At 36.2% G+C, this 138996-nt stretch overlaps 18 protein-coding genes, 2 long non-coding RNA genes and 1 pseudogene across 45 annotated transcripts in view; 14 read left to right on the forward strand and 7 right to left on the reverse strand.

Annotated features, from left to right (window-relative positions):
* Positions 1–6734, reverse strand: part of LOC140963217 (uncharacterized) — a 13517-nt pseudogene extending 6783 nt beyond the window's left edge.
* An 8153-nt stretch (positions 6735–14887) lies between these two features.
* On the forward strand, positions 14888–39508 carry LOC140962699 (uncharacterized). 8 transcript variants are annotated; one of them, XR_012172595.1, is made up of 9 exons: positions 14888–15368; positions 15478–15666; positions 16010–16555; positions 16665–16853; positions 17197–17747; positions 17857–18045; positions 38804–38922; positions 39174–39255; positions 39378–39508. It is a non-coding gene; the product is annotated as an uncharacterized lncRNA (long non-coding RNA). The 8 variants fall into 8 exon arrangements; XR_012172600.1 differs by lacking the exons at positions 38804–38922; positions 39174–39255; positions 39378–39508 and adding an exon at positions 18566–18867 and having other exon boundaries at positions 17629–17747; XR_012172599.1 differs by lacking the exons at positions 38804–38922; positions 39174–39255; positions 39378–39508 and adding an exon at positions 18566–18867 and having other exon boundaries at positions 14889–15368; positions 17862–18045.
* A 1839-nt stretch (positions 39509–41347) lies between these two features.
* LOC140962698 (protein NODULATION SIGNALING PATHWAY 2-like) lies at positions 41348–43410 on the forward strand. The gene is made up of 2 exons (XM_073421651.1): positions 41348–42786; positions 43363–43410. The coding sequence occupies exons 1-2, from the start codon at positions 41506–41508 to the stop codon at positions 43366–43368; spliced, it is 1287 nt and encodes a 428-aa protein (XP_073277752.1). The 5' UTR covers positions 41348–41505; the 3' UTR covers positions 43369–43410.
* Positions 43411–43518: 108 nt separating this feature from the next.
* LOC140963388 (uridylate kinase PUMPKIN, chloroplastic-like) lies at positions 43519–46771 on the forward strand. Its single transcript, XM_073422690.1, has 7 exons — positions 43519–43909; positions 44738–44891; positions 44971–45024; positions 45334–45425; positions 45798–46024; positions 46244–46420; positions 46573–46771. Exons 1-7 carry the CDS (start codon positions 43752–43754, stop codon positions 46674–46676), a joined length of 966 nt encoding a protein of 321 aa, XP_073278791.1. The 5' UTR covers positions 43519–43751; the 3' UTR covers positions 46677–46771.
* LOC140963387 (uncharacterized) lies at positions 46572–50364 on the reverse strand. The gene is given in 2 exon segments (XM_073422689.1): positions 46572–47552; positions 47585–50364. A coding segment is annotated over 1 exon segment (2472 nt). The 5' UTR covers positions 50085–50364; the 3' UTR covers positions 46572–47552; positions 47585–47612.
* Positions 50365–50794: 430 nt separating this feature from the next.
* LOC140963390 (protein trichome berefringence-like 7) lies at positions 50795–54006 on the forward strand. Its single transcript, XM_073422691.1, has 5 exons — positions 50795–52027; positions 52308–52389; positions 52780–52868; positions 52952–53258; positions 53667–54006. Exons 1-5 carry the CDS (start codon positions 51219–51221, stop codon positions 53682–53684), a joined length of 1305 nt encoding a protein of 434 aa, XP_073278792.1. The 5' UTR covers positions 50795–51218; the 3' UTR covers positions 53685–54006.
* A 279-nt stretch (positions 54007–54285) lies between these two features.
* On the reverse strand, positions 54286–57913 carry LOC140963487 (O-fucosyltransferase 38-like). Of its 4 annotated transcripts, XM_073422829.1 has the most exons (7): positions 57495–57913; positions 56951–57040; positions 56568–56745; positions 56193–56321; positions 55810–55946; positions 54781–54872; positions 54286–54632 (listed from the first exon to the last, which is right to left on the reverse strand). In XM_073422829.1, the coding sequence occupies exons 2-7, from the start codon at positions 57007–57009 to the stop codon at positions 54325–54327; spliced, it is 903 nt and encodes a 300-aa protein (XP_073278930.1). In that variant the 5' UTR covers positions 57010–57040; positions 57495–57913; the 3' UTR covers positions 54286–54324. The 4 variants fall into 4 exon arrangements, with proteins under 4 accessions (XP_073278930.1, XP_073278932.1, XP_073278933.1 ...); XM_073422831.1 differs by lacking the exon at positions 57495–57913 and having other exon boundaries at positions 55789–55977; positions 56193–56745; XM_073422832.1 differs by lacking the exon at positions 57495–57913 and having other exon boundaries at positions 55810–55977; positions 56061–56745.
* Positions 57914–62871: 4958 nt separating this feature from the next.
* LOC140962958 (BTB/POZ domain-containing protein At2g13690-like) lies at positions 62872–65269 on the forward strand. 2 transcript variants are annotated; one of them, XM_073422094.1, is made up of 3 exons: positions 62872–63466; positions 63928–64849; positions 64965–65269. In XM_073422094.1, exons 1-3 carry the CDS (start codon positions 62894–62896, stop codon positions 65252–65254), a joined length of 1785 nt encoding a protein of 594 aa, XP_073278195.1. In that variant the 5' UTR covers positions 62872–62893; the 3' UTR covers positions 65255–65269. The 2 variants fall into 2 exon arrangements, with proteins under 2 accessions (XP_073278195.1, XP_073278196.1); XM_073422095.1 differs by having other exon boundaries at positions 63928–65143.
* A 2114-nt stretch (positions 65270–67383) lies between these two features.
* Positions 67384–68273, forward strand: LOC140962959 (photosystem I reaction center subunit N, chloroplastic-like). The gene is made up of 3 exons (XM_073422096.1): positions 67384–67762; positions 67887–68012; positions 68089–68273. The coding sequence occupies exons 1-3, from the start codon at positions 67493–67495 to the stop codon at positions 68176–68178; spliced, it is 486 nt and encodes a 161-aa protein (XP_073278197.1). The 5' UTR covers positions 67384–67492; the 3' UTR covers positions 68179–68273.
* A 927-nt stretch (positions 68274–69200) lies between these two features.
* Positions 69201–70818, forward strand: LOC140963478 (uncharacterized). 2 transcript variants are annotated; one of them, XM_073422819.1, is made up of 2 exons: positions 69201–69972; positions 70611–70818. In XM_073422819.1, exons 1-2 carry the CDS (start codon positions 69254–69256, stop codon positions 70693–70695), a joined length of 804 nt encoding a protein of 267 aa, XP_073278920.1. In that variant the 5' UTR covers positions 69201–69253; the 3' UTR covers positions 70696–70818. The 2 variants fall into 2 exon arrangements, with proteins under 2 accessions (XP_073278920.1, XP_073278921.1); XM_073422820.1 differs by lacking the exon at positions 70611–70818 and adding an exon at positions 70124–70481.
* A 1514-nt stretch (positions 70819–72332) lies between these two features.
* Positions 72333–78427, forward strand: LOC140962886 (E3 ubiquitin-protein ligase RGLG3-like). 7 transcript variants are annotated; one of them, XM_073421953.1, is made up of 12 exons: positions 72333–72483; positions 74434–74715; positions 75070–75154; positions 75255–75395; positions 75473–75586; positions 75938–76035; positions 76323–76402; positions 76505–76610; positions 76819–76946; positions 77285–77417; positions 77548–77604; positions 78130–78427. In XM_073421953.1, the coding sequence occupies exons 2-12, from the start codon at positions 74473–74475 to the stop codon at positions 78211–78213; spliced, it is 1269 nt and encodes a 422-aa protein (XP_073278054.1). In that variant the 5' UTR covers positions 72333–72483; positions 74434–74472; the 3' UTR covers positions 78214–78427. The 7 variants fall into 7 exon arrangements, 6 of the variants coding, with proteins under 6 accessions (XP_073278054.1, XP_073278057.1, XP_073278053.1 ...); XM_073421956.1 differs by lacking the exon at positions 72333–72483 and adding an exon at positions 72744–72768; XM_073421952.1 differs by lacking the exons at positions 72333–72483; positions 78130–78427 and adding exons at positions 72812–73197; positions 77858–78106.
* A 523-nt stretch (positions 78428–78950) lies between these two features.
* On the forward strand, positions 78951–81379 carry LOC140962258 (uncharacterized). Its single transcript, XM_073421106.1, has 4 exons — positions 78951–79178; positions 79574–79762; positions 80108–80327; positions 80956–81379. Exons 1-4 carry the CDS (start codon positions 79054–79056, stop codon positions 81208–81210), a joined length of 789 nt encoding a protein of 262 aa, XP_073277207.1. The 5' UTR covers positions 78951–79053; the 3' UTR covers positions 81211–81379.
* Positions 81380–82131: 752 nt separating this feature from the next.
* LOC140962708 (aspartic proteinase nepenthesin-1-like) lies at positions 82132–83631 on the forward strand. The gene has a single exon (XM_073421668.1). The coding sequence runs from the start codon at positions 82170–82172 to the stop codon at positions 83553–83555; it is 1386 nt and encodes a 461-aa protein (XP_073277769.1). The 5' UTR covers positions 82132–82169; the 3' UTR covers positions 83556–83631.
* A 1655-nt stretch (positions 83632–85286) lies between these two features.
* On the reverse strand, positions 85287–87847 carry LOC140962375 (uncharacterized). The gene is made up of 5 exons (XM_073421243.1): positions 87632–87847; positions 87370–87553; positions 86948–87154; positions 85626–85817; positions 85287–85531 (listed from the first exon to the last, which is right to left on the reverse strand). The coding sequence occupies exons 1-5, from the start codon at positions 87712–87714 to the stop codon at positions 85403–85405; spliced, it is 795 nt and encodes a 264-aa protein (XP_073277344.1). The 5' UTR covers positions 87715–87847; the 3' UTR covers positions 85287–85402.
* Positions 87848–93186: 5339 nt separating this feature from the next.
* On the reverse strand, positions 93187–100596 carry LOC140962745 (CBS domain-containing protein CBSCBSPB3-like). Of its 3 annotated transcripts, none has more exons than XM_073421711.1 (14): positions 100281–100593; positions 98831–98999; positions 98450–98582; positions 97636–97806; positions 97407–97485; positions 97200–97313; positions 96989–97055; positions 96668–96773; positions 96515–96573; positions 95580–95686; positions 95363–95499; positions 94812–94894; positions 94634–94723; positions 93187–93803 (listed from the first exon to the last, which is right to left on the reverse strand). In XM_073421711.1, exons 1-14 carry the CDS (start codon positions 100433–100435, stop codon positions 93627–93629), a joined length of 1647 nt encoding a protein of 548 aa, XP_073277812.1. In that variant the 5' UTR covers positions 100436–100593; the 3' UTR covers positions 93187–93626. The 3 variants fall into 3 exon arrangements, with proteins under 3 accessions (XP_073277812.1, XP_073277813.1, XP_073277814.1); XM_073421712.1 differs by having other exon boundaries at positions 98831–98996; positions 100281–100592; XM_073421713.1 differs by lacking the exons at positions 93187–93803; positions 94634–94723; positions 94812–94894 and adding an exon at positions 94937–95213 and having other exon boundaries at positions 100281–100596.
* Positions 100597–103479: 2883 nt separating this feature from the next.
* On the forward strand, positions 103480–105298 carry LOC140963218 (uncharacterized). The gene is made up of 4 exons (XM_073422510.1): positions 103480–103706; positions 103827–104164; positions 104229–104346; positions 104602–105298. Exons 1-4 carry the CDS (start codon positions 103480–103482, stop codon positions 105296–105298), a joined length of 1380 nt encoding a protein of 459 aa, XP_073278611.1.
* Positions 105299–106658: 1360 nt separating this feature from the next.
* Positions 106659–110258, reverse strand: LOC140963682 (uncharacterized). Its single transcript, XR_012172729.1, has 5 exons — positions 110164–110258; positions 110020–110102; positions 107226–107283; positions 107046–107087; positions 106659–106918 (listed from the first exon to the last, which is right to left on the reverse strand). It is a non-coding gene; the product is annotated as an uncharacterized lncRNA (long non-coding RNA).
* Positions 110259–110995: 737 nt separating this feature from the next.
* LOC140963681 (NAC transcription factor 32-like) lies at positions 110996–113126 on the reverse strand. Its single transcript, XM_073423087.1, has 3 exons — positions 112836–113126; positions 111983–112257; positions 110996–111852 (listed from the first exon to the last, which is right to left on the reverse strand). Exons 1-3 carry the CDS (start codon positions 113092–113094, stop codon positions 111451–111453), a joined length of 936 nt encoding a protein of 311 aa, XP_073279188.1. The 5' UTR covers positions 113095–113126; the 3' UTR covers positions 110996–111450.
* Positions 113127–126054: 12928 nt separating this feature from the next.
* Positions 126055–130713, forward strand: LOC140963055 (nuclear intron maturase 2, mitochondrial-like). Of its 5 annotated transcripts, none has more exons than XR_012172656.1 (4): positions 126055–128529; positions 129191–129296; positions 130280–130357; positions 130437–130713. XR_012172656.1 is itself a non-coding variant. In XM_073422272.1 (2 exons), exon 1 carries the CDS (start codon positions 126312–126314, stop codon positions 128526–128528), a length of 2217 nt encoding a protein of 738 aa, XP_073278373.1. In that variant the 5' UTR covers positions 126055–126311; the 3' UTR covers position 128529; positions 129176–129556. The 5 variants fall into 5 exon arrangements, 1 of the variants encoding a protein (XP_073278373.1); XR_012172654.1 differs by having other exon boundaries at positions 129176–129296; positions 130437–130712; XR_012172653.1 differs by lacking the exons at positions 130280–130357; positions 130437–130713 and adding an exon at positions 129667–129851 and having other exon boundaries at positions 129176–129296.
* Positions 130714–132135: 1422 nt separating this feature from the next.
* Positions 132136–134949, forward strand: LOC140963359 (probable NAD(P)H dehydrogenase (quinone) FQR1-like 2). Its single transcript, XM_073422649.1, has 3 exons — positions 132136–132821; positions 134338–134668; positions 134812–134949. The coding sequence occupies exons 1-2, from the start codon at positions 132274–132276 to the stop codon at positions 134564–134566; spliced, it is 777 nt and encodes a 258-aa protein (XP_073278750.1). The 5' UTR covers positions 132136–132273; the 3' UTR covers positions 134567–134668; positions 134812–134949.
* Positions 134950–137084: 2135 nt separating this feature from the next.
* Positions 137085–138996, forward strand: part of LOC140963087 (uncharacterized) — a 2090-nt gene continuing 178 nt past the window's right edge. The window contains exons 1-5 of one of the 2 annotated variants that reach the window (XM_073422315.1): positions 137085–137377; positions 137488–137532; positions 137630–137914; positions 138030–138283; positions 138786–138966. In XM_073422315.1, coding sequence (XP_073278416.1) covers positions 137167–137377; positions 137488–137532; positions 137630–137914; positions 138030–138277 — 789 coding nt within the window. In that variant the 5' untranslated portion in view covers positions 137085–137166 and the 3' untranslated portion in view covers positions 138278–138283; positions 138786–138966. Of the gene's footprint in view, positions 137378–137487; positions 137533–137629; positions 137915–138029; positions 138284–138785 lie in introns of both variants that reach the window. The other variant, XM_073422314.1, reaches the window with a different exon arrangement.

Below are 138996 nucleotides of genomic sequence, written 5' to 3' on the forward strand. Positions count from 1 at the left end.
GGGAGAAGTTTGCTCAATTTCAACAGAAAGGACTGCTTCAGAACCATATACCAGGTTGAAAAGAGTTTCTTGAGTAGGTGCTCGGGGAGTAGTTCTGTACGCCCAGAGAACACTGGGTAATTCTTCCACCCAATCTTTTCCCTTGCCTTGTAGCCTGGTCTTCAATGCTTGTACAATAATTCTGTTAATAACTTCTGTTTGACCATTAGCTTGAGGGTAGGCAACAGAAGTAAAAGACTGAGTGATTTTCATTTCATGACACCAAGATGTAATTCTTTTGCCCTGAAATTGTCTCCCGTTATCTGAGATTAGTCTTCTGGGCACTCCGAACCGGCACACAATGTTCTTCCACAAAAATTTCAATACTTCCTGCTCAGTAATTCTAGCCAATGGCTCGGCTTCTACCCATTTGGAAAAGTAGTCCACAGCCACCAGTAAGAACTTCTTTTGAGCCCTGGCAGTTGGGAAAGGACCAACAATATCCAGGCCCCATTGATCAAAGGGGCAAGATGCCCAGATAGGCTTCATGGGAGTGGCCGGACTGTGCTGGAAGTTTGAGTGATGTTGACATCTCTTACAAGCCTGGACCACTTGAGCAGAATTCTGGCTAAGAGTTGGCCACCAGAATCCGGCAAGCATTGTCTTCCGGGCCAAAGCCATTCCTCCGAGATGCTCAGCACAACATCCCTCATGTATTTCTCGGAGGACATAATCCACTTCTCCTTCAGATAAGCATTTTAGCAGAGGTCCCTGGAATGATTTTCTGTATAAGATTTTATTTAAGAGAACGAACCTGGGAGCTTGTCTCTTGATTCTTTGAGCCCGAGTCCTGTCTTCAGGTAATTCATTTGTTGTAATGAATTTAATCAATGGCGTCATCCAGGAGTCCTCGGGTACTGGTAATATTTCTTCCTCGGTGGACAGGACCAAACGGGAAACATGCAAAATTTCCCGGGTATTGACTTCTGATAATGAGGCAGCCATTTTTGCCAGAGCGTCTGCCTCTCTATTTTCCTCCCGGGGTATTTGTTCGATACTCCAATCCACAAAGATTGCTGCCTGGGTTTTTATGAGCTGTAAATATTTGAGCATCCTGTCATCTTTAGCTTCATAAGCACCCTTTATCTGCTGAGTGATTAATTGTGAATCAGAATATATAATAATACGGGAAGCTCCAATCTCTTTAGCAGCTCGGATTCCAGCAAGGACAGCTTCATACTCAGCTTCATTGTTAGTAACCCGGGAATCAATTCTTAAAGCCAACTTAATCTTCTCTCCTGGAGGAGATATTACTACAACACCTACTCCGCACCCTGTCAGGCTAGACGCCCCATCCACAAACACCCTCCATACTTCATCTTCATCGGGTTGTACCATCTCGGACAAAAAGTCCGACAAGGCTTGCGCTTTAATGGCCACCCGGGGTTTGTATTCGATATCATACTCTCCTAACTCCACTGCCCATTTGATCATTCGCCCGGATACTTCAGAATGAGTCATGATCCTGCCTATAGGACTATTAGTCAAGACAATTATTCGATGTGACAGGAAGTAAGGCCTTAGCTTCCGGGCAGTCATGATCAAGGCCAGAGCGATCTTCTCCACTTCACTGTACCGGAGTTCGGGTCCTCTCAGAGCATGGCTGACATAATAAACAGGCCTTTGATCGGAGCCTTCTTCTTTTATTAGAACTGAGCTGACAGCATACTCTGTTGTAGATAGATAAACAAATAATTTTTCCCCGGGCTCTGGTTTCACCAACACAGGGAGCTCTGCAAGATGGATCTTCAAGTCCTGAAAGGCCTGTTCACATTTATCATCCCATCCGAATTGTCGTGCCTTCCTCAATACCTGAAAGAAAGGATAACTCCCGTGTGCTGATCGGGAAATAAATCGAGAGAGGGAAGCAATCCTCCCGGTCAACTTTTGTACGTCTTTTACAGATCGAGGAGATGACATGCACAGCACGGATTTGACTTTCTCCTGATTTACCTCAATTCCCCGATCTGTCACTATGAATCCCAAGAATTTTCCACTCTTTACGCCAAAAATGCACTTGGCCGGGTTAAGCTTGATTCCTTAATGTACGAGAGTGGCAAAGGTTTCTTCCAGATCCTCAATAAAGCCGGCCACCTCCCGGGTCTTCCCCAGGATATCATCCACATAGACTTCCACGTTTCGTCCCAGTTGCTTCTCGAAGACTTTGTTCATCAAACGCTGGTAAGTAGCTCCTGCATTATTTAACCCGAAAGGCATTACAATATAACAAAATGTACCTCCCGAGGTGATGAAGCTAGCTTTATCTTGATCACTCTTGGCCAGGGGGATTTGATGGTACCCCTGGTATGCGTCCATGAAACTCAGTAATTCGAAGCCCGATGTGGAATCCACCAATTGATCAATACGGGGCAGAGGATAATGATCCTTGGGACACGCCTTATTGAGATCGCGAAAGTCCACACACATGCGCCACTTCCCTGTTGATTTAGGCAATAATACCACATTCGAGAGCCAAGTGGGGAATTGAATTTCCCGAATGTGACCGGCTTTCAAAAGCTCTTTTACTTGTTCATCAATAACTTTGTCCTTTTCGGGGCCAAAGTGTCTCTTTTTCTGCTTTATCGTGTGAGATCCCGAGAGGATATTTAGTTGGTGCTCAGATATCAAGGGAGAGATTCCCGTCAATTCCTGCTGGGACCATGCAAAAACGTGAATATTATTCTTTAAACAGTTAAGTAGACTGACCCGGGTGGATATATTAAGATCTCGGGCCACCCGGATCTGCTGTCCTGGTCCAATCTCCACAAATTCCTGCTCCTCTTCTGCCACAAAATGCACTTCTCCCTTCTCAACTGCTCCTCCACCTACTTCATTAGTTCGGGCCTTCTACCCAGCCCTCTTTGCTTTGCTCTGATCTACCCGGATAGCTTCTACATAACATTTCCGGGAGGAAGGTTGGTCTCCCCGGACTTCACCCACTCTACTACCAACCGAGAACTTAATCTTTTGGTGATAGGTAGATGCTACGGCTTTTAATTCATTCATAGCGGGCCTCCCTAAAATTATATTATATGATGAAGGGGAGTCTACCACAGTAAAAGTAGTCATCACCGTCTTCTTGAGATCCTGGGAACCCAGGGTTAATGGTAGGACGATTTCTCCTTCCGGGTAGACCACATGGCCAGCAAAACCAAAGAGGGCAGTTTCCACGGTTTCCAAATGGTAACCCTACAAATCCATCTGCACAAAAGCATCTTTAAAAATTACATTTACAGAGCTTCCCGAGTCAACAAAGACTCTCAGAATGTCATAATTGGCCACTCGAGCTTGGATAACCAGGGCATCATTGTGGGGTAGGTTCACCCCCTTCAAATCCTTTGGGCCAAAACTGATGACCGCTTCACTCCTTCTCATTCCATCTACCTCCATACATTCCCTCCTACTCCTCGACTTCCTCGCCCGGTTGGAGTCTCCATCAGTAGAGCCTCCTGATATCATTTTTATCAATCCTGTAGCAGGGGGTGAATTCTTTTTCGTCTCAAGATCGGGCTCTCTTGTAAATCTTTTAATATAAGCCCTCAAACTTATCCAGGTTCTGTTTGACTTCAAAAAGACTAAAAGCGGTCTTCTTGTATTTCTTGCTGCTACTGAAGTGGTGTAGGAACACCTTCTGGAAGTCTTTAAATGAATTAATACTCTGAGGGGACAGTCCCTCAAACCACCTTTGAGCTGAGTCCACCAAAGTGGTGAGGAACACTTTACACTTGATTCGATCTGTGTAACAGTGTAACATGGCCATGTTTTCAAACCTGGCTAGGTGCTCCTCAGGATCCGCATTGCCATTGTAATCTTTTACTTTGGCGGATTTGAAGTTCCCGGGAAGAGGTTCCCGGACAATGATATCAGTAAATGGGCAACCCTTAGCAGTAGCTCGAGAAATGCTACTACTCTCCAACTGCCCTTCCAGAACTTTCATTTTCTGTCTTAGCTCTAACAACTCCTCAGCCACGGTAGGTGATTTGGATCCAGCACTAGACTCCTCATCCTCTCCTCTCACTTCCTCCTCCCTCAACCCTTGCTCTTGCTCCTGCTCATTGATTTGCACATCTCCGGGTGGTGTAACTTGATGAGAAGTTTCTCTCCTGGCCACAGCCTTCTCCACTGCTTCGGAGATTATTCTTGCCAACTCCTCCGGGGTCATGGTAATAAGATTGGGTCCCGTGGGAGGAACACCATCACCTTGCCCCGAAGTACGCGCATTATCCCTATGAGCCCGGGAATTTTTTTGGTTAGTTCTTCGAGTATGAGCCATATCAACGCCTTAATCTCAAGTTTCTCACAGACGGCGCCAATGATGTGACTTCGTTGAAATGGATGAGTCGGGTAAGGAGCTCCAACGGGCCAAATCAATAATTTATAGTTTTTAGGGAATTTGAGTGAAGATAATGGCTTCAATAGCACCTGTAAACAATGAAAGGAACTCGTGAATGGGCGCCGGAGGGGTGTCCGGCGTGGCCACTCCGATGCTTAAGTCAGCAGGTTGAAGATGAACACAAGCAATATTTGGGAGAAAATATGTATAATGATTAAGAGTTCAAAGATTTCAGAATCTGTAAATGACATTAATACCTGCTATTTATAGTAGAAGATGAGGTAGGTACCTCGATTCCAGTGTTACCTACTAAGTATGGCAAGTCGGCTGCTCCTACCCTATCTTCTGATGACTTATAGGACACTCCAAGCCCAAGTTGTTCTGACAGATTAGACGTCCTGTATCAATCATACTCGAGTATGGTTCAATTCTCGAGGTGGCTCGGGCAATTGATTACCCGGGTACTTATATGAGAGCACGGGCGATGATTGCGCGGGAGACCGGGCTGTTCGAAGAATACTTGGGAGATATGTAATGCTCGGGCTCTTGATAGTGTCCGGGTCATCAACGACCCGGATCCTTATGGGGTATCATCAAGTAATTTCAGTAAAGGGCTCATCATTCTCGTTTGGGTTTCCCTGAAGGTTCGAGAAAAATTCCCAACTCCCTTAATACATGGAACAAGAAGTTCCGAATCGCCTTTTTCAAGCACACTAAATAGTTGGTCAATGACTGCTTTGCAAGCCGGTGAATTGGGCTTGAATGCCGATCTTCTAATGTCAGCATCTTCCTCTAATACTGTTGCAATCTCCATTAGCACCATAGCTGAACAGTAACGAACTTCTTCGGAGCCTTTCTCCAAAAGAACCGCGAAGCACAACAACGTTCTTGACTCTGTGATGCTTCGACAGATTGAGGAGTTCCCTTTAGCTAGTTTCCAAAGAGCTCTTGCTGCCATTTCTTTAACATAAGCTTTAGTGGCAGGGTCCTCCATTTCCCTAGCTTTATTGCTCGAAACAGAAAAGGAAAAACTCCGCTGATTATGCACCGAATTAGCCTTCTCGCCATTAGCAAGATTGTTTCTTTGCTTTGCAAGATTTATCACCGTAGTGCACCTGATTAGTAGGATGCTTCTTGCCTAAAGGATGGGAAATCAAACTCTTTTCACCGTCCAAATTATTCCCATTATTAGCAGGATTATTATTACTCGCAAGAACAACAGTTGGGTGCATGGATGTTGCCTTGCTAACAATGGCGTACTTGTTGTGTTCTTGCACCGTTTCAAAGGCGAGATGGCTTACGAGCAATCAAATAATGTTGTGTTGTGCGAAGAGATCTCGACATTGGGTAATGGGAGGCGAGTTCCGACGCGGCCCAGGCAACAACTGCCTGAACTTTCATTGGACCTTCTTTCAGCACTTTCACAAACACCAGCGTGGATCATATGTTCGACACTTTCTGGGTCTCTACCAAGGAGCCCGATTGCAGTTGCAGCATACTCCTGTCCTTCTAATTTCACTTCTTTGAGTAACTTTAACAAGGGACCAATTCCTCCTTCTTCGATGATCAACTTCCCGTAGCGATCGTTGTCTCGGGCTAAAGAAACAAGCGAAGCGGCGGCGTCGGAGCGGTCGTCGGCGGAACCCGTGTACAGATGGGCTGTTTGCTCCCATATAAGGCAGAGGATCGGCTCGTTCGCCGGGATGGGTGGTAGACCGAGGTACTTCTCGCCTCGATCACTAGCAGGGGCCGAGACACGGAGGAGCCCAGACATGTCTCCGATGGAATTTTCGAGTAGGGACGACGTCTTGCGGAAGGCGGCGGCCATAATGATGGTGATCATGCGCGTTACCCCGGCATTTGAGGACTAGGGAAAGTGCCCTGTCGAGTACCTGCTCCATGTCATCGATGATGCGGCGCGTGGGACTCTCGTGCCAAATATGCTAAGATTTCTTAGCTACTGCGAGGAAGTACCATGCATTCTTCGAACGCTAATGTTGTGAATATGGCAAGACATCTCTCTGATTGTAATGTTGTAGATTGGATTATTGACACCGGGGCTAACGAGCACATGAATTGTAATTTTTAATTGTTGCTTGGTGCTAAGTCCATGTGTATTTACCCAAGTTCCGTAAGGTTGTCAAATGGTAATCACCTTCAAGTTAGTAATATAGGATTTGTAGCCATCTCAGATAATATTCTTCTCCACAATGTATTATATGTTCACAAATTTCAGTTCAACCTCCTCTCCATGTCCAAATTCACAAAGTCCTACAATTGCTATGTCATATTTTATCCACATTGTTGTACATTTTATGACCTTAAGAGTGAAAGGATAATTTGGATTTGTAGAGAGCGACATGACCTTTATCATTTATTTGCAGCAATGTCCCGTACGGCTCCTAATATACCAAAGTGTAATACTCTCATTTCCTGTAATTCTATTAATGATGATTTGTGACATTAAAGACTCGGACAGATGCCCATATATAGGATGCATATGTCTCTTTTTATATCCAAAGAATTGAATTTGACTCACTGTAGCATTTGTAGTAAATCGAAACAAGCAAGATTGAGCTTTCCTAAAGTCAGTTTGTCCAAGACTTCTTTATTTGAATCAGTCTATATGGATATTTGAGGTCTTTTTAGAACACCCGCCTATAATGGAGGAAATATTTTTTAATAATTGTGGATGATTTTTCTAGAGGGGTATGGGCATATTTTATGTCACATATCTTTATTCGTGTGATGGATCACTCATGTCCATATTTACAATAAAAATTAATATATTTGACATAAAAAGTAATACTTTTTCGTGGATGACTCATATAGAATATCTGTTTTACAAAATTGACCCGTGAGACCGTCTCACAGGAGTTTTTGTGATTAAAGTTAGACATACTTAGACTTCTTAGTCAATTCTTTACTATTGTCGTCAATCAATTTTCCTTGAAAATCAAAACCATTAGGATTGATATTTCTTTAAATCAGAGTGTGGTACTCTTTTTGCGTCCCTTGGGATTTTGCATCAAAACTCTTGTCCATATACTCCTAAACAAAATGGGGTAGTCGAACGATAACATCGCCATTTCCATGAATTGGCACNTTTTTTTTTTTTTTTGGGCAATTCACCTTCTTATACTAATTTTAATGTTTTTGGGTGTCTTTTTTATGCAACATCATTGCATGTTGATCACAAGTTTTCTCCTAGAGCTAATGCTTGTTTGTTCTTCTGCGTTTGGTTGGGCGGATTAGGTGTGATAGATTATTTTATCACACCTAATCCTGCGTTTGGTACGATTTTTATTTAACCAGCCCAATCCTTCCTATGAGTGATTAGGTGGTACTACGTGTGATAAAATAATACCTCATTCCTCCGTATGATTATTAATCCCTCCTCTATCCATACTCGCTTTCCAATTTTACCCTTCTTCCTTCACCGCTATTGAACCACCTCGACTGCCGAACCGTCGTCGCCGCACCGCCGCCGGACATACGCCGGACCGCACCGCCGGACATACGCCGGACCGCACCGCCGGACCGCCGACTTACCGCCGTGGTCAGATCGACGCCGTCGCCGCCACGTCGGCTGCCGGATCCGTCGTCGGACCACCGTCGGACTGCCGGACCACCGCCGCCGGAGTGGAAGAAGAAAAAAAAGACGAAGGGCAATTTTGTCCTTTCATCAAAANTTTTTTTTTTTTTTTTGGGCAATTCACCTTCTTATACTCATTTTAAAGTTTTTGGGTGTCTTTTTTATGCAACATCATTGCATGTTGATCACAAGTTTTCTCCTAGAGCTAATGCTTGTGTGTTCTTAGGATACTAGAATCTTCAAAATGGGAACAAGGTTATGGATCTTCAATTTTTTTTTTCCATTTCGCAGGACATTGTTTTTCACGAGAGTTTGTTCCCATTTGCCTAGAAGACTCAGACTCATTCTTTTTTTTCCAAGTCTATCTCCATTCCAGATTATTTTCTACCTGAAGATCCTTGTCTTCTTGGTGTTTCAGATCCTTCCAGATTCTATCCATCCAACCTTGACACTTTTCATCCTCTTCCTACTCCCACATTTTCTCCTACCTTGCGTAGATCCTCTCGGGCTACTAGGCTACCTGTTTGGACCAAAGACTTTTCTTTCCCCTCTTTACCGTAAGCCAATAATACTTATTGTCTTTATCCCATCTCTACACATCTTAGTGACTTTAAATTCTCTCCAGTATGTCAAAGTTTTCTAGCAGAGATTCCCTCCCTCACTGAACCATGATTTTACGATGAAGCAATTACTGATTCTAGATGGAGGCGTGTAATGGACTTAGAACTTGTAGCTCTAGAATCTAATCATACATTGGATGTCATTGATTTACATCCTCATGTCAAGACAACTAGATGTAAATGGGTATACAAACTCAAATTTTTACGAATGGTAAAATGGATGAGTTTAAGGCGTGCATATTAAGTCCTTGTATGGCCTTAAAACATGCCTCGATACAGTAGAACCAAAAATTTGATGGTATGACGATTGAAGCAGGTTATAGACAGTTTCAGCATGACAATTCAATGTTTATTCATCGTCATACTCCCAACGTTACCTTTTGGTGGTCTATGTTGATGATATTTTGCAATTACTGGTGACAACATGCATGTTATTGCCGAGTTAAAGAAGTTATTGCATTCAAAACTTGAGCTTCGAGACCTTATACCATTGAAATATTTTTGGGAGTTGAGATCGCACTTTCAAAAGAGGGCATTTTCCTTAATCAAAAGGAAGTATGCTTTGGAACTCATTGTTGATGTGGGTGTTTTAGGTGCTAAATTTTTTTAGAGTGGGTCTCACGTGAGACAGTCTCACGGATCTTAATATGTGAGACGGGTCAACCCTACCCATATTCACAATAAAAATTAATACTCTTAGCATAAAAAATAATACTTTTTCATGAATGACCCAAATAAGAGATCCGTCTCACAAATACGACCCGTGAGACCGTCTCACACAAGTTTTTGCCATTTTTTTATACCCCAACAGAGCAACATCATAAACTTTCCACTCATGAGTTTGACATCTTGCTAGGTCTAAAAATTCCGAGAAACCAATTGGTTAAGGAGATGTTATTCTTTATAATCCAGACTCTTAAAATGACTAGTTGGCCGGCTAATTTGTCTCAATATTACTCGGTCTGACATTTGCTATGTAGTTCAACACTTGAGTCAATTTATGCATTCTCGTAAATGCTCACATATGGATGCTGCTATACGGGTGGTCAAATGCCTCAAAGGGTCCCCTGGAATGAGGATATTAATGTCTGCCCAAAGTCCTTTAACTTTGTCCGCCTACTGTGACTCAGATTGGGCTTCTTGCCCCATGACTCTAAGATTGGTTTTTGTGTAAAACTTGGAAATGCTTTGGTATCTTGGCGAACAAAAAAAACAGAGCACGGTTTCCAGATCATCTGTTGAGGCAGAACATAGAGTCATGAACACTACTACTTGTTAGATTGTTTGGATAACCGATCTTTTTTCATATATAGGAGTTTAATTTACAGAACCAACAACATTATATTGTGACAACACCACCACTTTGCCCATTGTAGTTAATCCTATGTTTCATGAGCGTATGAAACACATTGACATCGATTGTCACCTAATGCGAGATTTGATTAAAGCCGGTTTACTTCCGACTACACATATTCTCACTTCTCTACAATTACCAGACATGTTCACCAATGGCTAAGTAAGGACCAACATACTTTCCTCTTGTCCAACCTTGGTGCGCAAAGCATGTTCTCAAGCTTGAAGGGGCGTGTTGGATATTATTGTTTTGGTCTTAAAGTCGTATGTGGTTTTCACGTTTTTTCTTTTAGTTGGTCTCATATATAAAAGCCATGTACACCAAGGTGTACACACAATTCAATATACAAGAAAATATTTTCTGCCACTGGTGTAATTAGCTGTAATTAGCAAGCAATCTTAAGAATCTAGAGTTGTAGGAAGGCTATATCTAGTGCTGGATGATGATTCAGACCATTGAACTATGTTTTTTTTCAAGAGAACCCCAGAACTAGAAGTAGGACTGATCTCCCAAAGGCAATCTTTGTTCACTAGAATGTGTACACAATTTACTCAAGCATCACCCAAGTTATATTCCTAGAAAATATATCAAATCAGTTAACCATATCAAGAGAATCCACACAATTCATTAGGATGCACTGCAAATGTTAGATGTAAACTCGACAATCATGCAAAGTAAAATAACCCAGAATTTCTTTAACCAAAATAGTAGCTAATTTTTAATTGAAGTCGCAACCCCACATCTTTAATTTTCATTGGTAGACTATATGATCAACCTTGTGGAGTTTCTTTTACCTACCATTGCTTGCGACAATCACATTTAGCACAAAGACATTCAGTCAAAATCGAGAAGTATTTTCACATGCATGAATCCCGAGCAAAACAATTGCTAAAAAATCTTGGAAATATGCAAGCTCTTGATTTCTTGAAAGTTTCAGCGATTTCAAATAGTTTACAGTAGTCTTCTCTTTGAAATGCACTGCTAAATATTAGAATGCTCAACTGTCGAATTTTTTTTTAAGGATCATCTACATTGTTTTCCGATAATGTATGCATATACACCGTTTTTATCATTAAATGCTCATAAATGCCCTCTCGAATTTAAGTTCATGCTTTGATAAAGCCGACGCACCATATCCGAATAGAGTGATTGTCATTTCGGGAGTTGATAGGATATCGTGTAATCTTTTCATTTGCAGCATTCGTCTGAACGACTTAACTTGAAATATCCTCCTTGAAATGGCTAAAATTTTCCGTTTGTAGTATAGTTGGAATACAGCTGTTTGATCCTTCGTACTTCATTTAATTTTGTGACCGATCAGTTTTGTCAGATAATTTCTAGCAGTCGGAGTTTAATAAAATATAGCGGTTGGATTTCTTCAATAGAGCAGCTTGAACTCATGGAAGATTTGAAATAATCCAGCGGTTTAAAAGACCTGCTTTAAAATAAAGTAAGCGGCTAGATCTTGAAACAACTTAATGTTGTTTATTTTGTCAATCACAAAAAACTAAGAGTAATGAAAATATTATAACAAACGATAAATATTTATTTTATTGCATTTTATCAATATATTAAAGTTATTTTAGTTATATACATGATTTTATATATAACCACAATACTACAATATTGATAAAGAAAAGTAGAATTATTTTATTATGTAGATCGAAAACTTGTCGCTTTAACAAAAGTTATAGATGATGATAATGGTGTAACTCAAATCTGTACAGCAGAACACGCGTCACTTTCAATTGGTCTACTGAAAAGGGAAAATCATGGTACCTCAACAATCTTCTTAATAATTACACTACTTGCAGTCAATGAGAATTGTACCCACGACCTTTGCTCTAATATCAATTGTAGGACCGAGCGCTCATCGCTTTAACAAAATATATATATGATGATAATTGTACAATTTAAATCTTTCAAACTATACAACAACACAAGTGTCACGTTTCAATTACTCTACCGAGCTGAGATAATTATTGCACCACAATATATTATATATTCTAAAAATTTAATACCAAGAGTATCTTGTTTATCATATTATAATTTTAAAATAATCCCTCCTACTTAATGTGTTTGTGTGTGATCGTAAAGTGATCCAAATAATATATTTGGAAGTTAACATAATTAAGTGTTAGTTTTTAAAATTAATACAAGATATGGTCAAATTTCGTTATAGATAATTTCTGGAGATTTTTAGGGAATTCCTTTAATCTAAGTTAGTTTTAAGTCTAGTTATTATTATTATTATTATTATTAAATTCAACTAGAAACACATTTATTTTTTTATANTTTTAAATTATAATAAATTTATAATAAATGATATTTTCTCTCTATTAGTATATAATATTATAGTTAAATATTAATAAAATTACAACTCAATAAATAAATCACACACATTTAAAATAGATTGATAAAAATTTAATAAATTAGACATATTTTTGTATCACATACACATCTAAAATAGATTGATAAAAATTTAATAAAATAGACATATTTTTGTGTTAAACGAAAGTGCAAGTCAAAAAAACGTGAAATTTATCAGAAATGTCTAAACCAAGCGTAAATTTTTTGACTATCGAAATTACATTGTTGGGTTAAACGTATATGACTGATAGTAGTACTGATATGAGTGACCTCTTAAAAAATTCTCTTGGTTCAAGCTGATGACGTTGCGCCGCTTGATTTGCTTGGCTGTGGGATCTTAATAGATATGCATAGGACATGTCCGGTGGTAGGAAAATGATAAGACTGATATATAAAGATATTAGACATCACCAACAGATAGACACACACATCTCTATACTCATGTGTCTAACAGTCTGACCCATTAGCAACCAAGTAGGTGTATTATGCTCTACCACAATTATAAGAAAATATAATCATGCTTTGACTAATAACTATATTTTTGGCTAAATGTTAATCATTTGATCCTAACACACACAAATAAGGAAAAATAAGTCAAATTCACGTGTCATCATGTCAATGCTTCGACCCACCATGTACGAATGGTTTTTTTAGGAGATTTTTTTCAAAAAAATGATTTACAAATTTCATGTTTAACAATTTCCCGATTCTTAACAAATCAACACCATTGTTAGAAAAATAATTGGTGATTAGTGTTGCTTAGATCTCCTACGACAATACATCCGAACTCCAAGAGTTATATCAACATATTAAAACTTATTTTAGTTATGTATATGATTTATTTATTGAGTAGTAGTTCATTAATGAATAGCGACAATACTATAAAATTGATAAAGAAAAACATAATTATTTTATTATGTATTCTAATATTTTAAAAGGAAGAGTATGTTCTTTATTGTATTATACTTTTTAAATAAATATAATATTTAAGAAATAGTTAATCAATAAAAACCATTTTAAAAAATAAAAAATAATTGAAATTAAAAACAATTTAGTATAAATAAAGTAAAATGACTTTTTAGTTCGACGATTTACCAAATATATTCCAAATCCATGTAAAACTTTATTTTAGTCTTGTTTAAAAAAGATTCAGATCATAAAATTTAATGAGTAATTAAAATAAAATATTAAAACTTGCCAAAATTGAAATATTTTGTTTCCAAAAATAATCTATCATCGGCCACAGGCGCCTATTTCCAAATCCCAATCCCAAACAAATAAATGGAAACCCACGTTTTCCTTCAAAACCCAAACTAACGGCTAATTTTCTTTATATCCCTCTCCCCCAAACCCAAATTGTTGGAGATTTCTTCTCTTCTATCGAACTTCAATGTTCGCAGATGCACAACTTAGGGACCAAGTCTTCAACTTTTAATTTTGTTGCAATACATAATCTGTTTTCTTTCCATTCTCCAAGATTTCATGGGTTTCCGGTTCCAATAATCAGTTGTTTTTTTCGCACAATCTCTCTTTTCTATCAATATTGTATTTCGAGCAATCTCGCTGGATCAAGGAGTTTTCATTGCATCATGGGTGTAAGTTTTTTGCTGACTACTTCAATTCAGTGCTCCCGTTGTATCATTGGGTCGATTTTTTTCAAGAAGTAGAAAATTAGGTCTTTATCGCCGTTTTTTTGTATTTATTTTGGATTCGTTTGTAGTTTCTATTAATCTGGTTATGGTGTAGTTTGTCACCCATTGCTGAAAATGTGTGTTTATTTATCGTCGAAGAAGTGGTTTGACTGGCTGTTTTTAATCCTTGATGATTTTTTTATTTATCGTCGAAGATGTGGTTTGACTGGCTGTTTTTAATCCTTGATGATTTTTAATTTATGCGTCACAGATTTGGTTTAGAAGTGTATATGCTATGTCTAATCTTTGCGTTTTGTGATAAAATAATGTCGTTATTGTTGCTGTCGTATGGAGATGGAAAATGTATTTTTATGTCATTTATTTTTTGGTAAGTTCTCGGGAAAAAAAAATGCTTCGAACCTTTATGTGATTTATTTTTTGGAAATCATAACTATGCTATTGAACCTTTTTTTAAAAAAACTTTTCATTTATTTCTCAACACTTCCAATTTTGATTTTCCTGATGAACTTCCCTATCTTGAAAGTTTTCAACATTGTTAGAAATTTCTTTTTGTGTTTTAAAATTCCCAATCTTTATTTCTTTCCGGATGAACTTCTGTATCTTAATAAAATTATTATGCTAGAAAAATCATAAAATTCTAATTAAACTTTATTGGAAAGTGTTAGAAATTTTTTGTGTGTTTTAGAACTTATCAACATGTAGCACCTTCTTTCATTGCTTACCGTATATGTGTATTACACAAAAAATTGGTGAACATGATTTCTCTTACTTGATGTGACATACATGATGTAAGTTTACTGTAATTCCCAATTGATAACATCAACCACTATGATTTTAATTCTTACATTTCAATTCATAGTTTATTGGCATTAACCTTTTTGAAAAACTTGGCACAGGCCTTGACGAGAAAGTTACCTGCTAATTGATGGTTTGATCACGAAGAGATTGAGCGAGACATAAGTTTCTTTAATTTTGGAGATATATGAAGATAAGTGATCTACCTCTTCCTTATTTTTATCGTCTCTAGAATTGGTGGAGAAGTAAAGTTAGATAGTAAACATCCTAAGACCAAATTACCTAAAATTTGACGTGAGATCTTGGTTTTTGCAAAATAGTTCTTCTAACAGTTTCCATCCCGAGGGATTTTTTTCTGTAAGAAAAACTATTTTGTTTTACAAGATTCTCTGCTAGTTGGTAATTTTAATAAGCAATTGTCATAAGATTAACTTTCACATATTTAAATTAAATATTTTAGAACTCTTCTTATGATTAATTTTTACCTGCAGTATTTGCTTTGATGTCTTCCACAAGGACCAAGAATGATTGGTTGGCGTTCCCGAATGATTTACGTTGGCAACCTTCCTGTTGATATTACAAGTCAGAGGTTGAAGTCGTATTTTAGAAGGTATGGTTAAACATTGTACATGTAGTAACTCTTTGCCTCTGTATCATTGGTTTTTCAGACTTGTTTATGGGTTCAATTATTCTGTGGCTTTATATTTTTTGTTTCTCAGTCCAGGTTTACTTAATCACTTTCATTAAGCAAAGTCGTGGAGGGCTTTGTGGATGATGTGAATTGTGCTCGAAAACGGATGTCAATACATGGGTTAAGGAACAAAATTTTTAATAAAGTGAGAGGTTCTGCCAAGAAAGATCTCAATAGTAAGAGGAACACAATTCAAGGCATTCTGGATTTTCTTGAGGTCAGTTTTCTAATTTGGTATACTTCATATTGGAGCTATTGTTGAACATTACGATTTGAAAGTTTATCAACTTCTATAAATAAAGAAAACTTAAGATTTTTGTGTTTTAAAACTTTTCTACATCTAGTAACTTCTTTCATTGATTATCATATCATTTATGTGGACTACACCAAAAATACGAGAACATGATTTCTCTTACTTGATGTGACATACATGATTTGTCATTTTAATGTAATTTCCAATTGTTAGCATCATCCTCTAAGATTCTAGTTTTACGTGGCAGTTCTTAGTTTATTGTTATTATCAACTTGCATCACTAACCTCGAGATTTTAAAATTTGAAGTTAAGCTGGAACTCAACCTTTTTGAGAAACTTGGCACAAGCCTTGACGAGAAAGTTACCTGCTAATTTTGATGGTTTGATCAGGAAGAGACTGAGCGAGACAAAAGTTTCTCTAATTTTGGAGATATATGAAGATAAGTGATCTATCTCTTCCTTATTTTTATCGTCTCTAGAATTGGTGGAGAAGTAAAGTTAGATAGTAAACATCCTAAGACCAAGTTACCTAAAATTTGACGGGAGATCTTGGTTTTTGTTATATTGTTAACAGTTTCCATCCCCGAGGGATTTTTTTCTGTAAGAGTAACTATTTTGTTTTACAAGATTCTCTGCTAGTTGGTAATTTTAATAAGCAATTGCCGTAAGATTAACTTTCACATATTTAAATTAAATATTTTAGAACTCTTCTTATGATTAATTTTTACCTGCAGTATTTGCTTTGATGTCTTCCACAAGGACCAAGAATGATTGGTTGGCGTTCCCGAATGATTTACGTTGGCAACCTTCCTGTTGATATTACAAGTCAGAGGTTGAAGTCGTATTTTAGAAGGTATGGTTAAACATTGTACATGTAGTAACTCTTTGCCTCTGTATCATTGGTTTTTCAGACTTGTTTATGGGTTCAATTATTCTGTGGCTTTATATTTTTTGTTTCTCAGTCCAGGTTTACTTAATCACTTTCATTAAGCAAAGTCGTGGAGGGCTTTGTGGATGATGTGAATTGTGCTCGAAAACGGATGTCAATACATGGGTTAAGGAACAAAATTTTTAATAAAGTGAGAGGTTCTGCCAAGAAAGATCTCAATAGTAAGAGGAACACAATTCAAGGCATTCTGGATTTTCTTGAGGTCAGTTTTCTAATTTGGTATACTTCATATTGGAGCTATTGTTGAACATTACGATTTGAAAACTTATCAACTTCTATAAATAAAGAAAACTTAAGATTTTTGTGTTTTAAAACTTTTCTACATCTAGTAACTTCTTTCATTGATTATCATATCATTTATGTGGACTACACCAAAAATACGAGAACATGATTTCTCTTACTTGATGTGACATACATGATTTGTCATTTTAATGTAATTTCCAATTGTTAGCATCATCCTCTATGATTCTAGTTTTACGTGGCAGTTCTTAGTTTATTGTTATTATCAACTTGCATCACTAACCTCGAGATTTTAAATTTTGAAGTTAAGCTGGAAATCAACCTTTTTGAGAAACTTGGCACAGGCCTTGACGAGAAAGTTACCTGCTAATTTTGATGGTTTGATCACGAAGAGATTGAGCGAGACAGAAGTTTCTCTAATTTTGGAGATATATGAAGATAAGTGATCTATCTCTTCCTTATTTTTATCGTCTCTAGAATTGGTGGATAAGTAAAGCTAGATAGTAAACATCCTAAGACCAAGTTACCTAAAATTTGACGTGAGATCTTGGTTTTTGCAAAATAGTTCTTCTAACAGTTTCCATCCCGAGGGATTTTTTTTCTGTAAGAGGAACTATTTTGTTTTACAAGATTCTCTGCTAGTTGGTAATTTTAATAAGCAATTGCCGTAAGATTAACTTTCACATATTTAAATTAAATTTTTTAGAACTCTTCTTATGATTAATTTTTACCTACAGTATTTGCTTTGATGTCTTCCATAAGGACCAAGAATGATTGGTTGGCGCTCCCGAATGATTTACGTTGGCAACCTTCCTGTTGATATTACAAGTCAGAGGGTGAAGTCGTATTTTAGAAAGTATGGTTAAACATTGTACATGTAGTAACTCTTTGCCTCTGTATCATTTTTTTTTCAGACTTGTTTATGGGTTCAATTATTTTGTGGCTTTATTTTTTTTGTTTCTCAGTCCAGGTTTACTTAATCACTTTCATTGAGCAAAGTCGTGGAGGGCTTTGTGGATGATGTGAATTGTGCTCGAAAACGGATGTCAATACATGGGTTAAGGAACAAAATTCTTAATCAAGTGAGAGGTTCTGCCAAGAAACATCTCAATAGTAAGAGGAACACAATTCAAGGCATTCTGGATTTTCTTGAGGTCAGTTTTCTAAGGTGGTATACTTCATATTGGAGCTATTGTTGAACATTACGATTTGAAAATTTATCAACTTCTATAAATAAAGAAAACTTAAGATTTTTGTGTTTTAAAACTTATCAACAACTAGCAACTTCTTTCATTGATTATCATATCATTTATGTGGACTACACCAAAAAAACGAGAACATGATTTCTCTTACTTGATGTGACATACATGATTTGTCATTTTTATGTAATTTCCAATTGTTAGCATCATCTNTAAAGAAAACTTAAGATTTTTGTGTTTTAAAACTTATCAACATCTAGTAACTTCTTTCATTGATTATCATATCATTTATGTGGACTACACCAAAAAAACGAGAACATGATTTCTATTACTTGATGTGACATACATGATTTGTCATTTTAATGTAATTTCCAATTGTTAGCATTATCCTCTATGATTCTAGTTTTAAGTGGCAGTTCTTAGTTTATTGTTATTATCAACTTGCATCACTAACCTCGAGATTTTAAATTTGTAGTTAAGCTGGAAATCAACCTTTTTGAGAAACTTGGCACAGGCCTTGACGAGAAAGTTACCTGCTAATTTTGATGGTTTGATCACGAAGAGATTGAGCGAGACAAAAGTTTCTCTAATTTTGGAGATATATGAAGATAAGTGATCTATCTCTTCCTTATTTTTATCGTCTCTAGAATTGGTGGAGAAGTAAAGTTAGATAGTAAACATCCTAAGACCAAGTTACCTAAAATTTGACGTGAGATCTTGGTTTTTGCAAAATAGTTCTTCTAACAGTTTCCATCCCGAGGGATTTTTTTTCTGTAAGAGGAGNGAAGATAAGTGATCTATCTCTTCCTTATTTTTATCGTCTCTAGAATTGGTGGAGAAGTAAAGTTAGATAGTAAACATCCTAAGACCATGTTACCTAAAATTTGACGGGAGATCTTGGTTTTTGCAAAATAGTTCTTCTAACAGTTTCCATCCCCGAGGGATTTTTTTTCTGTAGGAGGAACTATTTTGTTTTACAAGATTCTCTGCTAGTTGGTAATTTTAATAAGCAATTGTCGTAAGATTAACTTTCACATATTTAAATTAAATATTTTAGAACTCTTCTTATGATTAATTTTTACCTGCAGTATTTGCTTTGATGTCTTCCATAAGGACCAAGAATGATTGGTTGGCGCTCCCGAATGATTTACGTTGGCAACCTTCCTGTTGATATTACAAGTCAGAGGGTAAAGTCGTATTTTAGAAGGTATGATCAAACATTGTACATGTAGTAACTCTTTGCCTCTGTATCATTGGTTTTTCAGACTTGTTTATTNCATAAGGACCAAGAATGATTGGTTGGCGCTCCCGAATGATTTACGTTGGCAACCTTCCTGTTGATATTACAAGTCAGAGGGTAAAGTCGTATTTTAGAAGGTATGATCAAACATTGTACATGTAGTAACTCTTTGCCTCTGTATCATTGGTTTTTCAGACTTGTTTATGGGTTCAATTATTCTGGGGTTTTATTTTTTTTTTTCGCAGTCCAGGATTTTCTTGAGGTCAGTTATCTAATTTGGTATACTTCATATTGGAGCTATTGTTGAACATTACGATTTGAAAACTTATCAACTTCTATAAATAAAGAAAACTTAAGATTTTTGTGTTTTAAAACTTATCAACAACTAGCAACTTCTTTCATCGATTATTATATCATTTATGTGGACTACACCAAAAATACAAGAACATGATTTAATCTCTTTCATTAAGCAAAGTCGTGGAAGGCTTTGTGGATGATGTGAATTGTGCTCGAAAACGGATGTCAATACATGGGTTAAGAAACAAAATTCTTAATCAAGTGAGAGGTTCTGCCAAGAAAGATCTCAATAGTAAGAGGAACGCAATTCAAGACATTCTGGATTTCTCTTACTTGATGTGACATACATGATTTGTCATTTTAATGTAATTTCCAATTGTTAGCATCATCCTCTATGATTCTAATTTTACGTGCCAGTTCTTAGTTTATTGGTATGCATCACTAACCTCGAGATTTTAAATTTTGAAGTTAAGTTGGAAATAAACCTTTTTGAGAAACCTGGCACAGGGCTTGACGAGAAAGTTACCTGCTAATTTTGATGGTTTGATCACGAAGAGATTGAGCGAGACAGAAGTTTCTCTATTTTGGAGATATATGAAGATAAGTGATCTACTTCTTCCTTATTTTTATCGTCTCTAGAATTGGTGGAGAAGTAAAGTTAGATAGTAAACATCCTAAGACCAAGTTACCTAAAATTTTACGTGAGATCTTGGTTTTTGCAAAATAGTTCTTCTAACAGTTTCCAACCCCGAGGGATTTTTTTCTGTAAGACGAACTATTTTGTTTTACAAGATTCTTGTAATTTTAATAAGCAATTGTCGTAAGATTAACTTTCACATATTTAAATTAAATATTTTATAACTCTTATGATTAATTTTTACCTGCAGTATTTGCTTTGATGTTTTCCATCAGGACCAAGAATGATTGGTTGGCGCTCCCGAATGATTTACGTAGGCAACCTTCCTGTTGATATTACAAGTCAGAGTGTGAAGTCGTATTTTAGAAGGTATGATTAAACATTGTACATTTAGTAACTCTTTGCCTCTGTATCATTGGTTTTTCAGACTTGTTTATGGGTTCAATTATTCTGGGGTTTTTTTTTTTTTTCGCAGTCCAGGTTTACTTAATCACTTTCATTAAGCAAAGTCGTGGAAGGCTTTGTGGATAATGTGAATTGTGCTCGAAAACGGATGTCAATACATGGGTTAAGAAACAAAATTCTTAATCAAGTGAGAGGTTCTGCCAAGAAAGATCTCAATAGTAATTGGAACACAATTCAAGGCATTCTGGATTTTCTTGAGGTCAGTTATCTAATTTGGAATACTTCATATTGGAGCTATTGTTGAACATTACGATTTGAAAACTTATCAACTTCTATGAATAAAGAAAACTTAAGATTTTTTGTGTTGTATTAGAAATTTCTTCCCGTGTTTTAAAACTTATCAACATCTAGCAACTTTTTCATTGATTATCATATCATTTATGTGGACTACACCAAAAATACGAGAACCTGATTTCTCTTACATGATTTGTCATTTTGTTGAGCTTTTATGTAATCATTGTAGTAGTAAATAATTATCAAAATTATCATTGCTAAAGGTTTAATAACCGAGAATATCAATTGCGAAACACAGTCTCTAGAGGATCGATACTCGTACTCTTGTACACTATATTATTACTTGACATCGTGCACTTGCGATTATTTGGAGCTTGAATATTATTAATTTTTACTAAGGATTTTACAGTGCAAGTTTTGCTCGATCAAGTTTTTGGCGTAATTGCCGGGGACTGTTAATCCACAAATTTATTTTCAGTTATTCACTTTAGCATTCTTTATTTTGTTTTGCTTGACACCTTCGATTTATTTGCAGGTATCCATCTCAATGCATGCCAAGATCTCTAGAGTTTGAACTAGAGATATTCGATCCCGAGATTGAAAGAACCCTACGCAGACGAAGACAACAACAGAGGCTTAGAGACATGATAAACATGAACGGACGTCAGGAAGAGCAGCATGAAAATCTAAGAGTCAAAGAGCCAAGGCGCATACCCATGCTGGAGTACGTACAACCTTCGCTTGATGGAGCACGTCCAAGCATAGTGCGACCAACCATCAGGGCGAACTAGTTTGAGATCAAACCAGCCATTATTCAAATGATTCAGAACACGGTCCAGTTTGGGAGAAATGTGCTAGATGACCCATACACTCATATCGCTGACTTCCTAGAGATTTGTGATACTTTTAAATTTAATAGAGTTTCTGATGATGCTGTTAGATTGCGTTTATTTCTTTTTTCTTTGCGTGACAAAGCTAATGCCTGGTTGAATTGTTTGCTTGTAGGTTCAATCACAACTTGGGAAGATATGACCAAGGCGTTCCTCTTGAAATACTTTTCTCCATCAAAAACCATGAACCTGCGAGCGGACATAATCACCTTCTCTCAATTTGAGCAAGTGTCACTCTACGAGGCTTGGGAGTGCTACAAGGACTTACTGCGGAGATGCCCACATCATGAGTTGCCTCTTGGGTTAGTTGTCCAAACTTTTTACTATGGTTTAATATCTTCTAACTGTACCATGATAGATGATGGGCCTGTGGGAATCTGCTGAGGAAAACAGCCGAAGAAGGGTATGAGTTACTGGAGGGGTTGGCTGCTAGCAGTTATTACCCTCAATCTGAGAGGAACAATCAGATGAGGAGTTCACTAGGCAACTGACTTTTCTGCTGTCACTGCACAATTAGAAGCACTTAACAGGAAAATAGACAGCTTGAATGTAAGCAGGACAACGATGTGCCTGCAAGTGATATTCTGTGATAAATGCGGAGGAGAACATTATGTTAAGGATTGTCAAGACAATGGTCTTTTCTTGTGCAAGAGGATGCACCAGTAAATCAAGTGGAGATTCAAAACCATCCTAGGAATAATCCATATTCGAACACCTACAATCCTGGATGGAGACAACATACCAACTTCTCATGGGGTGGTCAAAACAGCCAGAATCGGCCACAAGGAGGACAGCAGTATGGTAAGCAACCGATGTATAGACCTGAGCCTAGAGATGAGAAGTCTAGTTTGGAGCAAATGATGTCTAAATTTATCTCATCCACCGAAACTAGACTACAGAACCAGGATGCATCGATAAAGGGGTTAGAAAATCAGATAGGACAGTTAGCTAAGATGATTGCTAGTAAAGATCCAGGCACCTTGCCAAGCAACACTAAGACTAATCCGAAAGAGCAAGTGAAGGCCATATCATGGAGGAATGGAAAGGTCTTTGAACAAGAGGGGAAGGAAAAAGGGGAGCCAAGAGAGGGAGCGACTGACACGTCCACATGTAAGTCTTCTAACTCTACACCCGCACCCACTACACAATCTAGAATTGTTATCCCTCCACCTTCCCTGCAGCATTAAAAAAGGCGAAAATGGATGCGCAATTCGGTAAGTTCCTAGAAGTATTCAAGAAATTGCACATTAATATTCTATTTGCTGATGCTTTGATGCAGCTATGCTAAATTTCTGAAAGACATCTTAGGGAATAAGAAGAAGTTAGATGATCACATGACTGTAAGCTTAACTGAAAATTGCTCTGCATTGGTACAAAACAAGATCCCACCGAAACTAAAAGATCCAGGGAATTTTTATATTCCTTGCATGATTGGTGATATTGTTTTTCATAAAGCTTTTTATGTGATCTTGGTTAAAGTATAAATCTTATGCCTTTATCTGTATTTAAGACACTCGGATTAGAAGAGCCTAAGCCAACAAGTATGTCCTTCAACTAGCAGACAGATCTTTCAAATATCCGCGAGGAGTCATAGAGGACGTGTTGGTAAAGGTGGACAAATTTATATTCCCAGCAGATTTTGTGGTGCTAGACATGGAAAGGATATGGAAATACCCTTAATTCTGGGGATACCGTTCCTCGCAACTGGCAAGGCTCTGATTGATGTACAAGAAGGGAAGTTGAGAGTAAGAGTGAGGAAGGAAGAAATTATTTTTGATGTCTTTAATTCTCTTAAGCACACATTGCGCACTGATGACTGTTTTAGAATCAATGCTTTGGATTCACTTGTGAACAATTTTGTGCAGGACGCTGTGAAGGACTCATTGGAAGCCACCCTCACAACTGAATTAAAGGAGGATGACTCGGGACGAAGAAAAAGCGGAAATAGTGGCATAATTTAATGCCAACCATCCATGGAGAAAGCCAATGAGGATGAAATTGGAGGATTTGGGAGAGCGAAGAGAGTTGACCCCTCCGAAGTCAAGCATTGAGGAACCACCAACACTTGAGCTCAGGCCGCCGCCTCCGCACCTAAAGTACGTATACCTAGGTGAGAATAATAATCTACCTGTCATTATTTCGGCTGTTTTGACAGATGCTATGGAGGGAAAACTGCTGTAAGTCCTTAAAGAGAACAGAAAGACGTTTGCTTGGAAAGTGGCAGACATCAAGGGAATAAGTCCATCAATCTGCATGCACAAAATCTTGATAGAAGAGAAGTATTCACCCCTCGTGCAACCTCAGAGACGACTCAATCCAAATATGCAAGAGGTAGTGAAGGCCGAAACTATCAAGCTTCTCGATGCAGGTATTATCTATCTATCTCCGATAGCGCATGGGTAAGTCCTGTTCAGTGTGTGCCTAAGAAAGATGGGAATACTTTGATCACTCATGAAAATAATGAACTTATTCCCACTAAGACTGTTGCGGGGTGGAGAGTGTGTATTGATTATAGGAAGTTGAATGATGCCACCCGTAAGGACCATTTTCCCCTCCCCTTTATTGATCAGATGTTAGAAAGGCTAGCGGGACATGAGTTTTATTGTTTTCTAGATGAGTATTCGGGATACAACCAAATCACTATTGCACCTGAGGACTAAGAGAAAACAACTTTCGCTTGTCCTTGTGGCAATTTTGCTTTCCGACGTATGCCCTTTGGTCTTTGTAATGCCCCTGCTACTCTGCTACTTTTCAGCGATGCATGACTGCTATATTCCATGATATGATTGAAACTTTTCTTGAAATATTTATGAACGACTTTTCTATCTTTGGTGCAACGTTTGATGAGAGTTTGCAGAATCTGAACGCAGTGTTGAAAAGGTGCGAGGAGACAAACCTAGTGCTAAATTGGGAGAATTTCCATTTCATGGTACAAGAGGCGATTGTGCTAGGGCACAAGATTTCTGAACAAGGAATTGAGGTCGACAAAGCTAAAGTGGAAGTCATCAAAAACCTACCACCACCAACATCAGTGAAGGGAGTTAGAAGTTTCCTAGGACATTCTGGTTTTTACCGGCGTTTCATTAGAGATTTTTCTAAAATTGCTAAGCCCCTATCTTCTCTACTCATGAAAGATGTGCCATATGATTTCAATTCTGACTGTTTGCAGCATACAAGAACCTAAAAGAGCGCTTGGTGATAGCTCCTGTGTTGGTGGCACTGGATTGGGATCTGTCCTTCGAGGTAATGTGCGGCGCCAGTGATACGGCGGTTGGCGCTGTTCTATGCCAAAGGCGGAACAAGGTATTTCACACTATATACTATACGAGTAAGATTTTAGATGAATCACAATTAAATTATGGGACAACTGAAAAGGAATTACTCGCAGTAGTCTTTGCACTTGATAAATTCCATTCATACCTTGTTTTGTCAAAAGTCATTGTGTTTATTGACCACTCCGCACTTAAATATTTGCTTGCTAAGAAAGATGCCAAACCACGATTGCTTAGGTGGATCTTACTTCTACAAGAGTTTGACCTCGAAATAAAAGATAAAAAAGGTGTAGAGAACGTAATAGCTGATCATCTTTCTAGGCTTGAGCATGTTAGCAAAAATTGTGAAAATGATGAGATAGATGATTGGTTTCCGGATGAACAACTGTTGGAGATGAAAAATTGTCTGTGGTTTGCGGAATTTGCTAATTTTCTTGTTACAGGCTCCCCCCTCCCCCAAATTTAACATTTCACCAAAGCAAGAAATTCTTTTCGGACGTGAAATATTATTTTTGGAAGAAACTCTTTCTTTTCAAAATCTGTGCAGATGCCATGATAAGGAGATGTGTAGCGGAGGAAGAGATGGGATCGATTCTTAGCCACTGTCATGACCGCGAGGTAGGTGGTCATTTTGAACCCACACGAACGGCATCCAAGGTACTCGAATGTGGTTTTTATTGGCCAACTCTATTTAAAGATGAACGTTCATTTGTCCTCTCTTGTGATAGATGCCAACACATAGGTTACATTTCTAATCGCCATAAGATGCCTTTAAATAATATTATCAAGTGCGAAGTTTTTGATGTTTGGGGGATAGATTTCATGAGACCGTTTCCAACTTCTTTCACGAAAAAATACATTTTGGTTGCGGTTGACTATGTTTCCAAATGTGTGGAGGTGGAATCATATGCCATGAATGATGCTCAAGTGGTGCTGAAATTTTTAAAGAAAAACATTTTCAAGAGATTTGGAACACCACGAGCAATCATTAGTGATGGTGGCACCCATTTTTGCAATAAACTTTCTGAAAAACTTTTGGGCAAATATGGGGTCACTCATAAAATCTCCACTCCCTATCACCCCCAAACAAGTGATCAAGTGGAGGTGTCGTATCGCGAGATCAAGAGGATTCTGGAGAAGGTTGTGCGGATAAATCGGAAGGACTGGTCGTTGAGGTTAGATGACCCGCTTTGGGCGTATAGGACTGCTTTTAAGACACCTATAGGCACGACACCGTATAGGCTACTTTTTGGAAAAGCGTGTCATTTACCTGTTGAGTTAGAACATAGAGCTTATTGGGCAACAAAAGCATTGAATCTTGATTTTGCTCTTGTAGGTGAACACATGTTGCTGCAGTTGGACCAATTGGAAGAATTCAGGGGTCAAGCCTATGACCTGGCATTGACCTACAAGGAGCGTACAAAGCAAGCACACGACAAGCGCATTACACCGAGGGAATTCAAAGAAGGTGAAGCGGTGCTACTGTACAACTCCAAGCTGCGCTTATTTCCTGGCAAGCTCAAGTCAAGATGGACGAGCCCTTACATGATCACCAAAGTGTTCCCCTCGGGAGCCGTAACTTTGAGATATGGAACAAATGAGCCGTTCACAGTCAATGCTCGAGCGCGAACACCTTTGGCCGAACATAAATTACAGAGCAGTTCGCGCTCGGGCGGTAAATTTCTACTGCTCGGTCGCGACTACTTTTAACTTCACGCCTCCCCTTCTCTTTTTCTCATTCTGCACAAATTTTTTTCCCCAAACCCTACTAAATACGCCTTTTTTTTTGTTCTTCAGCAGGAATTGCTCCCTTCCAGCTCCAATCGGCTTCGTTCTCACTCTTCGGTAAGAATTAAGCGGTCTCTACTCTCCGGTCACCTTCTACAACGCCCTTTATCATGGCCCCCAAGAAATTGAAAAGCAATCCCGACTCTTTCTCATCTTCTTTAATTTATAGAACTCGATTTGTGAATGAGGCGGCTAGGGCACGGTATGATCGTGCTAAAATTCATAGAAACCCGATAGCCGAGAGGGGATTTCGTATGCAATTTGAGGATAGTCATCTTGGGCCTATTACGAGTTTGAGTAGGCGGGGATGGGAAAAGTTGGCATCAACCCACTGCCGCTGTTACTTTTGTTGTGTGGGAATTTTATGCAAATGCGGCGGAGCGGACGGATGATAAGGCTTTTGTTAGAGGTAGACTTGTGCCGTTTGTTTCTGTCACAATTAATTCACTGTTAGAAATGGCCGAGGTTGATGACTCTCAATTCAAGCCATTGGTCGCTAACCCCGATTATACTATAATACTCGAGGCGTTGTGCCATCCGGGCGCGACTTGGAAACCGTTGGGAGGGTCGCCAAGTTGTTTTGATGAGAAATAATTGAAGGCCAAAATTGCCTTGTGGTATTTATTTGTGGCGAAAATGATGATGCCGGTCTCGCATAAGAGCGAGGTGCAAAAGGAGCAGGCAGTGCTGCTGTTTGCCTTGTCCGAGGATTACGACATCAATATGGGAAAGCTCATCAATTCTCAAATCATGATGAGTGTTCATAACAGCCACATCGGTCTGTTCTTTCCCTCCATTATATCAGAGTTGTGTGCGAGAGCGGTGGTTGTGTTCCGTGATGACGAGGAGTGACTGCAACCGATGAAGGCTATTTGTGTAGAGGACCTACAGAGGAAGAGTGCTAAGCGACAGATTGACTACCCCATTCATGAGGGAGGTGCAAGTGGATCGAGCACCGCCGCCTCGCTCCGTCGTCTTGCGCCGCCTACAGTGACAACCCCGGAGGCGGTCTCAGAACGATAAGATGGATGAGTCGATCGCCTTCATGGCACATCAGAACCAAGTCAACGCGAACTTTAATGATCACTTTGCCTACGTTGAGTCCATGATGCGCACCATGCTCATCCAAGGGAGGGCTGACCCGCAGACCATACCACCACCTCCGCCATTCATTCCCCATTCCACTTTCAGTATGACTATCAGCAGCAGGGGGATGCACATGGAGTACCGCCACCGAAGCACGACGAGGACGAGCATTGATCAGGGGAGTTCACTGTTTCCCCTTCTTTTCGTTTTTATTTTATGTTGCATTGTGTAGTTTGTTATCATCATTGTTGCATTCTGTCATTTACATTGCCTTTGTTTTGTGTTCTGCATCTATGTTTCGTTTATGTGTTTCAGTCTTTTGTACAATGGGGACATTGCACACACTTAGTATGAGGGGTCGGTCGTTTGTGTATTGCATGCGTTGTCAATTGATGGTGAAATAAGTAGGTTGGTAGCCGATGATGATTTTGGGTTTGATAAATTACATGTTTCTTAGTCTTGTCACTCGTTATTAATACCCTTTCAGCATGAACTGTGAATTTTTATATGCACATATAGTGGGATTTGGCAGTTGTGAGAATGATAGTCGAGTTTAAAAATTTGTGAGAGAAACTGGAAAGACATGAGATGCGAGTAGAACTTGAATGAATGTCTGTTGAAAGTAGCATGAACTCGAGTAGAAAAACTTAGTAAACCCAGAATAACCTTCTTCCTAATCGTGCATAGAATCTGAAAATTTGTCCCTAGGCCTTTATATTCAGAGCTTAGGGAGGAGTACACATGAGAAAATTATGCACTTATGCAAAAAAAAAAAAAAAAGGGATGTAAGGTGTGGGGGAGCCAAAAAAAGGTGAAATCCTATCCCTAGGCTGAAAGATGGAGATGTACGGCGTTGAGGAATGTCGGATGAAAATTCTGACAAGTGCATAATGAAAATGATCGGTGTACTCCCAATCTTTTTGGACCACTGGAGCACATGTTGACATTACCCCCCTAAATATCGTTGTGCAACAATGAAATTCTACTACATTGTGTTTACTGGTTGGTCACGAATAGAAACGGAACTCAGAAGAGTGAAAACTTTTGTTGGGTTGTTGATTTGGTGACTCACATGATTTGCGAACAAGGCTATCTGAATTACAAGCTAGTAGAACCCACAGCACAAACACGAACGCATATCTGTCCAAATAAAAAGGCTATCTGTCCGACCTATTGATCAGTGCGTTCATCCAGAGACTCACCACTGAGGATTTCCTCAAATCACTGATAAAAAAGCTGGCGAATACTTATGATGAACTTCTAGCCCGGGCAGAAAAATATGTCAATCTAGAAGAAGTCCAGCTTGCTCGGGCCCATCAACGGAGAGAGCCGCCCAGCAGCACCAAGAAGCCCAAGCTAGTGACCTCTTTTCCCTGTCCTGACCGACCAGCTCGTTTGGAGCCTATGGGTCAGTTCACCGCATACCGCTCAAGGTTAGTAAGCTCAGAGCCTTCCAAATATGTGAGAACAAACACCTTATACAGAGACCCCAGGGAAGTGATCAAGGGCCTCGGAGACCCTGGTCAGACAGATATTGCGACATCCACAAAGACTACAGGCACACCACCGACGAATGCAAGCACCGGGATCATGAGATAGAACGCATTGTTCAACAAGATGCGCAAATGAAAGACATTCTAACCCATCCGACCCCCAAAAAAGGCTAGGGAAGGTCCCGACCCCAGAGACCAAAGAAGAGAAAGTGAACCTTGAAAGGAGCAATACCCTCCCCAGGAACAAAATCAGCCCTGGCCTAACCAAAGACAGCATCCTCCCCCTCGGGGAGTCTTAAACATGATATCAAGGGGACCACTGCTGGGGACTCTAACCGAGCCAGAAAGACAAATAAGAGAAGATTGACAAATATGGAAATCACTGGGACAAAAGTCCGGACAGGGTCTCTTATATCGTTCGGACCAGAGGACTTGGCTGGATTGTCCGACCGTCACAATGATGCGTTCGTCATCCAAGCCATGATGGCTAATTATGAAGTGGCACGGATATTTGTCGATTTCGGAAGCTCGGTGAACGTGTTTTTCCAAGAAACTATGGATCGGATAAACTTAGGAAAATATAAAGTTGAGCCAGTGCTAACTTCGCTGTTCGGATTTATTGGACATGCCATTCGTCCGATAGGCATGATAAATTTGCCCCTCACACTCGGGGAAGCTGACACTAGGAAGACCAGGATTATCAGTTTCATAATTGTGGACGCCCCCATCTGCGTATCATGTCATCCTGGGCCGACCAGCTATGATTGCTTTCTCAGCAGTCAACTCAACTCTACATCAGAAAATCAAGTTCTCGGTTGGCAATGAGGTCAGAGAAGTGAGAGGGGATCAAAAATTAATGTGGAAATGTCACGTGGAAGAAATGCGAGTTGAACAGAAGGCCACTAAAACCGAGCACCCAAGCCAACCAGAATCCGGGGAGTTACAACCATTTGAACTTGATAGAAGACGCCACCCAGGTGACTTATAGGTCAGTACGCCGCATATACCCCGCTCAAGGTTAGTAAGCTCAGAGCTCTCCAAATATATGAGAACAAACACCTTATATAGATACCCCGGGGAAGTGATCAGGGAAAGACATATATTGTGACTTCCACAAAGACTACGGGCACACCACCGACGAATGCAAGCACCAGGATCATGAGATAGAACACGTCGTTCAACAAGACGCGCAAATGAAAGACATTCTGACCCATCAAGAGTCGAACTACTCCGAAAAAGGGCTAGGGAAGGTCCCGACCCCATAGACAAAAGAAGAGAAAGCGAACCTCAAAGGGAACAATACCTTCCCCAGGACCAAAATCAGCTTTGGCCTTACAAAAGACAGCGTCCTCCCCCTCGGGGAGTCATAAACATGATATCAGGGGGACCCACTGTTGGGGATTCTAATCGAGCCAGAAAGACATATAGTAGAAGGTTGACAAATATGGAAATCACTGGGACAAAAGTTCGGACAGGGCCTCTTATACCGTTCAGACCAGGGGACTTGGCTCGATTGTCCGACCGTCAGAAAGATGCGTTGGTCATCCAAGCGATGATGGCTAATTATGAAGTGGCTCAGAAATGTCACGTGGAAGAAATGCGGGTTGAACAGAAGGCCACTAAAACCGATCACCCAAGCCGACCAGAATCCCGGGAGTACAGCCATTTGAACTTGATTGAAGACGCCACCCAGGTGGCCTCGGAAGAGGAGTGTGAAGAGATTGTTATCCCTTGCCCAGGATAGATCAATTAATGGATTCCACAGCAGGCCATGAATTGCTAAGTTTTCTGGACGCCTATCAAGGATACCATCAAATTCCACTTGCAAGGGAAGACGAGAACAAAGTGAGTTTTGTCACGTTCACAGGAACCTATTGCTATGTGGTTATGCCATTCGACCTTAAAAATGACGGGGCTACTTATCAAAGACTGATGGATCGGGTGTTCAGAGAGCAGATTGAGAAAAATATTGAAGTATACATAGACATCCTCATCAAAACAAAGGTAGACGAGCACTTTATAGCCGATCTAGAACAGACTTTCCAGACACTTTGTTATAGGCTCAAGCTTAACCCAAACAAATGCACACTAGGAGTCCAGACTGGAAAATTCTTGGGCTACATGATTACGAGGAGAGGCATTGAAGCCAACCCCCATAAAGTTCAGGCCCTAACCACCATGGGCTCCCCCCGTAATCTCCAAGAGGTCCAAAGATTGACTTGGAGGATAGCCGCCCTAGCACGATTCATAGCTAGATCTGCTGATAGGAGCTTCCCTTTCTTTAAGATGCTCCAAAAGAAGAAAAATTTTAAATGGAATGAACAAAATGAAGAGGCTTTCCATGAATTGAGTGTATATTTGAAAGAGCTACCCGTTCTCAACAAACCAGCCCGAGGTGAAGAGCTGCTGATCTATTTGTCAGTTATTCCCAGGGCTGTCAGCTCGGTCCTGGTCAGAAGAGAAGGAACGACCCACCGTCCGGTCTATTTTGTCAGTCATGCCCAGAGATAGCCCGAGCTAAATTACACAACTCAAGAGAAGCTAGCTTTAGCTCTGTCGTTACGGCAAGAAAATTATGGCCTTATTTCTTATCGCATCCATAACAGCCCTCACCAACAGTACCTTGGGCAGAATTGCCACTCACCCAGGCGCCTCAGGAAGATTGATCAAGTGGGTAACAGAGCTCATTGAATATGACATCAAGTATGAACCCTGAACAACAATAAAAGGGCAAGCCCTGACCCATTTTTTGGCAGAAACGGTACAGCTAGAACAAGAGGAACAATGGAAGATTCTCGTAGATGGATCCTCTTACCAAACAGGAAGTGGAGTCGACATCGTAATTATCTCCCCATGGGGAGAAGAGACTGGAATTTCGATCAGGTTGGATTTCAGAGCGTCAAATAATGAAGCTGAGTATGAAGCACTTTTGCTAGGACTCAAAGCAGCCCGCAATCTGGGAATTTCCCGAGCCATTTTATATACGGATTCCCAACTGGCCATCCAACAAAGTAATGGAAAGTTCGACGCGAAGGATGATAAAATGGTCAGATATACTCAAGCGTTAGATAAAGCCAAAGAAGGATTCTCCGAACTCATTCTGGAGTTGATCACCAGGGCGGATAATGAGAAAGCAGATCGGCTGGCCAGCGCTCTGGATCAGGCGGCCGAACCCGACCCGGTGGGTACATAATCGCCGAGGTGGTGGAAGGAGACTGGAGATACGATATCCACCAATATCTAAAACATGGAAGGTTGTCGGGAGAAGAGAAAAAAACAAGGAAAATTAAAAGAAGTGCCCTCCGATTTGTAATGATCGGGGACATCTTGTTCAAGAGGTCTTTCTCCCAGCAGCTCTAGAAGTGCATGGGGGAAGTAAAAGCTAATTACGTCCTCAGAGAAATACACGAAGGGTGCTATGGAAACCATCTAGGAAGTATGGACCTTGCCCGTAAAACATCACTAGCCAGATTGTTCTAGCCGATTTTTAAAAAAGATTCTTCTATCCTGGTCAAAAGCTTGTCATAGCTTTCAGAAACACGTTAACCAGCAAAAAATGCCAGCAGAACCCATGAAGGTGGTCGTCGCATCATGTCCATTCGAATAGTAGAGCATGGACATTGTCGGGCCTTTCCCAACGGGCTCGGGACAAAGGAGGTTCCTGTTGGTCGCAATTGATTACTTTTCCAAATGGGTGGAGCCGCTAGCAAGGATTACAGAAAATGAAGTCTCGAAATTCTTATGGAAAAATATCGTATGCCAATTTGGAATACCTCGAAGACTCATTTCTGACAATGGAAGACAGTTCTGCGGATCGAAAGTTAGGGCCTAATCTGAAGAGATGAAGATCCAAGAGTTATTCACCTCTGTATCCTACCCCCAAGGCAATGAACAAGTTGAGGTCACCAACAGGTCAATAGTGTTAGGTGAGGGGTGAGGCCCACATATTAAATAAAAACCTCATCCCACATCGGAAAATCTTATAAAACTGAAAGTGGGAATTAGTTATAAATAGAGCTCAATTCCTTCAGTTATTGTATCCCAAAATCAAAAGCTTTTCAGCTTTGATAAAAGAGAGTGCATAGAAAAAAGAGTGTATTTTTTCCTTGAGTGCGGGAATTCTCTTGTGTGAGTTAGAGAAATTATTTTCTCGATATACTCGGGTTGAGAATGTGAGATATTGAGTGTATTGGTGTGAGGCCCGGGGCCGAAGAGGGCGGGGGGTGATCGCCGGTGCCATGAGATTGCACGGACAATGAGTGGCTCCTGGCAGGCTTCTAGGCGGAGGAAACATGAATGAACCGATCTTACACCGGAAGGAAAGGGATTCCGAGACTGTTCAATGTAATGAACTGTACAGTTGAAGAGGGCTTAAAAGATTTGATATGTACTACTCATACCACGAAGGTGCATCTTCTTTTCGGTAGCTCATCACATAAGAACTCCAAAGTTAAGCGTGCTTGACTTGGGGCAATTCTGGGATGGGTGACCTCCTGGAAAGTTTCCTAGGGTGCGTGTGAGTGAGGATATAAGCACGCTGGAAAGACTCGTCTTGGTACAGTGAGGACAGTCGTCGAATCTGGGGCGTTACAGTTGGCATCAGAGCCAACCTCTCCTAGTACGGTGTGGGTTCGGGGACGAACCAAGCGGAAGCTGGTGGGCATGTGAGGCCCGGGGCCGAAGAGGGCAGAGGGGTGATCGCCGGTGCCATGAGGTTGCACGGACAATGAGAGGCTCCTGGCAGGCTTCTAGGCGGAGGAAACATGAATGAACCGATCTTACATCGGAAGGAGAGGGATTCCGAGACTGTTCAATGTAATGAACTGTACAGTTGAAGAGGGCTTAAAAAATATTTGAAATGTACTACTCATACCACGAAGGTGCATCTTCTTTTCGGTAGCTCATCACATAAGAACTCCAAAGTGAAGCGTGCTTGACTTGGTGCAATTCTCGGATGGGTGACCTCCTGGGAAGTTTCCTAGGGTACGTGTGAGTGAGGACATAAGCACGATGGAAAGACTCGTCTTGGTACAGTGAGGACAGTCGTCGAATCTGGGGCGTTACAATTGGTGTATACACTTGTAATATTTCTCCTGATATAAAAGTTGCAGTGCTCCGTGGACGTAGCCTATATTGGGTGAACCACGTAAATCTTTGTGTTCTTATTGGTTATTTTATTCCGCAATTTTTGGGTACTATATTATCTTCGTGGTCGGCATCGCTTCAGTGTAATTCCCCAACAACTGGTATCAGAGCTTTGTTGTGAAAATTCTTAAGAATTCTGAGTATGCTCTGTGGTTACAGCTTTATCTGATCTTCCACATCAGAAAAGATTTTTTAGATTTTTTGCTAAGGCTAGAGAAGCGATGGCTGGAGATGATGGATTGGGACCTAGTATCAACAAGTTCGACGGTACAGATTTTACGTTGTGGCGGTTACAGATAATAGATTATTTGTATAGCAAGAAGTTGCATCTACCTCTATCTGGAAAGAAACCGAAAAAGATGGAGGATGATGACTGGAAGCTTCTTGACCGACAAGTGTTAGGTGTAATACGATTGACACTAACGAAGAACGTGGCACATAACGTGACGAAGACAAAAACAACGGAGGAGATGGTGTCCATTTTGTCGGAGATGTACGAAAAGCCATCGGCAAATAATAAATTACGTCTCATGAAGAAGTTATTTAACTTGAAGATGAGAGAAGATGCATCGGTGGCTAAACACATCAATGAATTCAACACGATTGTTTCACAGCTGACATCGGTTGAAATTAAATTTGATGATGAGATTCGGGCACTTATTCTTTTGGCGTCTTTACCAGACAATTGGAAACCGATGCGGGCAGTGGTTAGCAACTCTGTTGGAAAAAGAAAACTACAATTCAATGATGTCAGAGATCAAATTCGTGTTGAAGAAGTTCGCAGGATGGATTCGGGTGAAGGAACATCATTGAGATCTGCTCTAAATCTCGAGAATAGAGGAAGTGGCAGGAGTGACGAAAAGAGTTTTAACCAATGGCATGGTAGGTCCAAGTCAAGAAATGGAAAAGACAAAAGCAATTTTGAAAAGAATGTGAAGTGCTGGAGCTATGGTGAGACTGGTCACTTGAAAAAAATTGCAGATCAACAAAGAACGACGCTAATGTTGTTACTGAGGAGATACATGATGCTCTATTACTATTCATGGAAAGCCCGGTTAATTCTTGGGTTATGGACTCGGGAACTTCGTTTCATACCACTGGTAATCGTGATGTATTCGATAATTACATTGCGGGAGATTACGGAAAAGTTTTCCTGGCTGATGGAAAACCTTTGGAAATAATTGGTATGGGTGATATCCGGATGAAGATGACAAATGGATCTGTCTGGAAAATCAACAAAGTAAGGCATGTACCACAACTTGATTTCGGTGGGACAGCTTGACGACGAAGGTCATAAGGTGACCTTTGGTGATGGTTCTTGGAAAGTAAAAAAAGAGCCATGATTGTTGCTCGAGGAAAGAAAACTGGAACACTTTATATGACTTCCAGTTTGAGAAATAAATTAGTTGTTGTGGATGCTGGAGCTAATTCAAGTCTATGGCACAGTAGGCTTGGGGATACGAGTGAGAAGGGAATGAAAATGCTTGTTTCTAACGGAATGCTACCGGAATTAAAGATCGTTGAACACAAGCTGTATTTTTTGGAAAGCAAAAAAAGGTGAGCTTTTCAAAAGAGGTTAGCGAACCGAAATCGGCGGATTTGGAGCTGGTACATACTGATGTATGTGGACCATCTCTTTTGACATCCCTTGGAGATCACTCAAGATATTATGGCACTACTGTTGACGATCCGACCAGGAAATTTTGGGTTTATTTTGTGAAAATAAATCTGATGTTTATGAGACTTTTAAACAGTGGGAGTTAGCCATGGAAGATGTGATGGATTCACTGTCATTCAATCACATGTGGGAGTTGTCAGAACTTCCTGAAGGTAAAAAGGTTTTACATAGCAAGTGGGAGTACCGGTTAGAACAGGACGGTAGCAAGCGGTACAAAGAAATACTTGTTGTAAAATGTGAAAAGGAAGTAATAGGTTACACTGATATTTTCTCTCTGGTGGTAAAGTTAACTACTATCAATACTGTACTTGGATTGATGGTAAAAGAAGATTTACATCTGGAACAGTTAGATGTAAAGACGACATTTTTTCATGGTAAGCTAGATGAAATGAATCAATAAAATGGATTTGAAGAGCTTGTATGGTCTCAAACAAGCTCCAAGACAGTGGTACAAGAAGTTTGATGGTGTAATGAATAATGATGGTTTTCTGAGGTGTCAGGCTGATCACTGTTGTTATGTGAAGCTTGATGGTTATTATATCATACTACTGATATATGTAGATGATATGTTGATAGCAGGAGCTTGTCTGGAGGAGATTGATAAACTCAAGAAAGAGTTATCAAAGGAATTTTCTTTGAAGGATTTGGGTGCTGCACAACAAATCCTTGGAATGAGGATCCTTAGAGATCGGGTGAATGGAGTCTTGACGCTTGAGAAGATTCTTGGAAGCAAGAATCCAGCTGATATGCTCACGAAGGCTGTTATTATTGAAAAATTGAAGTTGTGTTTGACTTCAGTTGGTCCTCTTGACTAACAAAGGAGATATGAGCTGCTGCACTGATGATATAAAGACATGATTGAGATCAAGTCTTCAAGTGGGAGAATTGTTAGGTGAGGGATGAGGCCCATATATTAAATAAAATAATATAAAACCTCATCCCACATCGGAAAATCTTATAAAACTGAAAGAGGGAATTAGTCATAAATAGAACTCAATTCCTTCAGTTATTGTATCCCAAAATCAAAAGTTTTTCAGCTTTGATAAAAAGAGAGTGCATAGAAAAAAAAGAGTGTATTTTTTTCTTGAGTGCGGGAATTCTCTTGTGAGATATTGAGTGTATTGGTGTCTACACTTGTAATATTTCTCCTGATATAAAAGTTGCAGTGCTCCGTGGACGTAGCCTATATTGGGTGAACCACGTAAATCTTTGTGTTCTTGTTGGTTATTTTATTCCGCAATTTTTGGGTACTATATTATCTTCGTGGTCGGCATCGCTTCGGTGTAATTCCCCAACAAATAGTACAGGCGCTGAAGGCTCGGCTACGGTAGGCTCATGGCAGTTGGGCAGATGAGCTCTTGAGCATACTCTGGTCGTACCGAACCACAGCCCGGACTGTTGCAAAAGAAACACCCTACAACATGGTGCATGGAACGGAGGCAGTACTGGCCGCCAAGATTGGACAAGAACGTGCTCGGATTATGGGGTATGGCTCAGACAATGATAACCTCCAGGCCATGGATTTAGATCTCGTGGAAGAAAAAAAGGGTAAGGGCCAAAGTAATCAAAATCTTTTGAGTATAATTTTGAACTCTTTATGACATCTAGTTCGCAAAACCGTCACCCCATTAGCGAACTCCCCACATTCATCTATGAAGTATCTTTGTCAGAAAATTTTTTGAACTGTGATTTATTTAGATCCTTCAGGAATAATACCTCTCAGATATTCTTTTTACCGCAATATTCCTATGTATTTCGCTTGCTTGTTCATGTGGAATTGTTTATCATTTCTCATCTTCCTTTTGTGATGCGATATTTAGTGGTTGAGGGTTAGTGGTCATGAAGGTAAAAAACGATCTTCAACGTCATCTTCATTATGTGAATTTTCTTGTGGTTTGAGAAAATATTTTTTGACATGCCCATATGTAGTATGTGACTTCATAGTTCATAATTTATGTTTATTTTCTATTTGTTGGTCTTAACTTGGATATGTGTGATTAAATATGATTTGTTTTCTGAATTGCGCACTTAATATCATAATCTTCTCATGCAGCATGGTCGCATGTTGGACATTGGGTTTATGATCCTCGTCCTCCTTGTTATTGCTTTGTCGATTTACTTTTCACACTGATGCATTGTAGTTTTCCATGATACAATAAAAAAATTACATTGTAATGCATGATTCAAACGTAACATACGCCCTCATGTTGTCATGTTTTTATTTAGTTTTGTGTAACTTAAGTACTTAACAATATAATTTGTTGTCGGACAGATTTTGTCTTATCTATTTTTTTGGTTTGAGAACACTCGGGATGCAGAAGATGCAATCAGGAGATGAGATGGCTATTACTTTGATGGTTTTCGTTTAAGGGTGAATTTAGCCAACTAAAGCTCAATGTGCTTTCTCATTGGACTTTTTTTTCGGTTGTCCAAATGTTCGGATCATCCCTATCTTTTTAACCTAAAGGTGTTTTACCACTCAATTCAGGTTGAGCTTCAACATGATGGTAGAGGTCCACAATCTTCAAGTGATCGTCGTGGTGGTTATCGTGGGGGCAATAGTGGTGGAAGTTGATACGGAGTTTTCCTGTCTTTAATAGTACCGAGGTGCTGCCCAGATATATTGGAAAGTGCTTTTGGGCTTGGCCGCATTTTAATGTTTGTTTTCTGTTGTGTAATTTTAGCTGCTCCTTATGTATAGTTGTGATTTTACACTGAAGTTATTATCCTGAAACTTCTTTCTTTGGACTCCCGACAAGATTTGAAGGCCAACTGATTATCAATTTATCAACTAACTTTGTAAGCTATAAGCTTTGGTCTTTGTAGCTAACGTGTTATTTACTTGTCTAACATTTCAGGATCATATGAAAAAACAAGGGATGACTGTTTTGCTGAAGTTTATCGTGACGGTGAGGGTGTTACATTTTCATCTTTCTAATGGTATATTTAGCTCTATTCTTTTGTGTGTGTGTGTGTGTTTTTTTTTTTTTAATAGATCGTTACAAGTCATACACTTGTTTTTTATCATTAATTTTTTTGCTTCTCCAAACTGTGATTTGAAGGTTTGATGAACAAAAAATTGACCTTTCGGTCATGACTGAAGGTTAACTTTTTTACATTTGTTGTCTGAATCAGAAGCAACTCCTGAGCTTTTTCTCGGCATTGAAACCTTCTATTCAAACCGAAACTCATGATCTAGTTTATTATAGTAATTATGAGGACTTTAAATATGCTGTAAGTAAATGGCAGACATTTGTTGTAGAGTTGCGTAACTTTTTTGTGTTGCCTTACAACAATAAGCGTGGCCTCCTAATAAGTACACTACGAAAAATTTAGGATAATGTATATATTTGATTATTCTGTCTTTATTACCTTAATTTTTTTTATGCTTGGTGACCTTTATATGGTATAAAAAAAATTAATGTATCATGAAATTTATAATATAGTGCAAGAAATGTTTCAGTTTGCATATGGTTTATAAAAAAATATCAAAAATTGGATATTTACAAGATACCTTTACTTTCTTTATTTATTTTAAATTCTGACCTAATTAATTCATTATTAAGCAATATTGTTCTCATAATATATTTCCCATTTTAACTCATATAGATATTATAGTATCCCAAGTGCAGATGTGATCTTCCTTCTCATGTGCTATAACATTATTCAAATTATGTGCAAAAACACAAAGTTATTCAACTTTAGTCCGTCTAAGCATACTTATGTCGCACATTCGGTATATTCTTTTACGAGCTCGCATACTTAATTGTTGCTAATAAATAATAATCTTTTATCAGTCTACTAAATTAATATAATTCTCAAAAAATTAATTATATATATATAGCAAGACGAAATTTGGAGTTAGGCAGATTTGAATATTGAAACTGTATAAACTATTATTATTTTCCTTGGCATTGGAGTTGATTGTTTGTATGCCATATCATGAAAATGAAAAGAATCAAACTCAAGTTTTTTTTATAAAAACAAAAATCCATTTCAATAAAATGTAACAATAAATTACAAAAAAGCAAATCGTGTAAAAATTTTATAATTAATGAAAGATCCAAATTTTTTTTTACCATTCTTGTGGAGGAAAAATAGAAAATCATGTTTTTTTTTTTTAAGTTGCAAATATTGTCTGATATATCTTATTGTGTCGGTTATCCTATGGTGTATTTGTAGATCATGAGAGTTTCTTGACCATTGATTGGTGTCGAAATGGAGCATGTGGTTCGGAGTTTAAATATTAAAGTTATTGGTTTATGAGATATCATTTTTTATATTGGCTTGAACAATGGTTGCCATTGATCTGGTCTGGTGCATGTTGTTTGTAATTGGGATGTCATGCTATTTTATGGTTTGTGACAAATATGATCTATATTGTCCATGAAATTGATCATTTACATATAAACAGTTTGGGTTAAGCATTCCAGTTTCCTTGAAATTAAATATTCGACTCGAGTTATAAACTCCTGGTATATATACCTCCAAAATACATGCACAAAGGAAGGACAATGCTTCTTCTATGTCTAAATTCATAAGCATCTTTTGATGCTTAATGCACCAAAACTTATAAAAATGCATACACATATAAGTATATTATCTCCTTGATTCAGGTTTAAAAAATTAAGTTAATCTTGGCTCATCTCATTAAACGTAACTACTTCTTTATATAGAGTTAATTTGGAATCTTTAACTTCACCAAAAGCTATATTAACTTGTGTCAATTGATGATGCCTTACCTCTTTATATGGGGATGTACTACATGCTTCAATATAATTAAATGCACAGTCGATCGATATTAGCAGAATCGTTTATAAGGGTAACATGAAATTGAGTATGTTGGCCATTCTATTTAACTAAAGAATCAAATTTTATATGCAAAAAAAAAAAGAAAAAAAAATAAGAAGAAGAAGAAAGAAACATGATGAATCGTTTTAAAATGATGAAAATATAAAATGAAAAATCTATCCGACCAATTTGGTAAAGATTCTGCCCCTTAATTTTGGCATTGTGGAATCTGGCCGGGATGTAACTTTATATTTTAATGCTCGGGAAAAATAATTGATTTAAATTATCGAAATATCTTGCCACTATATACAAACATGATAATGGTGATGTGAGCTTGCATCTCTATAAATTGAGGTAGAATTAGCCAGTTTACTTCAACATTGCAGTAAAAGTATATCAATGGAGCATGAAATGGTCAATTTTGATTCTTACGACATTGATCTTTTCAGTCTTTCCTCCATTCAAGACACGTTAACTTCAAATAATTTCGGAAATGACATTGAAAATTTTCTGCAACTCGATTCAGATCATACATACTTCGATCATCAGGACTATCCAGACGGCGTTTTTGAACTTGAAAATGTTCAAGAAAATGTAACGTTTCAGCATCAAGAAATATTGGACAATATTGAGAACTCAAATTCAGAAGAAATCCAAGACGGATCCATGGAAAGCTGCCATTTGATTGATCTTCTACTCAAAGGAGCCGAAGCTGTTGAAGCAGAAAATTGGCTTCTTGCTTCGAAAATCGTCACCAAACTCAATAATCTTTTGTCTGATCAAGAAAATGGAGACAACCCTCTAGTGAGATTAGCCTTATATTTCACTGAAGGGTTGATCTACAAAAGTCATGGTTGTCCCGAGTTGCTAGAGGACCCCATTTTACCACAACCCGACACATTTCCAGCCTTCCAAATACTCCAAGAATTGTCCCCTTACATGAAATTCGCGCATTTTACAGCTAATCAGGCTATCTTGGAGGCTATTCGATATCATCAAGAATTGCATATTCTGGATTTTGATGTTATGGAGGGTGCTCAATGGCCTCCCCTGATGTCTGATCTTTCATCCAGACACGAGTATACAGACGTCTCGTTAAGAATCACAGGTGTTGTCACGGATGAGAAAATTTTCGATCATGTTAGACAAACGGGGGTCAGATTACAAGAATTTGCGAATTCGATTAATCTGAACTTCATATTCGATCAATTTTTCATGAGAAGAGATCAAGATTTTAAAGATCTTGAAGTTTCGTCAGACACTCTAGTAGCTAATATAATGTTACACCAACTACACATGCCACAAAAGGATATGTCACTAGTGAAGATTTTCTTGAATGGTATCAACCAACATTTATCCCCTAAAATTGTCATCTTGGTTGAAAATGAACTTTTCAACTTTCAAAGAGTTCCATCAATGTCATTTGCTAAGTTTTTCAATGAAGCCCTCCAACATTACGGCTCGATTTCAGATTCTCTGCTCACAGGATTCGGGAGAGGATACAAATCAACAGTAAAATTAGTGGAAAAAGAGTTCATGAGAATGAGGATCTTGGAGAGTTTAAAAGAGTTTCCCAGCCTGAGAAGGGAAATGAAGAATTGGGCAAATGAGTGGCCTTGTTCAAAAGGGTTTAGGCCAATTCCTGTGAGTTCTTACAATGTGACTCAAGCTAAGTTTTTGGTGAATTTGTTCAAAGGAGGATATTGGGTGCAAAATGAGAAGACAAGGTTGACTTTGTGCTGGAAATCTAGGCAGTTGATCACGGCTTCTGTTTGGGTTACAAAAACTCAAAGAAATTTAAATTTTGAATAAATTATATAAAGTAATGAACATTGCAAATTTGACAGTTGTTACTTTGCGATATACAACCAAATTTCGTACTCCAATAACTCAAGAAGCCAAAATCTCAAAAACCATGATGCAATTTCTAATGGATAAATCCAAGTTTCTGTATTACATATCCAAGTTATGTATTAATAATTTTGAAAGATATACACTGGGATAAGAATAATTAATTTTTTAATGTTTATATTTTATTAGTAATTCGTACTTTGAAAAGAATCTGAGGATGTTTGGTTAGATATTATGTTATTTAAATTTTCAATTAAAACTTTGTTGGTTTGTGAAGTTTTCTAAAAGCATTTCGTCAGTGTATCTCAAATTTTGTTGTAAAAAAATACTTTCTTTATATTACATTTACCTTTCATTAATTATTAAAAAAAAAGATCTTATATAATATGACGTGTATTGGTGCAGTCCTAGCAAAAAAAAAAAAGATCGTATATATAAAAATCTCAATATTTTCGTCCTTTCAGCATATTTATTCGACAATAAATTAATAATTTTGTTATCCAAAAAAAAAAAAAAGAATTAATAATTTTGTTGGAAAGAAAAAGAAAAAGAAGAAGAAGAAGTAATTACTGTTGCAGAATTTGGTTTAGAAAAAAAAGTTGAGATTTTTCATGAACTTCCCCCCCTTCATCCAAGATGTCCACACTTCATCTTCGACGACCCTTGTTATCCGAAAACTGAAGTAGAAAAACACGAAAGGCAGCAGAAAAGAAATCATAGAAAGCCAGCGATCTGCTGGGGAGGTGAAGATTTGAAATCAGGGTTGCTGTTGTATTGCGTTCTTCTGCAGAATAATGGCTCTTTCGACCTCCTTTTGCGGCCCCACGACCTCTTCCGCGCCACTCTGTTTCTTGAGACCTAAGGCCTCTGTGCTTGTGGGATATTGGAGCTCTTACTGTCATATGGTTATCAACTGTTGCTCTTCTGAAAAGGCAGACCCTGTGAATTTCAGGTATTCTCATCCTTCATTGCTGTATCTTTTCTAGCTAATATCTCTCTCGTTTTTGCTTTTGTTGGTGAATTTGTGTACTCGATTGCGAGTGGTTTGGGGGGGTTGCTTGCAAATTGTTCAGTGGTGCGTGGATGTTTCTCGGAATTGTGTTTTTATTGCAGATGCTGATTCTTGTGGGTATATCAAGGAGAATAACCTTGGTCAAGGGTATTTTGCTTACTACCTTGTGATATTCACAATGAGTTGTTATTTGTGTTGGAGTGAAATGTTCCCTTGTATGTTTTAACGGAAAAGCAAACCGAATTCTGATTGTGAAAAAGCATTCCTCACGATATTTTTCTCTTAAAAATATCGGACATTGGAACTCTCAGTTTGATTTACTGGTTTCACGACAATGTACCTTAATTTACTTTCATGTAGGATAATTCTTGAAAATGGGGATCTGTTTTATGGTTACGTTCTAAAGTAAATGGCAGATGGTTCCCTCCAGAATGCCTCATGTCTAATATATGATGTATGACTACATCCGGCCATTTACAAAATTACGCAGAAACTAATGCTTATTTCTGAAGTGAAAGTCACGCGTTTCATGATTTGTGAGACAGGATATTCCCTTGTGCAATGCCCTTTCCCTCAATAGTTCGTTGTCGGATATGGCATGTCATATTTATTCTGGAATTTTTTTAGTTATATCTCAAATTTTACGCGCGGATAATTTGTCTTATTATGATTTTTTTGGGTATTGGTTTCAGTTTGTTCACCACAAGCTAGGTGTACAAATGAAAATTATTTTCCTTCTGATTTGTTCACATCCTTCGTTTTTCGCAGGCAACAACAATTATCTTCAATGTCTGTGCCTCCTTTTGGTGTAACGCTGAATGATAGTAGCTCTTCCAAACCATTATACAAATGGCAAAGGGTGTTGCTTAAAGTAAGTGGGGAGGCACTTGCAGGCGATCAAACCCAAACTATTGATCCAAAGGTGGGAATACTGTTGCTGATATTATCTAGTGTTTATTAGTGTGCTTCCTCTATGCTTATAAAAAAATACACTTGAACAGATCACTATGGCCATTGCAAAGGAAGTTGCATCTGTTACTCGGCTTGGGATTGAGGTACGTTTTATCTTTACGCTCTTTTCAAAGGGAAAAATATGTTCTTTCATGAACATAGTTGCTAGATAATGTAGCTAGAAATGCGTTCTTTATCGTCATTTAATGCTATTTTTCCATTAGAAATTTGTTGTCAGCCCTCTTCGTGAGATGAACTATATAGGTAACTGCAAATGTCGTTTGATTATGTTGCAGTTACCAAAATATTAAAAGATGGATGTGGAATACTTTGATCTACTCATATTCTAGCTGATATGCGTAATGAAAATGCTCCTTTTCCACAGTATTGATTTGTGTGCATAAATTCTTCAGGTGGCAATTGTGGTTGGCGGAGGAAATATCTTCCGTGGGGCCTCTTGGGCAGGGAGCAGTGGCCTTGATCGCTCATCTGCAGATTATATTGGGTAATTTCTTCTAGTCGCTTTGCTACTACATTTCTCAACAAAATTTAATTTGTCTAGTTTTGATTGTGCAATACATTATTCTTTTAGGTTGGTATTAGTTATTGATATAAAATCTTTGAAATATCTTCGTTGCATTTAATATTATTAGAACTCATAAAAAAACTAATTTACTATCATGGACAATCCAACGCAAAGAAAAAGGTTGCAAATTTAGCAATACAAATTATCGTGTTGCTGAACTTTTTAGTTGTGTATCTTATTGAACTAGTCTTTATAGTTAGGATGGTTTATTGTAACAATGATGTTTTAGCTTTATAGATTAGATGATGTATTGTAATATGATGTTTTAGCATTTCCTCTCTTTATGTTTAGGATGTTAGCAACTGTCATGAATGCAATATTTTTGCAATCAACGATGGAGAGCATTGGCATCCCAACAAGAGTTCAGACTGCATTTCGCATGTCAGAAGTCGCTGAGCCATACATAAGAAGAAGAGCTGTTCGGCATTTAGAGAAAGGAAGGGTCGTAATCTTTGCAGCTGGAACTGGGAATCCCTTCTTCACAACAGATACTGCCGCAGCACTTCGGTGTGCAGAGAGTGAGTCCATTTCTTCGACTTAAGTGCTTATATACTATGCTGATTATATCGCATGTTCTAAAAACCATAAATCCCACTTAGTTTTCCCTCATGTTGTATAAATATTCAAGTGTCGTCCATATTCTTTGTAGAGTCCTGAATTCTTTCTCCTTATGTAATATCATGTTATTGGAATGGTACATGGGAAACTGATGTTGAATTTCTGAATAATATGTGCAGTAAATGCGGAAGTGGTGCTGAAAGCTACCAATGTGGATGGAGTTTTTGACGATGATCCTAGGCATAATCAAAATGCAAGGCTACTAGATAACTTAACCTACCAAGATGTAACTTCAAAGGAACTGTCTGTAATGGACATGACTGCTATTACTTTGTGCCAAGAAAACAACATTCCTGGTAAGCTTTCAACCTCTCATGAGTCATGAACATCATTTGATACTCCATATATTATACACATGTATATTACTAGGATTTTAGTTGACAAACCAAGTCATTTTCTTGATTCTCTTTACTTTCTTAAAAAATGGTTTTTGATCTCTCTGATGCAGTTGTGGTGTTTAACATCAACAAACCGGGCAACATATCGAAAGCCATTAGGGGAGAGGGGGTGGGAACATTCATTGGACAGACTCAAGAGAACAACAGCAGCTAGGACCTGAAGCATAAATTCTTGCTATCCCAGGGGTTTTTAATAGTTTAAATCGTAGAACAATCTTCTCATATAAATAGTAACAATAATTGGCTTGCCTATTGTTTTTTTGAAGTCGAGGAGGCGGGGATTGAAAGTTTTGTGTCTCATGGATTACATTTTGTACCAGCCTCTTCGTTGTAAATATTATCACAAATTCAAATGCTATGCACCTCCGGATCCTATCTCGACGGTATTGGATAAAATTACATTTATTCCAACCATATTGAGTTCAGCGTACAAAATTTGGTAATTGACAATGTTGCATTACACCTGCTTTTCTAACAAAACTCGCACTGAAACATATACTTGCTTGAAAATTCTTGACAACTGTGTGCTGAGGCCCTGAATGAATCTTTGTCAGCTCTCCCTCTGACATTTCTGATGGTAACCCATTTTCTGAGAAATTTTGATAGCTTATAAAGCTTCTGCACATAAATCATTTTGTTCGCAATCTCCTTTGATCAAACAAGTAAATAGAACTTCAATTTGCTGCCCACCGACTTGTTTCTTCTACCATCTTGCAAATAATCAAAGTCAATATCAAATTCACAATGCTGTCATTTGTGGCCAAAATTGGTTATGATAACTGTGGAGAATTGTGAAATTCCTCACTTGAAAGAAAACAGTGGATACTTATATGCATGCACGGTGGTGACCCAAATGAATCAACATAATCACCCGGGTGGTGGTGGTGGTGGTCTTTTTCATGCTGGCCACAGGCTTTGCATTCGATTGATCATCGATTCCATTCACCTTCGTAGTTCTTCCTACCCACAAACATTCTTCACAGATAAGGTAAGATGTGCCACAGAGTCAAATCTCGGAAAAATAGGCAACCTGGAAATTCTACCAGTCACAAAATAGGCAACCTGGAAATTCTACCAGAGTGACACAGATTCAATGCTGAAACTGTACTTTCTTCACTCTTACAATACCATTATGCAACGTTGACATGGTGCGATGATCTGGCTCTATTCCCTTAGATGACATCTCGTTTAACAGGGTTAAGGCCTTGCTCATATGCCCCTGCTTACAATACCCAGATAAGAGGGCTGTGTATGTGACGGTATCTGGTTGCAAACCATGTTCAATCATCTCATTGAACAGGGAAACAGCACCCTGAAGGTCGTCAGATTTGCATTGACTGTCGATTAAAGCTGTGTAGCAAATGACATCTGGCTTTAACACCATCTCCTTCATTTCAGACCAGAAAGTTGAAGCTGCCAGTTTCTTGTTATTGATTCCTTCGTTATCTGCTTGAGATCGAACTTCTTTCAAATTTATTTTCGAATGTCCGTCAAGCATGACAGTATAAGTGATTATGTCAGGGCTAATGTCCCTTCTCTTCATATCACTGAAGAGATCAAGGGCTTCTCTGAGGCAATTCACCTGACAATAACCATTCAACATTATGGTGTACATTATTACATCAGGAGACAATCCTTTTCTGGCCATACTATCAAATGCCCATCGAGCCCTTTGCATATTTCCAGCACGACATAGAGAAGATATGAGAGTTCTGTACATTTTCCTGCTAGGACCGTCAACAGATGAGAGCATTACTTCAAACAGCTTGATAGCTCGGTCATATTCTCCATCCAAACAGAGGCTGCTTAGAAGTTTTAAACAAGAATTCTTTTTTACTAGAAATCCTCGCATGACCAATCTGAGAAAAACTTCGTAAGCTGTTGTCACCATGCTCGATTCACAGTACCCATTGATCATGGAAGCATAATTTTCGAGACTTTTGTCTTCTAAACTATTGAAGTACTTTTCAGCTTCCTTGACTTTTCCTCCAATGCACAAGCCTTCAATTATCATGTTATGTGTCACAGTGCTTGGAGTCAAACCTTGTCCTTTCATGTTATCCAAAAGGAAATGCACCTCTTTCAACAGACCCTTTCGAGACAATCCACTAGCAAGAACATTATAAGTTATAAAATCGGGTTTCAATCCCATTTTGTTCATTTCCTCTAGTAAGCTTATAGCATCAAAAATCTTTCCATAAAGACAATAGCCATTTATCAAAGTGGTGTAATGCACTAGATCAGGAATCAACTTCTTTCCCTTCATCTCATCAAACAATTCCACCGCCTCCTCTAATTTACCCATCTTGCACAATGCGTCAATAACAATATTATATGCGACCTCATCGAGCGAAATACCCGATTTCATAAAGTCAAAGAACTGGTCTACCGCTTCATGCTGCATACCCTTGAGGCACAAACATTGAAGAATCAAAGCGACTATGAAACAATTAGTTTTGACACCCTTTGTCACCATCTCATTGTGTAAAGCTAAAGCTGTAACTATGTTACCTGAAGCACAATACCACCGGATCAAGGGACTATAGCTAAACTCTTTAGGAACTAACCCTTGTTCTTCCATATCAAGTAAGACAATCTCTGCGTCGCCGAGTTTATTTTCTTTAACAAAACCCCGAATCACAGAAATATAGGCGTATTCATCAATTTGGAAATTTTAAGCTCTCCAAGAACGTAAGATCGCATAGCCCATCTCAGACCTCCCATGCACACAAAGCCCTTCAATATAAGTTGAGTAGATAAAAGCATCCGGTGCTACTCCAGCTTCCTCCATCTCCACAAATATATCAACAGCTTCTTCAAAACTACCCTTTCGACAATATGCCTTGATAACAATCCCATATGTATACACGTTCGGCCTCAGCACAAGCGTCTTCAACTGCTTATACAGAGCAATGGTTACATCCACCTTCCCATGCTTTATCAACCCATTCATCAAAAAATTACACAAACACAAACGAGGGCCAACACCGTTTCTTTTCATTTCAAAAATAGTATCAATGGCCTCGTCGAACATGCCTAAATTAACGTAACCCTTAACTAAAGCATCGAAAGCGCGAACAAGTGAACGTGGACCCTCGGCCCGAATCTCCCCCACTATCGCCTCCATCAACTCCGAAACCTTGCAATCACCATGCCTCTTTTCCATTTTTATTACTTCTAACATCAAAGAATTCAACTTCCTATCCAAGCCCCAAAAACAGAGTATATCAATAACCGCCAGGTAAGTTTCAACACTGTGCTGAAACTCCTGTTCCTTGAGTTGCTTAAGAAAAGATAAGGCAGAAATGGGTTCCCTTCGCATACCTTTAAGAATCTCAACGACTCCAAACAAATTCAACTTCCCGGAATTGTCATCACTGCCGATGCTATCACTTATTACAACAGCACTGTTCGTTAAGCTAGAATTCCGGTCCTCCGAACCAGAGTCTGAAACGTAAGGAGTGAAATGTGCCAGCGATGGAACAGAATGGAGTCGCGTGAATCGGAGGCTGCTGAAGATTTTTTTGTGAACAAGAACTGACCTGATTGTAGAAACGAACATAGAAATAATCACTCAAACATCTACGAATTTCTTGAAAACTTTTAAGCATCGCTGCTGCCTTCTTTCCTTCCCGCCACCCAGCTCCGACAGAGTAAACTCGGGGGGTTTGAAGGTGTGAGGCGGCGCGGGAACTGAGATATACAGTATGCAGACTCGGTAAACTTGATTGATAAACCCTTGCACTTTGAGATCAAAAAGATAAATTCCTTGAAGAAATGGAAAACAAATTGGAGTTGGAAATTCAATGATTCCATGAAAATCATATTTTTCCCCAAAAATAATATCTGAAAAATTAATATTTTAGTTGGAAATTTTTTCTTAAAATAAAGAAGGAGAAACTATCAAAAAATCTCCAATAATAAATGGTGACAATTTAGGTGGATTGGATGTATTGAGTCGGGTTGAGCAATATTATTATTCAAAAATTGCCCAACTCGAACTCAACTCAAACCCGAACCAACTCGAACCCGAACCCGAATCAACCCGATTTTGAATTTTTTAAAAAAAAATTAAAAAAATTTAAATAAAATTCAAAAAAATAATAATAATATTTAATTTAAATACATAATAACAAAATCTCTCTTTAAATTTGAAAGTCTAACGATAGAAAAATAAAATATATTTATTAAATTAAATAAACAATTGTTTTAAAAATAAAAATTATTCAAAATAAATATTAAATTACGAAAATTTATTATATAAATATACAATAAATATTTTTTCACATGTTTTCGACATAAGATTCTATCCGGGCTTTTTTGGTTTCTGGATTGAGTCGAGATTCGTGGAAAAGTTTTTTTTTTTAAGAATTCTTGGATGCCCATTTCATTTTTTATGTGTTTCTGTACGGTGGTGTCATCCATTGAGGTTCAGGGTTTGATTTATAGGGAGCTTTATGAATAAATTTGATGAAATGTAATGTTTTTTTTATCATTTTAGTTTGGTGGCATTGTGTTCAGCTAAATTAGGTATGATTGTGACTGAATGGTAGGTATATTGATCGGTTGTCTGGTTTTTTCCTGGTTTGGGTTCTTTATTAGGGAACTTTAAAGGTTTCTTTTGTTTAAAGAGATTATTTTTCTTCTTTTGGTTTCCTGTTTTAGATGATCCTGTTTTTAAAGTGCGGAGGTGCAGATGTTGCCGATGGAAAGAATGAGTAGTTTTAATAGAAGTGTTTCCTTTAAACAAAGGTATGCTAATATTGGAAGTCCAAGATTTAGTAGAAAGAATCGGCCGTCACCTCTATTTCATGCTCTAATTATAATTGGATGGTTTGTTTCCTTTTTCTTGGCCGTTGGCTGTGGATACATGTATGTTCTGCCAAATCTTACGCATCCATTTCATATTAAAGAGTATAGATTTACGAATTTCAGTGGTTCCGATAATATGTGTGATGTATTTGATGGAAATTGGGTTATGGATCATGGTTACCCGTGGTACAATGCTTCAGAATGTCCTTTTGTAGAGCAAGGATTCAGTTGTCTAGCCAACGGTCGGATAGATGAAGATTATCTGAAATGGAGGTGGAAGCCAAAGAATTGTGATATTCCAAGAGTTAATGTGCGGGTTGTTCTGAAAAAGCTACGAAATAAAATAGTTGTTTTCGTTGGCGATTCAATGAGTAGAACACAGTGGGAATCTTTGATTTGTTTTTTAATGACCGGTTGGGAAGATAAGGGGAGTGTTTACGAAGTTAATGAGAGAAAAATAACGAAGCAAATTAGATTCTTGGGTGTAAGGTTTAGTTCCTTTAATCTCACCGTTGAGTTTTACAGATCGGTTTTTCTTGTGCAACATAACTGGGCGCCTAAACATGCACCAAAGAGAGTTAGATCAACCCTTAAGTTGGACAAGTTGGATGATATCAGTAAGGAGTGGATTGATTCGGATGTTCTGATTTTCAATTTGGGTCAGTGGTGGGTCCCTGGAAAGCTCTTTGGGACGTAAGTTACCTTCTCAATCAAGAATATATTTTAGATTCACCTGTCTATTCATTCCATTATGTCATTATGAGATATATGAGCTTTGTTGTGATTGAACTAATGTGGATGATCCGAGTGCAAGTATGCTATCATCTTCCAGCTATTTGATGATTTATATTTAATTTCTTCAACGTCGTGCATATGATTCTTGATCAATTAACTAATCATGTATCAAGAATCACCACTATCGGTTCCTCTATTCTCTTGATGTATATTAAGTTGTGAATTCTGTATTTGACAGGGGATGCTATTTCCAGGTTGGTAAGACTTTGAAGCTTGGAATGCCAATTGTTGGTGCTTATAAAACTGCGCTACAAACTTGGGCATTGATTCAGGACTAGGCAGCTCATAGCTCCCTTCAGGCTTCTAAGAATCTTCCTTCCTTGTTTTAGTAAGGCGCAGCTTGTTAATCTGGAGTTGTTCCATCTCCTTTCTCGCGGCGGACTGATGCTCGTTCTGAACTTTCTAGATATGAATGAGGTGACCATCCTTTAGAAAGACGTAGAGTGACTCTCATTGCTATCGGTGAAATGATTTTATTCCATAATGTGTCTATGAATTTCTCTATCAATTCCATTACCTTATCCTAAGCCATGAGGTTCCAACATTTTCTCCTTAATTGGCGTAGGAGTTGTTGCCGGGCATTCTCAAAAAAAAGGTTATTATACACCCCAACCCTTGGAAAAAAAATGGTAGCACCGAAGAAAGGAAAGAGCAAGATGGTTGTTTTTGTTGTTGATAAAATGATTAACCCAAAACTTACCCAAGTGTTCTTTCGAACATTTGAGCCATCTCACTGGAGGTATCTCTCGCTGAACAATTCTCATATTGGTTTCCATGTTGAGCCAATTTATCTGATCAAACGGCTGTCTGTTTCCCCATCAGGAATTTGACATTGCGGGAATGCAACGTGACTAAGCTACCGCTTTTAGAAGTTATGGAAGAGGGTGTGAATCCATTTTCAAACATGGTACTCGAAGTGGTGAAAGATATGACTGTTCCTGTTACTGTAATTCATGTAACTTCAATGTCAGCTTTTCGAAGCGATGCACATGTTGGCAATTGGGGAGACATGCCTTCTTTATCTGACTGTAGCCACTGGTGTCTACCTGGAGTACCTGATATGTGGAACGAGATGGTCCTTTCCTATTTGCTTGGTAGCTTCGAACAAGATTTTGAGTGCAAGAATTCGGTAAGTTCATGACCTTGTTGCTTAACGTTTGATAAGGTAGATCACTCGTTCGTGCATTGATTAAATTTCTGAAGTGTAACCTGTAGGTCACACATGGTCCTATATAAGTATGTAACGGTTGTTTTTGAATTTTAAAAAAAAGGAAAGAAATAAAGACTTGATCCTTGGTCTATTTGCCGCATCAATTACATTTAATTCCGTTAAGTCATAAATACATGGTCTTCTGTAGTGTATACTACTTGTTGGAGAATAAGAAAAACAAGATTAGTTTGATTCTATTCGTGAAACAAGTTTTCTCAACACAATATGTTTGAGCTCATGGAAATAGTCCTAGTTTCAACTCAGTTGGGGTACTGATGATATCTATAACTGAAGCTGTTACAGTAAGCTTGTATTCTTTGTTTGCAGCTTCAGAACTGTGGGTAACATACAATTCCTTGGCCATCAATTCCATGTTAACCAAGATTGGCGACCACAAGAACTTTATAGTTTGCTAAGTTAGTGAGCAAAAGTTGGAACAAATGTATACCAAACACAAGGTATATCATAGGATATCCTGTCAAAGAAGTAATTTTGGTTCTTTATTTTTTCATTCTTTTGTACCAGAAACACACCAAAAGAGAGAGTGGATTACAAATAAATTTTTTGTCGTTCCCACGTAATTTTTTCATTGCCGTTGTAATATTTAGTTGTCATTTGTTTGATAACACGTTGGTACAGTAAACCAATCTGATTCCAGTTCATATTAATTAATTATTAAATAATATCCCTCCAACCATTGGTATGATTGATCTGTGTTGTATCGAAGAAAGATTTCTTAGTTAACAAATACTATTGGATGGAGCAAAACATGTTCACAAATTTTACGACTCGTATGTTAAATTCTGCCTGTTCTATATAAAGTATCCATCTCGGTGTGATATAGACTACTAGTGTTACCGGTGACAGTGACTGCGTATAGCGTACATTACTTCGAAAAATGATTTCATACATATAAATCACAACGCAACAAAGCATTAAGGTTGCAAGAATTTTACTAGCTTTATTTGTCTTTATTTCACAACTATTAACTAGAAAGAATTATGCAGTGAACATTATAGCTCATAAATTGGAATGAACCCAAAAAAATCGGTGCTAAAAAGGACGATAAACAAATGTATACAATTAAATACAATGAGCTACAATCTTTCAATAGCTGAGACGCATTTTGATTTCCGACTCTTTTCTTGATGAAGACGTACAACTTTTGCATTTCACCTGGCAGCATCGTCCGACTTACATATGCATTCAGGGAATGGGTTCTGGTAAAAGGATTCCTCCAGCCTGAGTCGTGCTCGGCCCTTGATTCAAGGAGGAGCACCTCCAGCACCGTACCTGAAAGTTCATAAGTGTAAAAGTCCTCGATATTCAATCTGGTTTTATTCATAGCACATTTAATCTATGTGGTGGAAATTGAGGAATTATAAATCAGCTTGGCCACTGAGGTGAACAAGAAATATAAAGTCGTGTAGACATCACTTACCTGTTCTGATGAAGTTTTTGCACAAGCGGGACAAAGATGATATTCCGAGCTTTCCATCTTCTACTTTATCAAATAATTCAACTAGACCTTTCCTGCATATCATGTAAAGCGTATCATAGGACATAATGAAGAAACTCAGAAACTTTTCTCCACCATAAATTTCACCAGCTGCAATATAGAACAATGTAGACGGAGGGTAACCATCAGCTTGAAGAAATACGCCGACCTCCTTGGGAGTTAAAGGGCAGAAACCGCCAAGTCTCTGTTGAGTTAATATTCTTAATCTTCCAATGATTGATATTCTCAAAATGAAAGAATGTAAGATACGGAATGCATCCGAGGTTATTGGTGTTTAATGTAGGAAAATATATGTGCATAGTAGAGAATGCAAACTAAATGTTCTCATCGTAAATCACGAATCAGTCTACTCAGTTTTAGCAATAGAACCAAGTAATTAACTAAACAGGAGGATTCTTTTTTTTTCGAGCAAGAACTAAACAGGAGGATTCAGATACTTGTGGATGTGTGTGACCTTACTATTAAGCATGTTCTAAACAGTATAAGTCATGGAACAATTATCTCCCCATCCAAATAAATTAACCAATATCACACAAATATTTTACTCGAACATGTTAGAAATGAAACAAAACCAAGTTACAGACAATGAAATTCAAGAAAATCCCTCTTCATAGGATAGCTCGTACTTCCAGAATAATTTTCTCACTCTGTTGATCATTCACAATATATTTCTTAACCTAAACCATATGGGTATGGTTCTTATCGCTTATATTGTTTCATTCTATCAATATGATGTTAGAAAATACAGTGGTTGTAGCAGCAGCCAAACAGCCGGGTTATGATGATTTTCAAATTGGCCTACTCCATCAACGGTCAACCCAGCACAGAGACCAGTGGATAGTCACCAATCACAACACCAAAACAGAGAAGTCCAATCCACAGATAACAAGTACAGTGATAATGAAGTTGGCTACAAGATTTTAAAAATACCGAAGCCATTCAAAAATTTGCCTCATCACTCTGAGCTCCTTGGATTCTGCATCAGTAAGACCATAAGTACAGCCAGTAAAAGACAGCATGTCTTTCTCATATCTCAGATGCAGGGCAATGTATCTTTTTGCACGGAATCGCAGCCGCTCCACTAGCTTCTGTGGTGTCACCGTCATTTAAGCTCAGAACCTAATATAACATGAATCCCCATAGGATACTTCTTATGTTTATCAGCAGAAAAACATGGATATCGTACTCGTAATTCTACTTACAAGTTCGTTTTTCAGGTATTCGAATTTCTCAAGAACCTCGAGAAATTTTGGCAACCTCCAAGTGATTCTAGTGTGAAAATATCAAAACAGTAATTCAGTCAAGGGCATAGGTACTAGAATCATGGTTCTGACCTCTCCAAGACTCTCAATAGAAGGAGCAAAATCAAGAGCATGATACAGAGCACGACATCTCAATCTCTGAATGTCTAGAGGCAGTTCATTGTTTGCAAGCCTATAGTCTGATTTAGCAACATGAATTATCTACAGATAAGATTCAAAAAGTCAATCGAAAATGAAATTCGAATATCACATGAAAATTATTATAACATATCCATCTAAATCTATAACAGGCATATTTTAATTTCTTGAGCATTTGATTCATTAAAAATATCAACTATTCATACCAAAAAAGGAATGCCTAACAGCTGTCATATGAGATAACTATCTGTGTTTCTAGTTTGCACATATTTTGGAGGTCAAGTAACAAATGGATAATGAAAAACTTTCCTGATAGTCCTTCCAGAGTTGTTTCATTTCCTCATAGTAACTCACACCCGACCATGAAGTGAAGTGCTTCCTAGCTCGAGGAACTGCTTCTAATTCCTTAGGAAGTTTTTTTTCAATCATCACTTCTTGTTGTAACGTATTGATAAAATGGAGTTCATCAAATACATCAGAGAATGTACTGCACATAAATGCATCAAATTTAGAGTCAGAGACATACAAACGCACAGGTTATTGCTGTATAAACAGAATTTCACTCAAAATACCCAAAGTTAAAACTTGTGCTCATAATGAATAGATCCTTACAAATTTATTACAATATTAATGCAAAGGGGACTTGAGATAGATACGGCAGAAGGCAGAAGCATTGCAGTAAAGTAATGTACCTTGTATCCTGCCAGAATGAATGCTTATCTAACCAAGGAATCACAAGTGTAGCATTCATAATGCGTGCCACAGCCACCGTATCCAGCTATCTATATGTAAGAGTTAAACATCCATGAAAAAAATTTATAAGAAAATGGGCATTTATCAAATTGTTGATCATAGTAGCAGTATCAGTTCTAAAGAATAAATGAAATTACAGCATGTCTAGACACAAGAATAAATTTTAAATGGCTAGAATTGAGGACTTTTCACTTTTGTTTCTACATTTATTGTGGTGTTTACGAAGATTCGAAGATCTAAATTGTAAACACACCATATACAGTCATAATTCCTAATGTTACGAAGCAAGGATTGCAAAAGCCGTAGTAATATAAATAATGATTCAAAGTCTACAAATTTCTGATCTACATTATGAACTGCAGCTACATTAAAGCATTCAGTCTACAAATTTCTGATCTTTGAAGTTTCGCATTGACAACCATGCCAGTGCAACAGATTTCAGCAAGGAAAATAGTCCAACAATGTTCTCCCAATGACATTTACCCGTTGAATTCCCCAAGGAACATCGCCATATTTTTTGCATTAAAACTTTAAAACAACTGAGGTGAAAACTTTATTAGAAACGTGGTTCCATCACTTGAGCACGAAATGTGAACGAATCCAAGATTTCTCAAAAAAAAAAAAGTTCCCCGCCTTCAATCAAACTCAGCACTATTACACCAGCAACAGAGTCTACGAACTCAGTAATTCACAAGGACTGCGAGGCAATTGTGCGATTTAACACAGTTTGCGAAAAAATATATATTATTCATAAAGATCAGCTTATTATCTTGTAACAACAAATCATCTTTTTTTCCAAATAGATCATTGCAAACAAAACTCGATTCCAAATTCAAAGGGAAAAGTAAATTTCCAATACCCACATGCCAAGTTCACATCTTTATACAAAACAAAAAAAGCAACAGAACCTGCACTGATTTGGATTTATCCACTCTAAGCATGGGCATACTCTGTTCATCTTCTTCCAGTAAATCTTTGTTGTATATCATAAAAAAGATGATAGAGATAACGAAGAGAAGCATCACGTACAACACAACTGATAAAAACGAAGAATTTCTATTTCTTGTATAAAATGGGTTTCTGGGATATGAGATTCCTCTCTGGTTAACCATCTTTCACTACTCAATCGCGGATCTTTGCAATTGCGTTTCTTCGGGTCAGCTTGAAAATTGATGTGAGGGAGCTGCAGGGGAGATTTTTTAAAAAAACAATTGAGGTAATAAATTGACTGCAAATTTGCAAATTTCATCACCTTTTTAATAGTATATTATTTATTTTAAATTTCATTAATTAATACATGAAAAATAAATTAAAAAATATATATATTAATGGCTAAAGATAGTTTTTTTAAAAAAAAATGAGTATAAATTTCATTTCAAAAAATATAAGTTTAAATTTTATTCCAAAAAATAGTAGCTAAATCTCATTTTTCTTCAATTTATTTTAGAAGTAATTAATAGCTGGAAGAAAACAAAAAAAAATATTTACTAATATCATTGTTTCGAATTTCATTAAAGATAGGTTTTTTTAAAAGAAAATTGAGTGCAAATTTCATCACATCTATAATAGTATATTATTTACTTTATGTTTAAATTTTATTCCAAAAAATGGTGGCTACATTTAAAAAAAAAATTTGAATGCAAGCTAAATTTAAAAAACATTTGAATGCAAATTTCATCACATTTATAATAATATATTATTCATTTTAAATTTCATTAATTAATTAATAGATGAAAACAAATAAAAAATAAACATATATTAATGATTATTATTAAATGAAGATAAGGATATTTATGTAAATTCACAATTCAAAAGTATATTATTTATTTTATTTTAAATTTCATTAATTAATAGATGTAAAACAAATAAAAAAAAACGTGTATTAATTATTATTATTAAATGAGGATAAAAACATTTATGTAAATTCACAAAATTAATAGATGAAAAACAAATAAAAAAGAAACATATAATAATGATTATTATTAAATGAAGATAAAAACATTTATGTAAATTCACAATTCAAATTAATAAAAGAAAAACATAAAATAAAAAAGAAACATGTATTAATGATTATTATTAAATGAAAATAATGACATTTATGTAAATTCACAATTCAAATTCATATATTTATAATAATATAGAATATAGATATAGATAGATGAAAAACAAATAATAAAAAAGAAACATGTATTAATGATTATTATTAAATGAAGATAATGACATTTAAGTAATTATAATAGTATAGATAGATATAGATATAGATATAGATATATATATGTATACTAGTTGGCCTCCCACAGTTAAAAAATCTAATTCAATCCATTTTAATCATAATGTTGTGGCCATTCTTATTGAAAGAAATTCTATATATAATTAACTAGTGTAGAAAAGAAAACTGAACTTGTAAAAAAATCAAACACACAATTTGAACGCATAAAATTAGTAAGATCACAGGCGGATGGAGGTGGTGATGCTTCCAGACAAAAACAAGTTTCGATTCCATTATATTGTTGGAAAATATATTGTAGTTGTGTTTAAACCAGATTTTGAAATAATTTTTTTACACAGAGAATCATATCGACATTAATAATAAGAATATAGACTTGTAAAAGACCAAATTTGAAGTTACATATCACACAAACAGATCAAATTCAAGCCGGACTTAAATATTGCATCAAATCGTAAAGTGGTACACTTACCACACTATTAAAAACTATAAATAGACTCCCAATTAAAAGTCGAAGAAACGATAATTTAATTACTGTGAGTAAATAAAATAAATCGATGGCATGCATCATATTAAAAAAAGAAACTATTATTAAAAGTTCTTAATTAAAATGTTCCCGACTACTACTACCAAAAACCTCATTAATTCAGAATTCAATTTAATTATTATGGCACTAAGAAAAAAACAACGAAATTTTAATGACGTCTCTGGTTGTTGTTGTTGTTGTTGTTGATCACTCGTCATCCTTAAAATTCACGGCCAAGCAAAACTCTGTATCTTGTCCTCTATAAGCCCATAGTTCGACCAAATATCCTGCCACCAAATTGTTTCTAAAAACCATTGCATTCCAGTCTCTCCCATTCAGGACAACAACGTTCAAGCTGCGCCACAATTTCAAGTGCAACTCATACGTTTCACCAGTTGGATCGGTAGCCAAAACGTCCAACCATACTTTCTTGTCGTCATCTTCGACGCGTCTCCTCTCCTCATCTCTCAGAAATCCCATCATCTCTTCACTTCGGGTGATGAAAAGCCTGTTGAGGTTCCACGAGACGTCAGATTTCGTCAGTTTTTTCTGGTACAACAAGACTGGCCTTGCACCAATTCGAGCCTCTATGTTTTGCAGAAGTCTTGAAAAGTCATCCAGCGGGGTTTGTGGTTCTGGTTCTGGTTCTGGTTCTGGTTCTGGTTTTGGTTCTGGTTCGGTATTCTCCACATGCCCTCCACTTTGGTCGAGAGGATCGTCGGATTGTACCGCTGGGACGAACTGCGCCGTGTTTGGATTAAAACAACGCAGAGGCGTCGGATTGTAGGATATTGTGTACTCGGAGTCTGTGGAGACATGAATGTCCACGCCAAGTAATTTGATAACCTTAGTCTTCTTTACAACGATCGGCTTCATGATCTCAAGGGATTGCACGCCAAGTAATTTGATAACCTTAGTCTTCTTTACAACGATCGGCTTCATCTCGAGGGATTGTACTATTTGTTTCTTCTCATCAGAAATAATATCAGGGCTTCCCAAAACAGATGATGATCCCGAATCAACCAAAGGCAGGTATTCTTTACCAGCAACATCATCAGAAGACTTAGAATCCTCTCCCTCTCCGCACGGTTGTGTATCGCTTCTCGCCTCGGTACGATATTCACCGATCTGATCCATCACGATTGGTTGGTTTTGTGTATTTGTGTTATTCAGGTGCTAATCAATAAGGAAAAAAGAGCATGGGATATATATATATATATATATATAGACAGAGGGATGAGAGAGTTCAAATCGGGCAATATAATTCTGTTAGGAAAAGAAGACCTTTTTGTCGAAAACCTTCCATATTTATGGAGTTTCCCAATTGGAATGTAATTTGATTTTGCTATAAAATACGTAGAAAATATAAAAATAAATTTTCCTTTTAAAAACCCACACAATCTTTATTATTAGTTTGAAAATAATATCTAATTAAAATTCAAATACATCTCAATCTATTATTATGTATTTATCCATACTTCTATGATATCTTATTAAATTTGAGACTATTAGAATATCTAAATTTTGATATTATGGTCTGTTTTAATAATTATATATATTAATAATGTGTTAAAATTTAACGTAAATAACATGCAGCTTAACGGATAGAATTTGAGTTTTCTAAACACTAAGATTAAGATGTTAGTTCAATTCTTACTTTAGCTTATTTTTTTCTTTTTTTTTCTATTTAGTTTTAAATTCATATATCGAAATTACAGTGTAGTCCCTCAAATCACCCCACATTTTACCTAGAAAAAACTTTTTAACAAAAATTTCTTTTTAAATTGAACAACTCTTTTAAATTGAAAACAAACAAAAATTGCACCACACCGTTTTCCTAATATTTTATAAAAACTGCGATTAAAAATAGTAATCATAAACCGCACCGCATACGCGGTTCGGTTATTTTTTTGGCCAAGAACCGCACTAAACCGCACCGCCTAAATCGTTTGTCCTAATATTTGGCTTAAGATTATAATAATTTGTAAACAACATATTCAATTAAAGAAGTCGTCCTTCATTATATATCAACTCTCATAAAAAAATTATTACTCTACAAAGAAAACTTATCATCATCTTAATTATTCTTCATATTAGTCTTTTTGTAGATTATTTATTTCTTTTACTACAATATTTTGTTTGAAGTTTTGAAAGTAAAAATAATAATAAAAATAGTGTAAATGTCATTTTTGTTGTGAATGTGTTATGTTGTTAAATTATTAACTTAGTTTTGAAAATTGATTATTGTTTTATCTAATTTTATCTTTGATTGATTTAAACTATATTTTATATTTGAAGACAATATATTGTTGTTGGTTTAAATTAAATTAGGATATATGTTCTAATATTTTTAATTAAAAAAACCGTAAATCGACTGCAACCATCTAAAAATGCTCAAAACCTAAGACTAATTCTACATGCAAAACCCCGATTATTTTTTTAAAACGCTAACCGAACGCATATGACAATTCGGTTTAATTTTTTTAAAAAAACTGTAAAATCGCACCGTGATTAGCCTTAGTTCTTATGTGTGTGTACAAAAGTTGGTCTGAAATATGCAATATATTATAAATTATATATATAAATTTTCATAGTTTTTCAAATCAAAACTAAAATTATGATAATCTACACTAAAAATATCTATATAAATATTTTTTTAGATTGTATTTGGATTAAAAGATATGGATTTGAGAATGTGGATTCGAAATAACTCTATGTTAGGATAAATAAACAAAGAAAAAAATAATTATTTAAGATATGAAATTCATTACTCAATAGATTTGCTCTAACAAACCAAGATATTTATTATCATGTATTTCAAAGAAATTGTGAAAAATAACTTTTGTAAAACTAAAATCTTGAAAATAAATATCCTCAAATGTATTTGATTATATTCATTAAAAAAAAATTGACCAAAATTATTTTTCAAACATTCTCATATTTTTAACCCTTAGCTTCAAATCCATTGTAACCTTAGCATCAACGTCCATATTTATTTTAACAATCCAAACTTTCCTTTTTTAAATTTAATCTTTAAATTATTTTTGGACGAATTTAATTTAATACATTCCTACTTTATTGTTTCATAAATGTATATTTCTCCCAAACGGTTCACATCAGTTTATCAGAATGAATGATACCACGCGCCTCAAATCGCAACCGAACCACCGTCGCCGCCGCCGCAACCGTTGGTGTTGCTCCTTCACTACTCCACCCCTCAGCCCGGAAAATCCAACCGAATTCCGCTCACACTCCTCTAAAAAGATGGAATTAACCTCCAACTCCCCTCAAAAGCTCCCTCTAGCCCGGCGCATCCTCTCACCTGGTCGGGTTTCACCCATCCCGGATGACCCGTCAATCTTCCATGCCACCCCGAAAGAAAAAACACCCCCCAAACCACCCACGCCTGCTCAAAAGGAGGGCAATCTGGGGATTTTCTACGTGAGGTTGAGTCTTGAGGGGAGAAATGGGGAATCTTTGATTCTGGAGCTTGACTCGGAGATTTTGGCTACAAACAGCTCAATTTTCGCGGATTTAATCGCTGACTATCGGAAGAATTTGAGTGGCGGATTGTGTAAGATTGAAGTACCCGACGTGGAGAATCTGAATGTGTTTCGTGAAACGATCGAGCTCATGCTTGAGGTGGATATTCAAAAGAAGCTCCTCAAGATTGGGGTCCTTCGAGCGATCGATATATTAGAGGTTATCTTCTTTGTCTTTCTTTGTGGTTGTGGCGAACAAGAAGTCTTGATTTTTCTTGGTCTTGAGGGTGTTTAACATGTACGTGTTTCTTGAATTTCCGAGAGATACTTTTGGATCATCTTTCGGGTGTCTTATTTCTATGCATTGAAATCTGACTGCAAATAATACCGATATATGAGAATACCATGTGGTGACAGATCTATTGAGGGCGCGGATGATCATTGAGATATTATAGATGCTGTAAATGATTGCTACATTTGAGTGTGATTATATTCATGTGTTGTATTGCATGTTTCTTTTTGTAGTTTGAGGATTCTTAAGTAGCAATGCAAGATGGTTGGGGTGTGACAATGTGTGCATATATGAAGTTTATGTGGTCGAGTACAGAAAATGATTTATGCACTGGTAATTACTTATTCTTAGTCATACAAAATTTGAAACTCTTTTACTTTTGATGTTAGGTATCAGCAGGTATAATGTTTGCCAGGGGTGTTTCTTCATGTTTAAAGTACCTTGAGGCGGTACCTTGGACCGAAGAAGAAGAGGAGAAGCTGAGGGATGTGTTAAATAGTCTTAATCTTGATGCTGCTGCTACCGCAGAAGTCTTGGACCGGCTCTTTACCCATGTTTCTGTCAATTCCCAACAGACACTGACCAAACACCTTATTTTGTCTATTACCACCTGTACCAATACTAATGCTAGGAATGAATTGAAAGCTTTAGTTAAAGCTCTACTATCCAAAAGCTCTGTCTATGAAAAGGACTCCCTGGAGCTGAATAAGCAAGACATTTTTGCCATTTGTGAGTCATGTCTGGTTTCACTGGTCAGTCTACTTGAAGAGGCCTCCAAAAATGATACAGACCAAAAGCCTGCGAAAAAGGATAAAGATAAACCTTTGTTAGAGCGCACCTCAAAACAAGTTGACAACATAAATTGGTTGCTTGATATCCTACTCGATCACCTAATGGCTGAGGAATTCGTGGATTTATGGGCAAGCCAAAGGGTACTTCATAAAATGCATGAGAATGCATCTCCAATGGTTAGATATGAACTTAGTCGTGTATCAGCTACACTTTTTATTGCAATGGGCAACAGGAAACTGCATTGTCGGTCAGAAACAAGGTTGGCTCTGATTCAGGTATGGTTTAGACCGATGCTGTCAGACTTTGGTTGGTTACAGAGGTGCAGAAAAGGAATAGATACGAAGGCATTGGAGGAGGCTATGGGTCAAGTGCTCCTTACGCTCCCGTTGAAGGAACAAAATGTGCTCTTTATGGAGTGGTTCGGTTGTTTCTCTAAATGTGGCATGGAGTGTCCTAACCTGAGTAAAGCATTTCAAATCTGGTGGCGTCGATCATTCATCCATGGTTTGGGGACTTTAGGTATTGAGTCTAGGTGAATTATCGCGTTGATAATGTTTAACTTGTAGGGTGACGTGTACCATTTAATATTGAACAACATAGGTTAGTTTGATTGTGTAATATTTCTTTGTTGTAGGAAAGCATTCATGCAGTCATTTTGTTAAAACATTGGTTAAGCCATTTTGGCCATTTCTCAACGCAGTGAAGGTTTGGAAAGTCGTTGTCTGCGTTGCTAACATATCTCGCGTACCCAAATCCATGTACCTTGCTTGCGTTTGCTTCCGAATGGTTGATTTTACAGGTAAAATTCAAAATCTTCACTGCACTTGTTCTAGATTCCAAATTCAACCCCCCAAAACATTCAATTTTCTTCTGTTTCATTGTCTTTCCTGTATTTTTACTTTCAAATTTGGTTTACAAAAATAACTCTTATGTTAATCGGTGTATTTTTTTTCTAAAAAATGCATCCTTCACGTTAACAAATTACTATTATTTCTCATCTCATTTTCATATTTTTTTTAGTAAATTTTCACAAATATTAATTTTTTGAAATAGCAAAAACAATTAATTTTTTTTAATATTTCGATGAAAAAATTAGTCTCTAAATTTGGAAAATGATTTGACATTTAATTTCTTAACCAATATCTCCAGGAGGTCCTGGGATCAAAATGCAATTTTTATAAATTTGAGGGGTCCTTTCAACTGTTGAAAATCCCCTAAGCTGGGCTGGAATTGTCTGGGAGCTTGAGAGCTATATGAAATTCATTATCTTAGGCAAGCCCAAGTAATTAAGCTGGTTTTGTTATCAAAAAGTCCTTAAATTTTCACTTACCATTTTTAACCATATAATGAAAATAAACAGGAGTAAGAGGCCAAGCTTTTAAGTTACTAATTGAAGCATTAAAGCAGCAATACCTCTGTTTTGGATCATAATGACAAAATCACAAAACAGAGTTAAAAAGAGAATACAATTTATGCAATGACATCAGGAAAAAAGAAAAGAAAAGAAAAGAAAAGAAAAAGAACCCCTACGAAGCGTAGCTCTCCTCTGCAGCAGCTTCAAATGTTTGGCCAGCAACAAGGTCTGGCACATCGTTGTCATCATCCTCTTGAGCCCCAGCATAAGTAGCAACTTCGCCAGCGGCAGGCACTTGCTTTTGGAACTGCTCTGCCAATTTCTTCTAATTCTCCAAGTTATCAGGACCTGTTTTTCACAATATAGATCTTTCTATGAGCTAAAATAATTTGCACACAACCTGACAAAACTTTGGCTACAACAAAAGTTATCTTACCCAATTGATGAATAATTTGAGGAAGTATATCTTGCAATTCTGCACAGGTATCAAATGAGACATCAAAGTTAATATGATCTGTGAAAATATGCAGAGCTATCAATCTTCCATGTCGTTGCAGTCTTATAAGAATATCCTGACAGATATTTGGGAAAACCCAATGGATGATTTTGTTGATTTGGACATTTCTACTGCCTGGACATACCAAATGCTCGGCCAAATTCAAAAGCTGGCTGAATTGAATAAGCCAGCTGATATTGGCAATTTATTAAACAATATGCCATTGCAATGGCTCGCTGAAAAGCCAGAACAGCGTGTAGCAGGCCACCCTCAACTCTTTCTTTACATCTCAGCTCCAAGAGTCACACAATCAATGCTGCAGCTCATAAAAAGAGTAGAAAACGGAAGAGATTGTCTCGTTTGAGGTGATAGTTTTTATGCTCGTAACTGGAACTTGTAATCCTTTCTCCGGGTGCACGTGTTGGAACTCAAAGCCATCTGCATTTCTGATGGATGTTGAGTAATATATGAAGGCTGAAGTGGAAGGATTGCCTGGTTTATGAAGATTGGTATTTAGTACGTGCTCTGATTAACCTTCCGGGTTTTAGTTTTGAGCCTTGATATCAATGTGATATATCAGCATAAATTGTTGGAACAAAATTTCATCGGATAGGGGATAGGGATAGTAGAAGCCGCCCAACTGTCGATTTTTTTTATTTGACTGGCTTCTTAGGTCCTTTGAAACGCTTTTTCTAGAGATTCTTCAGGAAAATCCGTTTTCCCTGGAGTTATCATGCAGTACCAAAACTGTACACAATTTTGTTTGATGGAAAGAAAAGGATTTCATGTTATCTTTCACTTGGTTGATTACTTTGTTTTCTGAATTGGTTACTATGATAACCGATGGAGCTGGCTTAGCCAAACGCGGGCAGGGTACTTGCAAGTTGTTAAGTACAGTTCTTTAATTCGATCTTGAACAACAACCCGCATCATTTTATAGTTTTTATAAATGAGATGAAATATTGTATTTTTATGTTATAAATTTGCCTCTTTGTTACCCACGGATTCTTGACGTAATTCGAATCAGTGTCCCATTTTTTTTCAAAAAAGAAATTGGATGTTGTAGTAAATCCGTAGCTTATATTTTGATTATTGAAACGGGACGCAAGGCTCGAGTCCACCACATAATTTTGGCTCAAACACAGCATAATTTTGCCATGTGGAATGAGGAAATCTCACCCTATCCACATTCCTACCACACCCCTTCATCCAACTCATGTTCATCACCAGCCTAGATACCAAAATCTCTTCACACAATATTTACATTCTTAAAGCCTCAGCACTATTATACTGTTAGCCTATTTCTGCAGAAATGGCCACCATGACTTCTAGCGTCCTGGCCTGTGGCTATGCCATTTCAAGGCCGGAGATCAACTCCAAGATCAATTTGTCTCCCTGCGTGGCCACCCCGGCTCGAAAAATGCCTGTGATCAAAGCCCAACAGCAGGTTGAGACTAGTGACTCAGGCCGAAGAGCTGCCCTTCTTGGTCTAGGCGCCGCCATTTTCACCGCCTCTATCTCCACTTCCTCCGCCAATGCTGGCGTAATCGATGATTATTTGGAGAAGAGCAAGGCCAACAAGGTTAGTTCTCACAGCTTCAACGCTCATAATAGAATTTTATGGGATATTTTAACAAGCTTGGGGCAGGTGCAAAAGGAAATGGGGCGAATTTAGTGAATGTTATGCATGAAAATTTTGGTCGTAGGAACTGAATGACAATAAGAGACTGGCAACTAGCGGGGCGAACTTTGCTCGAGCGTACACAGTTCAGTTTGGAACATGCAAGTTCCCTGAGAACTTCACTGGCTGCCAAGATCTTGCCAAGCAAAAGGTTTGTCTGATTTGAAAAATGATCACTATCTGCAAATCAAAATAGTAGATGTTGAGTAGTAATTTATTTGATGCAGAAAGTGCCATTTCTTAGCGATGACTTGGAGTTGGAATGTGAAGGGAAAGACAAATACAAGTGTGGTTCCAACGTGTTCTGGAAATGGTGATAAGATATTGTTATATCTATTTTTTTCTGTCTCTTTTCTCCTGCATAATGTGCTACTTTTGAATTCAAGAAATAATTCTTCTCTTGATTCTTGAACTTTCATGTTGTAATTTTCTTGTAATCTTTTATTCTCTTTTTGGTACTTATGGGTAAGGTAATTATATAGTTTCATGCCGGCAGAAATCTGGAGCTATTGAGCACAAGAAATCACGAATGCTTTATTCAAACAAGTACATAAACCCACACCTCAGAATAGATTTCAGCGGGAAAAATACAAATTTCATGGATGAACGCACTTGTCATTAATTATGCTTAGTAATTTGGACAGTGGAAGAATTGATTTTTAACGAAAGAAACAAAGAGCCATGAGTCACGACAATGACGAGATGAGTTCTTTTAATAAAAAAAAAAACTACTATTTACTATTAAATTAAATACAATAAAGAAAACACTAATGATATTGACATATTAAGATTATTTTTCTAAAAAAATAAACAATTAAACCATCAAAAAAAATTTGGGAGAGATCTTGTAATCAGGCCAAGAAACTTTTGCGAGTACAAACACACATATATATACACACACATACATGATACGGTACATATATAATTTGCAAGACTGTTGGTAAAGTTAAAGATATTTGAATAATTGATCATATATGACCCATTTGTCAATTGCTATCACCAAGACTAAGAAGATAGTTATAATTAATTTACTTAAAATTTCTCCAGGCATGATGTAGCTTTTAAAGCATTTCACCTTGCTTAATTTGCATCATAAAATCTTGCACCGAATATGAAAACTCAAATTTTATTTATTTTTATAACGAGAATCCGAATAGTAGTATGCAGACCACGATAATCCAGTATACCATGTTGCAAATCAATTTTTGGTGCTTACTATTTTAGATCCACAAAGCAAATTGGGACATGGAGCACACTTTTTAAGAATTAGAATTGTCTCACTTTGACTGAATTATGCAACTTAAATTACTGTTGACCGAGTCTTCCCACCTTTAAATTCACATATTTTCCTCGACTTTCAACAGATGCAAAAACTTTTTCTGTGTTTAAAAAATGGCAATAACAAGTGATTTCAGGTTCTGGGAAGAAAGGGTGCCGATTCATCGACAAAGTTCCGGCTATTCGAGTGGCGATTATGTCGAATTTCAGGTTCAAAAACACCATGATCAAGATCAATTCAGCACCACCAATTCACCTCCATTGTGGACAAAAATTCCCAAGAATTCACCACATGAAGCTAAATATCCATTGCTGCCGCACGACCACCACCACAGCAGCTGTTTATCGCCGACATCCCGTTCGCGATCAATCTTGGCTGGCAAAAGAGAGCTCATGGAGATGATTAAGGACTTGCCGGAATCGTCCTTCGAGCTCTCGTTGAAAGATATCGTTGAAGATCATGCAGAAGTGAAGGAAGTGGTGTTGGTAGATGAGATCAAGGAAGCGAATCATAAAATCGGGAAAAGAATTATCCAACGTCGGAATAATAACAACAAGAACACAAGCAGTAAAATTTGCAGAACTGAGAGCATGGAGAGTGGGGTTTTCTTGCTGAAAATGTTCCTGCCAGCGTCTTTGATCAGTTCCAAGAAGAGATCAGAATCAAGAAAATGGCCCATTAATAATGGTGCTCAGCCGGCGTCCGAGGGATCTGAGAAATCACAAACCAGTTCAAAATGGTGGAAGATTACGTTTCTATTTCTACGAGATTACAAGAACAGAAGAAATATCGGCGGAAATATTAACAGTGAGATCAGTTTCCGGAAAAACAGGTTTGTGTCTTTGCTTACTTTCATCTCATGCTTGGTTAAAAATTGGAATTTTCAAGTGAAGAAGTGTCAAATTCATTAAATATATGAGACATGAATGCAAAAAACCCGTGAAAAAATTCCTTCGACATCAACTGATAATGTTTAAGGACAGAAAATATTTTCCTTGAAGATTTGGTGGCCTTACGGAGAAAATGAAAGTCAACTCCATTTAGTACTTGACTTGAGCTCAAATCACAACGCAGCTGAATGAGCCAAGCGGGTCGGGTTGGCAAGAGCTCAGCCCACTTGACCCGCTAAAAATGGTGTGATTCTAGTATAGTACAACTGTGAACTGAGTTAAGCTTGGGTTTGAAACCCAGCCCAATCTCTTGGCTATCCTGGAGACCAAGAAAGAAGAAATTTTCAATAATTCAAATAAAATCTTTTTCTATGCTAAAGAAGTGTTATGTTTTATTGCTATTTTTCCATTGAAATTTATGCTCAACTTCTTGGAGTGATATCATCAATATATAATTTTTGTTTAATCGATACGTACTTTTACATATCGACATTAGATATATATCTTGGAGCAATCGGAACTCGAACCCGAGCCCAAAAAATCAGCCACATATAATATATATATACTCACTATACTGCAGATTGGTTGATGGAAGCTGCCAGTGGTGGCTGTGCTTTCATAGGAAATGCAGATCGAGCGGACAAAGCCGAGGCAGCCTATTCTAAATCAATTTTCATTCTCTTAATTATCAACATGTTAACGATGTACATGGTTCTACGTAAAGAACTAACATTTTTAAATTTTCATATACGTCGTTATTTGAATACAATGAAATTTCTAATTTTCGTGTAAAATTCTGTGTTTATCTGATTTAATCGACAACGCATTTAAGTTATAACGATTTATTCGACGTTATTATATTATACATACATACATAGAATTAATATAGCGGGATGTAATTGTTGGAAATTTGAATCAAATTTAGAGTTTAATAAAAATTATGTCTCATGAATGTGAGAGTGTATTTTAGCTCTCTACATTCTTAAGTTAATTGAAAACTTTTGACTCTTCATATTCTTGAGTTAATGAGAAGATTAATTGAGTTAATTAGTCTTGTATGACTCTTGGTGTGCATTTTCGACTTATAAATAGTGTGTTCATTTCCTCATTTCATACACATGAAAATATTATCTCTTTCAAGCATTCTCTTGCATTTCATATTGTTAACTTTCCATTTGGCTTCCGTTAAATTCTAGTGATAAAATAAATATACGTTTTCAGTTCGTCGTAGTAGTGTCTCGTACTAAGTCACTGCTGGTTCTTCCGTTGTATCCTGGGAAACAGACATCCAAGACGATCCTCAAAGCACATACTGGAAAGAACGAATCTGTTTTAAAGACACTGTACGTCGTACAGGCCTCGGTTTGGTTTACTTTAAGCTTTGTTCTACTGTGTTTTCTGGACCATTTAGTTCACTGGTTTTTACGAAAGTTTACATACTTTATCGTTCGATATATTATGCAACAGTAATAAACGTCAGAAATTCATGAAAATTTCAAATAATGACGAATAACAAATTTAATCTAGATAATTTTATTTTTTTTTTTTTTGAAAAAGTGATATTGTAAGTATAATTGCTTTAATTGGTGACTTCACTATAAGAATAAAAACAAAAAAAGCACATGCTTTAATTTAATCCGCGATATGCTATCTGGATAAATAAAAAAATATTATTTGAATGAACTTGTATTATAAATATTTAATAAGTAGTGGTAATATAAAAATGTGTCTTTTATTTAATATTTTTTTAAAATAAATTTCATAAACATTTTACAAAAATCTTATTCAAACAAATATTTTAAGTTTTTTTATTTATAAAATACTAAAAATATTTATTCAAACAAAAAATTAAAAGTAATTTCTCGTTTAAGTTTTAGCCTTGTGATATAAGGAGTTTCATTTAATATATACATGTGAATGAACATATATATTATCAATATAATATAATATAAAACATGAATATTATATATCATATATATTTTGTTGATACAATTTTATTTAGTTATGATATCTATAAAATTAAATAAAATAATATGATTTTTTTTATGATTATGAAAATTTAAAAATCTTATTAAAAAACAGTAAAAATATAAATAAATAATAATCTAATAAATAAAACATCATTTTTCTTTGAAAATTCGAAATATAAACACCCATCTAATAAATAAAACTTCATTTATTAAAATATCATTTATTTTTTATTTTCTACTTTCAATCTGTTACCTTAAATTTTTTATTTTCTACTTTCAATCTGTTACCTTAAACTAAATGTACGTTGACACGGATTTACAGTAGTTGAAAATCTTTAAAACTATCTGAAAAATGGATTCTTTGATGGAAAAATAGAATTGGGCACGTTCTTTCCCTTCCAGGAAAAGGGGAAAGTATATCCTGAAATTCCACTCGAGTTCTGCCGAGTTATCCATCTTTCTGCCGAACCCATTAAGCTCTAGGTGCTGCAACTTTAGTATTAAATGTTTAGTTTTTATATATATCCCGAATATGCTGTAGTTGTGGATGTTTTTACTTTGATTTTAGTTGTGGGTGTTTTTCTTGAATTTGTTGGGAAATTTTCGTGGATGGGTTTGTGTTAAAATAAGTAAATTGCTTAGAATTTATGGAGTAATTGCAGTCAAAGTTGGACAATTCATGGGACTTACCAGATCTTCAATGATAGGTGGTCTAACGTTTAGAAGTTTGTGATATTGTAAGATTCTTTGCAGAATTGGTTCCATCAGGTATCTTGTTCTGTTTATTCTTTAGATTTTATGACGCATTCCGTTGGATTTGAGGGCTTATTGTCTGTTTGGGAGTGTGATAACTGGTATTAGACTGAAATTTGGCGAAATATCGACTTTTATGGAGCGCACCCCAACATTATGTTGATACATAGAGTCTAATTATATGGACTGTGGGGGAAATTGTGTCATCTGTCTTGCTTTAACGAGGCTGTAGCATTATGAGCGTGGATTGAATGTAAGATCCATCTCATATCGCAAGTGTCGTTATAATTTAAGCAAGTTTGAACCGTTGGTTGAGGAAATTCTGTGCCCATTCAGATGTCAAAATATCTGCATTTCAAGCTATATTCATTTCTCGTGTCCAAGGATTCGGCAATTATAAAAGATGGCTTGCTACTGGGGATGGCCTTGTATGCTCATACACATGTAAGTTTGAAACCAATGGAAAAGTTGATAAAAACAAGAAAGAGAAAGAGCTCGCATCAGCTAGTACGTGGGAGGCGGACAAAAAATATAACTTTTGATGTCTGTGGAACATGATGTTTTCCCAAAATTGGGCAACAATGTGGCAAATATATAAGTTAGGAGGTTTATGGTGGCTTAGAGTTGAGACTTGATTTTAACTTGTTTCACGTGAAACCAACATGGCATATTTTCCTCAACCTTATTCTCTTTGCTTTCTCATTTAAGTAGAGTTCCCCGGCCCTCTAGATTTGTTTGTTTTCTTGGAAATTGAATGTGAAAAACTACCTGTTTACTTTGGCATTCATCAGATTAATTGATTCACTAATGGAGTTTCGCTTGACCAGTTTTTAGTATATATGTTAAACAATGTCCTTGGATTCTTTCTTTCTGGAAATATTATAGAATCACCTTGCTTGGAAACTGTTACTCTTCTTTGAGTCAAAAGAATTATATATGGGCCTTTTGAAGTCCTCAAAAACGGTTTGTTCAATCCAATTATTTGAGTTACTCCCTCTATTTTTTTGTATTGAACTTACCATCCTTATTTTTGTATGCCCCTAGAGAATTATCTGCTTTCTAGAATAACAAATTACTTCTGAATTACCTTTTTGCTTACTCAGCTCCAACTTTGAGGGTATGAAAGTTAGTGTACCCAAACTTCTCACTTTCAAGTCAAGATAACATATCAATTAACTATGGAAATATTATCGTTAATGTTTTGTAAGTTGGGATAAACTTTTTTTTGTAGAAATAGATGATTTTTTTTATGCGCTTCTTGTCAAGGTGCAATATTTTGTTTCTCTAAAGATCATTGCAATGTCTTGTTTTTTTTTTTTATTGATTTGGGAAAATGTTGAGAAATGGCTTCGGGAGAATAAAAAAAATGTAAATCATGTAAAATTTGTTTAGCGAATTTTATTAAATCGTATTATGTTTGAATTGATATTTGTGTGGATGGGTGAGACTTTTTATATTTTAAAATATAGTATATTTCTTTATTAAATTTTATAAAATAGTATAGTATTTTGGGGAATTGATGAATAGGTGAATCGATGGAATAATTATGCTGGCAAGGCTAGGAGAAATAGGTTTGGGTAACTATAAACTACTATTGTGCAAATATTTCTCATTTTGTGTTGAGACATCTCTAAGTGTAAATCGCATATTTCAGACAGTTCTTTAAAATTGTCTATGCAGACCTATTCTGCTATCAAGTTGGAAACAACTGCATCTAAAATGGGCAACAGTGAATCATCACCTGATGAGCCCTATGAAAATCATCCGGATCAACGAAATTCAAACGTAGGATATATAGTTAGTACCCATAATCGACCTCCATCTCCAGAACATCCTAGAAGCTCAACACAGACTACTAATCAGCATCATCCTCAAGCTTATACAGGAGCTTCAGTAAATGATAATCATAGCAAGAAACGGCACACTGCATATATAGCTGATACTTACGACTCATTGGAAGAGGTACACATTTGCTTCAGTTGTCATTATATTAAATTTTATCTTAGCTATAGTAAATAACAACGGTAAGAATCTTGTATATGTTTTGAGAAAATGAGTTTTTTTGAAATGTATTGGAAAAATAAATGTATGTTTAGTTTTGTTCTTATGAAAAAACAGCATTATAGCAATCATATTGTGTAAGATTTTGTATTATATGAAATACGGAAATCAAAACAAACGCGCACTATGTTTTTATTGCTTTGAAGTTTACAACTACTTTTTCATGACTGTTATTCCCCATTTTTTGCCTGTTCATGGATCAAGAAAACATGACCACAGTTTGGGTGTAACTAAGATGTGCTAATATGTTTCCAGGTTATCAATGCATTAAGAGAAGCTGGCTTGGAATCATCGAATTTAATTCTTGGTATCGACTTTACGAAGAGCAATGAGTGGACAGGTTGATTCAGTTCCAAACAACTTCTTTTTTTTCTTGTTTGTTTTTGTGCGTGGTGCGATCTGATTACTTGTGAGAACCATCTAACTTGAGAAGATCGTAGGAAAGCATTCTTTCAACAGGAGAAGCCTCCATGCAATTGGTAGCACACTCAATCCGTATGAACAAGCCATTTCAATCATTGGGCGGACTTTATATCCCTTCGATGATGACAATTTGATACCTTGTTTTGGATTTGGTGATGGTCAGTGTTAATTTCTTAACTGTAATAAAATTTATGAGATCTGTCAGACGCTTACTTTTTTTTTAAAAAAAATGCAGCAACAACCCATGATCAATATGTCTTCAGCTTTTATCCAGATCATCGACCATGTAATGGATTTGAAGAAGCACTTGCACGATATAAAGAAATTCTTCCTTTTTTAAACTTATCTGGTAATGATCATAATTTTTCCTTGATAGTTGTGTTTAATCCCACCAGTGGTGTGTATTTTTCTTGTCTGAAATCAGATAATGTTGCTTTCTGGATGATCAATGGCATGGAACATAGTGTGGAATTGACGTTTGTTGATTTGTATTTGGCTATTATTACGAGTTTGTACTTGTGATTTCACATTTTTTTCTTAATCAATTTTAGAGTTGGTTGAATCTATAGCTCAAAGGGCTAGTACAAGTTTAGAGAGATAAATCAACCTTGTTGAATTTTCCAACCTTTTCTTGGTACAAGAGGGTAAAATGAATTGATTTTGATCTATGTATCTCGTCTTCTTTGGTTACCTGATGTAGGTCCAACCTCATTTGCTCCAGTAATTGATGCTGCAATTGATATCGTGGAGAAGAGCAATTTTCAGTATCACGTCCTTGTTATCATTGCTGACGGACAGGTTCACTTTTTTTCTTTTATGCTGTTGATTCTGAACTTTATGATGCACTTAGAAAAACCATTTCATATATCTTTGGGACAATAACTCTGCCCCCTGCCATGGAAGTTTTGGATAGTTGAAATGGCATCCTTTGTGGTAGGCAAACTTAGCACTTACTCTGGTTACCATTCTGGAGGGGTGCAAGTGTAATGTTCGCATAACTGCATGAAGTTTAATTATCTTTGTTCAAATTCTCTGGTAAAATTTCTGTATTCAAGGAGTAACTTTGAGGTTTGGTATGAACTTAGGTTACTCGGAGTAGTGATACACCACCTGGAAGGTTTAGTCCTCAGGAACAGGCAACTATCAACTCTATAGTCACTGCAAGGTAAATGACTTTATGAATGATAATTGTAGGCTGGTTGCACTTGAACAAATTTAATTCATACAATGTTCCTCACTCATGTACGCCATGGCCTTTCAATTACAGTGAATATCCTCTTTCGATCATTCTTGTTGGTGTGGGGGATGGTCCTTGGTATGCGATGAAAGAATTTGATGATTACATTCCTCAACGAGCATTTGACAATTTCCAGGTACCAAGAAATGCTAGAAAATGGTGATTTTCAATTACCAATGATGTGCTATCTGTGAGGTGGTCTTACATATTATGTTGTTCACACTATTTATCAATTATGTGATAGTTTGATTGATATTTTGGTACCAAATCTAAAGAGAAACTTGAAATAATTGTGAAAACTTCTGTTTGTATCTAATATCGGTTTCACTCAAATTGTGATGCAGTTTGTGAACTTCACAAAAATTATGTCTGGGCACTCAAATATAGAGAAAAAGGAAACAGCTTTCGCACTTGCTGCTCTCATGGAAATTCCATTACAATATCGAACATCAATGACCCTTCACACCAAGGAGTAAGACGCTATTGAGAAATTCTATTTCTAACAAAATTGTGTGAAATAAACATAAGGCACCCCCTTGAAATCGTTTAGGAGTTAAGACTTTCATACCTTCTGTTTCTTGGATTAAACCTACCATTTTGTAGTTTCTCATTTCTTTCTTGGTAACCTTGTGCATATTAAGTAGTAATCTAAGCAAATGAGAAAACAAATCATTTGGCATACTCATTGCCACCTTCAAGAACCTTGGTCATTGACTCATGGTGGTTTGAGTTGTGCCACATGTTCCCTTTTCAGAATTATTATTCATGATTAAAAAATTGTGATTGTTTTTAAAAAATTTCTTTGTGAAGCAAAAAAATTGCAGGTCCTGGGAGACGACCCTTACCTCCTCCACGCAGAGTATTAGATCATGATAATGCTATTAAGTCATCTTCGCATTCGTCGAGCTTAGAAGCTGTTGAATCTAGATCAGTAGATGAGCAAGTAAGCTATTTCCCTTCAACTATAACCACTGATATTTGTTCTATGCCTTTTTTGGGGTGAGGGAGGAAGGTTGTTCTGTTTTTTCTAATTGTGTTTTTTTTAAAATATTGTTTGTTAATTTCTATGCCAGGTCTGCCCAATCTGCTTGACAAATTCAAGGAACATGGCTTTTGGGTGCGGCCATATGGTGAGAATCGATTGCTGATTATACTTGAATTAAATGTCTACCACTAACGTGAAGCCTGATTCTTCCATAGTTTTTCATGGGGACTTTAAACTTGCATGTGTGTTGTCATCACTAAAATCAACACTTCATATTTGAGTTCTACGCCTTTAAGATCAAATTGGAACTCGTGAGAAATGGATTACATCATATAGAGACGGAAAAAGTCTTTTAAACTTGTCGACAATGATTTTACATGCCACTTTCATAACTGCAGAAAGTAAGGTGTTTCGGAAAAACCTACAATTTATGTGAAATAATTTAGTTGGATCAGACTTCCTAGGCTGAATACCGTGTAGCAACCTCTACTGCCATTTATCAGAACAGTCCTAGATCGTGTAATGAAGGGGTTTGAGTCTGAGGTCTCATATGAAGGACTGAGTATGTACAAAAGAAACTCGTAAAACAAACACCATATTCGATACAGCTCAGAGACTTCTTTGTGCTATATGTGTGATATTTTAATCGGGATTATGTGGAATATTTCAGACATGCAAGGACTGTGGTGCTTCCATATCTTCCTGCCCTTTGTGCCGCCAGCCCATAACTGCCCGTATAAGACTGTATTCTTGAAGGCTAAGGCTCCAGGAATTTCAACTCGCTCTTGTATACACATATGTTGCTTGTAAATGGAATGGTATGTTGGTCATTATGTATTGGTGTATAATATGTAAAATATTTAGTTGTGATTACACTTCTGTTTTATGAATATATTGTTGGAAGACATGAGCTTCCTATAAATATTGTGGCTTGAATTTTGTAAGCATTGGAAGACGTTGAAATTTAATTATCCTACGTCTTAGACATCAAAACGAAGATAGCTTTTCTATAATAAATCAAATATCATATTTAATGAGTAGATTTTAGTTTGTGTGGAAATAACTAATCCAAAGGTTTAGAAAATTTACTTTTCTAATCTTTACCAATACGTATCTATTTGATTTTTTAAAGTAAGTGTTGTGTGATTTAATTACTTGAGTGATGTACCTTAATTCATAAAAACTAATTGATAATAGATTCAGATAAATATCTTAAACAATAGCTGCAGGATGGATTTAAGAAAAAAATATATTATTTTTTATTATAAATATAGATCAGATCAACCAGTCTCATGGATAATTTCACAATATACCACGGACAATATTTGATTCACTAATCTTGCTTGTGGCTAATACATAATGTTTAAGATGACTAGGTATCGGGTTCAAGATTGAACCAATTCAAAAACATAAATTTAATGTGAATATCTAAAGAATATTTTTAAATAAAGGTTGAAGTCGTGTCACGAATTAAAATTACATCTTTGGCTAAAACTAAAATCTTTGTATCCAAGGCTGTTATGAAATGCGACTCTCCACGAAGACAATATTTGTTTGGTTTTTGGGATAGTTCGTAGGCCGACAAAGTGGAGTAATGCCGCGTGATATATCTCGCTCACCGTCGTACTCGCGGCGGCGATATTCTCGGTCACCCGTCGGCCACCGATACTCCAACCAGCGCAGCACCCGCCGTGATCGTACCCGATCTCCTCGCAGTAGGTCGGCGTTTGCTACTTACCTTTTGTTTTACCCGAATTTCCCGATTCTTCAATGCCTTGAATAGTACTCTGTTTCTCACTGCAATTACATTTCAGTGGCTCTATGGTGTTGAAATGTTGTCAAGTTATCATTTCCTAATATGATGACTATGCTAATTGCTGGTGTTATTTTCACGAAGGAGGAAATGCTTCGCTTTGAGAAAGAATGATTTTTTACAATTAAAATTGTGAATGAAATTACTTCTGAACGAAGTTAGCTACTTTATGAAGTTCGGTGTTGTGACAATTGCGAAAGAATTCATCTCCTTCTTTTGTTGATTTTATCATATTTAACGTGACTAAGTAGATGTAGGGACAAAATACCTGTTTTTACAATAATAATTATGCTTGTGGCAGGCGAAAAAGCCGCTCCCCTGTTTCGAGGCATAGGAAGAGCCGGTCACCAACACCAAAGCGCCACCGGAGACGCAGAAGTCGAAGTTCATCTTTGTCCCCTACGACAAGATCTCGTAGTGCAAGTTTAACATCAGCTGAGAAAAAGGCTGTCAATTTCAAACTGAAAAAGGAGGAAGAAGAAAGGATACGGTTAAAAACAGTTTCTCTTTGGGTCTTTTAGTGAGGGATTTTTTTTTGTTATCTGCTTGCACAGGCAACATATGTTCAAGGTCAACGTTCAATGGCTTTCCATTATTTATAAGTTGGAGTAGAGCGGTGAGGTGTTCGTTTGTCTTTGTTCTGATAAATTTATTTCTGTAAAGATAAATTTTAGGAGCTTCTGTGTAAGATGCAGCCTTTTAGATGATTGTAGTTTATTACAAGTCACACTGTGTCATTCTATTTTATATTTTGAGTGTAAAAAATTTGGTTGTTGGCCAAAGTTTTTCATGTTATAACGTGGCATTTGTGAGTTAAGTTTATCCGTGCATGCAGAATGCAGCATGAGGCAGAGCTTAAACAATTAGAAGAAGAAACTGCGATGAGAGTGGAGGAAGAAATTCGTAAAAGGGTCGAGGAGAAATTGGGTTCTGAAGAGGTCAGGTTAGAAATTGAAAGACGGATTGAAGAAGGTCGAAAGAAGCTCTTTGATGATGCTAAAGCTCAACTTGAAAGAGAAAAGGAAGCAGCTCTTGCTGAGTCAAGGCAGAAAGAAGTAAGCTCCTTGAGCCCAGCTTATGCATAATTTTTTTTCCTTTTTTTTTAAAAAAAAATCATTTTTAACTAACAACATATATTATGATTCATTTAACGTGGTATGTACAATATTGCATAAGGTTTGTTCTTTGGAAGCTATTTTATGGTACTGGATCTGTGTTGTAATGTTTGGGCTAACCGGCATTAGCCTGTACAAATTTATGGCTTTGTAGCGGATGCAGTTCCACCCATTATATATTTAGATTCTACTATATTGTTGCCAACTGAATAATGCTTAAATTCTAATATAATTCATACCACTTGATTGACATTCTGGTAAACTAATCACTAATTTTTGCAATGGCTCCAGTGTCTTGCAATTTTACCGTGACCTCTACTTTGTTAAAATTTGAAGATTTTAATTTACAATTCCCATTTCGGTGTCATTTTAATTTTCAATTCCCATTTTGGTGTCATATTAATCTTCTACGTCAATGCATCAAAGTGTATGTTCGTCGTGATTGTTCACTGCAGTACATTCATGCTAGTATCATATTTCAATCATGATTTATTCTACACGAAGTGTGCTCCACAAAAATTAGTCTGATTCCCGATTTTTCATTGACGTGGTGTTTTTATGCCAACAGGAACAAGCTCGGAAGGAGAGGGAAGAGCTTGATAAGATGCTGGAAGAGAATCGCAGAAGAGTAGAAGAGGCTCAAACGAGGGATGCCCTGGAACTGCAGCGCAAAGAGGAAGAAAGACTGAGGGAGTTGGAATTGATTCAAAGACAAAAAGAAGAGGCTGCTCGAAGGAGGAAGATTGAAGAGGAGGAAGAACATTTGAACCAGACTACATTGTTGGGTAAGAGCAAGTCTCGAGCAAAACTGATCGGTCTATAAACCGGCGTTGGTCATTCAAACAGGTTTTAAAACAAGCAGGGCAGACTTTACAGATGTACCCCTTAAACATTGTTTTATCACTAGCTATGTTTCTGTTTTCTGGGATGCGTACATTATCATGGACTATTGTGCTATTTCAAGTGCAAGACTAAGCAAGTTTTTAGTTTTAGCAGTTTTTTCGGGACAAGGTTAGAAGTTGGTGCTTTGAGACTCATTTCAAAGGATTGGTTTAAGGTTCAAGCAAAAGGAGGTTCCTGGCACGTACTTGTTTAGGAGGGGTGCGCTAAGTATTACTTGATATTTGTAATACATAGTGATCAGTATTATAATATTTGTGTCAAGGAAACTTGGTGCCATTCCAAAACATTTTATATTTCTCTGGAAACCATAAAGAGAGGCATTTGGATCTGCACTAGGCGATGCTGTAGAGTCGTTGGATCATTTGTAATATGTAGTTTAACTTGAAAAAAAAAAACTCCCAATGGTAACGCGATTCCTTTCTAGCCAATTGATGTCCAATCTCATACACTTGTATTATCTATGAGGTTCACGATAATTACGCTTTCTTCCTCACGCTAATCACACTTGAACCAAACGTGTACGCCGGCGTGCGCAGCTTAAATCGCTAATGCATGTATATAATGCAGTCTATTTTTTTTAATAAAAAAAATCACCAAATTTTTTTTTTAATGATTTTTATTGAATTAATAATATGGCATGCAATGAATTGGTAAGATAGTGCAGAGACTGGCAGATTTTCAAATCAAATATGGGTAGTTTTTGGTGGTTTTTAATTTGGTTTTATTATATTGTCACATACATCAACCACTGGCAAGATATTTGGGCAATCGGATAATAGAATTAGCCATTATAATTCATGCCATTCTCCCTACCCCTGATGCTTATATATACTTCAACTCCATACCAACTTTGTACAACAAGATTACTTTCAAGAAAATATGTCTTCTCTTCGATTTTCTGGCATCTCCTCAGTCTCATTAAATCTACTAATTCTTGCTGCAACACTTCTTGTTTCCCCGACCCTTTCCACGTCTAGACACGCATCACTTCATCACCCCCATGCGATCGATACTGGGTTTCGAGTACCCTTAAGACGAGTCGATTCCGGGAAAACCTTCACCAAGTTCGAGCTCTTACGACGTGCAATGGGTCGGGAAAAACAGAGGATTGAACAGCTTCAAGCTATGGTCGTGTCTGCATCAGATCACCATGCTAATGACTTCGAGTCCCCTATTCATGCAGGAGAGGGCGAGTTTTTAATGGAACTCTCTATTGGAACTCCACCAGTATCTTTTTCTGCTATACTCGACACGGGAAGTGATCTGGTCTGGACCCAATGCCAGCCTTGCAAGCGATGTTTCCCTCAAACAACCCCGATTTTCGATCCCGAAAAATCTTCTTCATTCACTTACTTGCCTTGTTCCAGCAAGCTTTGCAGCGGACTGCCCTCGTCTTCTTGCGATGATGGACAAAGCTGCCAGTATACATATTTGTATGGTGATTATTCGAGTACCAAAGGTGTTATGGGGGTCGAAACGTTCACATTCGACAATGTTTCAGTCCCAAAAATTGGATTCGGCTGTGGTTTCGTTAACGACGGGAGTGGATTTGACCAAGGGGCGGGGCTGGTGGGGCTGGGCCGCGGAGATCTCTCCCTTATTTCCCAACTCAACGTAACAAAATTTTCCTATTGTTTAGCATCATTCGATTCAAACAAACCCGGCATGCTTCAAATAGGGTCCTTGGGTAAAGAACTTACAATGGAACCATTAAACAAAGCAACCCCTTTGATCAAAAACCCATCTTCACCTACGTTTTACTATCTTTCCTTACAAGGAGTAACAGTCGGGCACACGCGATTGAACATTGAGAAATCGAGTTTCCAAATCCAAGAAGATGGAACTGGTGGCATGATCATTGATACAGGCACAACCATTACCTATCTCCCGAGAAATGCATACTATCTTGTTAAGAATGCGTTCGTTTCGCAAATGAAATTACCCGTAGACAAATCTCCTTATGGAAAAGTGTTTGATCTTTGTTTCATCCTACCTACGTCAAATGGTACTACTAGTATTGATATTGAAGTGCCGAGAATGGTGTTCCATTTTGAGGGGGTGGACTTGGAGTTGCCGGAGAAGAACTACTTCGTGGCGGATACGAGCGGAGTGGCGTGTCTGGCTATGGGGAGTTCGAATGGTATATCGATTTTTGGGAACTTTCAGCAGCAAGATTTGTTGGTGGTGCATGATCTTGTTAAGGAGACTGTAGGTTTTGTGCCAACAAAGTGCGATCAAGCGATAACAAATATCATTAGTTTATGATTTTAATATGGGAACGAGCTACTAAATAAACACACAAACAAAAGAGGGATATAATATTTCCATGAGTTTGGTTTGATTCTTGTGTTTTTGGAAATTTTGAAACGAGCATCACTAGGCCAAATGAGCAGTGACAGATGAAACTTAGTTTTGATCAACGAGATGGTAGCTAATTCTACAATACTTTTATTTTAATAACTAATTCAAAATTTTTAGAAAGGAATAAAACTCAAAACTTTTTTATATAAAAATTATACATTAATTTCCAAAAATACATTTACCTATCGCTAGTTGGACTCACATATTACTTGACAACATAGACTATGATTGTAATGGTGCGAGGATGCTCGTGAGATGATCTTGATAATTTCATTGAATGTTGATGTTAGTATTTGATAAATTCATCTAATAATTCTGCAAATGTTAAATGATGTTGCGTGACGTTGAACTATTATTTTTATCTTGGTCACCCAAATATTTCTAATGTTAATTAATTTTAACTGAAAGTATTTTCGAAAAAATATATAAAATACTAATTTATATAATGAGCGAGACCCAGTCAGATTAGTTGACTTCTCTTTTTGGGTTCGATCTCCCTTCCACGCGTGTGTTGTAATAAAAAAAAATATGAGCGAGTGGGAGACCACAAATCCCCAAAATTTTGGGATCCGAAGGATATCATTTGACATACAGATTTTATGATATCCGTCGTTGCTGCTATTAATCCCTCCCAAGATTTGAGAAATGCATTGTTCGTTCAATCAACATCTACTCAACACAACATACAACTGGAAAAGCATTGCCCCCTTAGAGATTTCCAAACCAAAGAACGAACAATGCATTTCTCAAGTAATAAAATAGCATTGCCCCCTTAGAGATTTCAAAAAGTTTAAATTGTGAGCAATAATGACAACAAGGGGAAAATGAACCCCATCCATCATCCTGACATGGGTCGATCCGAAAATATCGGGTTAAAGTTGAGGTTTTCGGATTTGAGTCAAATCAAATTGAACTCGAGAACTCTCCGAAAAAATTAATCGGGTTCGGATCAACCCAAGTTGGCCCAAGTTTTTTTTTTTTTTTTTTTGTACAGAATTGAGAAAGATCAATTTCATTTTTATATATTGTAAGTTTTAAAAAAATTATTATATATTGATATAATAGAATTACACCATTTAATATTTATTTTGTAAAATTTTGATTTTTTTAAAATAATTATTTATTTTTTATAATAAATATACTTTAAATTTTCACCAATCGAGCTTTCAAATTTTAAATTATATAAGCGAAATTTTGTTACGCTTTCAAATTTAAATGATATATAAACGAGATTTTATTATTATGTATTTAAATTAAAATATTATTATTATTATTATTATTATTATTTGTTATGAATTTTTATTTAATTATTTTATTTAAAAAAAATTAAAATCGAACTAGTCGGATTAATTGGGTACTTATTTGGGTTGACCATTTTCGTGTTGATTTGTGTCCGGGTTGAATTTTTTTTTACTAGTATCTTTCATCAATTCAACCAACCCAATTTGACATTCCTAAAAAAAAAAAAGAAAAGCAAAATGGAAACAAGTATCGGGATGTTTTGCCACGACAAGCTTCATGTTTCATCAATCTTGATGATTATAATTTTTTAGTCTTTTGTTTGATAGATATAAATATTCTTTTATTTTTCATAATATAAATCAAGAAATCAATATTTTTTGGATAATAATGAAGTGGAGCTCAAAAGAAAAGTCGACATATTTATGTCACTTGATTCACACTACTGTATTGCCTGTTTATTGTGATACATCCATCAGTAGTATTTATGAATTTGAAGGGGGCTTGTATCTCTATATCTCAATATGGTAGTTAAATGTATGCTTCTTCCACATATCTTCATGTAAATATTTCTCATAAAAACTTACTTCACCACTTGTTTTCAGAACTACAGAAGAGGTGCTTCTCGTCCCGTATCGCCCCTGCCAGTTAGAAACGGAACTTAAGAGACCTATCTAAGGCAAGGAAACTTAAGCTTGCGAAGATGTGAAATGTGAATTGATAAGTTCAAGTTACCAGAGGTGTATCAACATGGATGAAAATGGCACTTAAATGGTATTCAAACTCTGGAGGATAAATATGAGGTAGTTTGCTTTCTTCATCCTTAGTTGTGTCATTCATTAGTTTTTCGCTTATCTCCTCGATCGAAATCTCAGAGTCACCGTATTTGATTACAGCGTCCTCAAAAGAACATAGCAATCTCTGAGCCTACAATGCAAGAATCAAAAGTACCACTAGATAAATTACACCACTCATCTATTTTAAGAATTACAACGTAATTGTTCTCAAGTGAGAAAACATCCAAAAAATACAAAGAGGACACAAGACAAAAATCGGGAAAAGATTCAGACAGGAAAACTGTAAGTCACAAGGAAATCATACAACAGCCACGAGATTTTGCGAGGGTAGCTTGACATGAGAAAGGAAAAGATACCAGATCATTAAACATGAAATTGTGTTAGGGTAGCTTGACATGAGAATTGACAAGATACTTGATTCTTAAACATGAATCAGCGCAGGTCCTCACCTATGAAGGCATGGAAAAGAAACACTGTTGGCAATGATTGCAGAAGAAAATTGATTTTTTAAGTTAAATTCAAAGTTGCACGAGCTGAAAATTACTGAAAACCAAGCATGCCAAGGGTTTAGCACCTCTTACAGAGTAATTGACCCTTCGTACTAAACCTTATAATGGATATGTTCAGATTTGAGAACCAACTGTGTAAGTGTAAGTGTAAAAACAACCTATATCAAATAACTAATTGTAAATTGTTATTCAAACAAGTTTCGCTAGCTCCTGAATCAAAAGAACTGCAACAGTGCTCTCTACAACCTAAAGTGCAAGCAATTAAATAGTGAATACTTCGGTAAATCCTTGTGTTTGGAACTTCAGTCATTGTGAATCATACATGAAATATTTCAATCAGTGAACCATCAAAGTCAACTGCCACAACTAAGTAAATGCCTTAAACGATACTATGCTAGATTAATGTACCACTAAAGTCAACCGCCATCATCAGATTGTTAGATCGATTGTCGCCGGTCAAAACATCCCCACCATCGTCAGTCATCAGCCAAATCCTCACAGAAACCATCAAAGCGATGACACGAATCATCGCGTCTATATCCAATGACAAGACACTCATTTCTACCCCTCTAAAGGTCAAATTTGATTCATTTGATTAGAGGTTTCAAAAAGAGAATTCAGAGGACCTTTTCACAAGCAGGAGACCAAAGTACATAAATGATGGTATGTATCAGGTAGGGAATATATATTTGAAACATATCAGTTCCGAATGAAATTGTATTACCATCTGAGCAGTAGAAGATCATCCTACCTTAGGCCATGGCGTGTCTAATTTTGCATTTGACAGAACGTGAATGCCAGAAGAAACCTCAACGATAGATAGACCACAATCTTTTGGCCTGTTGGTTATGTAAATCATACTCATAGAGCAAAGATCAGCCACTATCAGATTAAACCCACCATACAAATCCGTTTCACCTGCAAGTTCCTCGGCAAATTCTTTGGGACTCTTTTTACCCTACAGAAAGTTCAAACCACAGCTATCATAAGAAGCGGATTCCGATATTTTGAGATTCACAAATCATGAACTTTGAAGGAAAAAAAATTATTCGGAGAACCTAAAACAATTAAAAGGGTATCATGAACAAACACAAACATTGAACAGAGATTTGTATTGTCCCCTTCTGCTCTTTGAAGGATGGATGAATAATAACATGAAAACAAATCAAATACCTTCAAGTAGCGAACAGGTAGATCACCTCTACTTTTGGCAAGTGAATTCGTCCGTATTTCCCTCACATTAGTGAGAAACACAAGTTTCCCATCTCTTGAACAAGCCAACCAGGTCCCACCTGCTTGCTCATCTCTCCCTCCAAGTATTTCGCCGTCATCCCACCACCCCAAGGGCGTCGTAGGGCTGAGATTGAAATAGAAAGCGAGTAAAAATCTTATCTTTGAAAAACCATGATCAAAATTTGTCCGTTCAAATCCTTACCGATCGTGATATTCGTCTCGATTGAGCAAAAGGAGGAATGGGTAGAGCGGGTGAGATTTCCAGATGAACACCGCTATGCACATGATCTTTGGTTTGCAGGATGAGCGGGTGCTGCATTTTTCAGGCCATTATTCTAATAACATTTTGTTTCTCTCAAGTAATTATACGTATATAAAAGAAAGTGAGAGCAGTTCATTTATAAAGTGAAATGTTGCAACGATGGCAGATGATTGATGTTAAGTTATAAATTTGAATCGAAATTTGCTACATTATTTATATATTATATATGTCATCTCATCTAAAAAAAATTGGTTTTTTTTAATGTAAATTGTGTTGATGGATAAACATTTTTTTTAGTTTGTTTCCGTCTTTATTATTTTATATATATTTTGTTTATTATATTTTTTAATAGTATAAGTTTTTAAATTGAATTCTTTAACTTTTTATATATATTTTTTAATTCATATATATATAATTAGTATAAACGTACATATGTATAAAAGGCCAATTGTGAAAGTAACTTAACGTTTTATGTAGTATATATATAAAATTTATTGTCCGTGAGAATTTATTTAACCTAGCATTTAACCAGTGACTTGTGATATGATCTTTTGTTTGAATGGATCAGAGAAAATCAAGGAAGCTCCAAAGGCAGATTGTGAATTTGGATGACAGAAATTTACTTCTAGGATTAACAAGAATCCAGATTTTGAAACCAAAAATTTGGTCTTACGTGCGGCAATTTGAGATAATAAATATGAAAATAAAGAATAAATTGGACACCGAGAAAACTCCTAAAAAATTATTAAGGTAAAAACAATGGACAAGAGGAAAAGAATTCCACTATAATATTTTTATGGTCTATTCAATATGTTTCCAAGGAGAACACACTCTCTTAATACATGAATAAATACCTCACAAATATTATAAAACTAACCAATCAGATGCTATAAATTGAGAGAAAGACTCGAGAATTGGATGCATTTAAATGCCGAATGATGTATTTATCCAGTGTGAACCCTTAGTCCGCAATTTCAGAAAATCTGCCGAACGAAACGTGTTCCAAATGTTCTTTGGCACATCGATCTCTTTCAATGCTTGTCTGCCACATATTTCTGCTGACAAAAAAGACCACAAGATGCAAAATGAAAAAGAAATTCGAAGTTTTTACGGAATTGTGGAGTTCTCTCTTTTTCAGGAGTTTCAAGAAACTGTACATCATATAACTTCATCGTCATTGTTTTTTCCCTGAAGCAGAAGATGTGCATTTGGCTCCCTAATGGTGGAAAGATTAGTCAGTGGTACTTAAGAAGGCAGTGATTGTGTTTTCCTTTTCCACATGAGAGATTCTCAACCATTGTTATGGACTTCATGTATTGTTACTCTTTCTGTATTGCGTTTTAATACATGCAGTTCAATGTAAAGAGACAGATTCAATTAAGTTCCGATTTGGTGCAAATGATCGTAGGACCATCAGTATGTTAGAAGCTGTCAACTTCTACAGATCTCCTCCAGATTACTACATTTTCGCAAAGCTAATAGCTCAAGTTTGGGGAAATGGTCACTTGATATATTCCACTGTACAATCCTAGTTCGTCCAGTTTCAAGAACTTGGGCTGTTGAAACTCGTGGTCACTGGTGTCCCATTTTCATCCTTTAAGGAAACAACTAGTTTCAAGACCTCATTATTTCAACAGCGCTTTCACCATAAGCCTCATCTCCTTGTTTGGAACGTATAATTTTCCCTTCATGCTTCTTAAAAAGTGTGCCGACGTTTATCTTTTTCCAATGACCACCTTGACGATGATGATTATGGCTATCATGCTGATTTAGGTGGTGGTGGTGGTGGTGGTGATCGTGATGATGATAGATAATTCCCAATCCGTCTTTCAATCTCTTCCACGTTTTACTTGGTTTCTTATGATTCATTCCACTAGCTGATTTGCTAATCCTTCCAGGAACCTTCTTCCTTGATGTGGACTTCATCGAGGAGTATGTAGATCCTGCGTGATGGTTCATTGGCTGATAGTATGATGAATATCCTTCACTTTTGCCACTGCTGCTGGAAGTTACTTCAGCAGTCCCCTCACCACTCGTCTCACTCTTGCTTGTACAACTGTCATAGTCTCTCATAGGTCCATGTGATTGAGGAGAAGCCCCACTTTCACTGCTTTCACTTGAAGTAATATAGTGGCTTCCAGTCTGATCTGAGAATGAATAATCTTCACCAACACTGCCATAGCTGCTAGAATCAATGGCTTGAAGTTTTTCACTATAGTTTGAATTCCCAAAAGTGTTTGCCGGCTTGGATGGTTGGAATACTCCATATCTATTCTTTTCATTTTTCAGGACCAAAGGAATTTCATGTGGACTTTCCATTTTCGGCACAGGCGAAAAGGTGGAAGGCCAAGGAGATATTTCGTGATCAGCTGCAACACCAACATTTCATACATTAGGCCCAAAATCATTGTGAGTCGTTCTCCAGTTTCCTGACTCTATTTTGTCTATAATTGTCTTCATATTTTGACCATGAATAGGCATCTTAGGCTCTTCATTTGACTCTCTCATTTCATAGGTCCCTCCACTCCTGGAAAAATGACAATTTGATTCGCAGAACATGCCTTTTGTTGGTTTCGCCAAAGACTGATTTATCACTTCTGTTGACACGCCGTAGCTCTGATGCAATGGGTAGTTTAGAGGGCTCTGAGCACTTTGACTTGTAAGCTTATATACTACGTCATTGCTATCTACATTTTCATGTTGACCAGAAAATTCCCCGAACAGGTGCACATGATCTGATCCTATTTTCAAATTTGAGATACATGATTCAAGTTGCTCAATTGCTTCTGAAGCTTCTTTGGATATAGAGTCAGCTTCCTCACGCTTGTATATGGCTTCAAAGTTAGATTTACAAACTGCGGCAATGTCTGGGACCACAGTGTCTGATGAAAATCCCGTGGATCCAACACCACTCAAGTTACTCACAAAAGGTCCTATCAGCCTTCTCTTGTCAGTCTTAGACTCATTTGCCTTATAACGCGTTATAGATCCAGTTTCTTGCCCGATGTTCCAAGGAACATGATCAGAGTGATTGCTCACCTCATGCAGTGGATATGTTGATATGTCTGTATATTTAGCAGTATCATCATTTGTCACCATTTGCTTTACGGTGCTTCGCTGACAAACCCTGCAACGTTTCTTTATAAATTCAGCTCCAGTTGCATCAGCACTAGGTGTTGATTGCTCTATGGAATCTACTCGACTCCTTTGTCGAACAAGTCTTTGGTCGTTCCATAATTTGAAATCTATACCATCCACCTTTCTTTCTTTGTCAGATCCCAAGTCATTTCTGTAACCATGATCCACTTCTCTAGCCATATGGAGTCGAGAATAATGCTCCTTAATGGTGTTATCTTTTGCTGCAGATGAGAGGCACATGGTGTCCTTAATACTCCCACTCGACCTGCAAGTATCTATGATATTGAATCAAACTCGGAGTCAGAGGACAAGTAATTGGCACAAATTAATTATGGATCCAATTCCATGAAAAGTTTGCCTTGAAATCCAAGCCAAAAGAAAGCACAAGAATACATTCATTAAATGAAAGAAATACAAGAAATTACCTCAGAATACACTTTGAGTGCCCTCTGAGTTGCTGAATCCAAAATATGATTTAAAACAAGGCGTACATGATCATTCAACTGTTCAAAAAATAATAATAACGAATAAGAATATGGAAGGGTCTTATGAACTTTGTGTCATCTTTTAACAAAAGTCTTCGCAGTTGTAATATCTATAACATGTCAGAACAAGCCTGGATTCTAAGATGCTAAAAATTATTGAGACCACAATTCTAGCCACATGAACTGAAACCTCGTCTATGGTTCTGATATATCAATGGAGAAGTTCTTATGCATGTTCTAGTACAACAAATATATTTGCAGAAAAACTAACCAAGAATTGTAATTTTCTGAAATAAATCTCAAGGATACATTTGGATTCAGAAATATATAACTAGCAGTTGCCGCAGTGCTATAAGAAACCATCATTTTATGCAAAGAAAAATAGAATTTCAACATAAACTTTCATAGACAAGTATAAGAATTAAGAGCTCACAACTTCAGGGGATAGAGTTTGGAATATTGACAAAGAAAAACATGAAAGACGAAAAAAATGCATGAGAACACACCATATTAGAGGCTGGATTTTCTGTATCATCTCCATCGCTTTTAAGAAGACCATACAATTTCTGTAGAGCTAGAACCTCTGATTTTATACCCCTGGCATCCATGATCTATTAAACAACGAAGTTATGAAATTCCTTTCAGACTGCCACAAAAAACGTATATGTATTAGCAAATAAAATTAGGAAGTTATTTTGCCTCCACTACTATTTCCAATATCCCAGTAGGAAAAAACACAAGTCTGCAAACATCACACAAATCTTAGTTAATGAAGCAATTTGAAGATTATCCAGCAACAGAATTAGAAGATGTCAGTTCAAAATCTTCAGTTACTCTTATTTCTTGGCGAATATAGAAAATATGACTAGAACCAATAACGTCACAATGTTCCCATAACTAGCCCAATGTAACAGAATCAATTGTCGGCAATAGATGGGGCCTGGAAGACTATTTAATAGTCAAAGAAAAGATGCAAAACGTGTATTAATTTGCAGCCGAAGAAAATTTCGCGGAATTTTTCAGAAGACGCGTTTTATACGCGTCTTCACACGGTCAAGAGGCTCTATAAGTGTTGGGTGTATCCAATCAAGAATATTTGGTTTAGTAGCTGTTGCATCAAATGGTTCAGTAGAAGAATTAACAGTAGCTGTTGCATCAAATGGTTCAGTAGCTGTTGCATCAAATGTATCCAATCAAGAATATTTTCAATCCAATCNTACACTAAGGCCTAATATACTCTAATTCTATAAAAAAAAATATATAATATATATATTTTTCAGATCGGCTTAATTAAATCACACACTCCATTTCTATTTCGAATGATTTTTAATTCATTATTGCAAATAATTTGACACTTATTCCTCAACGTCAAATCATATCGTTCTTGGTATTTCAATTTTGGCAAAAATTTGTGTGAGACGGTCTCACATGAGACCCACTCTTCAATTTTTTACTCTCGCGTTTTCCACTTTTATATAGTATTAAATTACATCCGAATTTAAACTTATGTCCATTTATAATCCAGAACATTTTTAGTTCTTTTTTTTTTTGGCGGATAGAGAGAAACTTAATAAATTACATCCTCCATTTTAATTTGAGAGCATTTTTAATTTTTTTTTTTTGAAGAAAAAACGTTTTTAATTTAAAGCCTCATTCATTACATCGTTTCCCGAAAGTTCTTTTTATCATTGTTTGACTATAGCAAATACTAATATGTCTTAATTTTAATAAGTGTCCACATCAAAATGCATTTTTATTCAAACAAAAAAAAAATGAATATCGTAGAAGGTTTTTAACAAGCTTCGGTTTAAGCCCATTTCCGTCGCATGTCAGCTGCGTAAAAGATATTCATTAGTATAGCACTCCGGCAGGTACAATTCAAACTCAAAAATAAGATTAGTTTCACAGACTAATGTCATATAAATATATGTTGCACCTCTTCCTTCGTGCATTATGTATAATAATATATACAAAATCATTTTTAAATTTAACTTCAAGACATATTGCTCATGCGTGTGTGAGTAGTAAAACATCAGATGAAACATCTCAAGTGCATCAATATGCAGCAGCTAATACATAGACCAGAGCGCCTGGACTTTCAATGATATTTCTTACGAACATAGGAACACAAAAACGATGGCTTGCAAGTTGTTCTTTTTACCATTTTCGACCTTTCTCTTTTGCCCTTTTCTTGATCTGCTGTAAGTTGTAACTAGCACCTTCAAATATATACCAAATTTGTGTAATCCATTGTATAGTTCCACTCACAATGGCTTTGCATATCCCCGAGGGCTGTCATCCTTTCCATGACATCATATCTTAGTACGTTTCAGATAGACCAAAACTCCTATGCTTGTTAAAACAACTGCCCCTGCGAATATCCCAGTGGTGAGAGAGATCAATCCAATTCTCTGTGCGGTCTCTGACTCAGACGACACCTTCCTCGTTACTTGACTTGCATCATAGTAATCCAGATGTAATCTTAAAACCTGGTTGAAAAAAGAAGAGGCAAGTTATGGACACTGACATAAATACAACCAAAATTATCAGAAATTAATATAATCCCACTGAAACCTAGGAAACATATAACAATGAATATCAGTGCAATTTGCCAAGCTTTACCAGCCACTAGCAGGCGCGGCAAGCGCGACACACAAAAACGTGGTCCATTCTAAATCTTCAGTATATACATCACTGACCACATTCTAAGCCCTCATCTCTTTAAATCAGATTGTGTTTATCGTACATCATAAACAGTATAAACTAAAATTATTATGGTTCAGGAGAAGAAGCATGCTTCTTGGATGCACAAATTATATAATTTTGTATTTTATGATTCTAAGAAGTAGATATAAAAGCACATTCATGAAAAACTTGGAGATCACAATAACTTTGTTGATAGTCATTTATAATTGCGGTGATTCGTAGGATATAAAAGGTAAGAAAGCTAATTCTGCTCAAGAAAACGTTGGGAAAAATTTATTAGTTCAGGCAAAATGGATAATGACTTAAGAATCAAAGTTTGAAAAAATAATTTGAGGCCACAAGAGATCTGGTTATAAGAATGAGATTGCTGAATAGTCTAATAAGATCTAAAGGTGCCAGGCATGAAGAGAGAGAGATTTTTTTGGCGTTGACTCTGTTAAAGATGTCTAAAACTACCATCAGAAGTAGCAGGACCCAATAGTGACTGTGTAGAACCACAAAATTTATACAAGATTCTTACTATGCAGATATTCTAAATCTTTTCCCCAATCAAGAAGATCAAAAAAACAGATGTCCTTGTAAGATGTGGTGGGTAAAACAATCATTCTCACACCTTTAGTCCCACTGATCTTGCATGGCTAACAGCACTGACAAGATCTGAGTCTGTCATGAGCAGGACTTTATCTCCTTCGTCATCTTCATACTAAACAGAATTAGGAAAATAAATTAAAAGGTCTTAATTGGTTTGACATGAAAATTTACCAAAATTCTTCAATGTTCTTTTTACTCACCAAAAGTTGAGAGAAAATCTGATCGTTTGATGCACCCAGCCTTTGCAAAACAGCAGAAACAAGCTCAGATAAATTCTCAAAGCCTGAATGGGAGAGGGAATCAGAACATGGAACATCAAAAGGGATGACTTTGTTCATTAAACTTGATAACAAAAAGACTGCAACAAAAAATTCGAGCCCCCTGCCTACTGTAAAAAAAAAAATTCAACAGCTAGACATTTAAACCACATCAACCTACTCATAGAGAAGAGTACAATGCGAGTTCTTGTTGAACAGCAACTTCGACATGTTGTATATATTTTTCTTCATTTTCTTGCTTCATTTGTGTCACAAAACCAAAATCTCAATGCACCACCAACACTTGATGCTGCTGTTGTAGTACTAACAGTCCGGCTTTAAAAACTGATTTTGAAAAACAATTTTGGGTTTATACAAGACATGGACTACAATAAATACAATACCAAGTAAAAGATATACAATCATATGACAGCGTAAGAATCATGAGGTGTTCAGTTTCATCTAATCTATGCCGCCAATAAAGTCTAACTCACCAAAATTAAATCGATGCACACGTCCTTTATGGTCCACAAATTTGAAAGAAAATGAACTCCCAAAGCCGAGAGATGGGTATGTAGCCTTTGTGTGTTCGGTTCCTTCTAATGCCATGTATTGGGACATTGACATCTCACTGTACAGCAAAGCATGCAAGGGGAACAGTCATATCTATAGATCATTAATTATGTTCTCAATAGAAAGGTGAAGGACAACCTGTGAGTGTCATAATCATCTGGGGGTTCTAGATTTAGTGCTGAATCCCAGAACTTTTGCATCACTGTATTTGCTACATCATTGGCAACATCAGAGCTACTTTCAACCTTCATAGAAATATTTAACCTTCTCAATTCTCTAAACTCTCTGAAAAAATCATCACTACCATGTTCAATTAAATTCTATTTTGTTCCCATTTTATTAAATGCTGATTCTTATTCATATAAATAAAAGCATATTTCAAGAACATTTTATCCGGAAGAAATGCCTCAGTAAAAGAATATGTACTCACTTTTCACAAAAAAAATTATACTTCTATATCATAACGACTCTCTAAAGCAAAAGGCAGAAGAATATAAATACAAGATGGCAGTCATTCATGATGTAAAAATTTCTCATAAAAATTTAAAACAAACAAAAGAAACGCTGACTAATGTCATTTTTTATCATCCAATAAATGTGTCCTACAAAAACACAAAAAAACAGACAAAAGCATAGAAATATCTTATTTATGCAACCTCATTGAGTGTAAGAAGTATATAGACAGCCTTACATAAAATATTTGCCATTAAAATTCAAAGAACTAAAAACAAGTTAATATTATCATCAACTCTTTATACTTGTGCTAAAATGGCCATCAACTTCCACAACTGGAAAAATCATCTCAAGTTACCAAAACTCAACAACAGATCGTATTCCTTGAAAAAAATCAAGATCGCATTTAAGAAAAGGAAGACATGAAGTAAGTTAGTAACAGTTGGCAATAAAAAGTTTAAACTGTTCTAAACATAATGAACCGTTAAATTCCACAAATATACCAAACATGAAGGTGAAAACTCATAGTTTTCATCACAAGTAAGAAACTATCAAAAGGTAAAAAGCAATATATTGTGCACGGGCCTTAAAACAGCACTCAAAGGATAAAATAACTTTACCATAGAAATTGCTGCCTGAGTTATCTGCAAAACATCCATGCAGGCAGCAATACCTCCGTCTGCCGCCCTCCCCAAATATAAAAAGTATTAAAAACTCGAAGCTTGAAATCAGATCATTTTGCTTAGAATAGAAAAGGATGATAATACGATCACCTTTATCCAGAACAGGCAAATGTAAAAATTTCCCATCATGCATTATGTGCAATGCTTCAAGGATTGTTGACTCCAGTGTTACACATTCTGGGTTCTGTGTCATTACCTAGACAAAGAGAAGTAGCATTGGAAAAAGATAAGTCAGCATTGGAAAAAGACAAGTAAGCAGAAACATCTACATCCAAACAACCGTGGAGTAAAAGTTCGGCAACACAGTCCACTAGGTCATTCGATTTTTAGTCTGTTATCACACAGAAGTGTTCTCCACCAGAATATACAGCACAGACAAAAGCCTAAAACAAGAAAGAAACAGCTCCAAACCTTTTCCACTAAAGTCAACTCGGGAGAGAGATTTTGGGCCACAACTCGCATGAGTATATCCTTTGAACTGCAACAATATCCAAATAATAGCCATGAGCAAGGACAAAAAGCACAGATCAATTCAGACTCCACTACATGAATATACGTATATATACATATTATATATATATATAATAAAGTAAAAGAAAGATGTTCTGGACAAAAGTCATACGTTAATATCCCCTGAATCTTATTTCCTGTCATGACAACCACCGAATTGACTCGTAACTCACGCATCATTTTAGCAGCAACATAAACAGGATCTGATGGAGATATTATTGCAACCCTGAATTTGTGATCAATTACATGGTAATTTTTTAAATGCAGACAATAAGACAACTTTCCATCTAAAGGAATAGGCTAGCAAGTTCCGTTGTACCTAGAATTATCGGAAATGATAGCTGATAAAGAAGGCTTGAACATGCGTTCCCTAAGAGTTTCTACAAAAGCTGATGGTGCTGAAATACAGAAGAACCACCAAATAAAAAAAACAGCTACAGTGGAAATTGAATTAGCTGACAAACAAACTTTGCAATTTATTTTTTACAGAAAATATCCCTTTTATAGAACCGTTATTTTACACAATAGCCACAGAAATACAAACTGACCAGAGAAATTGCTCCCGAACTGACGTTCAACTCCTTCAACTGCAGCTGCAATGGCACTTCCCTGCTCTGCAGCCTTCTCCATTCTCGATATGGCATCATAAAGACATTTTGTGATGTCTAAAAGAGCTATAACTTCTCCATTCTCAACAACAGGGAGGTGCCGGAATTTACCTATTGTAGGTAAAAAAATACCAGGAAAAGTCAACACTGTACTTACAAGTAAAGGTGCATGTTCAAAATGAGATTAGTGGAGCAAGTTAGCAGAAACATAAAACCTAAGCTCATGAATATTACGCTAAGAGTAATTTTTTTGACATATCTTGTTGGGGTAAAATGGAAATAAAATTGTAGCATATAAACACTTATAATCGACATTTCGCAGAAAATTATAATCCAGGAAGGTAAAATATTTTAAAAAATGATTACACAGGTACCATTAACGTTTGAGGTCATAAAGCATTAAAGTTTGAGGTCATAAAGCAAGACAACCACCCAAGGTCAAGGAGCAGAACCATTGCCACATGTTTAAATAGCTTGTTTTTATCTGGTGATCAATCTACATGTACCATATTTTTATTCCATAGTAGCAATTTTCTAAGTCCAGAATAAGGTTGACTTTACCCTGTCACCATAAGCTTCGCCATAATACACCATCATCTTTCTGTAAAGTTGCCAATTCTTTCGACTGTATTAAATCCATATGATGTCAATAACATGTAGATTTTTTCAAACTCACTTTCTTAAAATCAACCAATTTTAAAAGGCTTGTTCAGTAAGTATTACAACAAGGAAAAAAAGACTTAGAAGAAGAAACCTTGAACCATCTTCTGAAGAGCCTCAATAGCCAATGAATCTGAATTCACAAATATTGGGTTCCTTGTCATCACTTTCGAAATTATTGTTTGCTCTGGCCTCAACTCCTCAGCTATGACTCTGGTTGCAATGTCCTATTCACACAAGACCTTAATTAGTATATAAAAAATCATAGACGGCAATGTTATATGTTACGTTTTCCTAGAATTGGAGATCATTAGTTCCATGACAGATAAGGTGTTCACTGCAATAAGCCTATTCAGAAACATTGCCCTTATAATGCACATTCTTCCATCTCCTTCAGGAAAAAATCAATAATTTGAAACCAAACCCATTTGCTGTAATCATGGATTGTCAGCCAGTTACACACCCACAATAATACCTTATCAGTTACAATTCCTGAAAGCAGAGCATTAGCATCAGTTAGCAAGACAGCATCAACGCGCCGGGCTGCCATCCTCCTACAGGCATCTGACACAGTGGTCCCTTCAGGAATTGTAAGTGCCTTAGAGAGCCTTAGTTTCTTCACTGTCCTTTCCCCAACAGAGCTACATATCCAACGAAAAATATGATGTCAGCATAGTGCATAGACAGGGCGCGGAACAAAAAATGGAGTCAGAATATACATTCAAACATAGAAGTAAAAGCGGGGGGAAACCACTATATATTTGGACCTAAATTGTCTGCCTTGATACACTACACTAGGAAAAAATGCACAAATACCACGTTAAAAATATAATGAGATGGTCATCTGCTGGTTGAAATGTTTCACTTCCATATGATACACGGATAAAAATTTAAAGCAACAAAATACTAAAAATAAACCAAAGGAGAAACTGAAATAATCTGCATTGATAATGACAGAATATGAGTGCAAGAGACAAGCCGAACCCCCAACGACTACCATTCTAGGTGAGATCTCTTCATGCTTATTAGTCATTCCACATTTTGTTGTAGTGCCAATACGGGGCATGTAACATTACCGACAGTCACCTGGTGGAAAACCCTTTCCACCATAACAAGAGCACAAATATTGGGATTTGGGCCATAAGTCCAAGAGAAAGTCCAAACACAAAAGACTATCCTTTTAAGTGGAACTGTGGAAGAACCCCTCAAACCTATTGATCACTGCACTTTTTATAGTGAAGCAAATGTCGACACAGACCATACTACAGACAGTTACACAATAGTAGCTTTCCCAGTTTGCCACCCCTTCTGCCATGTCAACTCTCTGAACGAGTGTATGAACTTAGGCCATCAGCGAAAGAGAGAGCCCAAATCCAAAAACATAGCTTTCTACATTGGAGAAATTGTCAAGCCAATTAGTCACTTCATAACTCATTATGAGGCCATAGTGGGACATGGATCATAGATAGATAATTATGTCAAGACTTGGTATCAGAAGGAGCTCCATAGGAACAAACTACTTACCAAAAGACAATGTTATTTCCATATATATCACTCTCAAAACACACCTGGCCAATCCCAAGATGATCTACATCATAAATTCCAAACCCACATGTACATTTAAATTTTCTGCTTCTGAATTTTTCAATTAACGTGGCAAACTGACAGTAAAAGGATCGACGTAACAAGCTAAATTCCTCTTAACACCCCGGCCTCAAGCAGTTCCTGACTCAGAATATTTCAGGAACCCAGAATATTTCAGCTTGTTCGAGTTCCTGACTCAGAATATTTCAGTTTCAAGATTCAATCTCTTTCTCCCAAGACCCATAATTCCAAAATTGAACTTAATTATTAAATATGATGTAAAAAAAGAATTTTTAGTAACGAGAAATTTGACACAAATAAAATAAATCACGGAAACTTACGATTGAGTAGGGGAAGTAGGCTTGGCGTGAAACCCATTAGCAGCAGCGGCTCCGTTCTCGGAAGGTGGAGCCGACGACTTCCTGACGGTTGATGAATTGCGTCTTTGAACCGTACTGCTGCGTCTGGGCGGCGGAGGACCCATCTGACCACTCATTTCTTCCTGATAATTTCCTTTTCAATCAATCACCGAGTCATCTACAATTACGAAAATTCTAAGGGGAATTAGGGCAGTCATTCGGGGAATGCCCTTACACTCTCCCCTTCTAAAGAGCCGCAGCAGAAATTTTCTATATATTTAAATGGTTGAAATCAAGTGTCTTCAGGTTGGTATATCCCGGTCTCACGTTTATTAGCGGCCCTCACTGTGCTCCAATCCACCAGTAGCAACACACCACCGAGTAAAAATGCGACTTTTATAGTTGCTAACGACTTTTCAGGTCCACAAAATTTATGAATAAAAAAACAATTGTGAATAAATATTTTGTGTATTCTTATTATTTTGCAAGGTGTAGAACTTCTCAGAACATTGTAGATGTATACTGAATAAACTCTCGATATTTATTAATGCATACAATTTGTTTTTGATTTTCCGTTTCAAACAATACATGAACATATGTAATTTATTTTTCTAAAACAAAATAATATGAAATCTCATTTATTTCATTATCTTGATCTCATTTATTGATATAAATTTCTCGATGATTTAACATAAAATCTTGATTTTTAGATTTCATAAAATAAGACTTCAAAGACACTTCCTCCTCCTTCATAAAAGGTTCTCATTAGCCATTTCATCAATCACATCATCATCTTCTCGATTCGTTTGTTATTCCAATATCCTCGAGAAGAAAATGAAGCACATCCGGCGTGCAAGACAACATAACTTGCGGCAGTCATACTACTTAATGTCTTAACAGGGTTCTTCCAAATCCTCAAGAAGATCAATTAGAGAAAAAGTGTTGTGGGCCTGTGCAGCTGAAATATATTCAGGCAGCGAGTCGATGGCCGAGCAGGCAGCAGCTGATTGAAACCTAACGTTCTTGTAGTGATGTTGGATCACATGTTATGTAAATTCCATCAATGTCTGAATAACACATAATGACATTAATAAATAAATTATATAATGGAATCCGAAACTAGAAAACATCCAATTCATTTAATTTAGACATTTTTATTGTTTATTTTTAATTTCCAAAATGGACTTAGTGGAACTCAAATTTTAGATAAATTGACTTAATGAAGATTTTAACATTATATCTGTTGGTTTTCTTTAAAAAAAAAAAAATCAAAGTGTATTAATGTTATTTGTTATTTCATTAACTTATACTTACACCGAAGTCGAAGTAATATGGATGAACAATATAAATTACAAGTGTTTAAACGTTAAGTTACTAGGTTTTTTCAAAAAAATTAGATTGAATTAATGAAAATTTTAACATTGTATTCATTATTAAAAAAATCAATTTATATGTAGATGCAATTTTTTTAAAAAATTCGTTAACTTATATTCACCAATACTGTAACTACATATAAATTCTTCGAGTTTAGGCGTTCAGTTACTTTTGGGTCATTTTTTTAGTGCTAAGGTATTGACAATTTTAATTTTATTCTGTACATGAAGTATACCAAATTTTTTGCTACAATTCTGAATAAATTCACTCATTAAATATCAATGCGATCAACATTTAAATTTGTACGTTAATGTTGCGTTTGAATTGATAGATTCCAAATTCAAATATTTGAAATACATTTTTGTTGTTTAGAGATCTAAAACCATAAACTTCAAATTCACATTTATATGTTTTATGTTAATTAGGATAAATTTCATGTTTACCCAATAATTATGTCATTTGAAATCACTAACGTGTAAATAAGTAAAGTACGAACTAAAGATTTAATTTATTATTTTATTGTATAATCAATACAACTATAATCAAAATCAATGAATTTCAAATTCAACCACCAAATGGACCCTAAGGTAAAGTTGAAATAGAAGTATGTGTTCATTAGATATTAGTAGGAAAATTCGAGTGGAAAATTAATTTAATATAGACACAAATCTATTACCAATTTTATAACACTTTAATAATTCAGGGTTAACTGCACCACACCTAGATGAAAAGTCTACTTAGAACCTCCAAAAAATATTAATAGCTAACATATCTTCTTTTTTTAAAAAAAAAATCATTAATATTTAACTCATGTGTTAAAAAAATTGTAACACATTTACCTCATTTCTAATGGGTTTCATGAATGAATTTTAAAACACAAGATTTTTAATACGAATTTTTTAATATAATTTTTACAAAGAGGTGTTGATGTAATTTGCTTTAATAATCATCAATCTCTAACATGCTAAAATAAAAATCAACTTTTGAATTCTTGAAAAAATATTGGGATTAATTTATTCACTAATTAATAACAATATCACAACTTTTTGAACAAATCATAAGTGATACCCAATAGATGGGTCCACTACCCAACCCTAATCCAAATGGAAGACATGTCCATCAAAGGCTCATGTATTCTCCTATAAATATCAGGTTTGAACGTATAATAATGCATTCACTATATTATTTTTCAGCAGCACCCTTAACTGCTTTCCACTCATATCCTCAGTCTCTGACTTGAGCGTCGGAGGGGCTACGCCCGGACACCCTACTGACACCCTTCTAACGGTCTTATTCGTTATTTCAGGCTCGGGACACTTTTGAAACCTACGTCTGGACTAGTGACACTTGCTGGAATCGGACCCTAAGTTTCCCGTGAGCATCACTTGGCGTCGTCTGTGGGAATTTCGAGTTGAGACGTAGAGATGGTAGGCAAGAGAGGGAGTAGAAGAGCTAACTCAGCATCATTGCGTCCTCAGAGGGGACCCGAAAAATCTCATGTTGATACAAGATATGAACAACCGCGTCTTGAGACAAGACATGAACAACCTCATCAAGAGACAAGAGCCGAGCAGCCCCTTCACGAGACAAGGGTCGAGCAAACCCGTCCCAATGAGAATGTGGGAACTTGGCCCTGGAACAGTTAGGCCAATTTATCACCCGGACAGTGGATGAGGCCATGAAGAGGAATCAAGAGTTTATGTTTGCAGAAGAGCATGCCGCTCGCCAGGAGCGAGAAGAGAATGTTGAGGGTCACTAGAGCTGGGTTGAAGAGACGCAGCCCCTCCAAAGTGGGGAAGTTAGTGAGATGTGGGAGATATGGAAGGAAATACGGATATTGAGGCAGCAGGTAGGAAGCCGAGCGCCGGTACCCAAGAGAGGAAGTCCTTTTTCACTAGCCATCTTGAAAGAAGGACTTCCTCCAAATTTCCGACAGTCAAATGTAGGAGAATATGACGGATATACTGACCCCGAAGAACACTTGGGGAGATTTGAGAATGCTGCTTTGTTGCATCAATATTCGGATGGAGTCAGGTGCAGGGTGTTTCTGGGCACATTGGTGAGGTCAGCCCAGCAATGGTTTAATACCCTGCAACCCAACTCCATACAATCTTTCGAGGATTTTTCTACGGCTTTCCTGCACCGATTTGCTAGCAGCAAAAGGCATCAGAAAAATTATTTGAGCATGTTCGTGATGAAACAACAAGAGGCTGAAACTTTGCGAGAATTTGTCCAACGTTTCAACAGTGCAGCACTGGAAATATCAACGACTATCCCTGACATCATGATAAGTGCCTTCACACAAAGGTTGACGGGAGGAGAGTTTATCAAATCGCTGGTCAAGAAACCTCCGTCGAGCTATGATGATCTGTTAGGTCGGACGGAGAAATATGTAAACTTGGAAGATGCCCAACGGTATAGAAGGATGGAGAACCGGCCCGGAGGAAGTAGGGTGGAGGGAGCCGAAAGTGGTAGTAAGAAGAGAGGTGCGGGTGAGAGGGAGGAGGACATAACTAGAAGTACATGAAAATTCTCACCTCATTTTCCTCTGAATAGGAATCGAGAAGAGTTATGGAGGTGAGGGAGTCAAGGGAAAAGGGGGAGAAGTCGTAGAGGGTGGAGAGCAGTGCTCGGCGTCCGCCACGGGGCAGACAAGAAGGATCCTCGTCCGGAAGTGAACTGAGATCTCGCCCGTCTCCTAGGCGGGGTCGAGGCCCTCCATGGATAAATCAGAGGGTCGAGGAGCCGATGAGAGAAGGTCGAGGTCAGGATATCCCTCGGGAGCCCGTTGAACCGAGGAGGGGAATAGATGCGGATAACCATCTTACGAGAGAAATTATTCATATGATCTCGGGGGTGCTACTGATGGAGATTCCGGGCGAGCTCGGAAAGCGCATGGGAGAAGGTTGGAAAACTTTGAAATATCCAGGGGTGCGGACCTACCCCAGGATCCTGTCATCGGTTTTGGGCCGGAAGACCTCCGAGACGTTGTGGCTCCACATAATGATGCCTTGGTGGTGACGGCCACCATTGCCAATTACGATGTGGCACGCATCTTTATTGATAATGGAAGCTCTATGAATATCTTGTTCAAGAACACTCTGGATCAGATGAAGGTGGAGGGATTTGAGTTTGAGCCAATCATTACTCCTCTATATGGGTTTGCAGGATATGTCATCCCGCAGCAGGGTCGGATTGTCCTTCCTCTATCTTTGGGACATGAGCCTCGGCGGGTAACGAATATGACAACATTTACCGTGGTGGACACTCCATCCGCTTACAATGGAATTCTGGGACGACCAGCCCTAAAGGATTTTAGAGCTGTAGCGTCCACATATCATCAGAAGCTGAAGTTTCCTGTGGGGAAGAGGGTTGGAGTCTTGTGCGGGGACCAGAATGTCGCGCGTCGGTGTTATGAAGGAATAGTGAAAGAAGAGCGAAAGAGGACACGGGTGGAGGTGAGTATGATTAGAAGGGGGAGGAGCGGGTTGCCCGTGGTGAGGAAGGAGGTTCGGGAGGTGATGGAGGAAGAACCGGAGGTCATAGCTAAGAAAAATAGGAAAACTCATGTTAAAAAAAAACAAAGGAAAATAAAAACAAAAAAATCTCATACACGCCCTTGTTGAAATATTAGGATATCGGTTCCCTCAGGCTTGATCCCGTTTATTTCGAAAAATCATCATTTAACATGCTTATACCCTCCATTATTTCCCAGTAACAGAAAACCAAAAAGAGGAAAAAGTTAAACGGTAAAATAAAAAATTCAGAAGCCTTATTTTAGAAATATAAGATAGAAAACAATTTTAAAAAATGGCATTTCCGTAAATAAACAATCCAATAGATGTACATCAATTGTACGGAAATGACATTTTCGTAAATAAATAGTCACTAAAACGCAAAAAAATAAGGTCGATGGAGGTGATAAGTCCGAATTCTATCGATATTTTAGGGATTTTAGTTTGTCTCATGCTTATCTGATATTTTTACTCATTATTTTGTGGTTATTTAAATAAATTTTATATCGTGGTTTGATCAAAAGACGAAAAAAACTTAATTTTGAACATAAGTTTACAAAGTTAAAACAAAATTATTATTATTTCTCTTGGCTTTAGATTTTTAGAAGAAGAATTTTCTTCTTTACGCGGAGAGTTTTAGAGACGGTATGCAAAGAACTTCACGTCTTGCGGTATATCAACTTCGCTCCCTCGGGCGTAACAACTAGGGCTTAAAAACTTGGAGAGGAAGATTTCGATATTCACAATAAGACACATTAAAACCGTTGAGATTTCTTTTAATTATTTTTTATAATATTTTTTTCTATGAATTTAAACACGATTTTTTGTTTTGTTCTGAACTTATGAAGTAGACTTTTATAAACAAAGACCACGATAAAAGACAAACAATATTGTGCTTGATATTTGGTTTATTTTCAATAAATTATAATCTTTATTTCATTTATTGATTAGTGTTGGTTTAATATATTTTTTTTTGTATGTTTATTGATTATGATCACAAATGCATAGTATTTTCGTAGACACATTTTATTAATATTTCAACTGGTAGCTGAACAAATTTATTCACGATTCTTGCCAAAAATTGTATTATACACTTTATAAACAAACTGAAATTCAAATCATGAATACTTTAATAATGAAAAACAACCAAATAACCATTAAACGTTTAAACACGTATACCTATCTATATTTACTACATAATAACAACTGAATCTTTTAGAATAACCACCTTGATTACTTTAATAATTGAACAAAAATACCCAATCTTTAATATTTTAATTTATTTATTATTTATTATTTACTAGTTATAAATACCATCTTTCAAATTGAATTAAAAGTATTGATGCACGTGAAAAGATTACTAGCTAGTTTATATTATTTGTCCATATTACTGCAATACTGGTGTGATCAAAACAAACTAACGAAATAAAAAGTTTTCTTTTACAAGTTAATGAAATAGGAAAATCACATATTTGATCTGTAAAAAACAATAAACATACAGAAATTACTCTGAGTTAGCAATTAGCATATGAATAACGATATTTAAAATGTAAAATCCATAATTTTGCAAAGTTTGACGTGAAAATTAAGATGACAGACCATTTTTTGAAATCTTAACCATAAAAATATTTAAAAGTAATAAATTCTCCAACATTCTATGAAACATGCACTAAGACGGAATAATATCTTTCATCCAACTCCGGCACCATCAGGAGTTCCTATTCTACTTCCCTGAAACACAAAAAGCAAATCAGAAATGCCACTAGACTATATTGTATATCTAAACAGACGACCATATTAGTATTAATTTAGAAAGTAAATACAATAATTTAATAGCTGATATATAAAACTCACAAACCTCATATAAGCTTCCTGTCTGCGACGCGATTCACGCTTGCGTCTATAACATAGAGAATCTCATCAGATAGGTAATTTTTTTGCAAAAAACAGATAATACTGTATATGTATATTTCTAGCAGTAATCAGAATATAACGTACCAAAATAAATAAATAAATAAAACGAAGAATCACCACCTACCTTACCACCTCGTAGACAGTGAAGCATCCCCCTAGAAACATAGTAATGTTCCTAATTGCTGAAAAGGGTAAAAGATAATTTAAGAATACATTTGCATCAAACATCGGAACTTCGTTAATGATGTGCTTATCCTCTATACACATTAAGGCATAGTTTAAAAAGGCGTGCACCTGGCTGCACCTCTCGCCAATGCCTTAAACAGGAGTGTGCTTGGTCCCAAGCACTAGTTAGTTATATACATGCATCTTCATTCCAAAAGAAGAAATAAATTGGAGCAAAAAAAGTTGAATGACTTGGTTTATACATAGGTTTTGAAGCATCGATGTAATATGTGTGACAATGGATTTATGCTACATTATCTATTAATGAACTTTTTATTTATATTGTTGGACACATTTGTGAAATATAGTTAATATATGTAATATATTATCACAGTATAAATCACTTTATAATTAATAAATGTAGAATTCTAAAATTTATGTTAGATGCATTTTACATCGATAAAATGCGTGCATCGCCTCAGACTCCATGACACCTTAGCGCTTTTGTGCGCCTTGCGCCCAAAATAACTACGCCTTGGTGTGTATGAAAGAATGCAAATAACAAATTGTCATTTCCGATACAAAATTTTAGGTCTAAATAACCATATGAAAGATTGTATCAACATCACATAAATCAACAAAGCCCGCTTCATTTTCGGTCTAAGTAAAAAATACCAACATCTTGGTATGTGATGAACCAGAAAACGTGGCCAGCTAACATCCGAAGTCCAAAAAGGAGCATGTTTACAGTTGACTCACTCGTGGACGTTTCAAGCACAAGAATTAAGAATTTGTATTATAATTAGTTTAGTCATTTTCTGTAATGTTGTGTAAATTTCGATAAAACCATGTAAATATATATGCATTAGTTTAAGGATAGGAGTAGGCAGTTATATTTACTTGGATACCGCTAAACAATTTTATTTCTTGGTTGGGGAATATTCTGTATATATTCTCCACAACGAGCCTCACTTCGATATTAAACAATAGGTAGTTACTGAAGAAAATAGAACAAAAAGAAACACACACAGGAAATTTAATGATTTTACAGCAAATACACCCATAACAAGATCCATTTCACGAACACATGACAAATTGGTATCAGCCCCAAGAGTAATGGGGGATTTAAGGTCTTGCAAGATCAGTTTGAGATGTTCCTGAAAATATCAGGATGAAAAGTTTCCAATGAAAGGCGACAACGAGAATGGAATAATTCAGTTAAGAGGAAATGTCCAAGAATGAATCAACATTGCGGAAAGAAGCATAGGAGGATTGAGGTACACGCAAAGTCCCATGACTCCTAGCGACCAGCACTCACGACACAAGCAGGTACAGGGTGAAGGTCATTCTTATGTTAACAGGTATTCAAAATTGGATTTCCCTTGTTACAATGGTCACACAAATCCATTGAGGATGGCTTCATCGATTTTGAGCATTTCTTTCATCCCCAACATACATCAAAACTTCTCCACTTAACTTGGTTAAAAAATCGGACAAAACTTGGAAATTTTGTGTGGAGTATTGAAATAATGGTGAAACATAAGCAGATGGGCTCTATTTTCGCAATGAATACAAGGCTGGACATTCTAATATTGTTGCCGATGCTCTATCACGAAGGGAAGAAGACGTGGTCATTTACATGCTATTTCTATGCCAACTTGGGACTTCTTGACAGATGCCAAATCTGAGATAACTCAAAAGAGCTTCAACAATTAAGTAAAAAGGTGACGGAGAGGGAGTCACTTGAACAATGGACGTACAAGGATGGGATTTTATTTTACAAAAATAAGATTAATTTACCCAAACATTCCACTTACATTGACAGGATCGTTGCGTTCTTTCATAACGCATGTCATGAAAGATATCAAAAGACTACACCGAGTTGCATTTGACTTTCATTTGCCTGGATTTCAAGGGGTGGGTGATGTGATGAACCAGACGACATGTCCAGCCAAGATCCCTAGTCCAAAAGAGCATGTTCATAAACGATTCACTCATGGACGATTCAAGCACAATAATTAAGAATTTGTATCGTAATTAGTTTAGTTATTTTCTGTATGGTTGTGTAAAATATATTGATGTTGCTAAAATCGGTGATGGTACCTGGGAGGTCGGATCTTCAGTTGGGAGCTCGGATCAGACTCTCGAAATCTGGAACCACAAACAAGAACGTTAGAAGGGGGCCGGAAGGTTGTTCCGGCGTAGCCCCTCCGACGCTCAAGTCAGAGAATAGAAAATTGAGATAGTAATGTGTGTGCTAAGAGAATGTGAATATCTGAATTCATAAATAATGAACGAAACCTGGTATTTATAGGAGAACAATAGAGTCCTGATTTTGGTAGATTTGGATCCTCAGAATCTTGCAAGATTTGGTTAGATTCTGTGAAAGATTTGGTCATATCTTCTAGATTTCGTTTATATTTTTGTGGGTTATCTTGTTGAGACGTGAAAACGCCGCCTTATTTCATGGTAGGTCGGCTCGGGAGGTCGGCCAATCATGTCCAGTCGGCTCGATCGGACTACAAGGGAGGTCGGCTCGGGAACTATTGGGAGGTCGGCCTCGGAGCTCGACCCGNATACACTCTGCTTTGATATTAAACAGTAGGTCGTTACAGAAGAAAATCGAACAAAAGAAACACCCCTGTAATCAATGATTTTACGTCAAATAGACGCATTTCACAACTCAAATGGCAAACACATGACAGTATCGTTTGAATCACATGAAAAGGGAAAAATAATGGAATTTTGCTAACCTAAACGATGTTTTTCCACGGGAGGGGCACGAACAATGATTTTCCTCTCTACTTGTTTTGATAAAATACTGCGAACACCATTCCTAAAAACACATGAATTAGTTGTTATTGATAGAATATTAATAGGGGAGATTCAATTCATACCTGATCGGAGACATATTGCCTTGTACGATTGATTATTCCGCCAGCCGTTCTTCTTGGGTTTTCTCGTTTCGTGGGGAGAAAGGGACGAGACACGCNTTAATAATTAAACTTTAATAAAATTTTAATTTTTATTGAATTAGTTAAATTTTTTAGTGTTAATATTGTGTTCTTTATTATTTTATGATTAATATTATATTATTAATTTATTTTCTATCATTTATTGTTATTATTGTTGTTATAAATATTATTTTATCAATTATCTGATTATATATTTTAAAAAATAATCGAAATAACGATTTTAGATTATTTATTAGTAATAATTTTTTTCTTATAATTAATTATATTATCATCTAATTTTCTAATTTTTTTCATTTTTAATTAAAATTTTATAATTAATATTATCATTATTATAAACGACGGTTTTAGAAAGATTGTTGCTATATATAACGACGGTGTTTTAAAGACATAGTGACGGTTTTAGAAAGACGGTCGCTATATTAAGCGAAGATTTTTAAATAATCCGTAGCTTAATGAAGCTACGGATTTTAATCTTATCTATTCAAAAAAACTCATTCATAATTTATGAAATTAATAATCTACTATTCTAAAATTCATAAATAAAATAATACGCTATAATTAACACATAAATTAAACTACGGCGCAAAAATTAAATATTAAATTTTTTGTAAAGAAAACGTTTTAAAAACCTGATGTACGCGAAGATATGCAGATCCACGATAACGCTGAAAGATAACACAGACGAGCAAATCTACAAAATTAAATTTGAGTAGCTAATTTTTTTACTAGTTCTTAGTACTAAATATCACTCCTACTTGTTGAATGAAGTTTTAGCAGATCCGGTATCCCTTCATAACATGGTGCGAAACCTAGTCGATCTCCTATCACCATTCCGGCATTTTAGCGATCATAATTCTCAATTGGGACCATCTAGAAATGCTCAAAGTATATCGTATATCATTGAAGGTAAAAACTATGAGAAACCTACATATCCAAACTATATGTGCTATACAAGGAGCATCTCTTATGGTCTAAGAGAGACCATAGCCCGTATATATCATCAAGCTATGTTACCACGATACCATCGCAACAACCAAGTAAATCAAATTTGAGTAGCTAATTTTTTTACTAGTTCCTAGTACTAAATATCACCCATTGCATAGTTACAGAGATTTTTTTGTCCTGCACTTTCTCCTTTCGTAGTTTTATGTAACTTAAACTATACAATAATCTTTTCTAGAATAAACATATTTGAGAGGGCCATTGGAACTAAGGATAAATGTCTTGAAACGTAGAGAATTGATTATTATACTGCATCTGGGAGCCAAAAGGATCATCATCTTGAAAACCACCCAAGTAAGTGTGTTGTAAATCAACGGAATTTTCAAATGCACTACCATGAGACACACTTTGAACCTCTTTCTCGCACGTAAACTCGGGTGACGATGCATGCTCTGAGCTGCTCGAATACGTCTGAACCTTAGGTAAATACTTATTCATCTTTTGAAATGGCAAGGACATAGGCGCCTGCATTAGGTTATATATTGTTGCATCAATCTTTGCCTTTGGATCATCAGTGTCAGCTAAATTCATTGCCATATGATCCATTTTGTAATGCTTTTCAAGAATTCCTCTTTTGTTGTATATTCGACATAATACCCAATCATCAAGCTGCATCAAGTGCACACATCAGAAGATTAATTGTGAAATCAAGTTTGGAGATCACACATGAAAATTTTGTCCAAATTAATTATAACCTATCTGGCAAAAAAAATCAAGATGCACGAGTTGGCAATAGTACCCTCAAGTTGCTTCTCTTTCCAGCAGATCTGTCCACGTTAGCTAGACGATATTCATGCATAATCCAATTAGTCTTGATACCCTTTGGAGCTTTTCCGACATAAAACACCAAAGCCTTCTTTATCCCGAGTGTTGTAGGCTTCCCAACCGCCTTATCAGCTCCAGTTGCCTTCCAGTAACCGGATCCGGCTGTCCGGTTGGGCCGTGAACCATTCGGGTACTTTCGATCTCTTGGAGAAAAGAAGTACCATTCTTTTTCACCATACAGTGCCATACCTGACGTAAAGCATTTAATGTAAGCATTATTTTCCTATATATTAGTTAGATTTTATAGATGGCCAGCTAAGATATACGTACCAAAACAACGGAACCGAACTTTAGAAACTTGAACGAATAAACACATTTATCATACAACGCAATCTAAACAAGCCATGATCAGAGATACCAAACATCAGGGAAAAAATATATGTTCCAACTTCCAAGTTCCATCAATAATTTTTGAAGAACAGTTATTAATAATAAAAAATCGAACTTCTTTACCCGATATTTATAAAACTCAACCACCAAACTAGTTTGGTTCTCCAGGTCGGTTTTGGTCAAATCAAATTCGACTACCCACTAACCAGAGATGCAAGAAACTGAAGAACATATTACGGCCAACTTTCAAATACCATCTTAATTTACCTCAAATCCCATTGGACTCAATCTGGATAACAAGTGATAAACTTGGAGCATTTCAAGTTAACCATTCAACATTCTCGTGAATTACTCGAAGCAACAAATTAAGGAAGTGTGCCCGTGTCCGTGTCCGTGTGTCTGCAAAAAACTAGGAACGAAAATAAAGAAATAGATACCAGGAAGGTCCCATGGATCGAACTTATACAGATCAATCTCAGCAATGATATGAACATCAATTTGCTGGTCAGAGCACTTGCGGCAGAGGTAATGCACCACCAGCTCCTCGTCGGTCGGATGGAACCTGAATCCCGCCGGCAGAATCAACTCCTGATCACCACCCTTCATTCCAACTAGGGAATTCTTTGTTTTTTTTAAAAAAAAATTCAACGATTTGGATACGCGCAAGTACTCTGGAAGGAAAGAAAGAGGAACCATCTTGCTGGTTGTATATGTATACGCCAATCTCACACAACAGCTGGCTTTTGACGTGGGTGGGCGGCGGTGCAGCTGACTGCGAGTCTTAGTGCACGTGGGAGGCATTTCATCTGTTCCATTATACTATTAATAATTAATTAATGACATTTATGTTGTGAAAAAGTAAAAATTTACGGTAAAAAAAGTAAAAATCTCAAACTCTCAAAATTATCACACTACACACTTTATAATATTTTTCTCTCAACTCAATTGTGATTTTCTTCACAAATGAGAGATCTATTTATAGAAAATTTTTACAAATAATCCAAAAATAAAATACATCATTACCTACATCATCACACACTAATTTTCAATATTCAACACCTAATTTTACCTAATTTTCAACATTCAACATTCACATTTTCAACACAAATATTTAACACATTTTTAAATAATTTTTCAACACTCCCCCTTGTGATGATGATCATAATGATTGTATACATTACGTGTTTTTATACTGCCTCGTTAAAAACCTTACTAGGAAAAACCCATTGGGATAAAAACCATAGTAAGGGAAAAAGAGTGCAGTCACGTAAACTCCCCCTCATGTTGACACGAACAATTCTTCACAAATTTCGTAGATTGCGCATCCCAATATTATATATGTGCTTTCTGAATATTGTCGTAGGAAGTGCCTTTGTGAAGAGATCTGATGAGTTTTCACTTGATTGAATGTGACGAACATCAATACATTTATTCTTCTCAAGCTCCTTGGTGAATGCGAAGAACTTAGGAGGAATATGTTTAGTTCTGTCGCTTTTTATGTATCCTTCTTTCATTTGAGCAACACATGCAGCATTATCTTCATATAGTATCACAGGCTTCTCGTCGAATGATAATCCGCATGAGATTTGGATATGTTGAGTCATTGATTTTAACCACACACATTCACGGCTTGCTTCATGTAGTGCAATAATCTCGGCATGATTTGATGAAGTTGTTACAAGTGTTTGTTTCTGTGAACGCCAAGAAATTGCAGTGCCTCCACGAGTAAATACATATCCAGTTTGAGAACGTGCTTTGTGTGGATCAGATAAGTATCCAGCATCGGCATAACCAATTATACTTGGATTAGCATCTTTTGAATACAAAAGTCCCAAGTCTGTCGTTCCTCGTAGATAACGGAATATATGTTTAATTCCGTTCCAATGTCTCTTTGTTGGATATGTGCTAAATCTTGCCAATAAATTTACGGCAAAAGATATATCAGGCCTTGTACAATTTGTAAGATACATAAGGGCACCGATAGCACTTAGATATGGTACTTCTGGACCAAGAATATCTTCATCATCTTCACATGGACGGAATGGATCCTTTTCTATGTTTAATGATCTAACAACCATTGGAGTACTTAAAGGATTTGATTTGTCCATATTAAAACGTTTAAGGATCTTTTCTGTATAATTTGTCTGGTGAACAAATATTCCACATTCTTTTTGTTCAATTTGTAAACCCAGACAATACTTGGTTTTTCCAAGATCCTTCATTTCAAATTCTTCTTTCAAGTATGACACAACTTCTTGAATTTCCTTATTTGTTCCAATGATGTTTAAATCATCAACATATACAGCAATAATTACGCATCCGGATGTTGTTTTCTTAATGAAAACACAAGGGCATATTGAATTATTTACATATCCCTTTTTCATCAAGTGATCACTTAGCCTATTATACCACATTCTGCCGGATTGCTTCAACCCATATAATGATCTTAGTAATTTCACAGAATAACATTCTCTGGGTTTTGAACTTTGTGCTTCAGGCATCTTAAATCCTTCAGGGATTTTCATATATATATTACTATCAAGTGATCCATATAAGTAGGCTGTAACAACATCCATAAGACGCATTTCTAAATTTTCAGATACTGCCAAGCTAATCAAATACCGAAACGTAATTGCATCCATCACAGGAGAATACGTTTCTTCATAATCAATTCCAGGCCTTTGAGAAAAACCTTGTGCAACAAGTCGAGCTTTATATCTTACTATTTCATTTTTCTCATTTCGCTTTCGAATAAAAACCCATTTGTATCCAACAGGTTTTACACCTTCAGGTGTAAGGACTATAGGTCCAAAAACATTACGTTTATTTAGCGAATCCAATTCAACCTGGATGGCATCTTTCCATTTTATCCAATCCTGCCGATTTTTACATTCACCAAAAGATTTTGGTTCATGATCTTCATTATCATTTATGATGTCGATTGCCACATTATAAGAAAATATATCATCAATTTCTTCTATATCTTTTCGGTTCCATATTTTTCCAGTATTAATATAATTGATAGAGATTTCATGATTCTCGTCAGTTTGTGGTTCTGACAAAACATTTTCATCATCATGTGTTTCTTCAGGAACATCATTCTCTATTTTGTGATCATTATGTGTTTCTTCAGGAACATCATTCTCTATTTTGTGATCATTGTGTTTCTCTATGAATTTTCTTTTTCGAGGATTTTTATCCTTGGAACCAACTGGCCTTCCACGCTTCAGGCGTTTAATGACATCATGACTATCTTCAATTTGTTTCTTCGGAATTTCAATTCGAGCAGGGGCATTTGCAGCATGTATATATGATTTAGTTACCCCTTTTGTGTCTGCAAATGCATCTGGTATTTGATTTGCTATTCTTTGCAAGTGCACAATTTGCTGTACATCTTTTTCACATTGTTTTGTTCTTGGATCCAGATGTAACAATGATGATACATACCATGTAATTTCTTTTTCGGTATGTTTCTGTTCTCCCCCTAACATTGGGAAGATTTCCTCATTAAAATGACAATCAGCAAAACGTGCTGTGAACACGTCGCCTGTCTGTGGTTCAAGATATCGAATGATCGATGGACTATCATAACCAATATAAATTCCAATCTTTCTTTGAGGTCCCATTTTCTTTCGTTGAGGTGGTGCAATAGGCACATACACCATACATCCAAAAATTCTCAGATGAGAAATGTCTGGTTCTTTACCAAATGCAAGCTGCAATGGGGAGTATTTATGATATGCACTTGGTCTGATGCGAATTAATGAAGCAGCATGTAAAATTGCATGTCCCCATATAGAAATAGGGAGCTTTGTTTTCATAATCATTGGTCTAGCAATCATTTGCAGACGTTTAATCAATGATTCAGCCAATCCATTTTGAGTATGTACATGAGCAACAGGATGCTCAACAATGATTCCCATAGACATACAATAATCATTGAAAGTCTGGGAAGTAAATTCACCAGCATTATCAAGTCTAATTTTCTTGATTGTATAATCGGGAAATTGATTCCTCAATTTTATTATTTGAGCAAGTAATCTTGCAAATGCAACATTTCGAGTTGACAATAAACATACATGTGACCATCTGCTGGAGGCATCAATCAATACCATAAAGTATCTGAATGGTCCACATGGTGGATGGATTGGTCCACAAATATCACCCTGAATACGTTCAAGAAACATTGGTGATTCAGTTTGGATTTTGGCTGGTGATGGTCTTATAATAAGTTTTCCAAGAGAACATGCTTTACATTGAAACTTATTATTCTGAAAGATCTTCTGGTCTTTCAATGGATGACCATGTGTATTTTCTATAATTCTTCGCATCATTGTTGAACCAGGATGTCCTAATCGATCATGCCAATTGGTTAATATTGAAGAATTATCAATTACCATGTTTGATTCAATGGGACGTATATGTGTATAATGCAATCCAGTAGGGAGCATTGGTAGTTTTTCAATCACATATTTCTTTCCTGATTTATATGTGGTAAGACACATATATTTCTCATTCCCTTCATTCATTGTTTGAGTATCATACCCATGGGAATATATATCATTAAAACTCAACAAATTTCTTTTCGATTGTGGTGAATATAAAGCATCATTGATCAAAAATTTTGTACCATTAGGTAACAAAAATTGTGCTTTACCACATCCTTTAATCAAGTCTACAGGACCTGATATTGTATTCACCGTTGTTTTTGTTGGTTTTAGTTCCAAGAAATATCTTTTATCTCGGAGGATAGTGTGCGTTGTACCACTATCGGGTATGCAAACTTCAGCTTTGCTCATAGCATTTTCCATATTTGAACTTCAAAAAATATGCAATGAAAAAAAATTAATGACAATACATATTTAAATATAACACATATCATAATTGTACAATAAAACATTATCATATAAATACATGAAAAATAAATTATTGTACATTTATATTCTACCACTATATTGTTCATTTTCAGAGAAATCATTGAGAAAATCTGCAGCATCAATATTGTTCATTTCTATCCCACCAACATATTGATCATTTCCAGAGAAATCATTCATAAAATCAGCAGCATCAAAATGAGTTGAATCACTCAAACGGTCACTTCGCTCAGTGAAGTTGGTCTCCTTTTCTTTCCCCTTTATCGATTCTTTATAAAGTTTGCAAAGATGCTCAGGGGCTCGACAAATACGAGACCAATGTCCTGGAGTGCCGCATCTGAAACAAGAACTTTCAAATCTTTTCGAGTGATTTTCATTAACACTCATGTTTTCTTGATGCCTTTTCTGTGGATGGTTTGGGACGTTATTTTGAGATGAGTTATAGAAATAACTATCTCGATTATTTTCAAAACCACGGCCGCGTCCACGACCACGACCACTTCCTCGTCCACGTCCACGTCCACGACCTCGACCTCGACCTCGACCTCGACCAAAACCTTGTCTTTGAATTTGATTTTGGTTTCCAGGTTTAAATTCATTTTTACTTACAGCATTTACTTCTGGAAATGCTGTTGATCCAGTGGGTCGGGACTGATGATTTCTCATTAATAGCTCGTTGTTCTTTTCCGCCACAAGAAGACAGGCGATGAGTTCAGAATATCTCGCAAATCCACGCACTCTATATTGTTGCTGTAGTGTTATATTTGATGCGTGAAACGTGGAAAATGTTTTTTCAAGCATTTCCGATTCTGTAACCTCATGTCCACAAAATTTTAACTGCGAGATTATTCTATACATCGCTGAATTGTAATCACTGACTTTTTTAAAGTCTTGGAATCTTAACATATTCCATTCATCACGGGCGGTCGGAAGTATAACTTCCCTTATATGTTCAAATCTCTCTTTTAATCCTTTCCACAGAGCCATGGGATCTTTTTCGATGAGATATTCACATTTTAAACCTTCATCAAGGTGTCGTCGTAAAAATATTATAGCTTTTGCTTTTTCTTGTGATGAAGATATACCATTTTCTTTAATGGTCTCGCTTAGACCCAATGACTCAAGATGCATTTCTACATCAAGAGTCCATGGCATATAGTTTTTCCCAGTAATATCAAGAGCGATGAATTCGAGCTTTGCCAAGTTTGCCATGGTGGTACTAAAAATTACGATGCATTTTATTAGTTAATGAATATTGCAATACAAAGTAATGGATAAACAACAAGTACAAGTATTCGTAAAAATAAAGAAAACACACGAGGAGGATATTCTCCGATAAATACAAGACTGGTGAGTATGATAACCAAAATAATTAAAAATAACCTCGTGAAAGCCATCTTCTTTTTTTCTTCGAAAATTTGATGAAGAATAATTTTTAGAGAAGAAGAGAAAGTTGGAGTGATTGAATGTATTTGTGAGATTGTATTTATAGAGCAAAAACTAGCCGTTTTGTTACCGTTTATTACCGTTGGTGTATAAGAAAATAAATGTATGTATTTGTATAATTTTATGGTAATAATATGGTGTATATAATATTAGTCATATTTAAATAATTATGTATATCATATCACATTATTATAATTAGGTGTCATAAGTTATTTTGTTTAAAAAACCTTATAGGCTTTTATACTTGTCGTATCCCTTACCGGGAGTGTGGGATGTCGTCTTAACATCCTCCCAGGATTTATAACAAGTTTTTGAAAAAATTATTTTTATTATTTCTAACAATAACATTATATTATATATTACATATATAAACAATAAATAAATAACAGTAAAATAAATATTATTACTTTTGTTACCTTTTTCTTCTGTTCGGAGCTTGGAAAAATATGGAGGACTTTTAGAGCTTCGTGCTGATAACGTGTTGTGAAAAAGTAAAAATTTACGGTAAAAAAGTAAAAATCTCAAACTCTCAAAATTATCACACTACACACTTTATAATATTTTTCTCTCAACTCAATTGTGATTTTCTTCACAAATGAGAGATCTATTTATAGAAAATTTTTACAAATAATCCAAAAATAAAATACATCATTACCTACATCATCACACACTAATTTTCAATATTCAACACCTAATTTTACCTAATTTTCAACATTCAACATTCACATTTTCAACACAAATATTTAACACATTTTTAAATAATTTTTCAACAATTTATTTATTTCTTTTATTATTATAAATGACTAAATGGTCAAACATTTTAATTTTACTAGTTTTGGGTGTGTCATAATTATTATCAAAATCTATACCAAATCGAATGAAATACCTATATTCAATATATTATATAATTATTATTATTATTATTATTATTATTATTATTATTATTAAAAAGTAGAGCTTATTATATCAATATCAATTTTTTTCAACTTTATCTCTTTATCATATTTCGCACGTAGATTTCTTAATGTGATTTTATTTAAAAAAATTGGGAATAATTTTATTTTTTAAGTTACTTGAATTTGTTTTTAATCCTATTTTATGATATTATTAAAAATAAATAAATTTAATTGTTTTATTATCCAAACTGTAATGATATTAATGAGGTTGACCGCAGACAAGAAATAGAGAAGTTGACTCTCTAATCATAGAATTCCGCGTGGATGGGAAAATCTCACGTGTGGTCACCGCTTTCGTCACCCTCACCAAACTCTTGTGAAAAAGAGCAAATTAATTCAATGAACCGCAATTTCATTTTTTTAGAGAGGACCATTTTTTAAACAAAAAAGTTTAACCCGGTCTAAAATAACAAAATATCCCAAATTTCGACCGGTTTTAAATTCGACCAATATATTTTTAATATATAATCCGGGGATAGTTAGGATTAGTTTTCAAAAACTTAGTTCCTAAATATTATATTTTGGCTTAAAAGCAAAATTTTTGAAAACAACAATTAAATATTGTTATAACAAAGTGAAACAATAATTAAATGGTCATTTTACTACGTAGTATTTGTGATTCCCATAAAATAAAACAATTTCCTTTTTTCTTTTAAAAAAAGAGTTTTTAGTTATTAAAATAACCTAATATAATGATGTTATGGATGTATATCTATCTGTAATAAAATATGAGTAGGTCTTTTGTGAGACGGTTTCACGAATCTTTATCTGTGAGACGGGTCAACCCTACCGATATTCACAATAAAAAGTAATACTCTTAGCATAAGAAATAATACTTTTTCATGGATGACCCAAATAAGATATCTGTCTCACAAAATACAACCCGTGAGACCGTCTCACACAAGTTTTTGCCATAAAATATATATTTCTATCTATTTCATAAATATCTGAAATTTCAATATTTCTCAAAATATATTTCTATATGTATATACCTATCAAATACACACACATATGTGTGTGAATACATATATTTTGTGTGTTAATTAATTGTATATGTAGATAAAAAGAGAGAGAGAGAGGTCGATATAGATGGCTAGTAGATTCGCTTAACCAAGACTGAAAGTAGAAAATTCATCTTGTCCAGACAAGAAAAACAAGATTGAATGTTCAATGTTCAACAATTTGTCGACACTGCCGGTCCATTCAAACCCAGAGAGAAACTGCCGCGCTGCTTCCTCCAAAAGCCACCTTTATTTTTTCCTTTTCTTCTCTTTTATTTTAAGTTATGGTAACAGCTATAGTTTATTCAATTATTTATATTTTTTGAGTACGTAAGTCACTGTTACTTTTTGTGGAAAATGAGTGATATATAGTTTTTTTTTTTTTTTTTTAAACTGAATGACAAATTTAAAAAATTTTGTGAGTGGGAATATTAATTAATTAAAGGAGTGAAAATCTCGTTGGAATGCTTAAATTTGTAGCTAGAACCTACAAATTTCGTTTAATTAACTTGCAATCACTCTTTTATACGATCTACGGTTCAATCTTGATGAATTGTTTTTTGCATTTACCTTTCATGTATTTAATAATATATTTAACACTTACTTCTTTTACTTGTTATAATATAATTTTCATACGATAAGACAGGAAGTACATTAAAAATATATCGGTTACTCGACGTCGCAAACAAAATAATTTCTTTTCACAATCGCCCTCATGGTTTTTTCAATATAAGCCCTAGCCCACCACTCTCGTTTCAATCAGCCATTTTACGCACGAAAAATTGATATTTACGAAGCTTACAAAGTTTCGCAGCTTCTCCAGGTTTTTTACACGTTAAGACTGGCTTCCGAAACCTCAAGACTTTTGTTGAAAGCAAGAAATTTTACAATGCAATTGTGAACGCGTCTTCATGTCATCTCCAAATCCAAGTCTTCCATACTCTCTTCTTTCCCCAACCATACACCAAGGAAAAACATGAATTAAATAGACAATCTCTGTTAACAAGATTCTTTTTTCATTGTCTCAACGTGTGAAAAGCTTGAAGAAGCTGCGAAAACTTTGTAAGATTCATAAATATCCTTTTTTTCATGTGTAAAATGACTTATTGAAATGAGGGTGGTGGGCTCGGGTTTATATTAAAAAAACCATGGAGAGGATAAATTATTTTGTTTGCGACATTGAGTAACCGATTGAAATGGCTTATTGAAATGACCCCAAGTGCCTCATGGTGTTCTGTAGGTTTCTTCAGCCAAGTGGGGAAGAACAAGGCTGGTGATGATCCAAGAAATAAACTGCTGCATATGATCATAATGTTTGAATCCAATGTCTGATTACTTACTTAAAAGACTTCCAATATATTGGATCCCAGCATGCAAGTTGATATGTGGGTATATGGATATAAAAACACTTTAAAAATCAACTTTACCTAGGACCCGAGACTTGCTGTGACAAGATAAAGATTTACATGGGTAGGAGTAGGATTATTGGGTGGTCTTTGTTACCTAAACTCATTCTGCTCAACGGGGTCATATCTCCTCAGAAAGCTCGGACACTCTATCCTTGGCTTGCCATGGGTAGGAGTAAGATTATTGGGTGGTCTTTGTTACCTTAATTCATTCTACTCAACGGGCTCATATCTCCTCAGAAAGCTCAGACACTCCCTTCTTGGCTTGCCTAAAGGCATCCAGCCTTCTAACATGCCAACCACATCAGCCTAGGCCTCAATTTTGGTTCTACATGCAAATCAAAATGTGGACTAGTTAACTTATACGAAGGTAATTCTAACAAGTGGCAGAAGTATATGACCTTCATTCCTGGTCCCTTACTCTTGTGCTCTTTTGTATAATTGCCCAAAAACATGTCTATATCCGACATAGTAGGTGTGTGTATGGAGCGGAGAGCTGCTGTTAACTTTATCATATGTTGAAATCACTGCCAGACATTATAGGTTTAGGTGGATCATTCATAAGCCTTTTGAGTACTTCATTGCAAATTACAAACTTCTCCACCGTATGTTTAAAGTGGACGCTGATGATTAAATCCATGTTTCTCTTACAGGCAGAACTATTGATATGGCGTGTTCCAGTATTTATAGAAGAGTTACATCAGTACAATTTCGGTTCAGTAAGTCCTTATATTCACAGATTGGGTTTTGTACAACGAAAGTCATGGAATTTCGTTACTCATTATCATCTTTTCTATTACTCTGTAGTATGTTAATTGCCTAAAGGCATCCAGCCTTCTAACATGCCAACCACATCAGCCATTGAAGGACTCAATTTTGGTTCTAACTTGTAGTGACTGACAACTATGTCGCGACACCCTTTTCACTGATTATTTTTCCACCAGTAGCTTTATATCTTAAAGAGTATGATAGACAACCCTTGGGCATAATACACATGGTCAAGACACACTCTCTCTCTCTGATAATATAGACTTTGAGTCAGCCTCTAATCATTTATAGCTTAAAACTCTGATTTTTTTAAGCATCTTCTAGCTACTTTTTTCTATTTCTTTACTAGCCTAACTTTCCTTGAATCCCTGCGCATAACTGTAGGTTACACACACACACACACACACACACACACACACACATATGCCAATAGGAAATAGGATCGAGGATCGTTTGCTTGAAATCACAGAAGTTTCAATTTGGTGCAAAACGATCGTCTGGGACAAAGTCCTAGGCTCCTGGCACATCGTCGGCCCCCAGCTCGGCTCAGGCACGGTCACGGTCTTGGCATGGCAGTAGCAAACACCATCATTTTTTTGACATCAATCTCCAATGTTTTCATGGATTTTCTAATATCTTCCGTAACATTCAAATGCTCCTGGGGTTTTTCATCCGTTGCAAGCAAGATGAAGCTCGCAACACAAGCTACAGAAGCTGCATTCACAATTGCATTGTGGAATGTGTTGCTTCCAGTAAAAGTCTTCAGATTCTTAAAACAAATCTCAACCCGTGAAAAATATGTAGAAGTTGTGAAAAATTCATAAATGCCTATTTCTACTGCGTAAAATGGTGGGGGTGGGTGGGGGGATTGATAGGGTATATATTGAAAAAAACATGATGCTATTTGGAATGTGCTCCGTCTCTTCCATGAGAGAGGATGGAGGCACTGACAATCGGTTTGCACGTCCTCTGTCTCCTCCATGAGAGAGGATGCACTCACTGACAAAAATGATTATCCATTTCAGCTAATATTTTGTGGACTCATCTCAATCATTAATTAATTCATATATTTTTCTTAATTATTTTAATATGTTTGAATATCGAGTAAGTTTTTTAATAGATAAATTATATGTATATATGTAAAATTTTAGTATATTAAAATTTAAAATTTGTTACCATTGTAAGATGTTCTTATATATTTTTATTAATAAAATGAATCAATTATTTTCATATTTATAATGAAAAATAATATTTTTTCATTCAAAAACGATCGTCTCACAAATATAACTCATTAGTTTTTTTAAAATCAAAATTCAAAAATATATTTGAAAATTTGATTTATAATTTTAAAAGCATTAATATATTTTTTAAAATTTATTTCCCTGCCAGTTATTTTAACTAAAAATAAATATAAAAAACAAGAAAAACCAGATGAATGTACACCTAAAGACACCCACAACGAGGGTGTTAAATTGTGAGTGGGCATTTCAAGGAAACCGCCCCACGCGGGCCCCACCATTTTGGATTAATATTTTTTTATTTTTTATTTTTTTCACGCGGGCTCCACGCCTATTTGAAATTAATTATTTTTAATTTTTAAATTTTTACTTTTCCTTTTAACGGTAGGATTGGATTTTATGAATCATCTGAATTATGCCCATCGAAGTCCATATCAATCGCTTCCAGCCGAATACTGACAAAACATGAGTCATCCGTATTTCACGTCGTCGGTTGTTCATGGATATAGTATCCCGCACACAAATGTTATACCTTTCACATCTCTGATTTTCAAAAAAATTAGATTAAATTAATGAAAATTTTAACATTGTATTCATTAAAAAAAAAAAATCAATTTGTATGTAGATGCAATCTTTTAAAAAATTTCGTTGACTTATATTCGCCAATATTGTAACTACATATAAATTCTTCGAGTTTAGGCATTCAGTTACTTTTGGGCCATTTTTTAGTGTTAAAGTATTGACAATTTTAATTTTATTCTGTACATGAAGTATACCAAAATTTTTGCCACAATTCTGAATAAATTCACTCATTAAATATCAATGCGATCAATATTTAAATATGTAAGTTAATGTTGCGTTTGAATTGATAGATTCCAAATTCAAAGATTTCAAATATATTTTTATTCTTTAGAGGCGTAAAACCATAAACTTCAAATTCACATTTATATGTTTTATGTTAATTAGGATAAATTTCATGTTTACCCAATAATTATGTCATTTGAAATCATTAACGTGTAAGAGTAGGTCTCTTGTGAGACGGTCTCACGAATCTTTATCTGTGAGACACTGAGACGAGTCAACCATACTGATATTCATAATAAAAAGTAATACTCTTAGCATAAAAAGTAATACTTTTTCATGGATGACCCAAATAAGAGATTTGTCTCACAAAATACGACCCGTAAGATCGTCTCACACAAGTTTTTGTCAACGTGTAAATAAGTAAAGTGCGAACTAAAGATTTAATTTATTATTTTATTGTATAATCAATAAAAATATAATCAAAATCAATGAATTTCAAATTCATCTACCAAATGCACCCTAAGCTAACCGTTGAAATAGAAGTATGTGTTCATTAGATATTAGTAGGACAATTAGAGTGGAAAATTAATTTAATATATACACAAATCTATTAGCAACAGCTAATATATCTTTTTTTTTTTTAAATCATTAATATTTAACTCATGTGTTAAAAAAATTGTAGCACATTTACCTAATTTCTAATGGGTCTCATGAATGAATTTTAAAACACAAGATTTTTAATATGATTTTTTTATATAATTTTTACAAAGAGGTGTTGATGTAATTTGCTTTAATAATTCATAAATCTCTCACATGCTAAAATAAAATCAACTTTTGAATTCTTCAAAAAATATTGGGATTAATTTATTCACTTGCTAATAGCAATATCACAATTTTTTGAACGAATCATAAGTGTATAATGAAATAAAAGATTAATAGTAGTTGGCAAACAACACATTTTTTTATGAATGATTGAAAATAAATTACATATTTAAATATTAATGATAAATTCTATGTATCCATATAAACTTTAGTCTATTATTGTATCCATGTAAAATTTAGTTTATTAAAATTTAAAATTAGTTACAATTTTTTTTTTCAGATTAATTTAATTTTTCAATGATCGTTTTTTATTTTTTATTGCAAGAAATTCCCGTCGTCTTCAATTCTTCAATAAAACCCAAAACCCTGGACCTAAGATAAACAGATCAAAAGCAAAGCTGAACGCAGTTGCTGTCAACAATCCCCTCTCCCGGTTGAAAATACTTGTTACAGAGTAAGGTTCAAAGTAGAATCCTGTATTCATTGAGTTTCTTTTTGCGATTTGAACCACTGTCCCAAGTTTCAATTTTGTTGGGTTATGATTGATTGAAAGTTTTATCCTTTTTGCATTTCCTTGTGGTGCTCTGAGCTCTGTTAAATGCATCGAACTGTGATGGTGTTTTGCCGCAGAGCACTCAGAAGTAGAGCCACAGTTTTGTCTCCAAATCACCGCCACTACGTGTTGCTTCATCCTCAATTGACAAATGCAGTCAACCTAAGAAATAATCGTGGGTTTTTTCTATCAAGAGCACTTAGCACTTCTACTTATTATAGGCGAGTGCCTGACCCGGATGACCCGGCCACCTTGATTAAGGGGGACGGTATTGCAGTTTGTTCTCAAATGTGGATTGAAAACTTCAGAGAACCCGAGAAAACTATTACCAATTTGACGAATTATTTGAGGAGATTTGAATTGTGGGTTTTGGCGTACCAAAAGGTTTGTGCTGATGAGATGGGTGCGTACATGCCACGAAGTTCCATCACACGCGCTGCTCTGGAGAATTTGTTGGCCCTACGTAATGCAGTTCTTGATAGTAAGTTCAAGTGGGGAGCTAGGTTAGAGTTTTTTGTCAAGTCACCAAAGGATAAGACAGAATATGAGTCTTTGTCGAAGAGGAAGATCAAGGCAATCTTGACAACTACGCAGCCAGCTGCTTTTCAAGATAGGATTGTCCAAGAGGTATTATTCATGATTTTGGAGCCAGTTTATGAGGCTAGGTTCTCGCAGAAGTCATTTGCGTTTCGGCCAGGCAGGAATGCCCAAACAGTTCTGAGGGTGATTAGGCGGAACTTTGCAGGGTACTTGTGGTATATAAAGGGGGATTTGAGTACAGTGTTGGATGGAATGAAAATTGGTATGGTTATTAGTGCTTTAATGAGGGACGTTAGGGATAAGAAAGTGGTTGATTTGATAAAGGCAGCGTTGACCACACCTGTTATCACTAGTAAGATTCATGATGGGGAGAAGAAGAAGAAGACTAAAAGAAAGTATCAAAAAAAGAGAGTTCTGGCAGAAGATGAGCCGAAGCCTGATCCGTATTGGTTGATAACCTTCTTTGGGTTTGCACCAGAGGAGGCCGAAATAGTTCCTTCATGGGGCCATTGTGGAATCCTAAGTCCTCTTTTGGCTAACATATGCCTGGATGAATTGGACCGTTGGATGGAAAGTAAAATTAAAGAATTTTATAGACCATCTACCAGAGATGTCATATGGAACTCTCCTGATGGGAATGCAGAACAAGGCAATACGTCTTGGCCGGAATTTGTGCCAACAAGTGGCCCAGATAAGACTCGGAAGATTGACTATATCCGCTATGGTGGTCACATTTTGATTGGAGTCAGGGGACCGAGGGCCGATGCAGCAACTCTTAGAAAGCAGTTGATAGAATTCTGTGACCAGAAGTATATGCTGAAACTTGACAACGAGAGCCTCCCGATTGAGCACATTACTAAAGGGATCATGTTTCTTGACCATGTATTATGCCGAAGGGTTGTCTACCCTACTCTAAGATATACGGCTACTGGTGGAAAAATAATCAGTGAGAAGGGTGTCGGGACACTGTTGTCAGTCACTGCAAGCTTGAAGCAGTGCATCAAACAGTTTAGGAAGCTGAGCTTTCTGAAGGGAGATAGGGATCCAGATCCACAACCTTGCTTTAGAATGTTTCATGCTACCCAGGCTCACACAAACGCTCAGATGAACAAGTTCTTGACCACAATGGCTGAGTGGTATCGATATGCAGACAATAGGAAGAAAATCGTTAATTTTTGCTCTTACATCCTTAGAGGTTCACTTGCAAAGCTCTATGCTGCTAAGTACAAGCTAAGGTCACGAGCAAAGGTTTACAAGATTGGTTCTCGGAATTTGAGTCGCCCTTTGAAGGAAAAGAAAGGGCAGTCGCCTGAGTACCATAATTTACTTAGAATGGGTCTTGTGGAATCAATTGATGGGCTTCAATACACCCGAATGTCTCTTGTACCAGAGACTGACTATACCCCATTTCCAGCTAACTGGAGGCCAGATCACGAGAAAGCATTGCTCGAATTTATTGGGCTTGAAGACTCTCGAACTCTTGATGAGCAACGTGACTGCCTTAAAGAACAAGGTCTGATTTCACCTCAAGATTACATTTCGATGCTAGTATGGAATTATAAAAAGAACGCAATTTCTGTGGACAATCTTTCCTTTACCCGAATCAGTGAGAATGAACTGAACAATGAAGAGGCTTTATTGTCGGATTCAAATGATGAATCAAATGAAAGAATGGACAATGAAGAAGAAAAGATAGAAAGGATTCATGTTGCACAAATGTAAGGTAATTAAGTCAGTTTTCTCCCATTCGAGGGTAATTGTTCTTTCTTATTCTTTATGTACTGCAGAATAGTTTGTAAGAGAATTATATAATTAATTCAAGCAACACTCATACTTCGTTCATGAATCAGTTAAGTTCTACACATAATGGATATGCATAAAAAACTCACTGTTGTAAACATTTAATACAAGGGTTAGATGAACAGTTATTTTCTCTCGATAAAATATGTTCAATAGTAATGCAACTTGGATATTACACTTGTATTGAAATCCTAACTTTGTATTATTCAAACTTGAATGTTTATGGACATACAGATTATCTCAATAGTAAGATATTCGATGTTACTTATAATATGTTCATTCTGAACACTTAAGTTCTTCCTCGATTCAAATCTTCAATCTAAGAGCAACCTTAGAGATTAGGCGGTTCATCTATGAACCTCTCTTTTGCAACCAGCCAAATATTTTCAACAACTTTGTACTTGAGTTGGTTGAATTTAATTTGTTTACAAGTATTGCGAAACCGAAAATAATTGGATTTGTTGCCAGATTTTTAAAATACTTGGTCAGGGTTGACCGCCTAATTATGAAAGGATTTTGTAGCTTGTGATCTGCTCTTTTTTTGCCCAATATGGTCCGTGTTGACGCAGGACAAATAATGGCAGTGGCTCGACCACGAGGGCCAAACTTTCACAGGCGCCGCTTCAAAGTACAATAAATGTTGCCAACTCAGTCCACGGCTCACAACTATCACCCAGCGATCAAGTCCAGGTAAGAAGTTGTGATTACGTTTTTTACCATTAAGATGAGATGTACCAAGTTTCACAAATTTATTTGCCAAATAAATGAAACGAACTGTTGATATGGGACCAACATCTGTCCTTTTTTATCTAAGTTTTCCATAAACCATAAAAAAATGCCGAAATTTCCTACCTGAAACGGCATAAAACTATGTCAATTCCTGAAACTATTCCCAATAACTAAGTATTTTATATATATTCACTAATTTGCATGCAAAATTTGACGTGCAATCTGGTAGATTAGTGTGTGTGTGTGTGTGTGTGGGGGGGGGGGGGGGGTTAAGAAGAAGAGGAGGAGGAGAATTCTTCGCCTTCATTAAATTGAGTCAAAATAATGACAGACAGACGCAATTTGCCAAAGTTTGGAGAATGGAACTTGAAAAATGGGGGAGCAGACCAATATTCCATGATTTTTGAGAAGGCCCGGAATACAAAACGTGCTGGAGGAGATGAACAGGATCTTCATAACTCGCCAAGGAGCCGGGAGACTGTGCCTTTAACTAAATAGGTAGCGCGATCGTCAAAGCCCTCTGCCCACAAGAGGTGGCTGTGTTGCTCGAACCCAAAGGACATCGACTCTTGATCATAAGAATCCATGGATCAATTCTGCAGAAATCTTTTGGGGAGTTTTATATTTCCAAGAAATCGCTGTTCTTGAAATGTTTCATCAATGGACATGCTTGATTCTTTTTTGAAATGTATGGATTCGGTTAATTCCTTTTTTCATATTGAAGATTGGGAATTAAACCAACTCTATGTTTACATTTGTGGGGATTGTCTTGATAGAAATAATTAACCCCTTTATTTTTTTTTTCGTTCATAGATATTATACATGGAGCTTTAAAAACATATTGGTTTGTTGTTATACGATTGGATCTGTCACAGAATTTGTATTCATCTGCTTCTTAGCACGGGCCTGGAAATATAATGCAGAAAGAGTTTTTGTTTATGCAGAAAGAGTTTTCAAATGTATTCAAGGTATGGTATGATTCTTTGGGAGGCGATGCTGTTGGTCTCACATTTGTTTCGAAGGTATACCTCATGATTCTCATTGCTGAGGCTCTCATGAATGTACTATTTCATTCTTGACCCATTAATTGTATGATTTCAGAAATGGCGAAGAGATGAGTTTTCAGAAGATGACAATCTAGTTGATTCACTACAATCTGTAGGTAAGCTGGGTAAAGGATTCATAAAAAGTGTTCATCTTCTCAAGACCCCAATGTTAAAGAGGTGTACATCCAAGCTTATTAAAGAGTGAGGCAAACCCGATTTTTGGAGAAAGGATTTCTCTCATTTTGCAGAAGTTGCAAGTGTATTTGGGATTTTAATTGTTTTCAATTAGAAAAAGTTTTGGGATTAGTTTTTGTGTATAAATATTATGTAGTTAATTAATAGCATTTTTAATATTTTGAAGTTTGTTAGAATTTTTTTTTGAGAAAGTTGGTTGATTAGATTTTTAAATCTACGTGAGAGACTTGAAATAGTGTGTGTGTGTGTGTATTTCTTGATTATGGTGTTCGATTTTGTCAAATTTTATTTTGATTTTATTATTAATTTTAATCATTTTTCTCGTACGATGTTCCTGTAACATTTTCGTATATAATGTTAAATCATCATTTCTAATTAAAAGAACTAAAAACACAAAACATCGAAAAATAAATGATTAAAATTTAAATTTTATAACTTAAAAGATCAAAATATCATAGAATCAGATATCAGGACAAAAAAATTCAATTTTTCAAAAAACAAAAAGCGAACAATTGTGCTCCAACATTCTCACTTGCTCTTCGTTTAGCTTCCTCTTCAATTCCTTCCCCAAATTTCTGTTATTTGGTGCAGTAGTTTCCTTCATTAATGAAATTAAAAACCTCAAGTTTTCTTTAAAATATATCACGGGGAAAGATTATGCTACACCATGGGATAAGAGCATGGTAGGCCCTCAAATAAATCTCTTACAATTTTTTTAAAAATAAATTTCATATATATATATATATATATATTGTGGATAGCTATATCGCAGCAAGGGATTGACAATTGGCCTTTGCATATATATGTTTTTTTTTAAAAAAAATTCATGCATGCATGTGGTAAAATGTGATTCGCTGATCCAAACTCAAATAGATGCTGTCGTATTTCTTAGATAATAATTTTTGAATTGTAAAGCATTTCGATATGTAATTTTACAACATATATGTTAAAATTTCTTGATTAAAACTATGTATGTATGAGGACAAATCAATGTACAATGAAACGACGGTTGCTTTTATATTGGTTTATGACATTCCATGCACGGTACAATCAAGTTGACGGATGAAAATGATATGTTGATGAGAATGATATATTGGATAAAAAAGTAATTTTATGTTTTTAAAATCCAAATCTCATTAAATCTTATCAAATTTGATGGGATTTGGATATACTCATTGAAATCTTATAGAATTTCATAAAATTCTAAACAAATCCGATTTTTTTTTTGAATCACCATCCAAACAGTAAAAATAAGATTTGTAAATCCAAATCCTATCAAATCCTCTCTCCTGTTGCTAAACACACTGTTACGATAATTAGTATGTACGAACCATTAGGATAAGTTGTATGCAAGGCTTACATGGTTCCATTCCAGAAGAACTTATATGTCTTTATAGCCCACTATTGTTTTGGGCCGGTCCAAATATGAAGAACCGAGGCTCCGGGATTACTAACCCGGCCAACTTTAATAATTTAATTTATTTTATCTTTTAGAGGCCGGGGTCTACTTTCTCATTTTTTAAAAATTTTAATTTAATAAATAAACCATAAAACTGAAACGACATCGTCTTCCCAGCCAATTGACTGAGCCGCCACACCTGAGCGAAGCTTCCGCCACTATCACTTCTCACCCTCTCCACTTCACTATCGCCACCACCACCTCCCCTCCCAATATCTCTCGATTCCCTATAAAATTCATGGGAAAGGGTGGAGGCTGTGTTCCCAGCAAGAAAAAGCTTCCAAAACCCACAACCGCCGCCGCATCCTCCGATGATAGCCTACCGGAATCCACCTCCCCGCCTGCCACAAACCATGTCGTCAGCAATGAGTCCACCACCTCCACAATTTCAGATCCCACGCGGAATCTCAAGCTTTTCATAGTTTTTTACTCCATGTACGGCCACGTGGAGGGCCTTGCCCGGCGGATGAAACGAGGGGTTGAGATGACTCCCGGCGTAGATGCTGTGCTCTACCGTGTGCCCGAGACGCTACCCGATGAAGTACTTCGCAAAATGCAGGCTCCGCCGAAAGACGATTCGATCCCTGTGATCGGGTCTCCCGATGAATTGGCGACAGCTGATGGATTCTTATTTGGATTTCCCACAAGGTACGGGTGCATGGCTGCGCAAATGAAGTCTTTCTTTGATTCTACGGGACAGTTGTGGAGAGAGCAGAAGCTAGCTGGCAAGCCTGCTGGCTTCTTCGTCAGCACCGGAACTCAAGGTGGAGGCCAAGAGACTACTGCGTAAGCATCTTGCAGTAGAATTATTCCTACTGATCCGTGTATTTGTTCTGGGACAATCGCTGGACGAGTATGGTAGATGAAAATTTCATATTAAAGAAATTTGATTCATTTTCAGCAACTGTTGGTCCACCCCTCATTGTTGGTCTTTGGAAATGTTGAAAATAAGAATGGAAATATATGCTTTTGCATTAACTTAATATGTTTTACTTTTTTTGTATTATGGTTTTTTTAATTGCGTTTGCCGAAATATTTTGGTCATGAGTATCACTGGATTTACCCTGCGAATTCATAAGTCGTCTGATTTCTCGTCAAATTGTATATTCTTAATCTCTCCATGTTTATGAGATTTAAACAAGGAATAAGCAAGTAAGTTTCTTGCAAAAGCTTTTCTTATGGGTATAGAATGGCATGGAAAGTGGAGATTTGCAATGTTCTTATCTGTGCGGACGCACATGTATGAGGTGTATTTCCATGTGTGTGAGAAAGAGAGGCTGATCTAGGGATTGATACCGTGAAAAAAATTATACAAGTTTCTTTTTCTGCCCTGTCTGGTAATCTAGGTGAGGCTTAAACTATGGATGTAACCTTAATCTATTGATTAGTTTAAGATATCAAGGGATCATTATATAGCAAGATAATGTCTTGTAGGGAATTGTCCGTTGATGGAATATAAGGATCTTCAAGAATTCACATAAATGCTTCATTGTTGCAAAAGAATTACGATACTACGTTTTCCTGGAAAACCACAAAAGAAAGGTTGTATCTTTCTTTTGGTAAGTTGTTAATTGGATGAGTTGAGTTGATATAGCTTTCTCTTTTTTTTCTTCTGCATTTATTTTCATCTGTTTCTCCATCCTTACGCTGCCCCGAAGGATACTAGCTCTTTGGAAGAGAAAGCACCTTTTGTTTCCCTTCTTGAGGCCCTTTACACCTTCCTCTATGAAGTTCGAGCCTCCTCTTAGAGAATCCTGTGAATTGATCGAGACTGTTGCTGCTGCCCTCTAGGCTGAGTTCATATTGATTTAACGGATTCGGATAAGTTTCGTAGCAAGGCACCAAAAGAACTTGATGATGAAATTAGTATGTAGGCTGTTGAACTTGATTCCAAACTATTGGATCAGCTGTGCTGAAAAGTCATTCTTAATTTAATTCCTTTTATTGGTATTTTGTTTTGGGACATGAAATATACCTATATCGTGGTACCACTGCAATTAGTATAATCAAGTGTTTTTTATCTTGATTTTGCAATAACTGGGAATATTAACTCTGAATTATCACTAGTCTGACATAGTATCACCATCCGATCATCTGAATTATCATGCATCAGAAATTTGTATAATTAATAAGGTATAATAATGTGCACGGCTCTTGAATGTAATTTATCTGAAATATATCTTCTGAACCCTCTTATTACAAACATACCTCAGAAATTGTCATATGTGTTTCTTCCATAGCTCAAACTCGACATTTCATGTTTGAACATAAATTTCACTGTTCACATATTACGCTGCTGCAGGTGGACAGCAATCACACAATTAGCTCATCATGGGATGCTGTTTATTCCCATTGGATACACTTTCGGAGGTGGTATGTTCAAAATGGATTCCATCAGAGGAGGTACTCCGTATGGTGCTGGAGTCTATGCAGGTGATGGCACGAGGGAACCAAGTGAAACAGAACTGTCCATTGCAGAACATCAAGGCAAATACATGGCTGATATTGTTAAGAGGCTTGCTCAGAGTTAACCGCACATTATTTGGCGAATACACCCTGTGGAGTGATTTGATCTTTATTTATTGAGTATGTGGCATTTCTTTTCATGTCTCCACTGGCAATTGGCGTTAAAGGTAATCTCTTGCTTACTCTCCGATAATCTTGCAAAATTTGCTTGTTTCTTTGATTTCAACTTTGGTTTTCCTCTACATGTTGGATGTTCTGATTGATTTCAAAATTGTAAATATTCCATTCATATTTTTTTTCTTTTTTACAGATCGAATGGAGGATAATAAGGTTTGAATTCATGTAATCTGTTTCTATACAGTCAGTATACGTTCATTTGATTTGTATTACATTTCTTACCATGTTCCTATATTTTTTGAAAAATCTATATATTTTTACATTTGTGTCGCATGGTGTCTCTATTTAAATCTGCAAATTTAGTGGTATAATAGCATCTGTAATTTATGGTGTTCGAGCATTTTATGTAGATGATAATGACTTTCCTTTCCCAATTCCCATCCATATCCATATTTCCCCATCATACCTGCACATTGAAAATAATCAGACACTGATGCTTATCTATCTCCAAATTTGTCACTTATAGCCAGCCATTAACCTTATCTTCTTTAATTCACAAGATAATGTACTCGTGCTTCTTTTTTATATTAGTTATAATCTTGGGTATGTTTGAATGAAATTATTTACATTTCTTTTAGCAAGATTAAAGTTATATTTGGGGTCGAAATCTTGTCATAGCCAAATGTCGAGAGCCTGTAATTAATGTTATCTACAGGTCTGGAACAAAGTTGTTTTCTAGATTTTTCCAATTAAATAAAATAAATAAAATCTACATGGAAAATTATTATAACATGTAATTTACGTAGAAATTCATGACATTTATAACTTGACAAACTGAAAAAATAATAAACAATTTTCAAACCATACAAAATCAATTTGAAGCAACCACACCAGGCCCGGGCGTGACATTTGCAAACAAAATGAGCGGAAATATAGGACAAAAAGGTGACCACATGGAAGGCAATCATATCATTTTGAATTATTTACGTATCTCATTATACTACAGGAGAGATGCATAGATTTTTTTAAACAAAATTTATATAAAACTCATTTATCTTATTACATATATATGAGAAAAAGTTTTATACGAAGTGAATGTTATTATTATGTACATAAATTAAATACAAATAATATACAAGGTGAAAGAGGGTTAGTTTGAACCTAAGTTTCAAGGGTTGATCCTATAACAAAGTAACGTCATATTTTTTTACATGATGTAATGTATTGATTTCCATGAAAATGATCGTCTATTGATATTCCACATACATTTATACTATAGAGTATAGACAATACTATTTGCTAATATTTGATTTTGCATTCCAAAAATCAAGAAAATGTAAGAAACAAAATCTACAAGCTAACATTGTATTCACCGTAAAAGGAATATGATTCTTATCAAAATCTGTGTGCCGCAGGCAAAATTAGCCTAGATTTCCTTGATTCCCTCTCACTAGTACACGCCAAATGAAATATGGCCCAGTACCCAAAAAACAAGATAATAATCATTGAAAGATCAGATTTATGAATTTGAATTGCCTGGTCCAGTTTAAATTTTTTTGAAAAGTAGCCCTTGGCATCTTCTCTTTCGTTGATTCGTCAGTTATTAATTTATCGGCCAAACAAATTTTTTATGTTATATGATATTAAAATATGATTATTATTATTATTTTGAGTTCTTGATAAAGGGGAATACGAAATAATTTGGAAATATGGCCAATTGAACCGTTTTCCTCAAATTTTGAGAAAAATGGATTCTGACAAGATAATCTTTTTTCAAAAGCCTTTCCTTCGTGTGCAATCTCATCTATGTTTCACGATATAATCAGTGCTGCTTTTTAGATTCTTATTGCACGTACAATATTTGATCAATTAATGTGTACGTTCTAAATTGATACTCCCGAGGGAGGTCCGAGTTTTGGGTACTAGATGATCTCGGATCATAGATTAAGTCTTAACACATTTTGGGTTGGTTCAATAATAGTTGGACAAATGATTGTCCAAGACATCATCTCCTCGGGCTGTCAGAAACCGGGCTTCTAGACGAGTTCTCGGATGATGGTTCTCTACATCAGTTATCTCGATATATATATGCTGCCCCTATCATTTTATTCCTAGAAGAAGACACAATAGTACAACATTTCTCCTTGTTATATTGATTTTCATTATTCACCTGCTGACTTTGGCATCGGAGTGGTCATACCGGACATCCCTCCGACGCTCATTCACATGGTTATCTTCGTATTTGCAGAACAATACCAACCTTCATCGGAAGAAGAATCTTAGGTTTGGACACATTTTGTTGTGCTCTCATCTCTTATCATTTTTTTATGCGATCCAGTAAACTGCCCAATTCAGCTCACCTGATTTACCCTGATCACATCATAAATATTAATTTCGCGCCTAAATTATATGACTTTATGCATTAAAATAGAAAATTGTTATTTATCTTATAGATAATCAATCAAAACTTTTATATATATATATATTTACACCAAATTGAGCACCTCATTCATTCTGAAAACACAAATCTACACTCGTGCCAAAAACCATGGAGAAATCTCTTCACGGCTCAAGACGACATGACGAGGTCGATTTCGACTTGAGAGAATGGGGCCTCAAGCGTCGAATCAGCCGAGAAAACACGAATTCGATAAGATTTTCAGCGTCAAATCTAACAAGTTTCAGAGAAGATGCAACATCTTTCAGATCAAACATTACCATATCCAGCACTACCTCTTCTCCAGGATACACACCACGGGGTAACATTTCCATTTCCTACGTGAGAGCATCGTCTTTAAATGATGAAAAAAAATCCAATTTTCTTTGATTATTCTCACACATTCGTTATTCGTTACCCTCTTTTATGCAGAAGAAATTGACCCTTCCACTTATTCGTTCACCACGGCCTTGAAAGGTGAAATTTTTTATGAGAAAATACTCATTCAAATTAAAATTAAAGGTTCAATTTTTTTTATTTGAATATTTGATGACTTCATGTTTTTCGTCTGCAGCGTTACAGGCGAAAACAATTTACACATGGGAATATCTTTCACCAAATGAAGGCTACACTCTCAACTCCAAATGGAGTGAAGCTGAGAAATACATTTCCAACCCTTTATCAGGAACAGTTCCATTGGAATGTTTATCTGCAAAAACATTGAGTGGAAGGTCGTTTCGTAGCTTAACAAGTCGAATCACGATGTCTGCTCCATTGATATATCCTTCGATGAATTTGCAGCAACCTCACTGCTCCAACTCCATTGAAAAGGAGCAAGAAAAGAAAATCAGTGTCCAAGGTTTAATTTCTCGCTGCAATCTATCATACTTTAAGGGACATATATATATATATATATATATGTATCGCTAAAACTTGTATTTTTGTATTAAAAAAAATTGTAATTTTCAATTCAGAGAGGTTGAAAACAATTACGACGAGAGACATCGGGACACAAAGCACTCTGGTTGGTCTTAGATCGAGAAGCCCAAGTCCGATTCCCACTCCTTCCATCGAAGAAAGATCAATAAAGAAGAGTGAAAATGAGGGCGGAGACTCATCTGTTTCCAGTGGGAAATTTACACCGGACAAGGAGGTAATGGAATCAGCATTTTCAGTCCATCACTTTAAATTGATGTCAACATACGAGGCTTCCAATTTTTAAATAAAGGTTCGTTATACTAATGCAATGAAATTTTTGTTTTTGAAATACATTAATTTGATAATTTATCAGAGGTAAAAGAAATCATTGTAAGCGTAAGATCGCACGTACGGGCCTGGGTGCTAAGATTTAGTATATCTATGGAGGCTAAAATCTAAATATTTTTTAACAAAGTAATAAATCTTGTATATGGTTATATTGAGATAGTCTGATTTGCAAGCTATCCCCACAGTGCTGATGTATATATTATATAATATGTGTGGAGCTCCTGTGATTTTGAATCATAGAATGGTCCCTCGAGCATGCATGTGCCAAGTGCGTGTTATGTGGTCACACTTCTGGATTTCATAATGTATGCATACATACCTCTCGGAGAATTTTGTCTTTTATTTTCATTTGATAAAGAAGTGAAATTGATATATATATATCGCGTATAATATTATCAACTTTTTTTTCAAATTCAAAAACATGGATTTATATGTGTGACATATATGAACTGATCTTTTCACAGGTAGAAGTGCAAAAAACGAAGGAGGATGGGGAATTCGCACAAAAAAATGAAGGAAAAGAAGATAGGCCGGATAAAGCAAGAAAGAAAGCGAGTACGTGCAGTTGCTTCTCTCTAATCACGAGAAAGAGAAGTAAGAGCAAAACCACAAAAAATACTACAACTCTTCACTTCATTAAAGCTTGCTATGTCTAATATGGCAAATTATTGTCCA

The sequence above is a fragment of the Primulina huaijiensis genome, chromosome 17 (genome assembly GCF_012295235.1).
Source record: "Primulina huaijiensis isolate GDHJ02 chromosome 17, ASM1229523v2, whole genome shotgun sequence".
NCBI classification, from domain to species: Eukaryota; Viridiplantae; Streptophyta; class Magnoliopsida; order Lamiales; family Gesneriaceae; genus Primulina; species Primulina huaijiensis.

Coding starts and splice junctions, on each gene's coding strand:
- LOC140962698 (XM_073421651.1), top strand. CDS start 41,506: ATGGAGCATGAAATGGTCAATTTTGATTCTTACGACATTGATCTTTTC.
- LOC140963388 (XM_073422690.1), top strand. CDS start 43,752: ATGGCTCTTTCGACCTCCTTTTGCGGCCCCACGACCTCTTCCGCGCCA. Junction 45,025..45,333: donor TTACTCGGCTTGGGATTGAG/GTACGTTTTATC, acceptor TAAATTCTTCAG/GTGGCAATTGTGGTTGGCGG. Junction 46,025..46,243: donor AGCACTTCGGTGTGCAGAGA/GTGAGTCCATTT, acceptor TAATATGTGCAG/TAAATGCGGAAGTGGTGCTG.
- LOC140963390 (XM_073422691.1), top strand. CDS start 51,219: ATGTTGCCGATGGAAAGAATGAGTAGTTTTAATAGAAGTGTTTCCTTT. Junction 52,390..52,779: donor AAACTGCGCTACAAACTTGG/GCATTGATTCAG, acceptor AAGAAAGGAAAG/AGCAAGATGGTTGTTTTTGT. Junction 52,869..52,951: donor TTTGAGCCATCTCACTGGAG/GTATCTCTCGCT, acceptor TTTCCCCATCAG/GAATTTGACATTGCGGGAAT.
- LOC140963487 (XM_073422829.1), bottom strand. CDS start 57,009: ATGAATGCTACACTTGTGATTCCTTGGTTAGATAAGCATTCATTCTGG. Junction 56,746..56,950: donor TCATTCTGGCAGGATACAAG/GTACATTACTTT, acceptor ATTTATGTGCAG/TACATTCTCTGATGTATTTG. Junction 54,633..54,780: donor CAAAAACTTCATCAGAACAG/GTAAGTGATGTC, acceptor ATGAACTTTCAG/GTACGGTGCTGGAGGTGCTC.
- LOC140962958 (XM_073422094.1), top strand. CDS start 62,894: ATGAATGATACCACGCGCCTCAAATCGCAACCGAACCACCGTCGCCGC. Junction 63,467..63,927: donor GAGCGATCGATATATTAGAG/GTTATCTTCTTT, acceptor TTTTGATGTTAG/GTATCAGCAGGTATAATGTT. Junction 64,850..64,964: donor CCATGGTTTGGGGACTTTAG/GTATTGAGTCTA, acceptor TCTTTGTTGTAG/GAAAGCATTCATGCAGTCAT.
- LOC140962959 (XM_073422096.1), top strand. CDS start 67,493: ATGGCCACCATGACTTCTAGCGTCCTGGCCTGTGGCTATGCCATTTCA. Junction 67,763..67,886: donor AGAAGAGCAAGGCCAACAAG/GTTAGTTCTCAC, acceptor TTTTGGTCGTAG/GAACTGAATGACAATAAGAG. Junction 68,013..68,088: donor AAGATCTTGCCAAGCAAAAG/GTTTGTCTGATT, acceptor TATTTGATGCAG/AAAGTGCCATTTCTTAGCGA.
- LOC140963478 (XM_073422819.1), top strand. CDS start 69,254: ATGGCAATAACAAGTGATTTCAGGTTCTGGGAAGAAAGGGTGCCGATT. Junction 69,973..70,610: donor ATCAGTTTCCGGAAAAACAG/GTTTGTGTCTTT, acceptor ACTATACTGCAG/ATTGGTTGATGGAAGCTGCC.
- LOC140962886 (XM_073421951.1), top strand. CDS start 73,090: ATGTCAAAATATCTGCATTTCAAGCTATATTCATTTCTCGTGTCCAAG. Junction 76,947..77,284: donor ATGACCCTTCACACCAAGGA/GTAAGACGCTAT, acceptor TTCTTTGTGAAG/CAAAAAAATTGCAGGTCCTG. Junction 77,418..77,547: donor CTAGATCAGTAGATGAGCAA/GTAAGCTATTTC, acceptor TTTCTATGCCAG/GTCTGCCCAATCTGCTTGAC.
- LOC140962258 (XM_073421106.1), top strand. CDS start 79,054: ATGCCGCGTGATATATCTCGCTCACCGTCGTACTCGCGGCGGCGATAT. Junction 79,179..79,573: donor ACCCGATCTCCTCGCAGTAG/GTCGGCGTTTGC, acceptor TGCTTGTGGCAG/GCGAAAAAGCCGCTCCCCTG. Junction 80,328..80,955: donor CTGAGTCAAGGCAGAAAGAA/GTAAGCTCCTTG, acceptor TTATGCCAACAG/GAACAAGCTCGGAAGGAGAG.
- LOC140962708 (XM_073421668.1), top strand. CDS start 82,170: ATGTCTTCTCTTCGATTTTCTGGCATCTCCTCAGTCTCATTAAATCTA.
- LOC140962375 (XM_073421243.1), bottom strand. CDS start 87,714: ATGTGCATAGCGGTGTTCATCTGGAAATCTCACCCGCTCTACCCATTC. Junction 87,554..87,631: donor CGAGACGAATATCACGATCG/GTAAGGATTTGA, acceptor TTTCAATCTCAG/CCCTACGACGCCCTTGGGGT. Junction 85,532..85,625: donor TCCATGTTGATACACCTCTG/GTAACTTGAACT, acceptor TCTAACTGGCAG/GGGCGATACGGGACGAGAAG.
- LOC140962745 (XM_073421711.1), bottom strand. CDS start 100,435: ATGAGTGGTCAGATGGGTCCTCCGCCGCCCAGACGCAGCAGTACGGTT. Junction 97,056..97,199: donor AAGATTCAGGGGATATTAAC/GTATGACTTTTG, acceptor ATATTGTTGCAG/TTCAAAGGATATACTCATGC. Junction 94,724..94,811: donor AGATTTTCTCTCAACTTTTG/GTGAGTAAAAAG, acceptor AATTCTGTTTAG/TATGAAGATGACGAAGGAGA.
- LOC140963218 (XM_073422510.1), top strand. CDS start 103,480: ATGTGGGAGATATGGAAGGAAATACGGATATTGAGGCAGCAGGTAGGA. Junction 104,165..104,228: donor TAGTAAGAAGAGAGGTGCGG/GTGAGAGGGAGG, acceptor TCCTCTGAATAG/GAATCGAGAAGAGTTATGGA. Junction 104,347..104,601: donor AGAAGGATCCTCGTCCGGAA/GTGAACTGAGAT, acceptor TGAAATATCCAG/GGGTGCGGACCTACCCCAGG.
- LOC140963681 (XM_073423087.1), bottom strand. CDS start 113,094: ATGGTTCCTCTTTCTTTCCTTCCAGAGTACTTGCGCGTATCCAAATCG. Junction 112,258..112,835: donor CGATCCATGGGACCTTCCTG/GTATCTATTTCT, acceptor GCTTTACGTCAG/GTATGGCACTGTATGGTGAA. Junction 111,853..111,982: donor GAAAGAGAAGCAACTTGAGG/GTACTATTGCCA, acceptor CACTTGATGCAG/CTTGATGATTGGGTATTATG.
- LOC140963055 (XM_073422272.1), top strand. CDS start 126,312: ATGCATCGAACTGTGATGGTGTTTTGCCGCAGAGCACTCAGAAGTAGA.
- LOC140963359 (XM_073422649.1), top strand. CDS start 132,274: ATGGGAAAGGGTGGAGGCTGTGTTCCCAGCAAGAAAAAGCTTCCAAAA. Junction 132,822..134,337: donor GGAGGCCAAGAGACTACTGC/GTAAGCATCTTG, acceptor ACGCTGCTGCAG/GTGGACAGCAATCACACAAT.